Here is a 142863-nt window from a genome sequence, read left to right on the forward strand (position 1 = left end):
GAGATCACTCCCGTCGTAGCGCCATGAAACGTTTATAGCTCTTGACACTGGGCGTCAGCCAGGGTTTGAGGAGGATTGGTCCAGAAGGAAATGTGAGAGAGAGAGAAAGAGGGAGAGAGAGAGAGAGACCTCAAAAGCCTTCATTCTGCATTTTGCTTCCCAGTTCTCCGGGCTCAGCATTGTATCTTCACAACATCAGCAGCGTGAACAATTTAACTTGTGAAATCCACACCGTCGTCTCTTTTTTGATATGTAACTGTCGTACTTTTCCAGGTCACAGAAAAAAAACTCAGCTGTTTTGCTTTTTATATTTAAAATGCCCAACAATTTTGTTTCCCCCTGCAATGCCTGTTTCTCTTTTTTATCTCTTTTACTATGTATAGTTAGAGATTATTAAAGCATCATTTAAATCTTTCCCCCCCGAGAAATAAAAACCTTCCTCAGCTTTATATACGGGAGCAGAGGAAAGACAACAATGATGTCCGACCACACAGAGGAAGGATGAGGAAATCACAGCGAGGAACGGAATATGAAAGCGGAGTGAAAGAAAATCGGTGGTTGGTGTGAGCAAAAAAAACGGATAGGGAAGTAAACAAAGAGTCAGAGGAAATAGGAGAGCATGCAGTGCAAGAGGAGAAGATGAGGGGATTTAAACTCAGCAGAGCAATAAATGTTCCCCGAAAAACTAAATAGGAGAGCCAGACAAGGTGGAGGTGGATGGAGCGACTGAGACGTGAGTGACAGCAGGAGACGGCGTCACCGGGAGCCATCTTTCCACCTCTGCCTCCTTCTTCTCAAAAAGTGACAGATATGCACACACACACACACACACACACACACACACACACACACACACACACACACGCACACAGAGCAAAATCTCCTATCTGAAAAATGCACTTTTTTATGAAGAGAAGAAGAAAAAAAGTTTTCTTGCAGAATTACATTTTTTTAAGGATACATGCATAATACAAAAATACAAAAGATACAAAGAAATACTAAAAAACTAAAAACACAAAGTCCAGATAGGATGGGTTTCACCTTTTCACCAAAACAAAAGATCTAACTTCACTGTGACGGATTATCCAACAAGCCCTTTTTTTAATTCATCTCCAAGTTAATGAGGTTTTCTGAAAGTGCTGAAATTAAACCAATGTCTGGAAACAAATAGCTGCCTGGAAGGAATGAAAGCAATCGAATAAAAACCTCTGGTGTGGTTCTGGAAAAAAATATAAAATGTCGACAGCGGTGTGATTGTTAACGAATGGTCTTAAACGTACAAATGGGCCGGTATGGACCGTTATTAGACGAGTTCATACGAATTAAAATCAAACCCATTGGGGAGTCTGACGCCGTCTATTTCCATTTTTGTTGTTTTTTCTCAGTATCTCTAAATAGAAGAGGGGACCAGATGGAGGGGATAATGTGTTATCACCAGCTTCTGTCCGATCATGCCATTATTAGCTCTGTTTATTGTGGAGACAGATCTAAGCATTGATGGATTAACACTGCCCCTGAGCAACTAGGGAGCTTAAGAAGAGTACAGCTAATACCGCCATCATCAAAACTACAGTAACCAGTCCTGGGGAATGCCGTCGGCTCAGAAGGTCCACGATGAGTGAGCGTAGTCTTGGCTGCCGAATAAAAAAAAATCCCTTCTCACATCCTCGTGTCATGACAAAATAAGTGGCCCGCCGCGGACAGGAAGTGTGACTCATTAGCCGGCGCCGTGACGAGCCCCCTGACAGCTGTTTTGGCAACGCTTCCCGATGCAACGTCTCATGTTCAGTCACAGGTTTCACACGGAGACTTTAATCCTCATGAAACATTGAGTTTCTTGGCCACACGCCTAAGGGAACACTGAGACGTGTCTGTGTGTGTGTGTGTGTGTGTGTGTGTGTGTGTGTGTGTGCCTCTCCCTCTTCCGCTCCATCTCTGTGCATGTTTATGCCATCGTGCCGCAATTCTGCCATCTGTCCTCGCTGTGAATCAGGTGCTGAATGCTTTGTGACTTGGCTTCCAGCTCATTCCGTGTTCCCCGGTCTCATTCTCTCTCTCTGAGGCCGGTTTATGCCTAAATGAGTCCAATTGAAATCACAAGGACATACTGGCGCTGATCTTTACAGGTTCCAATTTGCATCCTGGAACTAAGGAGCGTGTCACAACCTTCTACCGCCGCCGCCGCCGAACCAAAACCACAATCATTTGAGCCCCTTTTGCTTTTCATCGTCCTTCCTTTTTCCTCCAGAAACGACAACACCAATGGAATGCAGGGCGGTTTCTCGGTGGGGGACTCAAACAGCTGTTCGTCTACTACATAATTAACACAATAATATCAGTATCAAAAGTCCTGGTTGCCTGATCGTCGGCGGTGCCAAGAACAGTATTTTTTCCCCCTCATGCGTCGCATCCTGTGCTGGACACTCGCAGCGTTATCGCAGCACAACATCATTAATAATGCACCGGCTGAGAGGAGAACCATGTGGGCTGCAGGACAAAAAGCTATTTTCGTGTCAAAAGCAAATACACTGAATTTCTCTTTTATTTTCAGCACACACAAAAAAAAATGGCGACCACACACGGCCCGCCAGGAGCCTTTTATACAGAGATGATAAATAACCTCGCGTTGTGCTCACTCCAGACGAACGGGGAGAGAACGCAGACGTTGACGACAGTATGAAGGCTGTCTTTTTTACAATGCAGATTCATGGCCGCGGCCGTGAATCACGCCCACGCGCTGCGATGCTCAGTCGGTTGCTGCCGCCTACACATCAGACCCCGTTGGAGAGTTTATGGCTCCTGGAGCCAGTTGTCGTGTTGCACAGCAGCTCCCTGGAATGAGTGATGCCCCACCTCCCTCCGCTGATCTACCGTAATATATGACATCACACGGCCAACGCTCATTCCCTCTGGATCCAATCTCCTCCCCATGTGACCCCAGGGCGCATCTGACGGCTGTGCAGCTAACTCCCACAGTCCCGTGCAAATCACTTCGCACCCTTCGGCTTCCTGTTGACTTTGGCGTTAATGAGTGGAAGCCAGCGCATTGCATCAGGAGGAATAGCGAATGAGAGAAAAGAGGAGGGAATACCGAGGTGAATATATACTGTATATATGGAAGAAATATAAATGAGTCAACAGAGACAGATGGCTGAAAGACATGTCCTGAGTAATGCATGGATTTGAGAGCAGACTGACATAATAATTGCTGTTCTCCAAGTGCAGTAAGGAATGACCCTCCCACATATAAAACAAATATAATTGTGAGTGAGACATTGTACGCAAGCTATTTAAAGCGTATTCGAGGGACTTTTGGGGTTGATTTTGGCGGCCCCTGTGGACAAAAGCGGTAGTGTTCAGGGACCCAAGTCCCTTTGCAAAACCTTTTTTTGTTTTCTGCAGCATAGTCTGACGGTCTGCTCTGTGCAGTCCTGGTTCTGGCCTGCCTTCCCTCCAGCGAGCCCAGCAGCACGGCCTGCAGACCTCCATCCATGGTGTCGGTAGGGGGGGGCCCAGTGGAGGCCCCCCGCGGAGCAACGACCGGAGGCTCCTGGCCGGAGGAGGAGCAGCCACTGCCAAGTACCGATGATGAGCATCGAGAACAACTCGATAAAGATAGCCGATCTATCTGCTGATGTCTCGTTGACTCATGTGGGTCAGATGGAGGCGTTGGAAAAGGAGTTCAATTTAGACGGTTCCACATCATAGAGGAGAGGTCTTCAAAGTAGCTTTAACATACAGGTGTGCACATGCACTTATAATACTTCTCAACAACAATATACCGTAAAAGTCGGGTTACAAGCCGCTACTACCTTCGGTGGTTGTCCCCGCTATGGCTAGCGCTGTGGCTAGCGCTGCTGCTAGCGCTGCTGCTAGCACTGCTGCTAGCTCCCCGCTGCTGCTGCTACTGCCCGCGAGTCGGGCATCAGGCCGGGGCTGTTCCCGCTACCTTCGGTGGTTGGCGGAGAGCTAGCGAGGAACTAGCAGCAGCGCTAGCTGGCTACAGCGCGAACACCCACCGAACGCAGTAGCGGCTTGTAACCCGACTTTTACGGTTTTACCAGATAAACAAAGATGTGCTTCTTGTTCAGACATAATCTCAATATGTAAAAGTCACCAAGAGGAAAAGAACCAGCAATGTCTTGACTGTAATTATGTTCACACACATTGAGAGTTTAATGAGACGTTCAATACCACTCTTATCCATTTAATGTAATGACAAAGAATGAGCATTCAAACATGTCTTTCCAACCCACAAGTATCGCTAACTTCCCCACACACGTGCAAAAAGGGCAACAGGTGTTCTCAATAATTACTGATCACATTTCTCACTCGATGTTCTGCCAGTTACCCCCACGTCTTGCACTCTCCCACTCCTTGGAAAGTGGATGCGACGCTTGGCGCTTTGCTGAGGACGAACCTCATAATCGGCCGCTGTGATGTCTGAGAGCCCGCTGTTATAAAATTCTCATGGTCACGGCCTTCACTCTCGGAGCTCAAACTCAGTTTAATTCCATCCTGTCAGCAGTTGCACCCCAGCGAGGGCTGTAGCTATAGCAGCTCCTGCTGCAGACGTGGCTCCCATAATGATCTCCCCACCGACTGCTGCAGGGTTTGAAGCTAATAGACGAGCACAGGGTGCAGCAGAGACCTGGGGCTGGGAGTAGACGTGATGCTAAGCTACGTACCCCCAACTAACACATCTCAGACAGGTGGAATCCTGCAGATAGACATTATGAAGCTGCATCTTTTCCAGGTTAACATGTTTGTCCCCAGGTTTCCCTCCTAACTGGGCCACAGCGTAATCAGTATTCAGAGCGGACCATCTTTTTCCTCAGAGGCCATGCATCACATTTTACTTGTTCTAGAAACTCCTAATTCACACCGTGTCTTCAATAAAAATGTCCCGCCCTCCTCGTGTAGCTCCCGAAAACGGCCCCCGTTCACGTCCTCTGCTTCATTTTCTTTTTTTTTTGCATCACTATTAAAATGCTGGAGAAGGACGGATGTTCTGAAGTGGTTAGTGAGATATCACACAGCTGTCAGAGACGTTTCTGTCGTTGCCGACTGCACACCTGTGCAGGCGCTCGGCTCAGCGTCTCCGTGACGGACGGGCTCGGCTGCACCCTTCTCTGGAAATCTCCCGGAATCGAACAGCAAGTGACAACAACAAATGGCGAGGAGGGGTGGAGAGGCGTGGAGCAGCGTCTGGTTCTGGGCGACGCTCTGCCACTTTATGACAAACGACTGGTGTAGTCCATCCCTAATTCAATGTTTAGCGCTTTAATTAGAAAGAAGGAAAGCATATGCTCATGAGACGTATCCCCTTTTTTTATTTCATAAAGAAGTTACACTGCAAAAAGTCAAAGACGTGAGTGTGTATTTGAAATCTATCTTCTTGATTTATCATTAATGGATTTCACGACTGGAAATGATGCATAATGTGTCTGTGAGCAAGAGAGTCAGAGAGAGAATGAGAATCTAAGGAAGGCAATTATTTGTAAAATAGACCCGTCTTCATTTATAAAGCAGGATTCAGAGGGTTGTGGATTCAGGTGGATTTATTGTAAGAGCAGGAGATTGAACTGAAAGAGGAACGGAGATGGAACCAAATCAATTTATTGCAAAGGAGTGCATTAAAGAATCTGAATCTGACTGTAATGAGGTGCTTTTATCTTATTTCTCCTCCACGCTCAGCAGACTGAGATCCATAATATCTGGCATATGACACCTAAAGGTAGAATTTATCCCTAAATTACCTCAAAGTATATCACAGGTGTATTTTCTTATCGCCATTCATAGTAAAATGAAACACTGCCTCACTCGCTCGGAGCTTTAAAATGCTTGCATTGTTTTCAAAAAGATAGATTAAACAGCTTGTCACAGCATGCTGTTGCCTTGATTAACGTGATGCATCATGTTGAGCAGCATGTGGCTTCTTCCTTTACCATATTGTCTCCTAAAAAGAAAGCAGCTGTTGACTCCTCTTGAATATCTGGGCCTGTTTGTTGTTTGAGTTATTCCCGTTACCCGTCACTGAGTTACATAACATCACAGGATGACACTTCAGAGCCGCATGACCGGACTCACCTGTTGGGACAACATGAGATGCTGATGGGACCCTATTAGCCCTATTAAGGTATGTTGTGGAAATAATTCTATCTTCGAGAGGAGAGCTCAAAGGTTCCAATCAAATAATAAAATAAAAAACAACAAGCAGAGTTTCTCTTGTTGCCTCTGTCAATTTATTAAAGCTTGCAGGCAGGGAGAAATCTCAACAGTCATGAATCATCAACGCCTGTCAGGGTTTCTACAAAGATTATTGTTAAAACATTCAGTGATATACAATTTCAGATGACCCTGAGCATTGAAGATCTTCCACGTGGCTTGTACTTTGAACGTTCTGTCAACAGGTCATTAGCCTTAAACCAGGTCATTAGCCTTAAACCAGGTCATTAGCCTTAAACCAGGTCATTAACCTTAAACCAGGTCATTAGCCTTAAACCAGGTCATTAGCCTTAAACCAGGTCATTAACCTTAAACCAGGTCATTAGCCTTAAACCAGGTCATTAGCCTTAAACCAGGTCATTAGCCTTAAACCAGGTCATTAGCCTTAAACCAGGTCATTAACCTTAAACCAGGTCATTAGCCTTAAACCAGGTCATTAGCCTTAAACCAGGTCATTAGCCCCTCAGAGCCTTGATCAGCTGGCATGAACCTGAATACCATCATGCACCTGAAACCCCAGTCTACTTGCATGTTAATTATTGATCAGGTACATAGACGAATGTATGTTTTAAAATACAGCATAGAGATATGTTTCCATCACAGGTACTGCTGCGCTCAGTGTGTGTAGTTTGTATGCTGCAACACACTCCAACTGGATTTATGGTAATTTGCAGATTAAAAGGCCGAGCCGTTTTTTAGCAGAAATTGCTCAATATTAAAACGAGTTTATCTCTGCAACCACAAGGGCTTTTTGAATACTGTTGGTGTTATGATAACGAGGACACTTGTGAGATTAGGCCAGATGTGTAGACATCAGTATATTATGTTACTGGTTAAGAGTAAATGAAGATGGCACACAGCGAAAAAAGAAGAAATCATGGAATGATGCAGCTGCAAGTTTAATTTAAAGAAATGCAACATACGCACATCATGTAGATATGAACTGTACGCAATGTCCTAAACCTAGATTTCGACACGGAAAGATCAAGAAAGAGCTTCAATCCTCATGATTTTGCCTCAACATTAATTGGTCGCGTCCTCAGTGGGCGTCCTGCTCTGCAAGAATTGTGCCTTGATTGTCATGGTCAGAATCTCAGGGAGGTGGAGGATGACTTGTTGAGGAACCTGAGGATCACATCTGCCCTTTAGTGGATGATGTGGTTCTTCAGGCTCCATCCACCCTCGACGCTGTGGCGCTTTGTGAGGTGTTCGGGACGAGAGTCAGCAGCTCAGAGTCTGATGCTGTGATGCTTTGCTCGATGATAACGACTCTCTCCGGGTTGGGAGTAAGTTGCTGCCCAAAGTAAAGACGTTCAAATATACATTGTTTTGTTTTGAGAGGGGACAACGGAGCATGTGATGGACAGGTGTATTCATTACATTTCATTTAGCTGACGCTTTTATCCAAAGCAACTAACATTTTTGCTCTATACACCGTAGACACAGCAACTGGGAGCAATTAGGGGTTAAGTGTCTTGCTCAAGGACACAACAACATTGACTGGCAGAGCCGGGGCCGGGGCGCAAACCACCAACCCTCTGATCAAAAGACAGGCATGCTAACCACTAGCTACAGTCGCCCCTATTCAGCACCAATAGAAAGGTGTCGACTTGTTCTAACTTCTCTTCGGGTCGTGACCAAAAGAATGACATTGCCTTCGCGATGAGGTCAGGAGGTCAGACATCCGAGAGGAACTTTTTCCGTATCGGTGGTTCGGGCATCTGATAGGGATGTCTCCTGGTCGCCTTCCTCTAGAGGCTTTCCATCTTCAACGAGCCGGAGGACGGGGCTAGCGAGACGGGTGTCTGGGCCACCGTGTCCAGCCGGCTCCCATTGGGACCTGGACTTGGATGAAGATGATGGATGGAGTCATCAACCATACGGGAGAAGCAGGAACGAGGCTCTTTCTTCTCTTGCAGGAGCCACAATAGACCAGAAGCTGCACTTCCATGTGAACAAAGAGCCTGACAACAATGGTAGACACTTCAGTGTGCAGGTACTAATTGCTCTTATTCTTACCTTTGTATAAAAGCTTATTTTACTCTGTGCTGAAAGCCTTTAGGGGGAACAGGAAATCACAAATGAAATGCAAGTCGAAGGTTGTTGGCCCTCGTAGAAGCACCCTTCTATCGCTCAACACAGGAACGTCACACTTTGACGATAACTCGCTGTGCGAGAATACCTGAGGGGGGATTATTTCGTGAATGCCTGCCTTGGCGCCATTAAAGATGCATCAGCCAAGTGTGTTTGATCCAGCTCTGTTTTTGATGATGAAACATCTTTGTTGTACTTCGAGTGGCGGGTCCTCTGCGTTTCCAGATGCAGCTGTCGTTTTGGGTAACGGCTGATGACAACTCTCACAGACACAAGTGACGTGAAGTCAGGCCTCAAGAAGTCAGACGGGGAGAGAGCACCACAGGTGAGACGTGTTCAGGCTCTACGCACTAAAGAGAGCTTGTCTTCTCTTTGAGGACTTATTCTATTCATGCAACATGGCGTGAATTATGGATGTCATGCGGGAACCACTCCTGGCTCGTGTGACGGATTTAGGAGAACTTCTCGCCAATTTTCTCTTCTTCTGTTTTTCCCCAGACTCGTCGTCGGCAGGCCCGTAGAGATTACCCCCGCACCCCCCGCACTGCGGGGGGGCCTCACAGTGGCAATTTGACTTTTTTTATTTTTTCTCAACTTTCCGCGGTGCAAGTAACGTTTCACAAAATCGCTCGTAACTATCCTTTCAAACAACGGATTTCAATAATAAACACATCTCCGTGACCATGCGGGCATGTAGGAGTCGAACGGCGCCACCTAGATCCTTACCAGCCACCTATAAGTAACTTTAAATTCCGTCAACCGTCGGAGATTTTTTTATTTTACATTTCTGGGTCCAGCATTTCCCCTGTCAAATGGACGATCTTTGATCCACCTCAGACGGCACATGCACAGTCTACTGAAGAGAATGCACCCAGGCTGGATTCTGGGAAATGTAGTTTTCTTATAGAACTTTGACGTTTTTCATTTTTGAACTGATTTACACAGTTTTCCCCCTGAAAAGCCTTCAAATAAGCCCAACACTTTGTTTTTCTGTGGTTTTCATTGCATATTCGGGTTCTTTAGGCTCTGTTCTTTCTAACAAGGGGTGTATTAGTATGTGAGACCTTGGTAAGGGTCTGAAGCACACATTTTGAACATGTCGGAAACCGCTCGAAAAGCATTTTTCTGCCATTCTTAATTAGATCATGCTGGATGTTCATAGTTATGACATTTTTTTCACAAGAAAAATCTGAAAAAAATGATATAAAATAATACAAGTATTAGAACTCATTTGTGGTTCATACGACTATTTGAAAACGTAATCTTGAGACGCTCCCCCAGTACCGGGGGAATGGGTCTTCACAGTTTGCTATTTGACAGTTGACAGTTGCCATGTGAACGATGCCTGGTTTGTGTACGTTCCAAACTTCCTTTGCATCCCGATCTCTGTGGCCGTCAAAATAAAAGTCCCATTCACCGTTGACACTTAAATCATATTCTGTGACAGAGGATAAGGGAGAGCCAGGCGTGCGCCAAGGTTCTGCAAGTCCAGCGAAGTCAGGTAGCAGTGAGGAGGCCTCGGGTAGCAGTGAGGAGGCCTCGGGTAGCCGTGAGGAGGCCTCGGGTAGCCGTGAGGAGGCCTCGGGTAGCAGTGAGGAGGCCTCGGGTAGCCGTGAGGAGGCCTCGGGTAGCAGTGAGGAGGCCTCGGGTAGCAGTGAGGAGGCCTCGGGTAGCCGTGAGGAGGCCTCGGGTAGCAGTGAGGAGGCCTCGGGTAGCCGTGCGACAGAGTCAGATGAAACTTCTAATACTACACTTTACCCTGGTGACCGGACACATTTCCCGGTGGATATTACTGATGCTGACATGAAAAAGTTCATTTCAAGGCAGGGACCATGTAAATGTGAAGGTCCGTATCCTAAAGACAAAAAGAGGAGATGTTGTTCTAAAGATTTGTATCATAGAGTGTCAAAAAAAGGAACCAAGATACAACGCAAATGGCTTTGTTACTCCCCCAAAATTGACAGAGTATATTGTGAGCCCTGCTTTTTGGTGAGAGAAGATCTGCATGCCATAAAAGTGCCTGGACTACAGGAATAAATGATTGGCAAGGACTGTCTAGAAAAATAAAAGAGCACGAACACACTCGCTCACATACCTGTTCATTTATCTTTGGATGATGACCGCCGGACAATACATTATCCCTTACATATGGGGGGGGGGGGGGCTCTCAGGGTTATTCTGCAGGGGGGCCTCATGTGTTTCCGTTACGGCACTGGTCGTCGGAGTCTCGTGCAATAAGTCTAACGTTATCCTGCCGAGGATTGTATGTTTCATGACTTTTAACCCTTTAAAAACAGTGTGCGAAAAAGGTGTGTTATTAGTATGTGGGCTGTTGTTAGGGCTCCATAATACAGTTTGAAAAACTTGGTGACCGCTCAAGGAGGCATTTTTGGGAAATCTTGCTCATATCGTGCTGGATGTTCATAGTTATGATCAAAATATCTTTTTAAAGTGTTTTTTTTTGCAGATATACATTTTTTTCCCAAGACTTTGCTGAACAAATACATACAATAAACACAAATATTGGGATTAGTTTGGAGTTCCTACGACGACTCAAACACAGGGGAAAAGAAAAAAAAAGTCTGGAACCAATACTGGATCCACCGTGCTTAAATTTGGAGTTTGAGAACTTCATAATAATGTTGATATTATATAGTTGTAGAATATTATAGGATAATATAATCTTAAACGTATACATGTAATCAATTTAAATTGACTAATATGAGCATCTCAAGGCGAGTTTCATGTAGGACACCTTTACCGGCACTGGTGGTGTCAATAATTATAGATTTTCCTTTATGGATCTCAACAGGTTATATGAGCCCCTCTGCGTGGAGTCAAGGTGTTTACGCTGGTCGTCTCCACAGATATCTGAAGTTAAAGAGCGCACCTTTTAACAAGCCCACCGTACGGGAAACAAGTCAAATAAAATATGAGAATAAAAATGTTCTTGCATGAGGTCTATTGAGTTTAATAGATTCTCTCTTTAGCGCTGCGAGTTAAGCCCAGAAGTGAAGATGATTTAGAGAAAGGGGGAAAACAGGAAACATTCATAGCTCTAGTGTGTGTGTGTGTGTGTGTGTGTGTGTGTGTGTGTGTGTGTGTGTGTGTGTGTGTGTGTGTGTGTGTGTGTGTGTGTGTGTGTGTGTGTGTGTGTGTGTGTAGTCTGGGCCTCTGCTGGTACCAAGGGAGTTGCCCGCTGACAGCAGAGAGCGGTGTCAACTTAATGCCATTAAATGAATGATTCTCCCCACCAGCAGTCAGAGAGAAGCTTGACAAGCCGGTGACGGCTCGGCCCGTCTGGCTGATGCCGGTCCAATACACGGAGCGTCAGAACATGTTGATGCATCGCACTTTATAAAATAAGAATACTGAGGGTTTGTTTGCCATTCTTTTGTCGTAGCGGGCAGCACATAGCACACCTAATAGCATTACATTTATCGTAAAAGTCGGGTTGCAAGCCGCTCCTACCTACGGTCAGTGTCCCCGCTGTAGCAAGCTAGGAGCAGCTGCTAGCTAGCGTTGCTGCTAGCTAGCGCTGCTGCTAGCTCCCCGCTGCTGCTGCTACAGCCCGCGTCTGGTGTCAAGCCGGGGCTGGTCCCGCTACCTTCGGTGGTTGTCAGGGAGCTAGCGGAGAGCTAGCGCAAGTTAGCGGGGAACTAGCATGAGCGCCAGCTGGCTACAGCGGGGAGCAAAAGGGAACACTGACCGAAGGTAGTAGCGGCGTGTAACCCGACTTTTACGGTCGTTGCTGTCCTTTTAATTTAAGTGTCACACCATGCAGCTTTTTACTGATCCACATTGTTGATCTCTGAAAGAGCGGATATCCAGAGGAGGAAGCTTTATCGGAGCTTATCAGCTGTGTTGCAGCATCCACTTGTATTTGATTCACTCGGTCGGAGGGTGAACTACTCACCAAAAGAGTGCACTTGTTAGAAAAATATCATTCAGGTAGAATTATGTCTTTTGAATAAACTATGTGAGGTTATTTCCCCTTTAGCTGCTCTACTTTCTGGTGTGAGCGGAGCCTAGAAGAAGCAGTGCAGTGAAGAATTAATTTACATATATATATATATATATATATATATATATATATATATATATATATATGTATATATATATATATATATATATATATGTATATATATACACATATTGTTGAGACAGTGATTCCTCTCAACTGTGATTGTTGATGTTGTTATTGAACGGCATCATAATACAATTATTATGTTGTAGACAAGGTTACCATTAAAAAAAAAGGCGAACACAAATGAAGTTGCAGTCTTCTATTTTTAGAGCCAAAAAAAAGCCCTCAGACAAATGATGTTAAATTGCTGTGAGACACATAGCCTCATTATAATGAGATGTTAGAGCAGAATGCAAAAAGAGGCTCCGCCGGTTGGACTCTCCTTGGCATCCCAGTCATCCCAGTCCGCGCTTGATGTTTCATCAGAGGAATGGTTTTGACCTGCTGGAAAGGTGTTGACGTTGAAGTGACAGTGATGAATCGCCTCCATGCGCCGTGACCCCCCAGGTGCTGCATTCACACTGCCGTAATTTAATATTCCCTTTTTTTTCCTTCAAATTATGTGCTTTTTTGGCAGGACGCAGTAGAGGTGGATGAGTCTGGGCGACTCTAATCAATACAAAATCAAGTTTGGGCAAGTTGGTACCCTTGGTTGTTTTTCAAATTAAAATTGAAACACCCAAAAAGAAAAAAGTTATTACAAGGGCTCCGGGACAGAATACAAGAATTGGAGCAGAGAGGGTCAGACGTTCAGACGCTTTGAGATGAAATGACGAACGCTGTGAAGCTGGTATTACAAATCACCCAAACGGCCGTTTGTGTGACACACACTGAAGTATCCGCGGTCAAGGCCGGGCCAAGGAGCCGGCCAGTGGCTATTTCAGTGGCTATTCGGGTCAGTGTCTGCAGGGCCTTGCGTTTTTGATAAATAGAACATCACAAAATATGTAGTATTTCGACATCTGGGCATGCATACACGAGCCTCTCTGCACTAATTCATGCTCGTGTTTTAGTCGCTGAATTTGCATCAGCAAACTGGGATCCTGTTTTGCCCTCGCGCGAATGATTTAATAGCAAATAAAAAGCGCAGGAGAGGAAAGTGTCGATATCGCTTCTCCCAGCATCATGAAATATTCAGTCGAGTTGCACTGGAATTATTTTATCACCTGATCCTGTTAGACATATGATGGAGAGATGAGAGAGGAGAAGACGGACCAGCTGATGACTGAATCAAACTCATATTCTCATATCTTTTCCTCACATTCTTTAAAAATAGCTAATGAATAGCATGCAATGGATGCTATTTTAAATACATATATATATATATATATATATATATATATATATATATATATATATATATATATATATATATATATAGAGAGAGAGAGAGAGAGAGAGAGAGAGATATAGAGATATATATAGATATATAGATATAGATATAGATATATATATATATATATATCTATATCTATATCTATATATATATATATATAGACAGAGGAGAGGAAACAATGAGAGGAGAGGAGATAGGAAACAATGAGAGAGGAGAGGAGATAGGAAACAATGAGAGAGGAGAGGAGATGAAAGAGGAGAGGGGAGGAGAGGAAACAAGGAGAGGAGAGGAGATGAAAGAGGAGAGGGGAGGAGAGGAAACAAGGAGAGGAGAGGAGATGAAACAAGGAGAGGAGAGGAGGAGATATGAAACAGTGAGAGAGGAAAGGAGAGGAAACAATGAGAGGAGAGGAGTAGAGGAGAGAGAGGAGATGAAACAAGGAGGGGAGATGAAACAAGGAGAGGAGAGAGAGGAGATGAAACAATGAGAGAGGAAAGGAGATGAAAGAGGAGAGGAGAGGAATCCATGAGAGGATAGAAGAGGAGTAGAGGAGAGCGAGAAGATGAAACAAGGAGGGGAGATGAAACAAGGAGAGGAGACGTGGGGAGAGGAGATGAAACAATGATAGGAGAGGAAACAAGGAGAGGAGATGAAACAAGGAGAGGAGATGAAACAAGGAGAGGAGAGGAGTAGAAGAGAGGAGAGGAAACAATGTGAGGAGAGGAAACAATGAGAGGAGAGGAAACATGAGAGGAGATGAAACAAGGAGAGGAGAGAAAACAAGGAGAGGAGAGGAGAGGTGAGGAACACTACGGTCAGAGAAATATTATGAGAAATTGTTTGTTGACTGCCAACAAAGCCACATATAAAAATCTCCCAATTGAATCTGAGAGCAAACAATATTGGTTTCTGTGTTCATCGACCTGACTCCCTTCAGTATATCATTATTTATGTTCTGGTCGCTAAATGTCAAGAGATCCTCTCTCTCTCTCTCTCTCTCTCTCTCTCTCTCTCTCTCTCTCTCTCTCTCTCTCTCTCTCTCAGAGTGCACCTGGGGAGAGAACCAGTTAATTTCCATCATGGTTTCCATCCTCTTGTCTCAGCTGCCGCCGGATGAAGGAAGATGTGCCGGTGTGAAAGGTCAAGTGGAGCCTCACCTCGCCGCCTGGCTTGGAAGTGGTTGTTTCCCTTGTGGTTCTTATTGGACAGATGGGACCTAAAGATCTTGAAAAACTATGTTCTCAATATTCTTAATGAGAAATGTGTTTATATGTGAACTCAGTCGTTTTTCTCTGGGGGGTTTTGCGTGGTAGAATGTCAGTCATTTTTTACCTAAGCCTTCAGTGCCGTCTGAGGTCTCGGCCCGCCACTGTTAACAATGTTATCACTGGGATTTCTCTCTGGTTTTCACACTGGTTTGAAGAGGTGGGACTCAGTTGGGCACCTATAGGTGCACCTATGCGAGTTACGCAACATTTGAATCACAATCTTACAGCAATTGTGTGTTTTTTTGCCAATGTTGCAAGCACTGTTGTCCTGGAACTTTATTCAGCATGACAATTTAAATCATGCTGTATTGAAGCATACTTTGAACTATTGACAAACTCTGTTCACAATGTTTACTGAGGGAATAAATCAAGGGAGATATGGGGAGAATCTTCTCATAGACTTCTATACAATCAGAAAAGGTGCCCCCTAGAGGCCATTTGAAAGAACGGCAATCTAAAATACTTTGCAGGACCGGCGTTGTGACGGCAGAGGGAATAACTTGAAGAAGTTGGCGTGTAATTCATATCTCATTTAGTAGAGGCTGGAATAATGTACCCGTCCTTGCTCGTCTCTCTTGAATGACATCAAAGGAGGGAGAGTGCTCTCACGCTGCGTCGAGGAAAAGTCATTAACGGCGTTAATGTGAGCGCGTCCTTGGCTGCTGTTCGGGTCTGCGTACCACACGGGCGTCTCTGACCCGCCCGCTCTGCAGGGGACCACAGAGTGCGGAGGAGAGGCCCGCGGCTTCAAAGACGATACTCCGGGATCCCCGAAATAGAACAGAGCGGCTGAATGCGAGAGAAGCCGGACCATATGCTCTTCCTTCTGGCCGCGAAGCGAGATGATCTAATTAAATCAAGTGCTAAGTTTTACACGAGTGGGACAAAGCTTCTCCCGCTGAGAGAGGGTTCAAAGTCATATTCTTTTCAACCATTTCAACCACACTCAGAACATCATCACATAGATTTTAAGGCCGATAATTATTCCTTCATCTTCATGGTTCTCATCCACCTCCACTGAAACATATGTGGTAGTTATTACACGTTAATGTGGGTTTAATCTGTTTAACATTCACACTTTATTCTAAGGGACACCTGAGACTCTTCTGAGGAGGAGAGGGGAACAACATCTCATCTGTTTGTGCCCCTCATGACAAGAGCGGCACTAATTCATCCTCCATGTGCAAATGATATCTGCTGACACTTCTAAATATATAAATACAAAAACTCATGGCTTATTTACCTGCATTTCTGCAGGGAAAACATCACAGAGTGTGTGATGTGTTTACACATCAAACATCTCCTTTTCACCGCTTTCCTTTTTTCTTGTTGTCTTCTACTCCTCCCATCTGCTCTTATCCCTCCTGCTCTCAAAGGACATTTATTATCTCATCATCTTTATTTTACTAATCTGGTATAAAAGACAGAAGTGTAAAAGTCATTACATTTGTTATACATGTGCAACCACAAATGTAATGACTGCAAGCTCGTGGATTGAGGTAAACAGACCCGACACGGCGTCATAATTGATTTTGGAGGTGATTTTGAATACTTTAGTAAAGTAAATGTAAACAGTAAAATGCATTTTCTCTGTAAGTGCCTGCAGGTTTGTGGCTGAGCAGGGGCTTTTACACTTTTGAAGACAGACCATAATAATCAAAAAGCCCTTAATCTGGTGATGCAACTGTATCGTCTTACTTCCTGGTTCGAGGAGCAAAGGATGATTCTGCTTTAATTTGTGTTAATGGGATTGCTGTTATCTCATATTCATATTTATAATATTCACCTATATGTCAGTTTTATATATAAAAAGGGTTCTTGTAATCTGTTGGTTTGCGTCACTGGATAAAACAGTCGTCTCTAGTTCCACGTTGATGACTGAGGTTGTTCCAGGTGTCGACTGTTGCATCATCTCATTAATAACCTGAAGCCTGAGGCCTGGTGGGAGGAGTCACCATTACAGCCCCCTGAAGATGGCTGGAGGCTAAAATAATTGAGTGGTGTTCATTCTGTCTTTTCTAATAAAAATAAGGTCTAAATGAATTGGTGCTTAGATGAGTTTCAGTCTTGAGTTGGTGGGTTTAGATGCATCTTCATGAGGCTCTGATTTAACTGATTATAGCCGACACAAAGGCTGTGGATGCTTGTGTGCCTCTTGCATCCATCAGGTGTGTTCAATGACAATCTGATAAACCAGGTGCGTCCTCACTCCCAGCTCCAGGTGATGGCTGCTACTCATAACATGCCAGTTGGTCAAAGAACAAAGACAAACGGGTCAAATAAAATAAATCATGTTTAATGTATCTTCAAATGGAAGATGAAGGCTGAAGCTCACACTATTGGTTTAAATATATTCACTATCATATAGTGCTTGGGTGGCCGGCTCATAATCACATTAGAAAAATCTTAAACTACAGCCACTCCTCAATCTCAAAGTCTATTAGAGCGGAAAAGCCTGTTATTAATAACCCAATATGACAGTCCCTGCGTTGTAGCACTATCTCGTCCTCGCTATCTGATTCATATGCAAGTGGGTCAGTGGTGCCGGGGCTCGGCTATGAATGGGCTCTGTGAGCTGGAGATCCAGCGGCTCAAAGCAATTACACATTAACACGGGGCTCTGTCCCAAATCTCCCTTTTCAACGTCTGCCGCTTGACCCCTTTAGCTCATCATCCCGAACCAGCCCAGACCACACATTAACACTCACATTTACTAATTAGATTTTCATGTACGGTGGGATTGCATCATAATATATATATATATATGAGTGTTTAACTTCCACCTGCTGTTTCAGCTGAGGTAACAGGGTTTGCCGGGATAGGGATGGGCGCCGCCAGGTTTAATTGCCCAAGACGCACCATATGATGACAACCACAGCTTTACCCTGACAGATCGTCTGTGGTGCCCCAACGACCCTCCGGGGTTATGGGATAAAAAAACAGGGTTTACCTAGTGGGAGGAAATGAGGGGAGGGGCCTATGTAGCCTAACCCAGCGGGCGCACTGAGAAAATTAATGAAAGAAATGTCGGAAAGATGTTTTATTTTGAAAAATGACCGGATACATTCGTCTGTGCATCTGAGCCAAGAGGTCACATGATACGTTACCCCAAAAATGAAATTTATAAAATACTGTGTTCTGGATTAAAATCAATGCAGAATATCCTGAGATCGCCAAAAAAGCATTGAAAACCTGCCTCCATTTCCAACATCCTGTCTTTGTGAAGCGGGTTTAAGTTACGGAGTAGACTGGACTAAAGGTTTAAGTTATGAGTAGACTGGACTAAAGGTTTAAGTTAAGGAGTAGACTGGACTAAAGGTTTAAGTTAAGGAGTAGACTGGACTAAAGGTTTAAGTTATGAGTAGACTGGACTAAAGGTTTAAGTTATGAGTAGACTGGACTAAAGGTTTAAGTTATGAGTAGACTGGACTAAAGGTTTAAGTTACAGAGTAGACTGGACTAAAGGTTTAAGTTAAGAGTAGACTGGACTAAAGGTTTAAGTTATGAGTAGACTGGACTAAAGGTTTAAGTTATGAGTAGACTGGACTAAAGGTTTAAGTTATGAGTAGACTAGACTAAAGGTTTAAGTTATGAGTAGACTGGACTAAAGGTTTAAGTTATGAGTAGACTGGACTAAAGGTTTAAGTTAAGAGTAGACTGGACTAAAGGTTTAAGTTATGAGTAGACTGGACTAAAGGTTTAAATTATGAGTAGACTAGACTAAAGGTTTGAATTATGAGTAGACTGGACTAAAGGTTTAAGTTATGAGTAGACTGGACTAAAGGTTTAAGTTATGAGTAGACTGGACTAAAGGTTTAAGTTATGAGTAGACTGGACTAAAGGTTTAAGTTATGAGTAGACTGGACTAAAGGTTTAAATTATGAGTAGACTGGACTAAAGGTTTAAATTATGAGTAGACTAGACTAAAGGTTTAAGTTATGAGTAGACTGGACTAAAGGTTTAAGTTATGAGTAGACTGGACTAAAGGTTTAAGTTAAGAGTAGACTGGACTAAAGGTTTAAGTTATGAGTAGACTGGACTAAAGGTTTAAATTATGAGTAGACTAGACTAAAGGTTTGAATTGTGAGTAGACTGGACTAAAGGTTTAAGTTATGAGTAGACTGGACTAAAGGTTTAAGTTATGAGTAGACTGGACTAAAGGTTTAAGTTATGAGTAGACTGGACTAAAGGTTTAAATTATGAGTAGACTGGACTAAAGGTTTAAATTATGAGTAGACTAGACTAAAGGTTTAAGTTATGAGTAGACTGGACTAAAGGTTTAAGTTATGAGTAGACTGGACTAAAGGTTTAAATTATGAGTAGACTAGACTAAAGGTTTAAGTTATGAGTAGACTGGACTAAAGGTTTAAGTTATGAGTAGACTGGACTAAAGGTTTAAGTTATGAGTAGACTGGACTAAAGGTTTAAATTATGAGTAGACTGGACTAAAGGTTTAAGTTATGAGTAGACTGGACATACAGAACACACATCGGGTGCCGTTGTCTCCTGACACCCTATTGTCTCAGACGAAACTGGTCCGTGGCGCAAAAAAGGTTGGGGACCGCTGGCCTAACCCTAGCCACGAGCTAGTCACTAGCTAGCTACGAGCTAGCCACGAGCTAGCCACGAGCTAGCCAGGAGATAGCCGCGAGCTAGCTACGAGCTAGCTACGAGCTAGCCGCGAGCTAGCCGCGAGTTAGCCACGAGCTAGCCGCGAGTTAGCTACGAGCTAGCCAGTGGGGCAAAGCATCCATATAAACAACAATATACACAGATGGAGGAGACAAACAGGGTTTAATACACTGGGCAGGTGCAGGTGATTAGACACAGGTGCATTAAATTAGGGGCGGGGCAGACATGACAAAGGCAGGAAGTGAAGAATAAAACAGGGAAGCTAAAACAAAAACTCAAGCCTGTGACAGACGCTGCTGTATGAATGCTCTGAGTGTGGAATATGCGGATAACGCTTAAGGAAGGGATCTGATACCCTGCAGGTTCATCCTCAGGCAGCTCAGTCCCACTTCGCACACCTGGCTGGTTCCTTTGCTCCCCTCTAAATCCCCGAGATGTAAATCCTCCGAACACATTTGCATGTCCCGAAGTGACTTCTTCACAGTCCTGAATCTGCTCTCCTTAAATGTTTCACACACCTGGATGCTGCTGTGGTCCTGTGACACATCACAGCTAAATCCCTATACCTGATGTTTTTCTTCTTCTTCCTCTTCCCATCCTCAACCCGTGTTGATGCCCCACTTATCGTCCCTGCATTGCAAGTAGTTGAGCTCGGGTCTCTGCTTTATCCACCCAGGATGCCACCTCAGTGGAATCCATGCATTCTGATGGTCCTGTAAACACTGCATTAAATATTGATCAACGGTATCGTGCTCACCAACTTCTTCTTCTTCTTGCTTAACGTGCACCGTGTGCAAGGTTTTCTACTAATGAGACGCTTCAAGTGCTTCAAGTCATCATCACCGCCCAAGATTTGATCAAAGCCTTCAGGATGACTGATTATTGAAATTAGTGGTGCATGAGAGGGTTAAAAACAAAAGCACTTTTATTTATTTTAATGATCACTGAGGGTTTGCATGAATTACATCATCACACGTATTATACATATCTTTCCTGGCTCATAATGCGCTGCAGGCGGTGTAGATGTTAGATAGAAGTGCACATTAGCCGTCCAGAAAAAGCATCCCATGGGAGGTTCTTTGAGCCGTCTTTGCTGGAGGGGACCTTCAAAGGAGGACCGGGTGTTCGATCCCGAGCTGCAGAACGTCTTTCATGTAGAGAAAGAGTTGTGTATTAACACTATTAAACACACATGGTGGTGAATTAATAGTAGCCTTACCTGTTAGCTCTCATTCATTTAGCAGCTATATAGTCTAACACACACACACACACACACACACACACACACACACACACACACACACACACACACACACACACACACACACACACACACACACACATATTTAAATGTGGTTCAAAAAACGCATCCCAAAAAGGCTCCATTTAAAAAAGGAGCTGATGAAAAAATAACATAATTAATTACAACAATAATATGTGGTAAATATATAACCTTTTGTTTCCCGGTGTGCACGTAAAGAGGGGGCCTCTTACACTTAAACTATGGTGTCATTTAACATTTATTTTTTTATTTTAAATAATACAATAAATATACTACAAAAGAACATCGGCTTTGGTCGAGTTACAGGTTTTCATCACTTTCTCTCCACTTCACAATCGTGGACTTGAAGCGTCGCGTCCCGATGAATAAAACGAGGACCGGAGATCATAACAAGAGAAAAAAACTTTACAATTTCATGCATACAGATATTTTAATGCTTCAAAAGACATACAAGAGTGGATGGCCACAGTAAACTTGAATTTATTGACATAAAAACCAATATAACTTCTATCCTCTTATCCTTACACAGGTTTGACAAAACTGTGAAAACAAACAAACAAACAAACAAACAGACAGACGGAAATCTACAAACTGAAACGAAACAAAATGGCAGAATCACTGCTGGTTCTGGAAATGTACAAAAAATATTTGTTTCTCCTTTTTTTTTATTGAGAGGAAAGTGTTAAATGCGGCCGTACTGCATCCCAAAGAAAAATAAAGCCAAAGATCTACAAGCGAATTGAGTTATCTTAGTAGAAATGGTTCAAGTCACATATTTGAAGATTAAAAAAAAAAATTAAAATAAAGGAAACAAACCAAACCTATGCATGAAGGGCTGTAACAATTCTGTGGTAGATATAGTGGTCATAAGCAAAGAGAGTGCATAGTTACAAATAAGGGCAAAAAAAATAGTATCTGGCTAATTTAGTGACCGGCTTCTACTGTTGCTTCCCATAAAAGTACAAAATAAAATAAAATATCTCAAGCCACCGTGGCACTTAAAGCTAAATATATACCTGAAAACCTTTTTGGTGTGAGAGTTTAGGGTTTCATCCAAACAAAACTTTGGATCGTATCCCTTTTTGTGTTTGTTTTCCGCTTTGGCCCGAGCACAACATGTCCACCTGTCAACTCCATCGGTGTGACGCGGCACAGATGATCCACAACGCAGCATCTTAGGGGCCACAATGTAGCATCTTAAGAGCCACAATGCAGCATCATAAGAGCCACAATGTAGCATCATAAGAGCCACAATGTAGCATCATAAGAGCCACAATGTAGCATCATAAGAGCCACAATGCAGCATCATAAGAGCCACAATGTAGCATCATAAGAGCCACAATGTAGCATCATAAGAGCCACAATGCAGCATCATAAGAGCCACAATGTAGCATCTTAAGAGCCACAATGTAGCATCATAAGAGCCACAATGCAGCATCATAAGAGCCACAACGCAGCATCTTAGGGGCCACAATGTAGCATCTTAGGAGCCACAATGCAGCATCATAAGAGCCACAATGTAGCATCATAAGAGCCACAATGCAGCATCATAAGAGCCACAACGCAGCATCATAAGAGCCACAATGCAGCATCTTAGGAGCCACAATGCAGCATCATAAGAGCCACAATGCAGCATCATAAGAGCCACAATGTAGCATCATAAGAGCCACAATGCAGCATCTTAAGAGCCACAATGTAGCATCTTAAGAGCCACAATGCAGCATCTTAGGAGCCACAATGCAGCATCTTAAGAGCAGCGATGTGCAACGCCAACAGCGCCATCTCAGCTTCCTCTGGTCGCTCCAGCACTTTGGTACAAGTTCCTTATCTGAAGCAAAAGATAACGCGCGCCGCCGCCATGCTGCACTGATCGGTGAGCGGATACGTAGAGAGCATGCAAACACCGCCGATGAGCATAAAAAACAATACAAAAAAACAATACAAAAAGAAATGGATGCAGCAAAGATCCCCCTGCGTCGGATGTGCGGGGGTTTAAGAGTCGGGGCCGCCGGTGATGGAATATCATCACCACAAATTTCCTTTCATTCAAACAATAGAAAAAAAAGAAAAATACATGTAGCACCACAGAAGGGAGAAAATAGCACCTAGGTTTTTGATTTCTTTGTGTTTTTCATTCAAATGTGACATCATCATCACTGCATAGTCAGATAGATGTGTAGTTAAGGAAAAAAATAGAAGCTGTTTATTAAGTTAATGATGTTCTATTCAGACGGCACAAAAGAAGGAATGTATTCTTTTTTTTGGTTTTGTTCAAATCAAACTGTCACATAATATCACAGAGCTTGTTTTCCGCTTTTATTTCCATTCTGCTCTTAAATTACAACAAGGTGTGCTCCACAACTGCAACAAGACAGGACTTCCAAATATGTTTTTCTTTTGTTTGTTTTTCAATTTACAAGTCGAATTTCCTCATTTCGATATATCTCTACACTTTTAGATGTTACCCCCCGTATTCATCGTCTCCTACTTCACAATGTCATAAAGTCACATGCATGTTTTGAAGCCAGAAGCAATAAACATTACCAGGAAAAAGAAGAAAAAAAATATACAGAATGTACTTACAAACATACAAAATTATTTATATATATTTATATATATAAGGTCCATTCCAAGGGAACGGGGGAGAGAATTATGCACAAACAAAGCTCCCGTTAGCTAATGAGCAAACCAACCAACAAAAGACAAGTGGAAAACAAAAAAAGCCAGGGAGACGAGGGGAAAAACACGAGATCAGAACTTGAGAAGAGAAAAGAGCAAATCAAGAGGAGTCCGCGTGAACGACGCCGCCGCAGCTCTCAGGGCCGCCTTCGCTGTGTGATGACATGGGGCTGTGTGTGTGTGTGTGTGTGTGTGTGTGTGTGTGTGTGTGTGTGTGTGTGTGTGTGGAGGAGGCAGGATCTGACTTCCAGGTTCAAAACGTGCATGTGATGGAGAAGGCACACTGAGGTTTTCAAGGTTATTTCGTATTCCATCTCGAATTTCACTGCGTTCTCGACTCGATTTTTTTCATTTTTACTCATCATACTTGTTGCTTTATGGAAACAAAAGATACTTTTTTTTACAAATAGAATTGTCCTATTCTTTTTTTCAAATGTTTTTTTGATATTTTTTTATTTTCTGAGAAAACAAAATATTATGCTTTTTTCTTTCTTTCTTCCTTTCTTCCGTTCGTTCTCCGTTCGCTCGGTAAAAAACAGTCTCAGCCGATGAAACAGACGGGGCCCACTTCGAATCCAAACTTCTGCGTGGAGCCGCCGAAATCGTTGAACATGATGTCCACAAACGGCACCTGCTCCACCTTCGGCGTGTTGATCTCCAGTACCGTCTTTTCATAACCCTTTTTCAACTGCGGGAGAGAGAGAGGAGTGTGAAAGACATAACACACACACACACTTCTGCAGGGCTCGAGCTGCATCAAAGGACACACACACACACACTCACACACACACACTTCGCTCTGACTCACCGCACAGCCGTCGACCACGGCGCGGATGTAGGGGTTGTTGTCGTAGGACATCTCCTCGTCGTTGGAGCCCAGGAAGCGGATGGCCTTGTCGTAGTTGTCGGGGCTCTGGTCGTGCCACGCCACCGACTGGTAGCAGTTGTACGTCATGTTCTGCCGGGCCGACGCGCTCAGCAGCCGCATGAAGGTCATCTGGACCACGCTGATGGGGTTGCTCTCCGCGTCCACGTAGGACAGCTGCGGGAAACAAGAGGAACACGGGCGGAGCTGAGCGTCAGAGTAACGAGGAGGAAGAGGAGGAGGAGGAAGAGGAAGGCCGACGGGAGCCGCCTGAAGATCCCGTAAGAGATCCCATAAGAGATCCCATAAGAGATCCCATAAGAGATCCACGGAGCGGTTCTGTCTCTCGGGAGACGTTTTGATTAAAGTTATGACGAGTAATTTGTATATATCTGTTAATATATCGTGATGCTCACAGACTGAACTAACTGAGCTTTGTTTGCAAAATCTTAAGACGATACAGGACGGCATTTTTACCTGATTATTATTATTATTATTGGTGATTCGATATTTCTCTCATTGTCTACAAATCCCATTAAAAGACCAAATTACACTTACCTGCCTTGTTTGTGCACTGAGCTCAACGCCCATTCATTCCTAATGAAGACAGGCTGCAAATGTACTTACAATAAAATAATAAATACAATTATAATTTCCTTAAACAGCAAGCCACTGTAGTTTTATAGCAAATGTTCCTCATACAGGAGGAAGAAGAGCGTTTTTGGGGACTTGTGGATTAATAATTAAAGGACTTAATAAACTACAGGGCCTATTTTAATTTTAATGGAAGAACACATTAGCCAGAGCAACTGTGCTTTTATTCATTTTTTTATTATAATTTTGGGGCAATGGAATTCTTGTGAGTAGAATAACTTAATTGCAGGCTTTGGTCCTTTCATGGGGGTTTTGTTGAATAAAAGATGTTAAATTATTCCTATAATGTGCAAATGTATGAACATGTGTGAAAATGAGCATGGAACAAAGTCCATATCTCTTAAACAACCAGGTGAAGCTTTACTGATGGGAAGAAGAGCGCAGAGCATTCCTGGACTAACGCCTGAAGCTCAATGTGGGAACACTCTGCCATCAAAGTACAAGAAAATAAGCATAACTAAACATCTAATTTAAATGTTGATTCTGTAATTATGTAAAATATATACCCAATGTGAGCAAATTATGGTATGCACATGAAAATGTAATCATCCCTAATAGAAGATGTGTTGAGTAATGATATGTTAATTGCCGGATAATTAACCTATAATTAACCTAGATATATATTTTTTTCCGCACACTTCTTTCTGGAGATACAGTCCATGAAACTGACAGCGTCTTGTCGTCCTCCTGACTGATAAGATGGCAGCTTTTGCTTCATGTTTGGCGTGACTATCTACATACCAACCGTCAGGAAGCCATTAGATCCACATGGTCGCTTCCTCTGTCAGACATACGGGACTTACTGAGAGTCGAGCACATGCAGATCCGCAGCATGCAGCATCCGCAGCGTGCAGCATGCTGCATGCAGCATGCAGCATCCAGCATGCAGCAGACCGGCCCCTGAGTCCTGATCGTGGTCTTTTCTCGACTTTTGCATGCACATACAAACCCAGAGCGCCGACACTCAAAGCGCCGCGTGAGCCGAGGCGGCGGGTCGTCTTCTCCATCTCTTTGTTTGCAAAAAAAAAAAAGATGCCGTGCCGATGGAGCCGATCGGCTACTTGACTTGACCCCCCGAGGTGTGACTTTAACGGCGGAGACCTCGCTGTGCGACGCGTCGCCTTGAGTGTCGGCGTCGCGTTCTGCTGCTTTCATCCATCGGAGCGGCCGGGCGCTCCCATGCTTTCTCTCATTTACCCCACCCGGCGTGTGTGTGGATCCAGCCCGAAAAACATTACCTCTTCATCATCACGGCCGCAAGTCAACAGTGGCTGAGTACCCAGAAGCCCCTTGGGTGGTGACTGAGTGCCTGACCCGCTTGACTCAGAGCTGTTTAAGGGGGATACTGGCAACGAGAGAGGGGCTGATTCTTATGTTACACTACCTGCTGTAATGTGTAAAGGAAGGGGAGCGCTAAGCGATGTATTCACTCTCAGGTGGACGCTGTTGTCTTGAGTCATGGGCGCGCTGAGGCACACAGTCACCAGGAGGCGCTCTCTTGATGCGGCAGAGGTGTGGCAGAGTGCAGAGAAACCCCGCATTGTGTTTCCATTTAGTTAAACTCCAAATGTCTCCACCAACCTCTCCTCCATCGCCCCGTCATGCACCGCAGTCGAAGCCCCACAACGCAGACAAAGACCGCTGTGGAGCAGAACCAGAACCATGCTGAGCCCCGGCCTGGGCCAGGACTCTGTGTGCCGCGGGGCGGGGCCACTTACCAGGGAACCTCTCTTGTAGTGACTATACCATGTGCCTGGCGAGTCTTTGGGCCATTTTGCCATTTTGCTCTGTAAAATATAAGAGGCGTTCAGGAGAGAGAAAGGGACTCTGAGGAGTCTGGCTTACCAGTTTACCACGTTTGAATTCACTGAACCATGAGCCGGGGTTCTCCTTGGCCCAGGACGTGAGCCTAGCCTGGGGGATTGGAATCGACAGAGGAGGCAAAAACAGCAGCGTTAAAGAAAGGAAACACATCTGGCAGAAAATCATCCCGTCTCCTCCCCTCTTCCTCCTCGAGGTCGCCTTCCGGACCTGAAACGGCATTCAGCAAGATCACCAGGACCCACCGGTCCGGGGCGGAAGACGTTTAAAGTAAGCCATTAAAGCCATTTTGTACAGTACAGTACCAACTGTGGCTGGCAGCTCATTGCTGCTGAAAAATTCATGAGTACACAGTGATTAATTAAGCAATGATGGCCTGCGAGGAGCTCGTATCCGCGGCCTCCACCCCTGCTGTTCGCCGTTAGTGCGGCGCAGCCACGGTGCACTAACTTTGTTATGCCATTAAAAGCTGTGAATGGGCCAACAGGGCGCAGCTCTAATGATCTCAGCCGCGACAATGATGGATCCGCCTGTAATTAGATAGCGGGGTTTGATATGGAACTGTCGCCAATCGCTTAATGCGCTAATGAATGATGAGCCGGGAGGCGGAGCACGTCAGACCCACGCTGCCTTGAAGGTGACCTTGAGTGGATTTCGGGGCCGTGGAGAAAATATATATAAACTTTTTCTTTCCCTCAGCGTTCCGTGAGTTCGTGACTGGCCTCGTGGACGGCGCTCAAACTGCGAGCGCATCCCATAATAACCGTGTTTTCGAGGTCTCCGCGCAGAGACTTGACAGCAGAGGATTTTTTCGTCTTCTTCCTTCCTCGTCAGCCCGTCACCCGGCTTCATTATTCTGAGCTTAAGCGAGCCGCGGCTCCTCTGAGGCTCGGTGAGCGCCATCATTAAAACGGCCGCGCGGCGCCGCGCTGTTACGCAACCCCGACTTGTCAAAGGCGGCGTGTTCCCGGTGTCTCTCCACACACTGGCGCTAATGAAGCGGAGATCCTCTGCAGTGTGTCTGTCACGGCTCCTTAATGGCCTTCCGTCTAAAAATGTCACTGAAACAATAGCATGGGTGTGTTGGGATGAGGGCTTTGTCTCCCCGCGGCTAACAACTAAAAACATGGCCGCTCGTGGTGAACGCAGGGAGTCCTGCAGCGTCATTTCCACACTTAACGACACACACGTTATCGTACAGAAGCTAATTATGTGGGTACATGAGCAGAGACAATAGAGGTGCTGTTAATGTCTTGCATTGTGTGAGTTATTTATACGTTATGCAAAGCGGTCGGTCCCAGACGTGAGGAGGAAAAACACTTTATTTCACCGTCAATCAAGCTGCAAACTGCAGGCTGAGAATAGTGCAAGTGGTGCTCCTTTCTCCAACATCATCTTGCTGGCAAGAGTCCAAACATGTCTGTGTAACACATCCTCAACATGACTTTCCACTCTGTGTGTGTGTGTGTGTGTGTGTGTGTACCAGACTTACCCCTTCAGACTTCTTATCGGGGAAGATGCAGCTCTCGCCTCCCGCTGTGAAGTTGCAGTAAACCTTGAAGGAGTCCCGAGAGCAGCCCTGGTTGGGATCAATCCAGTAGTCACCTGCAGAGACGGAGGTGAAGAGAGAGAGAGAGAGAGAGAGAGAGAGAGAAAGAGAGATTACAGGGTGGTGTGTGTGATGTGAAGTCTGTACTGAACTCCTCAGGTCAAGGCAACGTCTGGCTGAGCTACACGTGTCTCACACGTCTCCACAATCGGTCTGTATTCTGCCTAACAGTCACCACACTGTATGATATTGTCTTTTTAGATATTTTAGCGAACTTCCATCTTCTGATTTCTGCTGCTTGACAACATCATCATCATCTAGAGATGGAATATTACACTGAAATATGAATACAATTACTGGTGACATAGAAACAATTACAAGGCTTACAAAGCGTTGATGTATTAGCTGCTGGAAGATTGAAACTGTGGCATTTAATGATGATCAACGGTTGGTATTTGGAGCAGCAACTAATGATTATTATTATTCTTAAAGAAAGATCTATATTACTTTCTCAATCAAATGATTCAAGATTATTCAGATTATTCAGTCTAGATATTATATTCACTGTCACATGAGGGAAAGATAAGCAGCTATTCTCCACAAATGACAAATTTGGCATTTTTGCTAGAAAAAATTACTTTAACGATTTAATATATTAACAAAATATAATTGTATATACAGTACCGAGCTTTAGTTGAACTACACACTGAACAGGACACACTTCAGGCCAGACTCTGACCCTTTTAGGGGTTTGACTAAATGTGGGGGTTTATACTGCAGTGTAGGTGTGTGTGTGTGTGTGTGTGTGTGTGTGTGTGTGTGTGTGTGTACATGTGTATGTGTGTAGGTGTGTATGTCGGTGTGCATGTACGTGTAGGTGTGTGTGTACATGTGTAGGTGTGTATGTCTGTCGGTGTGCATGTGTGTAGGTGTGTATGTGTGTATTTCTGTAGGTGTGTATGTCTGTCGGTGTGTATGTCTGCATGTGTATATGTGTATATGTGTGCATGTGTGCATGTGTGTATATGTGTGCATATATGTATGTGTGTTGTGTAAATGTGTATATGTGTGCATGTGTATATGTGTGCATGTGTGCATGTGTGTATATGTGTGCATATGTGTATGTGTGTTGTGTATATGTGTATATGTGTGCATGTGTGCATGTGTATATGTGTGTGTATGTGCATGTGTGATGTGTATACGTGTATATGTGTGCATGTGTGTATATGTGTGCATGTGTGTATATGTGTATATGTGTGCATGTGTGTATGTGTATGTGTGCATGTATATATGTGTGTATGTGTGTATGTGTGCATGTATATATGTGTGCATGTGTGCATGTATATATGTGTGCATGTGTGCATGTATATATGTGTGTATGTGTGCATGTGTGTATGTGTGCATGTGTGCATGTGTGTATGTGTGCATGTATATATGTGTGTATGTGTGCATGTATATATGTGTGTATGTGTATATGTGTGCATGTGTGTATGTGTGCATGTATATATGTGTGTATGTGTGCATGTATATATGTGTGTATGTGTGCATGTATATATGTGTGTATGTGTGCATGTATATATGTGTGTATGTGTGCATGTATATATGTGTGCATGTGTGCATGTATATATGTGTGTATGTGTATATGTGTGCATGTGTGTATGTGTGCATGTATATATGTGTGTATGTGTGCATGTATATATGTGTGTATGTGTATATGTGTGCATGTGTGTATGTGTGCATGTATATATGTGTGTATGTGTATATGTGTGCATGTGTGTATGTGTGCATGTATATATGTGTGTATGTGTGCATGTATATATGTGTGTATGTGTGCATGTATATATGTGTGTATGTGTATATGTGTGCATGTGTGTATGTGTGCATGTATATATGTGTGTATGTGTGCATGTATATATGTGTGTATGTGTGCATGTATATATGTGTGTATGTGTGCATGTATATATGTGTGCATGTGTGCATGTATATATGTGTGTATGTGTGCATGTATATATGTGTGCATGTGTGTTCCCCTCCAGCATCTCCAGAGAGCTGCTGTCTGATAACAGCCGCTTCAGTGGAGTAATTAAGGATTAGACCTCGCGCCTCATTTCAGACGCAGCGCCATACGAACCATCGGGGAAGTCGGGGTGGCAGAGCTGCAGGTCCTTGCAGGTGCGGGCCGGGTTGTTCTGCGTCCCCAGCGGATGCTTCATCTGCTCGATCTCCAGCTTCAGGGAGTTGAGCGAGCCGAAGATCTCCTCCATGCCGTCGTCGTAGTCCTTGTAGTTGGCGTCCGCTCCGCCGGCGGCGGCGTCGTCCGACATCTGGCTGGCGTCGATGTTCCTGCGAGTTCGGCCCTTCATGGAGTTCATCATGGGCAGCGGGTGGATGACATCGCCGGGAGGGCCCTGGTGCGGAGGAGACGAGGGGAGGGAGATTACGTAATGACTCAGAGTTAATGTGAGATAGTCGAGGGAGGCTGTGACTTACAGGAGGACCAGGAGGCCCAGATGTACCGGTCTCTCCCTTTGGTCCGGTTTGACCCTGTGGGGGAGAAATTAGAAACAATGCTTGACCTTGAACTACAACTGATTTAAGGTGTCATGGTTCATGCTTGTGACCGTTTCTGTTGGATGCAGCGTTCAGTGAGGCGCTTACCGACGACCCTTTAGCTCCTTTGGGACCAGCAGGACCCTAAAGACACAAATATGCAGAGTAATCAATATTGGCTCAGGTGTTACGCACATGCAAGCGGTACAATACATTTGTAGGAGTCTTACAGGTAATCCGGGAGGACCGAGGGGACCGAGTGGACCCGATGGACCTGAAATACCCTAAAGGGAAAAAGGGAAAATGGAGAGTGTGAATCTATGGGAAGAAGCATCTCCTCCTCCGGATGTGTGGCCGTGACTCGTGTCGCTTCACGTACGTTGTCTCCTTTGGAGCCGTGTGACCCCGGAGGACCAGGAAGACCCCTGTCGCCCTTTTCTCCCTGCTCACCCGGAGGCCCGATGAGACCAATGAGACCCGGGTGGCCCTGAGGGTGGAGAGCACAACGCGACAGTCAATAATAAACCGTGACGGCGATGATTTGAAAGCTGGAGGCGAACAACAGAGCCAATCAATCTATTGGAACAGAGGCCCATCCGTCTAATGCTCTCCATTAAAATCTCACCTTTTCTCCTTTGATTCCAGAGTTTCCTTTCAGGCCGGGTAAGCCGGGCGGACCCTGTGAGAGGCAGAGATCACCGGTGAGGGAAGATTCAGATCACAATATGTGGGATCCTCTGTTTCAGAGTCATCTCTACTCACCATGGGTCCGGGAGGTCCATCTGGGCCTGGAGAACCAGGCAGGCCTTGCTCTCCCTGGGTAGAAATACAAAGTGTTTTTTTACCCCTCCGGCTCAGAAGAAAACACGATGCATAAATACACGGCTTCCTTATTGAAAACCACTTTACTTACGACTGGGCCGGGGATTCCCCTGAGGCCTTCAGAACCGGGCTTGCCGGGTGATCCCTGAGGACCAACGGGACCCGTCTTTCCTTGGGGACCTTCCATGCCAGACTCTCCCTTTCACACGGAAAAACAGGACGCACACAAACCGTTAGGTTCTCGCTCATTTGTCTGGTGACTCGACACATATTTGATGGATGTGTAGATTAGAAAACGTTATTATTTCGTACTACCTTTCCTCCCTTCTCTCCTTGTCTTCCCTCAGGTCCTGTGACTCCAGGGGGGCCCTATTTAAAACAAAAAATAGATGAAATACATGATAATATTCAGCACTTGGACATGGATAACATGTTTGCAAAGAGAACAGCACTTACTCTCTTTCCGGGTGGTCCAGAGGGACCCGACTCTCCGGTGGGTCCAGGAGAACCCTAGTTAGAATTTAACAGTGTTCATTTTGTGATTTTAAAATGTCCTTAACCATAAAAATGATTCCTTCTCGGTATAGTTGTAGTAAAGTAACACTTACGGCTTGACCGGCCTCTCCATCATCTCCCTTGTCACCGGCGGGACCGTCTAACCCCTGCATAGGACATGAAGAGAGCCTCAGTCACGCCGCATTGCATCACAAACAGAGTAAAGAACAGAGTTTGCATGATTCAGTTGCTCATGTTTGATACGTACAGCTGGACCGGGCTCTCCAGGGGGGCCAAGGTCACCGGGGAAACCGCTCGGACCCTGAAAGTCAACAAAACTTCAGCATCACTTTGTTTTTGGAGAAAAGGTATCGAGTATTAAAAGACACAATGGTTGAAGGGTGCATTGATTTATGCAATTAAATGTGTGCTGACTCACTGGGCTGCCTTTGGGACCGTCGTCTCCAGGTGGACCCTTAGGGCCAGGAGGTCCAGCTGTGCCGGCCGGACCGGACTCTCCCTTTTCTCCTCGCTCGCCTCTAGGACCCTGAACGTTGACGCAGTATTTTAGTATTTAGATGCACAGATTTGCAGTCCACTTATTGACCAACAATGCCGATGTTCTTGCATCTGCTGCTGGTGCATATTCATGTAAATATGGAGGGAAAGAAACTCACTGGTGGGCCAAGTTCTCCCTGAAGACCTGGCTCTCCGGTTTCACCAGCATCTCCCTGAAAAGAGAGAGAGAGAGAGAGAGAGAGAGAGAGAGAGAGAAGGTGATTTGTTAATCCAACATGGTTCATCACTTACAGCCCTCACTGTCGCGGTACCCTTGTCCCCCAGACGGGGACAGAAAGAGACGACGCAAGAGATTCCAATCCATCACGTCTCCGGCAGGTTGTGTGTCTGGAGGCCGCTGACCTCACTGTTCTCACTGGAAGCGCCTCATATATCTTGTCCTCTTCCCCGCCCGCCTTATTGGATAGTTGCTCTGTCGACTCACCTTTTACACCGGGCACGCCCGTTATTCACTGTCACACACGCCTGCAAGCCTCCCTGCAGGCCGCCACGCCCGCTTAAGGGATAACTGTTTGCCCCCTGTCATATTTGGGAGATGAGGAATGGGGGCATCGTTGGGGCGGCTCAACGCCAAGCTGAGGTGAGATCCATCCAGATTCCCCTCCAGCGCTGTGTTGCGAAACATCAGCATGAGTGTGTGGCCGCCTTCCAAACCGTCTGTTGCTGCCGTCAGAGGAAATCCACTCAGCGGCCGGTTCGCCTGATTCAAAGCGTGACGGATCCCCGAGTATTACACGAAGCGTTGCATCTGAGGAGCTGTCCGCGGGCCTCGACCCCAAAACCTGTTTCTGCCGACGACGGCGAAACCGCGAGCGTGACAGACGGCTGCTCGTCACAGATATCGTGACGGATGCGTTAACGGATAAAAAAAGAAGGAGAAACACACTGGGAGCTCGGGGGCTTGCCAGCTTACCCGGGGCCGGCCAATAAAATGCCAGATCAGCTAAAGAGCGATTAGCCAAAAAAGCGGCGCTTTGTTTGCACAGGAGGAGGACGGGCGATCCTCGGGGAGACTAGAGAGGAGCAAAAGATGATTCTATTGACTGGACCACATTAAATAAAATAAAATCACACCATCGCGATGGAGAGAAAGTGCTAAGCGCTGCAGTCCGGCTTCAAAATGAAACGGCAGCAACAAATAGGAGCTGATTATTTTGTTTTTTACGAGCGCCGCCTTTTTAATAATGCATTTCTCACACAGTGTCTTTGAGTATTAATGTGCAAACTCTGCAGCACGGCAATAGTAGTGTTGGTGGGCGGCAGCATGCATCTGTCCCTCTGCTGCAGAATGAAATGTCACGTCTCATTTAAAAGGATATCATAGAAGTAGGAATGGGAATATTATTAATGCCCCAAAAGCCTTTTTAAAAAACAATGGAGCGCTCCAACAAACTGCTTCCAAAGTGTTGTAATAAGTGTTGTCAAACGGGCAGAAACTGAATAATGCATTTCTTACAGGGTGGCTACAGTGAACTGTGTGTGTGTGGGATACAAAACACTTTTGCTTTGTTGTCTGCCTCTCTGGAAAATTAATCTTTACTCAAACAATTCACATCTAGGGAGACGTGGCACTCTGTGTTTTTTGGAGCGGGACCAGAGGTGCCATCTGGAACCCCCCCAACAAAAAGGCTGCAGCACGATGAATACTTTGTCAATTTGAAAGAACACATTTCAGCAGCGTGAGTGGATTTCCATGATGGACAATCAGCACAGCTACTCCCGTCCACTTTAGTGCTCCTCCTCATGACTGCACTGCACCATGCGGTGTTAGCATGTTCCTTTTTCTGTTTAAATAACGTTTAAAGAGACATTTAAAGCATAATGTGTGTGTATTATATGATATTATGCACACAGAGTAGTTTATGTACACCTAAGTTTAGCGTGTCATGAAGCACAATAAAATACGCTTTGACAGTCTGTGTTTACTGAGGTGATTATGATGTATATTTCCTTAATTGCGTGCAGGACAGATGTAGTTAGTATAAAATGAAAAGCGGCACACATCAGCGTAACTGGAATGAGCTTTTGGAGACGTCTGTGTTCACGCTACAGGTGTGATAATCACCTCAGCTGCAGCGCATAGAAGAGAGGTTTACCTTTTCTCCAACAGAACCAGGGTTTCCAATACCGCCTGAAGGGCCCTGAGGGCCATCGGCTCCTGGGGGTCCGGAGGGGCCTCGTGGACCAGGGGGGCCGGGTGGACCCTGCACAGAGCGAAGAGGGTCCGGTTTAATAAAGTAGAGACGCAGGACGATGCAAAAAACGTATTGTAATGGGATAAATGGATGGTAACAGCCTCTTTTACACATATATATATATATATATATATATATATATATATATATATATATATATATGTGTGTGTGTGTGTGTTATACATACTTACCATTTGACCAACGTCTCCAGTTTCACCTTTCTCACCAGGTGGACCAGGTAAGCCCTGTGGAGTGAGCAGAGTCATCATCTGAGTCTCTTAAGGACAACATTTCAAAGTGCACAACGTTTCCTCGCGGTCCGAACCTGCAGCCCGACTGGACCCGGAGGTCCGGGGAACCCTCGGGACCCTTCGTCTCCCTTCTGGCCGAACAGACCCTGTTGACCTCTGGGACCGGGCTCTCCATCTGCACCCTGCACAACGCGGCAGAGGAAAAGGGGGCGGGGTCACAAGCGGGAGACGCAAAAAAAAAGCTCGATCGAATGACGTGAGCGCCCGATGCCAACGAGACACTTACAGCGGGACCGGGTGCTCCGACGGGCCCTTGGGGGCCGGTGGGACCGGGTGGACCCTGCAGAGGAGGAGGAAACACATCGGAAGGGACAATCAACACAAAACTGTCAGAACCCACGGATTCACAGTAAAAAAATGGATCTGACTCGAAGCCTCCGGCGGAGAATAAGGAGAAGCAAACAATGTATTTATGATCGCTATAAATAAACAACTTACATGCTCTCCTTTGTCGCCCTTGCCTCCTTTCTGGCCCGGCTCTCCAAGCTCTCCCTGTGGGATGACAAGATCACAGAGTGAAAGGAAAGAAAGGAAGTGAGCAACACAAGCGAAACGGAGATACAAAAGTACGTTAAATTACCGTCAAATACTTCCCAGAACGAAAACTGACGAATAAAAGCACAATAAAAACCTACAGTCAACTACATCCACCTTCTGAATATGTTTTTGGAGATCTGTCTATGGATATTTCAATTACATCCAGCCGTCTCTGACAAATATAGTGTGGGGGGGAGGGGCTTAATGTGATGGCCGAGAGGGGGAGGGGCTTAATGTGATGGCCGAGAGGGGGGAGGGGCTTAACGTGATGGCCGAATCCCTGCTCCTCCTAATTAGTCCCATTTCAACCTGTTTGCACCATCTTCCCCAGATTAAATAACCTTGCACCATTCTTTCAAAGCCTCCACATGCGAGAAATAATGTTTATATCTGTCTTAAAAACCCAAAGGCATTTTACTTTTGGGTTCGAGTGAAGACAATGGCCTCTGTGTGAGCCAGTGTTAGTCTTAAAAGTAAACATTAGATCCTTTTTATCTGCACGGCAAACAGCCTCTGTGTCCGTCGGCGCCGCGGGGGTCGGTCCACGGCCGGTTAAGAACTGAGGCGCTCTTCAAAAGGATGAGAGATTATCTCCCTGCAAATGTTTTGAGAGCGGGATGAGGAGTTGTTGGTTCCTCCCTCTCCCCTCGTCTGTTTGTGGAGAGCAGAACAAAGCCGCAAACAAGGCCGGTTCTCCTCTTTAAAGATCCGCCGATCGATGCAAACTCTGTCGGACAAATTCCCCTCCGAGCGTTTAAGGTCACGGGGAAAAGAGACCGGAGGAAACCTGGCTTAGATCTCAACTGCCGAGTTCAGAGCATCACGCTCTGTGCATTAGTGTGTGTGTGTGTGTGTGTGAAAAGCAACCCACCTTGTCTCCGTCCTCCCCAGGTGGTCCAGGAGGTCCTCCGGGTCCTGGCAGACCCACAGGTCCCTGAATACCGTCTCTTCCAGCTGGGCCTTGAGGTCCTTTCTCTCCCTGAAATATTGTATTTTGTCAGCCATGTTTTAATCTGGGATATTCAGATTATATCTTTTCAGTTCGCCGCAGCAGTCTCTCTCCATATATCGTGACGCTCTTACCGGTCCACCTTTCTCTCCGGAGGGGCCTGGAGGTCCCTGGGGTCCAGACCGTCCGGGGAGACCCGTGGGTCCGGCTGAGCCGGCGGGACCGCGCTCACCAGGAGAACCCTGCAGAACATCAGAGAAACCCAGCGTCAACACATGATGGAGACTATGGAAGGTGAGAGGATGAGAGTGACGCAGTGAGGACGGAGGATGCAGCAGAGTGTACTCACAGCGGGGCCAGGTGGTCCGTGAGGTCCTTCGCTCCCTTTCAAGCCGTGAGCCCCCTGCGGAGCGGAATAAAACGAAGGCGTGAGAAAACAGACACATCTGTTGGGGAAGCACACGCCCCGCCTCGCGCCGGACTCCTTCAGACGGGCCCAGCGGGAAGCGGAAACCCTCCCATCGTCCCCAGAGCGGAGGCTGAGAGCCGTTATTTACTGAAACCGCTGCTGAGCATCCTTCATGGTGCACAGGAACAGGTGCGTTTAATGTCTGCACCCGAGAGTTCAAACCAAAAAAAGCGTTCTGCAATTTGTATTCTCTCTAAGAAGTTCGCAGTAAGGAAACAGTGTGAATTGCGTAACGAGCACGACATGACTTTGTCAAGTTAGAGTAGAATCAAAGTGATAAAAAAGCACATTGTTCTCGTGTAGCCCACTCAGGGACGTGGCACCACGTCTGATTCCTGCAGGGAACCAACTCTTACAGCGATGCATCAGCCCAGGACTGTTATGCAACCACCAAGCTGTGAGAGATATTGCATTTGTGAGATGCTTTTGTTCTGCGCAGAAGGGAATACTCACCACAGGGCCAGGCAGACCTCTCTCTCCCGGGAACCCTCGGGGCCCCGGGGGGCCGTCCTTACCGGCTGGGCCAGCAGGACCGGAGTCGCCCTGCGGGTCAAAGCACAGCGCCGTTAATTCTGTAAACGCATTTGTAATTACATGTGTGGCGCTGATGGGGCGTTAATAGAGAATAGAAACAATATTAAATTCACCTTGGCTCCTTCTTTCCCTGCAGCTCCAGGTAGACCCTGCTCACCAGGTGGGCCCGGGGGTCCGGGGTGACCTCGGTCTCCCATCGGTCCAGTTTCACCTGTCGGTCCCTACAATACAACGAATAAAAATAAAGATTAAACGTAATCCCAGACGCCACAGCTTCTAAAACGCAGCTGCGGAGGAGGTGTGAAGAAGATGAGCACGATCAGCGACGCAAAACCAAAAAGATGTTACAATTTCTACTTCTATTACGAAAGCCGGTGTGGAGAAGCGGAGCATTTGCTGCGTAGGAGGCCTACTAGTCATTAAGGCGCCGCTAGCATCAACGTCCTCAGCTGGCATGAGCAGAGACAAGTCTGTTAGAGGATTCTGCATTATGGACCAAGAGCCAACAACACTTATGTCACGGCTGGTGAGATATAGGTTAAACAGAAAGAAAAATAGGACGACTCCTTGTTTTTTTGTGGGAAATTCAAATTGCTGGGAGCTTTCTGGTGGTTTTACTGGTGCAGTGTAACTTTTAAAGCCTTTTGAGATGCGTTATTTGGTATTTTTCCGCAGCTTAGTGGAGATGTGTCTCACTGAGATGTTTGCTGCGACTCACCTGAGGTCCGACCACGCCGGGCGGGCCGGGAGGACCAGTCTTGCCTTGGAATCCCTGTTTGTGACAGAAGAAGAAAAGTTACCACATAAGTGACTCAGAGGAACACAGACGAAGAGCCGAGGAGCCGAACCAGTAACTCACAGTCTCTCCTCTCTGTCCGGGATGTCCGGGCAGGCCGTCTTTCCCTGAAGGTCCCTGAGAAATACAAGTAGATATATTAATGTCAGAGGAAAGGCATGATGGGTTTATCACAGTTGTGTGTTTTGGAATGAGTTTGGACTCACAGGAGGTCCCTTTGGTCCTGGGAAACCAGTTGGTCCCTGAGGTCCTGGCAGACCCTGAAAAGCCACAACAAAAGATTCCTGGTCAATAATCCGGTCGACTCTGCATTCACGATTCAATTTTAAACGCGTGATGGGTACGTACCCTCTCGCCGAGAGGTCCCGGTGGGCCGTCGTTTCCTGAGTTGCCCTGAAGAGACACAATAAGGAGAGAGCGGTGAACTCGGAGCACAAAACAAAAGATTAAAAAGACGGCGCCGGGGGGGAAATATCCGTCGCACCTTTGGTCCGGCTTTCCCCGTCGGTCCTCTCGGTCCTCTCTCTCCTCGAGGGCCCTGGAGGGAAAAGAGACAGAGGGTGACTTTAACACACACACACACACACACACACACACACGCACACACACACACTGGTGACCTGAAATGAAATGGCTTGAGTCCGCCTGGGTTCCCCTTGTAGAGGCCCGGGGTTCAACTTCCATTTTTTTTCAATCAGGCGCCAAAGTCAGACTTACCGTGGGTCCTCTCTGTCCGCGTGGGCCAGACTTCCCTGCTAATCCCTGTGGACACACACACACACACACACACACACACACACACACACACACACACGGTCACATTTGCGAACAGATTTCAACAGAATCGGGTGATTTAGAAGCTCTGAGATCATCTTTCATCATGAATTAGAGATGAGCATTGATTAGATTCATTACATTCTAAGAATAGGACACTTTAATAAACAACAATGCATTATGTGATGATTTTAAAGAGATATTACTACTGCAGTGGCTTCATGCAATTTTAATGAGAAATACAATTATATCTTTTGTGTAGCTCTTAGTTTAAAAAGGAAAAGTGCTCTGGTACTACTTCATGGCGCTATTGTTCCCTTCTGTCTGGGAGCTTAGTCTCAATAAACGTCACTTTTTTTGGGGCGAAGATGAAAAGCTGTATGTCGGGGCGAACCATTACAAGCTAATGGCTCAGTCCCTTTAAAGTAAGAAAATGAAACACTGCTCGAGTCCCGAACAACGACAAACAATAACTTCCTGTGGTTTTGAAATGAGTTGTAGAGGAGAAGGAACGCAAGAGTCTCCTCTGTCTTTATTTTAGAGCCATGCAACTTCCTCTGGAGATAAAAAGGTATTGATCCAAGCTGTGGAGGGATGAGAAGAAGAAGAAGAAGAGCCTGTCTGACATACCCGAGTTCCTTTCTCTCCATTGGCGCCTGGAAAGCCTTGGAAACCTTGAGATCCCTGTGAGAGGAAGAGAGTCATTTAATAGTTTGACAGACTTTAAATATAATATCCCTGTTTGTTCCCCCACAGCATATTAAATGTGAGTGAGCCGTGAGATAAAAGCGTGTTTTATTGTTGGGAGCTGACACCAAAAGGCATATTCAAGTCCGGCTCTTTGATCCGGAGCTTCAAGCGTGTCCACTCGTCACTCTGCGGCGGCGCTAACAAGGCTAAAGGACGAGCGGAGCAGACTTCACATGCACACGTATGAATATAACAGAGAGAGGGGCTTCATGGTCAAATGACCGGTGTCCTCTATCAATAGAGGGTTTAAACTGATTACTAGAGCAATGTATTGCTGAGCAATCACCTTTGGTCCTTGTCTTCCTGGGTATCCGGGCAATCCGGGGACTCCGAGTTTACCCTGTTGATGAGAAGAGCCAAATTAGAGACAGATTCAACACAGAACTTTATCTCCTCCCAGAGCCTCAGAGGACATTATTCAACTGTCCTTGACGACCCCTATCTGACTTTATACAAGAAATGTGTTGTATTTTAATGGGTCATCAATAATGCACAAAATAATAGAATTTCTCCACAAAGTTGATCTCCCGATGAGAAGCTTGACCCACATGCAGACCGCCCTTTAGTCGCATAATGCTAATTCAGATGGATTCAGATGACGGGCCTTCAACAGGCAGTGTGGTTACGTATGTTAACGCGGCCTCGACGATACTCAACGACGACTCAGGCTCTTTTTTTTATGCCTGAAGTGAAAGAGGCCACATCCTCGAGGAAAGAGCCACACAAAATGCCTGAGGGATTTCCCGGTGTTCATTGTAACAATAAAGAATGCATAGAACCATTTTATGCTCCAAGCTGGTTGAAGAGATTCTAGATCAAACGATGAAGGACACGCTCTCTGCGAGGGTTTGAGGGTTTGAGGGTTTGAGGGTTTGAGTCCGAGCCGGACCGAAGGAGCTCACCTTCTCTCCGCTGGTTCCGAGAGGACCGGAGTCTCCTGGGAGACCCGAACGCCCCTTTGGCCCCTCGGGACCGTCCTCTCCTCTGGGTCCTGCAGGTCCAAGCTCTCCCTGGAAAGCACACGCTTATATTATGATTTACACTTCATCATAATCCAAAAGCATACTTTATTAACAAGCTTTCTTGTAAAAAAAAAAACGTGTTGAATGTATTTCCTTTCACATAAACCGCACAAGAATTAATAGAAATCAAATAGCAAAATAGAAGTTTCCTTTCCTGCCTTTTGCTTGTGCATTTGTATTGATATCTGAATAAAAATAACAATAATAATAAGTGTGGTTGTATTTAATTATGATGTTACCAAGTTCTGTAAACTTCACTAAACTTTAACTCAACTATTTCATGTCAGAGAGATATACTAAAGATTTTACACCACACAAACAACCAGGAAGTCACAACACGGAGTAACACCACGTCATAACATTTTAATTTGAGTGCCTCCCCTCTGTTTCCACTCGGGTCGCCATTTTTATCACTGTTGTGAGTGTAAAGTTGTGTAAATAACTCTTTTCCTCAGAGCAGTGAGCGATCACATCACCGCTTCTCTGGGCGAGCCGATCCTCCTCCTAGCGGGACGCCGGCTAAATGACGGAGGACCCAGTGGTGTGTGTGTGTGTGTGTGTGTAGGTGTGTGTGAGAAAGGTAGCTAGTTTAACGCCTGTACGGAGGTACACACACACACACCCGCCCTCAAGTACACATAAAACAGCATCAAGCAAACTGTACTGTACTCACACTTGCAAGCTCATCAAACACACACACACACACACACACACACACACACACACACACACACACACATTCTCGTAGGAGTCATTTAGATGCTGGTCCACGTGTGACTCCTCCAGAGCGGAGGGCCTCCTCAGATCCCTGCTTTCATGTGGATCTGCTGCTCCTCCAGAGGAAGGAGGCTGCAGCCTCTCTGTCGGGTGTGAAGGGCTTTAGAGAGACATCGATTTCTCCTCCTCTCTGCATTCAGCTGTGGGCCGGCCTGGGCCGGGATTTTGGGGGGTTTTGATGTTTGAAAGTACGGGTGAGAGCGAGTTATGTTCCTCACTGTAAAAAAAAGACTGTTTCCCCACTACTTGACATTGTAAATCCCTATCGCAGTTTGCAAACTGGGTGCACCTGTCAAACTTTCCCTTCAAGTTCCCGACACACACACACACACATGCTAACAGCTGGCAGTAGGAGCAACACCTTATGCTTGCTCATTACCCACAATTCCACAGCAGTCGCAGAGGCGTAGCCCGTGAGGGGCTAACATCTCTGTGTCGCTTAGTTCAGGGAAAGGTCGCTCCCAAGGTCGAGAGCGGACCTGACGGCCGTCTCATTGGTTAAGTGCAGAAGCCTTACCCTGTCGCCCTTGAGGCCCATGTCTCCCTTGAAGCCGGGGAAGCCATCTTCTCCCTGGGAAGAGAGGGAAGGAGGCGAGGAGGTGAGGATGGAGGGTGCAGCAGAGGATACAATAATGGAACAATACAGATGTTGAAAGCATTTGTGTGGTATTAATCTGCACGCACACACACACACACACACACACACACACACACACACACACACACACACACACACACACACACACATGTACGCACACAGATGCAGAGTCTTGGCAAGATCCCCTGTTGCCATAGAAACTCTTGATCGCCTTTTCTCTCTCTCTCTCTCTCTCTCTCTCTCTCTCTCTCTCTCTCTCTCTCTTCCGTACCAGCATCAGTTTAACAGGATTCCATTGACATCATCATTAGCATGAAAACATTCACCACCACAGATATTTATTCAGTGCAAATCATACAAACGCTACAATTTCACTCGGTCACCGTCTCAGCAAAGAAGTCTCCCGTACCTTTTCTCCCTTGTGTCCTTTCAGTCCGCGCACGCCGTCCGCTCCCTGTGATGCGAGAACAGACAGATGTTAAAGGTTGTCAGTGGACAATGTGACGGGTTCATTAACACGTCTGTAGATTAGAGAGTGACTGTCATTGTAGTTCAACTACATTCATTTTTTCAGACACTTCCATGTGACTGGGGGACTTGTAGCTGGAAGTCAAACCACTTGTGTCGCCCCGTCTCTCAGCGGAAGCTTTACTTAATGACTGGATCAGTCACGCTCTCTCGCCAGGACTTTATTTGATGGCATTCCTTGAGTCTTGGATTCACCAGCGGCTGATAAAGATGCTGTGCCATCGGCCCTGTGACTCACCTTTACGTTAGCAAAGTGCTGTCAGATCTTAATCTGTGCGTTAGTAAGATCTTTGCATGTCTCTGGGACAAAAGCGGAGGCTATTCCCTTCTAGACAGTTCCAAAACTACGGCTTTTATTTAGTTAAACTACAGCTTTTTACAATATATCACTAAGTTGTTGGAAAGGCCTTGGAAATAATAACATTTAAATAAGATAATGGGTAAATATGAGCCCTTAACGGCCGTTAATTGCAGGGTATCACAACCGAATGACATCACAAATGGATTTATTAGTGGTCGATAATCATCTCACCTTCACGCCTCGGGGCCCGGGATAACCAATGGGTCCTTGAGGGCCAGCAGGGCCCTGGGGAGAGAGAGGTTTAGTGAGAGCTTGTAGCACACACACACACACACACACACACACACACACACTCTCGTGCTAATGTTATACACATTTATGCAAAATGTTTTATGCAAATGTCTCTGAACTAGGACAAAGGAAGAGGGAAAAGAAACCTTGAAACGCTGGAATACATTCAGAAAATAACTAATGCAAGTTCCAAAAGTAAGAAATAAAGCTCACCATGTGTCCTTTCTCTCCATTAGGCCCCTCCTTTCCGGGGTGACCCTGTGAATTATTAAAAAGAAACATTATTGGACCTCATCTCGGGATAATTACAACCATAAATACTACAACATAGCTGAGGGATTACGTTGTAAAACTATGGGAGGATGAATCAACGTGGAAAATTGGAATAAGAGCCTTTTTAGCATTATTATAAAGGCACTGCCGGCTATTACTGGGCTCCAAAACTTCACAATACATTTCACACAAACTGCACATGTTTGTGTGCAAACACAAAATGCAGATGACGCAAAAAAAAAAAACACACGTTCAATATGGATGTCCGGTAAAAGGGAAGAGAATTGATCGCATTCTCGTGAGACGAAGGCAACGGGTTCTTTGTGACGTGAGAGAGGATGTAGGAGCAAATAGGTGCTGGGGAGGACAGAGGAGAGAGGGAAGGAGGGAGCGTTGAGATGGAGAGAGAGAGAGAGAGAGAGAGAGAGACTATTGCGGTTGATGGAGGAGGCAACACGTGGATGAGTAAAGATAAGTGTGTCAACGGCGGAGAGATATTTCTAATCCATAAAGACCCTGAGAGCCATTAAAGGACCAGGAGGAACGGCACGCTGTGCGCTCTTCTCCATCTCTAATTCCTCATCTTCACCACAACCCCTTTCACATTCTGCACAGTTCTACAGTTATTCATATTTCACCGTCTCTTCGGTTCTTTGTCAGCACGCCGTCAGCGCAGGTGCAAGACGTGTGCGTGGGCGGGTTGCTGAATGTGTCGCGTCACACACATATGCTTTCGGACAAACAATCATCTCGGTGTTGTTGTTAAACGTTGAAATTACATGCACTGCTTTTGAAAGTGTTTGTTTTTCACAGTTATGATACAGTATATGTAGTATACCTACGTTTCACCTTAAATACATTTACTCAGATGTGTGGGAGGCATCAACTCACCGGAGGACCATCAGCTCCTGGCATTCCTGGCAAGCCGGGTTTCCCTGTAGGACCCTAGAGAGGAGACGAGATGGTAGGTAAGGACGAGATGGTAGGTAGGAGATGAGATGTTAAGTAAAGTTAAGTAAGACGAGATGTGGATGTTAGGTAGGAGACGAGGTGGTAGGTAAGGACGAGATGGTAGGTAGGTAGGTAGGAGACGAGATGTTAGGTAGGAGACAAGATGTTAGGTAGGTAGGAGACGAGATGGTAGGTAAGGACGAGATGGTAGGTAGGTAGGTAGGAGACAAGATGTTAGGTAGGAGACAAGATGTTAGGTAGGAGACGAGATGTGGATGTTAGGTAGAAGATGTTAGGTTGAAGACGAGATGTTAGGTAGGAGACGAGATGTGGATGTTAGGTAGGAGACAAGATGTTAGGTAGAAGACGAGATGTTAGGTCGGAGACGAGATGTTAGGTAGGAGACGAGATGTTAGGTCGGAGACAAGATGTTAGGTAGAAGACGAGATGTTAAGTAGAAGACAATATGTTAGGTTGGAGATGTTCGGTAGAAGACGAGATGTTCGGTAGGAGACAAGATGTTAGGTAGGAGACGAGATGTGGATGTTAGGTAGGAGACAATATGTTAGGTAGGAGACGAGATGTGGATGTTAGGTAAGAGGTGTGGATGCTAGGTAGGAGACGAGATGTGGCTGTTAGGTAGGAGACGAGATGTGGATGTTAGGTAGGAGACTAGATGTTAGGTAGAAGACGAGATGTTAGGTACAAGACGAGATGTTAGGTAGGAGACGAGATGTTAGGTACAAGACGAGATGTTAGGTACAAGACGAGATTTTAGGTACAAGACGAGATGTTAGGTAGAAGACGAGATGTTAGGTAGAAGACGAGATGTTAGGTACAAGACGAGACGTTAGGTAGAAGACGAGATGTTAGGTAGAGGACGAGATGTTAGGTAGAAGACGAGATGTTAGGTAGAAGACGAGATGTTAGGTAGAAGACGAGATGTTAGGTAGAGGACGAGATGTTAGGTAGAAGACGAGATGTTAGGTAGAAGACGAGATGTTAGGTACAAGACGAGATGTTAGGTATGAGACAATGTTAGTTAAAAGACGAGATGTGGATGTTAGGTACAAGACTAGATGTTAGGTAGAAGACGAGATGTTAGGTAGAAGACGAGATGTTAGGTAGAAGACGAGATGCTAGGTATGAGACGATGTTAGTTAGAAGACGAGATGTGGATGTTAGGTAGGAGACTAGATGTTAGATAGAAGACGAGATGTTAGGTAGGAGACTAGATGTTAGATAGAAGACGAGATGTTAGGTACAAGACGAGATGTTAGGTAGAAGACGAGATGTTAGGTACAAGACGAGATGTTAGGTAGAAGACGAGATGTTAGGTACAAGACGAGATGTTAGGTATGAGACGAGATGTTAGGTACAAGACGAGATGTTAGGTAGAAGACGAGATGTTAGGTAGAAGACGAGATGTTAGGTAGAAGACGAGATGTTAGGTATGAGACGAGATGTTAGGTACAAGACGAGATGTTAGGTAGAAGACGAGATGTTAGGTACAAGACGAGATGTTAGGTATGAGACGAGATGTTAGGTACAAGACGAGATGTTAGGTATGAGACGAGATGTTAGGTACAAGACGAGATGTTAGGTATGAGACGAGATGTTAGGTACAAGACGAGATGTTAGGTATGAGACGAGATGTTAGGTACAAGACGAGATGTTAGGTAGAAGACGAGATGTTAGGTACAAGACGAGATGTTAGGTAGAAGACGAGATGTTAGGTAGAAGACGAGATGTTAGGTATGAGACGAGATGTTAGGTACAAGACGAGATGTTAGATAGGAGACGATGTTAGTTAGAAGACGAGATGTGGATGTTAGGTAGGAGACGAGATGTTAGATAGGAGACGAGATGTGGATGTTAGGTAGGAGATGAGATGTGGATGTTAGATAGGAGACGAGATGTTAGGTAGGAGACAAGATGTTAGGTAGGAGACGAGATGTGGATGTTAGTTAGAAGACGAGATATTAGATAGGAGACGAGATGTGGATGTTAGGTAGGAGATGAGATGTTAGATAGGAGACGAGATGTGGATGTTAGGTAGGAGATGAGATGTGGATAGGAGACGAGATGTTAGGTAGGAGACTAGATGTTAGGTAGGAGACTAGATGTTAGGTAGGAGACGAGATGTTAGGACCAATGAGACCTCACTGAGTAAGACGTAGCATTCGAAGGTTAGCCAACAGCTGTCAGGTTTTGAGCTAACGTCAGCATGCGAACACACCTTTTACTCCTTCAAATAAACAATGGACTCCTTGTTTGATTACATTTCACCTCATCAAATACCACAGCCTTCTAGTATTTCATTTAGGAGAACACATCATATCTGCATTATTCATCCTCACACTGTTCAATAATAAACTGGATTCCCTCCATGCAAACAGGCAAATGTGATTTAGCCGAAATTGGATTAAAATGCATCGGGATTAAAATCTGTCTACGGTGCACAATGTGTGTCCTGCGTTGGGGACGGGGCCCGTCTGCATAATAGTGTGATAAGCATTTTGGAGCTGAATACTCGGCTTTCAGCTCATGCAAATGAATGAGACAATTTCCTGCAATTTTCATAGATTTTGGGGTCCGCGTTTATTAACATTTTATCAAGCTGGCTGTGATGGTGGGATATTCTTACCTTGTCTCCTGGAGTCCCGATGGCTCCTTGGGGCCCTGCAAGTCCCTGTGGAGAGAACGGGAAAAAACAAAATGCTCAGAACAATTTATTTAATGGATGGATGGGAAAATCCAACGTCAGACCACCTGTCCATTACTGACCTGGGTACCTGGGTTGCCCTGCTGTCCAGGAGGTCCTGGCTCTCCTTGTGGTCCCTGACGGGGAAAAAAAAAAAAGTTAATTTTAGAAATCTCATTAAAATACTTTAAATTATTTAGTTATTTAGTTTCAACCTCCCACATAAAAGGGAAGAGAGATTTTGTTGCTCCGTGAGGTCCATTAAAGATGAAATGCTTCTCTCAACAGATATGAATCAGAAGCGCATCGCTGCATTATTACTTTCTTATACCTAAACAGGCAAATAGCACAATGGCTTTGCTCGACACACACACACAAACACACACACACACACACACACACACACACACACACACACACACACACACAGACACTGCTGGACCACAAACTCGAACATTGATTGCCAGTTATCTCAGATAACTGGCAATCAATTGCGTGGCCCTGGTCCAAGAGAGTCTGGGAAAGCTGTTGGTCTTCCATTTCGACCTGGAGGAACATTCCCAACAGGAACCGACAAGCTGCTGCAGCCAGGTAATCTTAAAGAGATGGACCTGGAAACGATGGTGGACTGCTCAAATGGGCCTAAACACATCCGGTCTATTCTTCATTATCTCCTAAGTATCCTCTGATTGTACTGCCGTGTGTGTGTGTGTGTGTGTGTGTGTGTGTGTGAGGAGGAGTGTGTAACCCATCCTGTGGGGGACATGCATCGGATACACAGTCACATTGCGGGGACTCGCCTTTTATTTAGGGGGGAAACATGGGGACAATTGCCTGTAAATCATTATATTTATGGGGGAGATTTGGTTTAAGGTTATCAATGGGATGTCCCCGTAAGTCGTGCAAACAAGACTGTGTGTGTGAGAGAGAGAGAGGTCAGGAGGCAATACCGAGGCTTCAAGGATGAAATAAGAAAGAAGGACAGTCTGGGGTGTTTTTATCTGAGAAAAGGAGAATTCCTGATACAGAATATTGGCATTTGAATCACTTCCAGCTGGACTTACGATGTTTCCTTTGGGTCCGGAGTGGCCGTCCATTCCAGTCACGCCCTGCAGCGTTGGAGATGAGCACAGTGTTCAGCACACACACACACAGGAAGGCCGAGCACATCTGCAACACGCCAAGCCGGGTCGTGCTTCGACCGCACGTTTAGCTTTCTATGCATTCCTTTGAGGGTGTGATTTATTGTTTGTGATATCTCGAACATCCTACACGGGGATATCAGCGCAGAATCCGCTGCCTGATTGATGCCCGCTGTCCGCGGTAAATGAAATCAGTGGAAACAGTATTAACATTGGGGTTCTTAGCTGTGCTGTCGACGTCTGTCTGAAACGCTGAAGTTTAACTCAATATTGTATGCTACTCTTTGTGTACGCTGTCTGCAATATATCGAGTTATATTTCCCTGCGGGTGTTGTTTGCAGTGGATTTTGTTTTTATGAGATGGTAAAAAAAAAAAACATGATTCTGCTCTCTAAACAGTGAATCTATTGTACCGGCATGGGTACGAAAAGGTGAGCGGAGGGTGCGGGGGACTCACGGGGGGTCCTGGGGGTCCCTGAGGTCCTTTCGGTCCCAGCAAACCACGGGGCCCCTGAGTGATGGAGAAGAAAACGAGAGGGAAATGAGATTGAGGAAGATATTACACACCTGTGAACGGCTTGATGAATTATTAAACTCTCGGGTTTCGAAATTATTCTTCTGGAAACAACCTGACGCTCCAAATGTCCTTGAGGATATTCCACCAAGGCTTTTTTCTTTTTTTCCCCCTTTACTACACATTCATTCCTCACAGCTATGCCTGTCTAACGCTGCTTTACATTTCTGTGCTTTGCCTCACAGCTACAGTTACCTAAGAAGACCTGTTGTCCCATCATTGTGCATGCAAACCAAGCTAGCACCCCCTGGTGGACAAAACAAGTCACAACAGCAGCTATTGAGGCCTTTTTTCTGTTGGTTTCTCTTTCCCCGTCTCTCTCCTCCTGCTCCTCCGCGGGGAATATCCTGCCTGAGAGAGTGGGAGGCTATTATAACAAGCTTGATGTGAGCTGCCTGCGTGTCTCACCTCCACAGATGAAAGACTAGCAAAGCCTCCTCAACATACGCTTTCCAGCAATACAACGCAGAGAGAAAAACTACATTTATGTGAATATGTACAGCGGCTGCGGTCTGCGGGTGATGTAGGACGCGATCAGACCCTTTGATAGTTCGCCCATCCGGCGACACGACGAGGTCTCTCAGCTCCATCAAACCCCAAAATATCAAAATGTCTCGGCGTAATACGAGTGATCACTCACTGATTCACCAGGAAGTCCCCGGGGCCCGATCTCTCCATCATCTCCCTGGGAAAGAGAGAGATAACGGATCAGAGTGCGGAACAGACAGATAGTGTGTGTGTGTGTGTGTGTGTGTGTGTGTGTGTGTGTGTGTGTGTGTGTGTGTGTGTGTGTTATGAGAGAGGTAATGGGAAGGCACAAGGAAAAGGGAGGGGGTCGTGTTGCATCAGCTGTGGGTAATGAGATTACAGGCAGATACAGGTGTGCAGAGATTTAAAAAAAGAAGAAGATATATATGTGTATGTATGAGTAGAGTGTTTAGTGAAAATTCTGGGGCCGACACAAAAAGGTGACTTTGGTAAGAGGCAGGCGTCATATCTGACTTCCTGCAGCATAACAATAAGCAGTAAGGGGAGACACACATCAGACATGTGATGCTTCTTTAAAATTGTAGTATTTTTTTCTGTTACCCTTTCTCCGTCCTCTCCAGGGCCACCATGAGGTCCAGAAGGTCCAGATTCACCCTGCAACGACACACACACGCGTCAAAACCAAGACACACACGTACAACAACACACGTTTCACGGCGCCGCAACGAGAGAACTTACTCTGTGTCCTTTTTCACCGGGGAGTCCGGCCAGGCCGTCAAACCCTCGTTCTCCCTGGGGAGCAAAAAGAAGATCTGGTTGCCTCCCTCTTCAAAAAAGACATGCAGTGAAACACGGCGCAGTGAAATGCATTGTGGGTGCAGCCGGCCGGGGTTACCTTGGTTCCAGACTGTCCCGGCATTCCCCGGGCGCCGTCGGATCCAGAACGACCCTGTGAACATGACAAGATGCATAGCACGTCTGTTAGCATCGTCCCTGTGAATGCGTTATGAAGACTAGAATATGCTTCAGTTTGTGCTGCACTTGCCCTTCTGCCGGGCTTTCCAGTGGGTCCCGAGCCACCCATAGGTCCACGTGGTCCCTGGAACCAAAACACTGAGATTAAACTCTGAAGCATTTCTTTATTTCTTTTATTTTTCACATTTGCATCTTGGAAATATCATACTTTTAAAGGGTTGCAAAAATAATGAGTTGGAACTAATCCAATGCTACAATATTTGAACAATTCATTTGTGGAGGTTAACACCCTTTCATATGGGGTTGGCTTTGATTTAGTTGTTTTATAAAAAAGAACAACTTCCCCCTCTGATATCTCATACCTGAGGGCCTGAATCTCCAGACTCTCCCTTCAGTCCTGAAACACCGGGAGGACCCTGAGGGCAAAACAAAGAGAAACGTTAACGGACAATAAACCAAAACAAGTTTGTATTATAACTCTTGATACTTTTTTTTGTGTCTTTCGTGAAGTGCTTTGAAATACATACCATAGGGCCGGACCTGCCAGTCAAACCCATTGGACCTGAAGGGCCACGCATAGCCAGCTGAACACAGGAGGGGAAATAAATATATATGTATATATATATATATATATATATATATATATATATATATATATATATATATATATATATATATATATATATATATATGTATATACACATGCTGCTGTTCATGTAGCTGATGCATGATGAAATGTAGCATGGATTTTGCCATGTGTGTGTGTGTGTGTGTGTGTGTGTGTGTTGTGAGTGTATTTATGTCTGTTCATGTGTTCTGTGTGTGAGATTGCACATGAATTATGCATACAGGCAGGGTAATAAAATGTAACAATGATGATAATAGATGAGTACAAATGATGTGTATAGAAAAACGTATTCATGCAAATATGGCAAAAAAATTAAAGTATTGACAAAACAATAAGAAATAGCGGGACTTATTTTAACAGGAGAAGCACATGTGGTGAATGCAAAACACCAACAACATGCATGACTGTGAGAGTGAGAGACAGCTGTACCCTGGCCTGCTGCATGATGGCCTGCATCTGGGACTCCTGCGCTGACATGGCGGGTCCCTTCTGACCGGAGTCGCCTCCGGAGCTGAATCTGAACTACGGAGGGAATCACAGGTTGGTGACGCTCGGAGGTCATAGCTGAGAAAATGACCATTGCAGCAAGATATAATCTAATCCCAACAATGTCTTCAATGTGTCTTTAATATTGCATTCAGCGGATGTCGAGCCGAGCAGCCGCCTCCGGCTGTCAAACCGGCGCTATCACACGTCGCCCTCTGCAGGCCGCGAGCTTCGAATTCTACTGACATCTGGTGGTGATGCGCCGGTATTGCACCGTAGGTGGATATCCAGGGTCGTGGTGCAACGCAGGCTTGTTTGCAACACAACGGTGCAGCCAACCCTGTGCAGGATCTCGTGGTTGATTCAGAACATCAGGGATGAGTCAGAGCCACGGCAGCTCACCCACATTAAACCAGATATATGCAGAACTTTTTCACAAGCATTGTGCAAATCCCACACGTTCTTCTTCTGCCTCTGAATTTGCTGAGTTTGATTAAATGTTGGCCCTTCCCGTTGCTCTCTTAGTCACAATCACACACATGACATCCTTGGATTCCTCCTCTCTTCATCTTCTTCCTTCTCCAACACGAGTTTCTTTACCCATATTCCTGTGCATCATCGAACCCTGAACAAAATGTTCCGCCACATCAAATTGTCGACAAGCGAGGCCGGGGGAAGGAGAAAAGATGGGATGGGAACTACATTATTTACTTGTGGTAGAGCACAGAGGATAAAGAGAAGACGCCGCACTAGTCACTGGACCGCTTGAGCAAAGACAGTGTTGGGAAACGCATTTCAACCCTGACATGTTGCTTCCACAGCTTTGAGCGAGCCACAGAGGGGAGAAACAACAATGCATGTTTCCCATTAGCCGGCAGCTCTGGGATCAGGTTTCCAGCCCTGCTTTCTGCCAGTGGACGCACCAGAAGGACTTGGGTTCCTGTCCAGACGGAGCTCGACTCACGGCTAACCCAGACGGCTCCGTGGAGCCCCGGAAAACCACGAGCTCACATCTGCACAACCCATCAGAGCCGACAGCAGCTGGATCGGACATCTTGCAAGTCAAACAGAGAGACGGCGCAGGAAGCCGATAGCTGCGATGGAGAGAACCGACAGCTTCACTTCCTGTCTACAGCGAGACCACTTCCTGAAGTTAAAACTATCCCTAAATATGCCGATTCGAGTCCATGGAGCCTGCCAGTGATTATCCAAGCCGCTGGACACACCACAAGGGGCTGCTGAAGCACAGATTGACATCCCAGAACATGTGTGAGGGACGGGCCCATCAAAGGAAACCCCCTGCATTCCACCACACTGTAAACCACATGTCAGAGTTATTGATACCACCGAGAGGGTTGCGTCACACTTGGCTCTAAACAAGGCTAAACACGGTTGTCAAGCTGCATGGAAAATGTTTTTAAGTGTCCATAAACATGAAAAACACACAGCGTTTCCTACTTTTATATCTTTTTCTTTTCTTTTTTCATAACAAATGTAATTAACTTACAGGCAGCATCAGCACAGTGCCAGGACTTCCTGGCAAACCATCGGCTCCAGGAAGACCAGAACGACCCGGAAGACCCTTCCCATGGAAAATAACACACACACACACACACACACACACACACACACACACACACACACAGGGGACAAAGGACATGTGGTTAGTTTCTGTATTTTAAGAGCTTTGGAAAAAAAGCTGTGTTGACATATACAATATTAAACACACCCGCTCTCCAGAATCTCCAGAACTGCCTGGTGGGCCAGAAGCACCTGGGGGTCCGGGGAGACCCTATGTTCAGCAAAAGATCTCATTTTACACACACATACATACATGCATAACGCATCACAAGGAAACGTTTTTTTTTCTTTTTTCCGCCTTTATCGTTTGCAAAGTGCTCACACATGGGACAGGAATGCATGAGGCAACACGGGACGGCCCGCTGTTGTAAATCCTCTTTATTTGTCTGTGGCTCAGCGCGTGAACGGCTGGCCTCCGTGGGACTCCATCTGCAGGGTGTCGAGGGCGCCGCTGTCTGAAGGAACTGTCCTACATAAATAATTAAGTCCTTCCAACATCTGGGCGAGTCCATATCTCTTCGGGGGAACTGTTTTAGCCGCTCCCTTTGCATTGCAAATCAGCCGGCCGGGGGGGAGGGGGGTTGAGGGGGGGGGGGGGGGGGGGGGGGGGTATACAGCAAAGCACTAAAACCTAAATTGTTCCTATCCACGGGACGCAGCAGCAAGCACGGACTAGAAAGACGGCTTCATGCACAGAACAGAGACCACAAAATAACTATCCTCCATCCATTGATTCAACATCAACATCAACAGTCTGGTAGTCTCTGTACATACTTCTATACACTTATATACTTTGCATTGTTGCGCTTTCTTTATTGTTTAATTTCCTAAATTAATATGCTCTGCTAATTTGTTGTATACATTGAGTATTTTCATTCTGATATTTGTTCTATGTAACCTTGCTTGCTACTGTGACAAACAAATTTCCCCTATCTATCTATTTATCTATCTATCTATCTATCTATCTATCTATCTATCTATCTATCTATCTATCTATCTATCTATCTATCTATATATCTATCTATCTATCTATTTATCTACCTATCTATCTATCTATCTATCTATCTATCTATCTATCTATCTATATATATATATATATATATATATATATATATATATATATATATGTCTATCTATCTATCTATCTATCTATCTATCTATCTATCTATTTATCTACCTATCTACCTATATATCTATCTATCTATCTATCTATCTACCTATATATCTATCTATCTATCTATCTATCTATATATATATATATATATATATATATATATATATATATATATATATATATATATATATATGTCTATCTATCTATCTATCTATCTATCTATCTATCTATCTATCTATCTACCTATATATCTATCTATCTACACGGAGAGAGAAGAAAAGTGACGTGAGAATAAGAAGAGAGGAAGTGAAGAAGGAGACACTTACTGGTGGCCCTTCAGGCCCAGACGGACCCTCCACCAGCATCCCCTGAAACACAAAGCACAGATACGGTCAGTCGCCACAGGAGTCCGTCTCTCGGCCTCATGCGTGGGTGCAGCTGGGCGTCCTGCGTCCGTTCCCACGGGGCTGTGGTTGAAGGTGAGCGAGCACGAGCACAGCGGCCTATCAAAGAGTCCCCGTCTCGCTGCGTGTGCATTCCTGCCTGTCGTCTTTAGCGACGCTTGCAATGAATCAATGGAGAAGAGCCGGGTGAGTGACTGCAGAGCAGAGACGCCCCGGGTGCTCTCCTCCCTGTGCTCGTGGAATTGAAGAGATAATTCATTAATTCACGCCGTCAGATATAAATATTTGCTCGTGCATGCGACGTGAAGCCAGTTTGTACACGCCTCAGCCTCTGAAGGGTGTTCCTACCACGTAGCCCTGAACACAGGGAGCAGCATTGTTGCAGCTCTTTGGGCCCCTGAGATATGGTTTCTGTTGCGGTAACATTTAAACTTGTTGTTGTTTGTTAGGAGGACAGAAACCCACACATTATCATAACTCATGTGAGGTTTGTGGTGATTCCCATCAGATGTTTTCATCCTAAAATCACTGCAATTGATCCGTGGCGGCCCCCAGGATACACGCCCTCGGCCCGCCTGCAGTGTGTGTGTGTGTGTGTGTGTGTGTGTGTGTGTGATCCTCCGCTTTCTGAGTGTTTACAAGATGAAAAGACACACTGGGTGGCGATGTGTGCACGAATTTGGTCCGCGGACATTCTCAGGCTCACAAGCGGTCATCTAAGGAAGTGGATTTAAGACACACACACACACACACACACACACACACACACTCCTCTCACACAGATAAACATGGAGATACTCAGTCACAGAGCGATGTGTACTTAGTGGAGCTCGGTGACATTTGTTTGACGTGAAGCAGCTGTAGCTGCATGAGAGATGTACGTTCCCTCTGCACACAAAGCAAAGGGAGTCGTCCTCACCTGTGAATAAGGTGTGAGTCTCCCAATGAAGGTTGGATGTATTTACCCTGTTTGCGGTTTGAGATGAGCTTAAAAAAAGGGTTTCTTGTTCCTTTTTTGTTCTCCTTGTCCGCCAGTGTTTACACACTTCCCCACGCTGTGTTTAGAGATCACTGACAGGCGTGTTGCAGGACTCATTCAGAAGGGAGAGGTTGATTGTGTTTGGATGTGTACCATATATGTACTGGCAAATGTAAACATCCACACACACACACACACACACACACACACACACACACTCACACTCGGCGTACATCTGTTGCGGAAGTGTGTTGTTCACAGTGATACTCACAGGCTCGATAACAGCCGGCTCTCCCTTCTGTCCCTTCTCTCCACGGGCTCCGTCGACCTGCACACCCAAAACACACAGGGACACGATCAGCCACCCCTCCTCTCCGACACCGGCACCATGACATCCTCGTCTTCTAGACCCTGTCTTTGGCAGCGTGGCCGTTCCGTTATGTTTTCACCTGTGAATAATACTGATCGTCGGTCACAGCGGGCAGAATTTTGCCCTCTTTGTCGCCGTAATCCTCGTAGGTGTCATAGACGTCGATGTCGCCGTAGTCGGTGACCAGATCCTCCTTGAACCCGTCCAGATCCGTGTAGTCGCCCTCGACTTCCATGCCCAGGTCCTTTCCGGTGGCGATGGAGCCGCCTGCTCCGGTGCCGGCGCTGGCCGATCCGCCTCCAGTGGTGGAAGATCCTCCCAGGGAGACGGAGCCGTCCCCGATGGTGATGGTAGAACTGCTGCTGCCTCCTCCGCCTCCAAGGTGGACTGTACTGCTGCTGCCATCTCCGCCTCCAAGGTGGACTGTACTGCTGCCATCTCCGCCTCCAAGGTGGACTGTACTGCTGCCATCTCCGCCTCCAAGGTGGACTGTACTGCCGCTGCCACCGCCGACTCCAAGGTGGATTGTGCTGCTGCTGCTGCCATCTCCGCCGCCGCCTCCAAGGTGGACTGTACTGCCGCTGCCGCCGCCGCCTCCAAGGTGGATTGTACTGCTGCCATCTCCGCCGCCGCCTCCAAGGTGGATTGTACTGCTGCTGCCGCCGTCTCCTCCGACTCCAAGGTGGATTGTACTGCTGCCATCTCCGCCGCCGCCTCCGAGGTGGACTGTACTGCTGCTGCTGGAGTATTTGCCGTCCACGTCATAGTCGTATCCCGCGTCGTAGTCATCGTAGGAACTTGCTCCCTATAAAAACACAACCATAGTCAATACAGTGTTGGTTGGTGCTGGTTTGTTGATGTTGGTGACTTCCTGTGTAAACAAACAACATAAAACAAATGTGACTTTGCATTGCGGACCTATGAAAACATACACGTAGCGCCCTAGAGTTGCAGCTAAGGACTATTTTCACAATAGATAAAACTGCACATTAAAATGTAAAGAGTTTGCTCGACAAAATGTCAGAAAATACAGAGAAATGCTGTTTCTCAAAGTCCTTTAAATGTCTTGTTTTGCCTGACTATCACATATGATCTATCACATATTTAGAGGAAGGAATTTGAAAAATGACTAGAACTTTTAATCCATCATCAAAATAGCTGATTAGATTTATTTTCTATTGGCTATCATTGCAACGATGGAAATTTCCTCAAAAAGCATTTATCTCTTCCTCCATTGGCTTTGCTTCCCCTATGTGGATTGGTGGATTATAACAAGAGGCCCTAAGAGGCCCCTGCATCCCCACAGAGTACGTGTCGAGGTAAAGAACAGGATCAACACCCAAACAGCAGCTAAGTGAGGCTGCCGCTGTGATTAACGCCAACGTACGGATGTCTTATTGCTGGTGACGGTTATCGTGGATCCTCCATCGCCGGTGATGACCTTCCTCTCGATCCCGCCCCCCGTGCCCGAGTCGACCTTTCCGTCTGCGCCCAGATCCAGCTCGACCCCGGCGCCGACGCCGGTGATGCTGACGCGCCGAGAGCCGTCCTTCTCGGGCGCCGCCGTGGCCTCGTCGTAGCCGTCGTAGCCGTCGTAGCCGTCGTAGCTCTCGTAGGGGCTGGCCTCCTCTCTGTACGCGTCTCCTCCGTCGGTGGCGGCGTCCGAGGAGCTGCTGGAGGAGCTGGTCAACACTTTGGTGGCGGCGCCGCTCAGAACCTCCTCCAGTTTGGTCGCCTCGCTGACGGCCTCTGTCACCTGAAAGGCACAGATGGTTTACCTTGCTGCGTTTGTACGATTGCATGTTGCTTTACTGCTATAAAGGAGACGCATCCGGAGACTACCTTGGTTTCTTTTGTCTCTGTATCAGATGTGGAATCCAAAGGCTTGCCGTCCCCGTCCTCATAGTACGGGTATTCGTAGTAGTAGCTGTCCTCCTCTGTGTTCTAAAGGGGAGAAACATGACACTCACAATGAGCAGGAGTGAGAAACATCTATCAACTGGAAAAAAAACATGATCCACCGCTCCGTTTTGCCCGCCGGGTCTGGCTGATATACGAGCGCCGGGCTCGCCATCGATCAGCCGCACAGGAATGCCTTCGACTCGCGGGAAGCTCGCGCTGCATCTCCCTGTTGCAACTCGTTACGACTGAATGACAAATGACTTTTCCAGCTCTTCCCTAATGAATCCGTCACACAGCTTGAGCACACTAAAAAAAAAAAAACGGGTCCATGTTTTTGTGTACTGACAGGCGAGGAAAAGGTCAAGAGGAAGGACTTCCTGTGCCTCTTTCAACGCTCCTCTGACACACCTTTAATCAGCATGCAGTGGGGTGCAGGCTTAGGCAGGCACCACATCATTCCTGAACATTATTAACTAACTGCATTGCCTGATAACCTTCTGCCCAGTCAGCGCTTTTCTCTGACAGAGTGCTGCTCTCTTGCATGAGCCAAGAGGCTCTTTTCAGCACAGGATCCAACCCAGATCTGATTTGAGCATTAAAGGCAATTATGGATTTAAGAGGAAATGAACTTCCGTGAGTAAGGTCAGCCATGAGGACACTTTACTGGTTTCTACAACGTCCTGAATGCAAAAAAAACTCCATGAGCACTGTGAGCTCTGCACATCGTTTTTAAAGAACAGGTCTGGTTACTCACGTATTCGTCCGTGTTGGGGTCCTGGTTCTGGGGCTGGTCGGGCACGGGCACCTCACAGTCGGGGCTGTAGTGCTCACAGTAGTCGTAGGCGGCGCGGTGGTCGGCCACAATCATCAGCTGCTGGATGTCTCCCTGGAAACCGACGAGAAACAGGAAGTCATGAGACCCGCTGGACACGGCCACGAGGCACGCACGTGAATAAACACGCAGACATCTGCGTGCATTGTTATCATATTCATATGCAGAACACAAACAAACACACACAAAGTGAGTCTTTATCGAGACGATCGATCGATAGATGGATGGAAAGATCTGAGGACATTTTGCCTCCGAGCTCATTATGGAAGATGGATGGATCGACTCACACGGTGAACGTGAGCAGACCTGCAGCTACGGAGCCATTTGACTTAAAGGAGCGTGTGTGTGCGTGTGTGTGTGTGTGTGTGTGTGTGTGCATAGCACACGTATGTGGGGGTGAAGTGGGGTGGAACGGGAGCAGGAGTGAGAGACTTAAAAGGAAGAAGAGGAAGAAACAGAGATTGATAGAAAAAAGAGCAGGAGAGAACAAGAGGGGAGAGTGAGAAGGCTCAGAAGGATCCCCAGGCTACAGAGGCAGCTGGGTGTGTGTCTGTGTGGGTGTGTGTGTGTGTGTGTGTGTGTGTTTGCCACATGTGTCTGAACCGCTTGCATATATGGCAGCAAAACGCTGCATTTCATGTCCTAATCACATGCAGTGATGTCATCCAACATCGATCAAACTCAACGGCAACTGAGCTGCAATAAAAAGACGAGGAAAGGGAAGTATGGGAGCGGCCTCGCCACGGAGGAGGACATGTTTTGAATTATGCAACCGATTGCAGAAAATCTGAAACCCCTCAACGTGTCTTTTCCAGCTGGGTCTCTCCCAGGATGCATCTGTGGTCTAACCAGCCACAGTTCACCGTTTGCACTCCCTGCCTCTGGTCTTTTAATAACTCCTGCAAATGAAGCTTTCGGCTCATGCCATCAGTTGGGGGTTTACGTTGTTTGCGAGAAAGAAAAAAACAAATCCCCGAACTTCCTCCCAGCGATGACCTCGGAGCTCCCGGGACGCTTTCACACGGCTTCCTCTTCAGCCGGTCGTTCTGTGAGGAAACCTTTTCTTACTCGGTATCGGTTTCTGTTTCTGCCTCCGCCTGGCAGGGCCGTGTGCAACAGCTGCGCTGAGAGGGGATGCTGGGAATTCAGTGTTTGAAATGAGGTCACATTCAATAAGGAATAAGCCCTCTGTACGACAAAACAGCCCCGCGGTCGGGGAGCATTGCGACTGCTTTCCTATTCATCTGCCATGCCTCTGCTTTCCTTTTTCATTTCTTCCACACTCTCTCACTCTCTCTCTCCGTCTTCCAGCGCGGTCAAAGAGACGTGTCAGGGTAGATCCTAATTGTCCCAGGATGAGATAATCAATCATGCACTTTAAGCATTAATGAGAGCATCCTCGCGGCGGCAGAATGCGCTTAATGGGGTGTGACGTGCACACGGAGGAAGAAAGAGGCGAGAGAGAGAACGTGTGCTTGTTGTCAGGATGGAAAAGATGATGGCTGCTTTTGATTGAGCTAACTCGATGTAGCCGCCGGCCTGCGAGAGGGAAGAGAGGGATGAAAAGAAGCTGGATGGGGAATGTGGACCTGAGTGAGCTTATTCCTGTTGGACCAATCGGCACGAAACGGTTCCAGCCGTCTGAAGTTTTTATTCTGTTCGAGATTTTTTTTGGGCTATAAAAAGGGAGGTTATGGGCAGCGAGCGCCGCTGCAAACCAAATGCAGATGGACGGGAAGAGGAACATCAGAAAACAACATCTTTCACTTTCAAGTCTGGAGAACGCGGCCGACTCAGAGATAGTTGTTAGTGTCCTACATTTCCCACAATGCAGCTGCACGGCGTCCCGTCCCCCGCCTTGCAAATGCAGACGCGTATCGGCCCGTTTATGACGCAGACTTTCTATTATCAACCTGGATGACATCACAATGACATCATCAGCAAAGACAGATATGCTAAAGAAAACGTAATACACATATTTTAGCCACTCATACAGATTTGTATTAATCATATATCATTAAAGGAAGAGCACACTTTTTTATGATTTGGATCAGATATAAACAATGATGGGAAACTAAACTGCAACTATACCAGGCCTGTTTTCACACACAAAAGTTACTGCTTTCTTATTTTCATCCTCTGGCTCATAACAGAAATGATTTCTGCCGCGTTGATATAAAAAGACGTGCAGGTTGTGCATGAACTCGCACGCTTTCACAGTCAAACTCTTGTCAGCGTCTGGACTCGGACTGCCAGTTCATCATTTAGTATTCTGCAACTGAATGGTTTAAGAGATATGTACTTCATTATTGCATCAATACAGGAAACCGCACTGCAACACCTCCGCGTGCAGAGGCGCTGGTTCTGAACTTCAAAACCTGTGACATCATTAATGTACGGCACACAAGGACCGCCGATCCCACACCTCAAAACAGAGCACACCGAAAGAGGGGAGAAAAAAAGTATACAATCACACCCAAACCTGGGGGAACCATAAAAAACATGCAATCAGCGTTCATATCTGAGAGGGGACCGCCACGTGTTTCACTCTGAGCATCCTGCGCTGCTGCAGGCAGAGATCTCAGACAACAACAGGGCCGCTGCTGTCAGCGTCTCCCTGGACTCGGCTGAAATATGACTCTCCTCTGGTGGGGAAGCCGTCGCCTGTGGCTGTGAGCAACAGTCCGTCTCACTGCGCTGACTTCGTCCTGAAGAAGCTGTCTGAAGGCGTGCCCACACCAAACATGCACACGCGTGATCTGCACTTTCCAAGATCACAGAGGCGGAAAACTTAAAAGCGTCAATTTATTCTTCTTTCTGTCATTTTATTTACTCAAATGTCACATGAACCTTTTTGGGGCTTTCGTTCCCGCACACGAGTCCGTCCCGGATGTTCTGCCTGTGTCCAGGTGGGGGCAGGAGAGAGCTCTAGTGAGCCTTAAACCAGACTTTAGTTTCCATCTGAACCCGACCCACAGTCATGCCGAGTGCATTGTGATCCCTCTAAGTAATTAAACGATATCTGATGCATGGAAGGGAAAGCAATATCTGCTGCGGTTTTCCAAAACATCAGGATCATGTTGGACGGCTCATAAGCGGGGAAAGTATTGCGTATGAGCTCTCTTCCACTCTTTCTTATGAACATACATACTTTAAGCATGAGCATGAGAGTAAAGGGATGTCATGCCTTCACATCCTCGGGGACACCTGTCAGTGTCTAGTTCGTTTTTTGTCATTTTTTATCTGGATTACATGTCAGCAAAGCAGCAGAATGGGCAGGAGGGGCCCCTCCCAGAGCGGGACAAGACTCTGGGAGGTCCGGGGCCCTGGCGGCGGCGTTTTTAAAGGCGAGCTACTCTCTCACAACATATTTACACAGTCACCCCTGAGCTCTGAGCCAGGCCTCGGTCCCTTCTGCCAGCGCCTGGGCAAACTCCAACCTGACCACGAAAACCAAACACGACACGGCAGAGGTCAGCCCGCCGCACAGAGGCTATAAATCAGCACGGATTGGACACACACACACACACATAAACAAACTCCATGCACGATGCTTTTAAGTGCATGCATGCAGACCGTACACGCCGAGGCCTGCAGAGAACTTTCACTCTGACACATTTACAGAAGTAAAGCTTTCCCAGACGTGAGGTCTACGCCTTCACCCTCCAGCCCAACAGTCAGAGCGGCTGCCAAGAGCAACAGGCCCGTCTGCCACCCCACTGATCCGCCGCACAGCACCTTAACCAATCCCTCGCCTCCATCCAGCTCCCTTCTGTATACGATTTTAATTCCACGTCTCTCGAGGACTACGGGCGGCCATATTCACATTTCCTGTTCGCTCGGGGGTTGCTGGAAACCGGAGCGTCTAACGGACGTAAGGATCTGAGCGCTTGGCTCGGTTTGCCGAAAAAGTGCTGAGGGCAACACTTCAGGGCTTGCTGACACAGTGGAGGAATAACAGAGGGAAGAAAGGGGCGAAAGACAAACATCTGACATGAGTTAGGGAAATTCTCTTAATTATCATGGTGGAAACTCCATCTTCCCCGGGACTGAGATGTATGGAGGCAGTGTGCTCTGACGGCGAAGCATGACTTATACATAGAGATAATGCACACGGAGGTGGGTCCAGCGATGCAGCAGCAGTGGCATCATGACTACATTATTACAAAGGGAAATACGTGGTAAATTCTCCACTTGAATCTGTAGTAATCCATCACTATCTGGATAATAGCATCTGGAGTAGTGCATGTCTAAATCCAGCGAGGACAGATTGTAGTTCCCAGCTTCTCCACGTACACATTTGCACTCGACACTGAAGAAAAATACACTCAGTGACCAGTTTATTAGGCACGCCTAGCTAAAGCTAACACAAAGTCCTGGGCTTAGCTCAACCATGGGTTAGCAGTTATGTGTGAAAAGGGGCTAATGTAGGCCAGGGTCCACTAACGCCAAGAACTAATGTGTGGCCCCACCTCTGATTTTGGGATATATGAATATAATCTCCATGCATCCATGCATTTACAAATTCATTTAGAAGACCACCTTTGAATGCCCCCTATATGTATGACACCAAACGAGTGATGAAGACCTAAAGTAGGTCATCGAATGTCCAGGTCTCCTCTAATGGGGCCATAGAAGAGAAGCCATTATCCATCTAATAACCATCCAAGGTAGAACTATTTTTATGACCCAAAAAAAATCTAAATTCAAAAGCTTTCCTCGAGCTCCTGAGTGTAGCTCATCAGTCCAATCAATGGAACGGGCCAAGAGGGGCTTAAATAGGATTATAAATTTGCTAAAATCTGTTAAAAGTCAGGATGTAAATCAGCAGAGCCTCAACACTTAAACACATCTATGCCTCAGATTAAGAAAACATGTGGAACTGTACTTAAGAGGCGCTGAAAACTGAAGAGAAGTCTCTGGGTTCAGATGAGGAAACAGGAAGTGAACCATCACGATATTAAAGCTCTTAACATTGCATGTTTTTACTACTTTCTCCTGGCTCTGGGTTGCACCACGTGAGCCACTCCACTGGCTTCATCCCATCAAAGGCCTCCCCCTCTTATCATGTTGCCTTTATCTCCCCACTCATTCCATCTCTGATCCTTTATTTCATTATATGAATCCTCCTCTTCTGAAGCACATCACGCTTTCCTCCCCAACTTATCACCACATGCGACCCCCGTCCAGACCGTCAGTCTGGGACGGCCTATCAGCGGATACCAAGGAAACCTCTGGATGATGTCATGTGGTGTGCTTGCTGTTCCAAGACTGACATCAGCGAGAAGAGAGCTCCTCATTCTTTCCAGAGTACGACCCAAAGGTTTCTGGCTCCGCCCCCGATCCCACCGCTCCGCTCCATCCTGAACATCTTGTTCTTCTGATCTCGGCTACTCCGCTCCGAGTCCACGTCTCTAGTCTACACGATCGTACCCGGAGGCTCCACCTCGGCCACTTGGATCCGCTCCCAGTGGGGCCAAGCTCACTTAGGACCGAGGGACGGGCGTTAAATTATCTCTGGTTGCTCTTGGCACACCGGCAGGGAAACAACAGACAGGCGATGTCCTGCAGGCTCTACAGTCTGAACAACTGAGGTTAAACTGACTTACTTTAAATACACGGGTTCTGAGTGACACATTTTCATGTGTAATTACTGTTTCATTCGCCCCAGATGAGCATTGATTACCAAGTAAAATACCCGTCTTACATATCGGTTACTGGCACACGCTGCAGTACCTTTCATACACGCTACAAAGAAAATAACATGCTTATATACTTATATAGAGGTCGATGCTTTCTCTGTGACCACAATAACCAAAACCCACAAACCACCTCTGCATACAGGAAGTACAACTTACCGTATGCATGACTACTAAGTTATGTAAGTCTCTTTATGTAAACATGTTTTGATTTTATGATTCTTAATCAATTTAATGAAAAAGAAACGTAGATTCTCCATTTCTTTTTCAAGGGAAAGTCTTTCTTGGCACTAATCCTGAGGATGCATGGACATATATTGGGAATAATCCGTCATAAATCTCCCCCTGTGTGTTTTGCGGGTGTTTTCCCGCTCACCCTTCCCGCTCTTGGTGGTACCGGACTGAAAAGTCAACACTGAACCCCAGCGGGGGTGAAGGGAGTGAGAGGAGGAGAGGAGCGCAGCCGGAGCGTAATTTGGAAACTATGTGGCATATTTTCCATTTTGCTCACGCACTGCAGCCTGTCCTGTCTGCGGAGCGGGCCGACGCACACGCACAGCGGGAGGGCTTTGAACGCCTCGCGGCTAAATATCTGCCTGTTCCCACGGTAACCGGTGGGCTGTTCCCGCCGCTAGATCGGGTGAGATTTTTGAGAAAAGTGTTCCCGTATCACTGGGATCTGGTGACGAGTGTTTCTCTAACGGGGCGATAATGAAATTACTGCTGTTGGCAACTGGAGGAATGTAATGGTGGCCATTAGGCTCAGGCTAGGCTATAACACACACACACACACACACACACACACACACACACACACGTCTGTATTCATGCCTCATTAAATAGTTGGAGTAATTTCCCTAGAATGTGAACACAATCCGTGCAACATAAGACAGTTGTACTTCCCTCATTACACCACATGGAACCCTGTTGTGTGTATAAATACATACATACACAGTATTATACGTACTTTAAATCTGGCTTTGGTCCAAAGGCTGCGGATTAATGTTTTTCATACCCCATCATATATATAAATATAAATACTGTATATCCATCTCCCGTCCGGCTTGGCAGGCCGACCTTCGGGTTTTGGGGGTTTGAGTGATGTCATAGTTCATTCTTCTTGTCTGCTCCCTCGCTGAGCAGCAGTAAAGGTCAAAGGTCAGCTGGCTCAGCATCAGTCACATCAGTCAGCCTCTGTTACTAATTATTATTGAGGGTCTCAGCGTCACCGACTAATCCTCCTTTAAACAAGCACAACTCTGACGGGACAAAGACAACACTATTCTGTGTGTGTGTGTGTGTGTGTGTGTGTGTGTGTGTGTGTGTGTGTGTGTGTGTGTGTGTGTGTGTGTGTGTGGTCATGTAAGAGCCACAAACATCCACACAAAAGCTTGTTTAAGGCGCTATATGAAGAGCTACCTTCCGATTGTTCACCCTCGGTGCTTCACATCAAGCTGCAGGTGTCAGAAACCCCGACAGGCTTCCTGTCACTCGTCAGATTAAACATTCATCTTTCATCTGCAGCGTTTGCACACATGAAAAGAGGAAAAGAAGTGAAGAAGTGAAGCCCCGGTTCTGACAATGAAAACCTGCCACCACAGAAATAAAAATGCGGTCAGGGCAGACTTGAGGGACTTTTTGTGTGTGGAAGATGTGGCACCTTTAAATTAAACTTGATTTGCGATGTCGGGGTGCCACGAGCTAAAGCCACCCGTCTATAGAGGGTGTGGACGCCCATCCTGTCATCCTTTACACCACAGCCACATGTGTCTGCACCGGAGTCAGGATGGAGAGTATCGTCGCTTAAGAGGATTTAAAATCCAAGTTTGATCCACAAAACGACATCCTGAGTGGCGCAGTCACAGAATACTGGCGTCAAAAACAGTGCAACGCTTACCTCGAAGACTTCTTCGTCAAGTATTCTGGTTCCAAACACGACGATGCCCCTGGTGTCGATGATGGGGTGAGCGCTTCGGAGCAGCTTCTGGGTGGCCTTCTTTTTACAGTCCAGAATGAGGGTGATGGTCTGCTTGTGCACGCTGATGGCCACTCGGTGCCACCTGGAGGGGGGGAGGGGAAGTTCATTTTACTCTCTTTGCATGCAGAAGATCCACATTTACCGTGCGGACACCGCAACACCTGGTGCACTGCTTCTCAAACTAAACCGGCATCAAAGCCTCACACCTGGACTCTTGATTAGAGGGGAGGACGCAGGTGCACCTACTTTCCGTCCGCCAGGTTGACTCCTCTGAAGAGGGGGTAGTCCTCGGGGCTGGGTTTGCCCGTGTGGTCCTCGTACAGGAACACCGGCGAGCGGCCCACCTCCAGGCCGAGCTGCTGGATGCCCTGCTCGTTGTACACGGACAGCAGGAAGGACTGGCTGCCCTTCTTCGGCTTCACCGTGGCCAAGATGGAGAAGTCCTCCGGGAACACGTCGCCTGGGAAGACGGGAAGAGACGCGGTGTGAAGCACTCGTCAGGAAATATACGTCCGTGTTCAGGGTGTTGTCACCCGATTGTTCATTTAGGGAGACAGGCTGTGCTCTTTGGGGCGTAAATAATACATGGGGACCCTTTTATATCAGGTCATGAGGGAGAAATCAAGAAAAAACATGGTAGAAATCTCCAAAACTAAAAAAAACATGTTAGGTATCAAATTAAACATAAAAATCAGGGCTACAATAAAAAAGGGCTTACGAGGGAATATTTTAATTATCTTACAATAATATATAATCCCCATATACAACCTCTGATTAATCACTGTACATGTTTATGTTTATCTACACTTCACACTTTGTTATTGTTTGTTTATTTACACCTCACACACTTAATATACACAAATACTGTTTAAGTTTAGTTTAATTTAATTCCTAAATTAATACTCTGTTTTTTTTTCTTTCATCCCAGCTATTTTATTTTATTTTTATTAGTATTGTTATTGTATATATCTTTCATCCCTGCTGTTTTTATATCTTATTTTTTTGTCTGTAAATGGCTGCTACTCGACACCAAAGTTCCCCTTAGGGATTAATAAAGTATATATTCATTCAGTCATGAAACACAACTCAAACAATAAATAGGGTTAGGGGTTAAAGGGTGATGAGGGAATATTTTAATTATCTTTTTTTTACTTCAAATGTAAAGAAATGTTACACAGACAGAAGAATTGTGAAGATGGGCTTTGAGCGGTGAAAAGGAAGCGCCAGAGTCCCCAAAAATGTAACGGGGTGGGATTCATCTGAACGGGACGGCTGGCAGACGAGAGGAGGGAAGAAGGGGAAAGTTAGAAGTGCAAAGTGGAGCGTTTCCAGCGCAGGATGAGAAGCATAATGACAAAAGCATGTGATCCTGGGAGACTATCCTTCAAACCCCTCCTGTTCCGCTCCTCTCTCTCTCCTCATGATCGCTCCAACAGACGCTGAAAAAGGCTCCAAATAAGGGTTGGAGGCGAGGGAACAGGAGACAGAGTTAAAAGACACGTAGGCATGGAAATACCAATGATTCTTTGGTATTCAAACGCGTAAAGAGTGCAAGAAACACACATAAAAGACGTGTTTGCTTCCATCTGTTCCGCTGTGCAGCCTCAACTATTTCCTCCATTTTGCTGAAGTGTGGGGAAACATCTGCCAGACAGATTCCCTCACCGGGGTGTTCTCAGGACCCCAGGAAGAGGGCGGCCTCTGCAGCCACCCGGGGAGACGGCCGCTCGCTAACGTCCAGAGGCTTTTGGGTCTTTTAGTTTGAAGGAGGGGGAAAAAGAGGCAATCTGACCGCTATTGTTCAGAGAAAAACCAGCTTTCTGGATTGCATTGGCGTAAAGAAACCACTCGGATTCCAGGAGCAGATCCTTGCGGTGTGTGTGTGTGTGTGTGTGTGTGTGTGTGTGGAGACTTCCAGACGGGCGGTGGTTTTGGTAGCACCTTGTGCAGCCATCAAACCCCCGTTCTCTGCCACCATTTTCTCAGAATCACAGGAGCCGGGCTGGAAAATGTGAAATCGGAGTGACTGTGGGGGAAAAAGACGTCTCCAAAGTGAACCTATAAGTCATGAACTAGAAGCACCGCTCTCTCTACTCGTCGTCTTTCATGCAGTCAACATCTGGGTCTCTGTTTGCCGTCCTCCCCCTTCTCTATGATTCCTTCTTTCATTAATGGCAGGCATCAAATCGCATCGAGCGGAGAGAGAGAGAGAGAGAGAGAGAGAGAGCATGCCTTGGCAGGGCGCTCCCTCAGGAATTTGGCTTGGCATCATATGAGAAAGATTGCTTTAATGGACAGACGAGGAGACGGGACGGTGCGAGGCCGAGGAGACGAGGAGACGAGGAGAGGAGGAGAGGAGGAGAGGAGGAGCCGAGGAAGTGAGGAAGAGATGAAGAGACGAGGAGACGAAGAGACAGGGAGAGGAAGAGACAAAGAGACAAAGAGAGGGAGAGACGAGGAGAGGAAGAGACGAAGAAAGGAAGAGATGAGGAGAGGAAGAGACGAGGAGAGGGAGAGACGAGGAGACGAAGAGACAAAGAGAGGAAGAGACGAAGAGAGGAAGAGACGAAGAGAGGAAGAGAGGGAGAGAGGGAGAGACGGAGTGACGAAGAGAGGAAGAGACAAAGAGAGGAAGAGACGAGGAGACGAAGAGAGAAAGAGAGGAAGAGACGAGGAGAGGAAGAGACGAAGAGAGGAAGAGACGAGGAGAGGAAGAGACAAAGAGAGGAAGAGACGAGGAGACAAAGAGACAAAGAGAGGAAGAGACGAAGAGAGGAAGAGACGAAGAAAGGAAGAGACAAAGAGAGGAAGAGACAAAGAGAGGAAGAGACGAAGAGAGGGAGAGACAAGGAGAGGAAGAGAGGAAGAGGCGGAGAGACGAGGAGACGAAGAGACGAAGAGAGGAACATACAAGGAGACGAGGAGACGAGGAGATGAGGAAAGGAAGAGACAAGGAGACGAAGAGAGGAAGAGACAAGGAGAGGAAGAGAGAAAGAGACAAAGAGACGAGGAGAGGAAGTGAGGAAAAGACGAGGAGACGAAGAGACGAAGAGACGAGGAGAGGAAGAGAGGAGGAGAGGAAGAGACGAGGAGACGAAGAGAGAAAGAGAGGAAGATACAAGGAGACGAGGAGAGGAAGAGACAAGGAGAGGAAGAGAGAAAGAGACAAAGAGACGAGGAGAGGAAGTGAGGAAGAGACGAGGAGACGAAGAGACGAAGAGACGAGGAGAGGAAGAGAGGAGGAGACGAAGAGAGGAAGAGAGGGAGAGAGGAAGAGAGGAGGAGACGAGGAGAGGAGGAGAGGAAGAGAGGAAGAGACAAGGAGACGAAGAGACGAATAGACGAGGAGAGGAAGAGAGGAGGAGAGGAAGAGACGAGGAGACGAGGAGAGGAAGAGAGGAAGAGACGAGGAGACGAGGAGAGGAAGAGAGGAAGAGACGAGGAGAGGAGGAGAGGAGGAGAGGAAGAGAGGAAGAGACGAGGAGACAAAGAGAGGAGGAGAGGAAGAGAGGAAGAGACGAGGAGACGAAGAGATGAATAGACGAGGAGAGGAAGAGAGGAGGAGAGGAAGAGAGGAGGAGAGGAAGAGAGGAAGAGACGAGGAGACGAAGAGACGAATAGACGAGGAGAGGAAGAGAGGAAGAGACGAGGAGGAGAGGAGAGGAGGAGAGGAAGAGAGGAAGAGACGAGGAGACGAGGAGAGGAAGAGAGGAAGAGACGAGGAGAGGAAGAGACAATTTGTATTATATATATACATGTATATATATATATGTATATACATGTATATATATATATATATACATGTATATATATATATATATACATGTATATATATTTTATAGTAATTGCACTGATTCAATTCAGCCAGTACTGCGCTCTGGAGAAACACCTTTACTTTTGTTTAAGTTGATCTAACAGAACCTCAAGGCTTTCATTTGAATGGGTGTAGAGTATTTGCACAGGGGACAACACACCTGCTCTTTTCATATTTAGTGTTAGGGATAAACAATCACCCATCATGATCGATGATGGAGCATGACGTGGATGGATTTGGATGGTTGAGAACGTTAAGAGAACGTGGCTGCGTGAGCCCGTGACTCAGCGCTGGGTCTGATCGTCAGGAGCTCCGGGGGTCGGCTGGGGGTTGAAAGGGAACGTGGCACCGGAGAGGAGGAACGCATGAGGACTCGGCCTCTCAATGCACCTGAAGCAGCATTCACACGCCAAGGGTTCTCAAAACCTCTTCTGTCTGTGACCCTTCCTCCTGCTTACTCTCTCCTCAGGACCTCTTAGCGTGTGTGTGTGTGTGTGTGTGTGTGTGTGTGTGTGTGTGTGTGTGTGTGTGTGTGTTGGGGGGTTCCAGAGAAGCTCAGGTTTCTCTGGAATGCGTCTCTCAAGCCGCTGCTTTGGGTCCACCAGATGAGAGATACCTCCTTCCTCATTCCGTGTGTGTGTGTGTGTGTGTGTGTGTGTGTGTGTGTGTGTGTGTGTGTGTGTGTGTGTGCGTGTGTGTGTAGGAGTCCGCAACATCACGAAGAGAGGAAGAGAGGAAGAGAGGAAGAGATGAAGGGCCGAAGAGACAAAGAGACAAAGAGACAAAGAGACGAAGAGACGAAGAGACGAAGAGACGAGGAGACAAAGAGACAAAGAGACAAAGAGACGAAGAGACGAAGAGACGAGGAGATAAAGAGACAAAGAGACGAGGAGACGAGGAGACAAAGAGACGAGGAGACAAAGAGACGAGGAGATAAAGAGACAAAGAGACGAGGAGACGAGGAGACAAAGAGACGAGGAGACAAAGAGACAAAGAGACAAAGAGACGAAGAGACGAGGAGATAAAGAGACAAAGAGACGAGGATACGAAGAGACGAGGAGACAAAGAGACAAAGAGACGAAAAGACAAAGAGGCAAAGAGACGATGAGACGAAGAGACAAGGAGACGAAGAGACGAGGAGACGAAGAGACGAGGAGACGAGAAGACGAAGAGACGAGGAGACGAGAAGACGAAGAGACGAGGAGACGAGAAGACGAAGAGACGAGGAGACGAAGAGACGAGGAGACGAGAAGACGAAGAGACGAGGAGACGAAGAGACGAGGAGACGAGGAGACGAAGAGACGAGGAGACGAGGAGACGAAGAGACGAGGAGACGAGGAGACGAGGAGACGAAGAGACGAGGAGACGAAGAGACGAGGAGACGAGAAGACGAAGAGACGAGGAGACGAGAAGACGAAGAGACGAGGAGACGAGAAGGCGAAGAGACGAGGAGACGAAGAGACGAGGAGACGAGGAGACGAAGAGACGAGGAGACGAGGAGACGAAGAGACGAGGAGACGAGGAGACGAGGAGACGAAGAGACGAGGAGACGAAGAGACGAGGAGACGAGGAGACGAGGAAGAGACGAGACGAAGACTCAAAAGGTTTTTCGGGAGAGACCGAGACGCAGAGACGTCCCTCAGCCAACCAGGCACGACCCGCCAATTTCCTCCAGATTAAATAACCAATTAAAGTCGCTTTTTTATTTTGATAAAATAGCTTTGTATTTACCTTGGCCTGCGGGCCGAAGGAGAGAGTGGTTTTCCACCCCGGCTCCAACGTTACAGTGGAGGCATTTGGCTTCTAAACCTAAATTCAAACTTCTCTGAGAACGCCACCCAAGTGAGGGAGGGGGGCGGAGCCGAGCCAAGTGAGGGAGGGGGGCGGAGCCGGGCCAAGTGAGGGAGGGGGGCGGAGCCGAGCCAAGTGAGGGAGGGGGGCGGAGCCGAGCCAAGTGAGGGAGGGGGGCGGAGCCGGGCCAAGTGAGGGAGGGGGGCGGAGCCGGGCCAAGTGAGGGAGGGGGGCGGAGCCGGGCCAAGTGAGGGAGGGGGGCGGAGCCGAGCCAAGTGAGGGAGGGGGGCGGAGCCGAGCCAGCGTCTGTCAGCGCCCGTACAATAGCAGGTAAATGGCGGAGAAAGCCTTGTGTCCTGTAATTGGTCATTCAGTCATCGCTGGGTCCAAATCCCTGCAGCAGCATTCCAGTGGGATGCAGAGACAACAAGTGTGTTGGTGTGCAGGGAAAGAGAGACAAAGAGAGTGAAAGAGAGGAAGATGGATGTGTGCGTCTTTCATGTGTGACGGCGCTCTGAAGGGGGAAAGGACTCGGGTCGAGTTCAAGGCCCGAATTACATCATGCGACTAAAGCGTAGTTCTGCGTCTGGCAATGAGGCCGATAGCATAATGAACCATGAGTGACTATGTCTCTGATCTAGTGAGATATCAGAGACATCCACAGTAAAACTGCCTGGATTAGTGTCTGCATCGGATGTAATGAGGATTAAGGAATATCAGGATTTTTGGCAAGAATCGTGCATCCTCCATGCAGAAGATCATGTTTGTAATCACTTCATTTTTGTGCATCTATACAATCAAATGAGCGCCGTTAGCTTAGCTTAGCTTAGCCATCTGAATGTTCCAGACCACAAGCTTGAGTGCTAAGTGACGGTTAACCAATCAGAGCCACTGCATCACTCCCCCCTTGCTGTTTGTGATAAATAACACATAAAACTACAATATTTAAGCTCGTGCATGCATTTCTCAGTTATAGATCGAGACGTGAGGAGGAAGTGAAAGCGAGCCGCCGGCTTCACTGCCCGCTCTCCTCACTTCTCAGTCACACCGTAAAGGTAAGAAAGGGCTCCTCTGTTTCCAGAGCGTTCACATGAATCATCCCCTCCGCATGTTTGCCTAATGATTGCATGTCTGCACTTGCTCTTTTCTTTCCAACACATCATCACAGACCGTCTGTGGCGACGGGTTCACGGTCTGTGACAGAGCCGCTGGTTTTTATGACCGCCATTAGAACCAAGCAAGCCTTTTGTTTGCTATGTGTGGCTTTTTTTGTTTTCTAACCTTTTGAGGCATGATTGCTGCGATGACAATTTAGGAAAATTGCACCTCCGGGCTTCAAGCCAAAGGCAAAAACTTGCTTTAAAAGGAGAAAACTAAGTTTAAAAAAGAGCTAATTGATTGCTAAATGAGCTCTTAAGTCAGGGACACGTCACAGACGGCGAGTTCCTCTGTCTGCACCTTCAGACGACGTGGTGCCCGTTGTGAACTCCTCCTGTCGCTTGCTTTCATGTGGACTGTTATTTGGGATGATCCGGAGCAGCATGTGTAATTACAGCCTGCGTATCTAAACAGAAACTCATATGGGCTTCAAAGTGGGCAGTATTTGTTTGATTGGAGAGCACGATACGGCACGCAGGCCACATATAAAGCTCCGCGGCTCCGCGGCTAAGCCCAGAAGAAGAGCCACGACGCGGATCAAAAGGTCCGCTGAGGCCAACGCAGCAGCGCCAACAGAGACCGTGAGCCGGGCCGCCGTCCAACCCCGGCTTCCTGGAAGATTAGCTCACAGGAAAGGGGCTTTTTTGCTGTTGCTTTTCTGCTTTTTTTGGAAATCCAATCACAATAATTTGCAGAAGTCGGTTGTCTCGGTTCAGGACTTATGGTTTTGAAAAATCTCTAAAATAAAAGAGAAAGGGAGCCGAGCACGCCTCGCCAGACGAAGTTTAGATTAAACACAAAAGGCAGTGGTCTCTGAGAAATGATAGAGGGGAAAATACTCAGGCTGTTGAGGGGAAAATGGAAGAAGAAAAAATAAGGAGGGAGGGAGAGAAGCAGGGAGAGAGAGGGAGGAGAGAGAGGAAAGCAGTAACCCAAAGCCACGTCAGCACAATAGCAGCAGGCAGAAGTGGAACCCCAGACTCCCTCCCCTCTTCCTCCCCTCTTCCTCCTCTCTTCCTCCCTTCTGTTCACTGCTTTTCTGTCCTCAGACTCCTCCTGCAGCATCAATTATTACATTTCTCATGCATCTGGGAGGGGCTTAGCGTGCATTATCTTTTCTTCTATCCCTAAATTATCTTCAATAGTCGAATGTGTGCGTGACTAAGCAGCGGGACTAACTCGCTTACCGGAGTTGTCCAGATGTGATCTCATTTCTTAACATGAGCGAGAGGCTGTAGACATGGAGCGTGTTTTAGAAGAAGGGGAGTGAAGTGTGAAGCAGCAGGCATACCTGGCTTAAGATGCCGTAAAGCAAAGATAGAGTTGACATAAATAATCAAGTTACAGGAGCCAATAAAACTGCTGCCTTGAGGCTAGGTGGGAGCAGGAATACATTGCTTTCCACCCACGGTTAAATGTTGTAATCCCAGTTCACTGTGATGTGGGGTAAAAGGTCATAAAGAGAACCAGGTGGCAAGGCAACGTGTGAGATAAGTGGGGGAAAAAACACATCTGTGAGGGTTAAGCTGGGGTAGTTAGTGTGGAAACAATGAAGCGGGTCTGGAGAGAAGAGGTAGAAAGATGCTCACCTGGATACAGCTGGCTGGTGGGGGCGCTCAGCTGGGCGTCTTTGGATACTCTGTAGGCCACATCGGGTCCTTGTGTTGACCTCCGATGTGAGCAGAAACCCGTTGATTTTCTAACGCCCTCGGGTAAACTGGGAAAATCTAAAACCTTCAAGAGGTCTGCTGGTTCCACTGCGGGGAGAAGAAAGAGACACCAAGAGAAAATGGTTAGAATAGCACTTGTGTCAAAACGTACAGCATAAATATCATACTCTTTATACATTGCGTAATATCTGAAAACCCATGATTTCTGTCCATCAAATGCGTCTATTTTCTGTCTTTTGCTGACTCAGCAGCTGTCGTTACTCAGCAGGAGAGCCCGCTGTGGTGGGAAACAGAGACGAGCCCGTTATAGATCACATGATCACAGGTTAGGCTGCAGCTGCAGCATGAAACCAGTCCTCCATCCATCCGCTCCCCCGCGCCGCTAAAGCTACCAGCGCCTCCTCTTTGGCCACAACCGTGCAATTAGCACACTAGCAGGCCGCTAGTAACCGGGCCGCCGGGTCAGAACCATGTGACTTGGGGTTTGACCCCTGGACCGCACCCTCACACGCCAAAAAAAACAAACACCCGGGACACACAGCTGTTCCTGCAGCCAGATGCACACACACACACACACACACACACACACACACACAGCGAGCTGCACCATGGACGCCATTAGCATCCAGCCTGGGCTGGGTAAAAAAAAGACAGGGGGGACAATGGGCCATGTCTATAGGGACAGTCACGTGAGGAATGGGGCTGTCAGGGTGTTTTAGAGGAGGGCAAACACTAAAGTGAGGGGGAAACTAAACAGAGAAGGATTTTACGGCACAGGAGTTTAAGAAATAAAACAAAAGAGATAAGCGCGCTGTGGAATTCTGCTGGATGCATTTTTGTGTCGGCATGTGAAGTTGAAAAGCATCCACATTACACACACACATACACACACACACACACACACTCATGCAGGTACAGAAGTCCCAGTGTCAGGCTGCAAAGACCACACACACTGTTCAGAGGAAAACTTCAATCGCCCTCCCCCATTCCCCTCTCCATCCATCTGAGAGTGAAAGGGATGCTGGGAAAGGTGGAAAGGCGAAAGGGGCAGAGAGTGTTAGCGCGTCTGCGTCACTCTGCAACAACCTGCAGCTGGATGTCATTACACATGGCTCGCGTTCAGCGGAGATCAATTAAAACCCCAAAAGGGGGAGGAGTTGACATTTCTCCATTTCAGAACGCTCTGGCTGCTCGTGTCCGTCATTTCTCCCTGCCTACATTACCTCATCATCCACAAGACAAAGAGTCAAACTTATGAAGCACAATCCTAAAAAAAATCTTCAGTTTGCCCCACTTGTTTTGATTACGCAACAAGTGAAATCAGACATAAACACACTTTATCACAGTTTATGCACACAAATATGAACCGTCTGGAGCAAGTCTGAAAACGTGGGGATTTGATTCAGATGGATTTTGGGTGTGTGGTGGTTTCCCCAATCAGGAGGTTCTCATCTGGTCTCCCTCTTCCTGTCGAGGAGGAGGAAGTCTATTACACCGTCCCAGACGCTGGAATAGTTTTATTCTGTACGCTGATCAAAGTATCTGAGAGAAAAACGTATTAATCTGAGCACCAAAACCAACCGAGTCCACTCTGTAAAGTAATATCTTCTCAATAAATAATAGAAACCTTTGCATAATAAAAAAGATGATGTATAGTTTGGAATTACATTGAGCTGAATCCAAGAATTTGTATTTATTAGGACATTTTACATAATTTAGTTTGAATAAAATCACTGAATTTGACTCATTTGGAGGTCAACTTCCACTTTGTATATGTAATTAATGTATGCAATACTTTTTACTCACTTATATTACTTGTCCCTTTGTTGCCATAATTCTTTTGAGTAACCATTGGTCATATTCTTTCGTGTGCAGACCACTTTCCTCATATAGAGGCGCATATAGAGGACGGGCCTTCAGCTCCGTCTGTCGTCGGCTCGTAATGAAGACGGACAGAAACTCCCCCCTCACTGAAAAAAATGTCCCATCACTCACCACGAGGCGATGAAGGAGGCTCATTTAATGAGCTCCCCTCTGCAACAGGGTGATCATGTACGGGAACGAAATGTAGTTCTGTTACGATGAATGGAAAATGCCTTCGACGTCGTTATCGATTATTTGTCTATAAGTGGGAGACTGTGATCAGAGTGAGGCATTCAGGGACCTGAATGCCGACAATAAACTTCTGAAAAGTCGAGTAAAGCTGTCAGGAGATTTAAAGCAAAGGACTTAAGGACCTAGGAAAGTCTACATCTGCTTAATTCCAACACCTACATTGTAGACTATAACTTTAACTTCAGTCTGGTCGCTGAGGCTGCGGAAGCGTGCGCGCGCATACGCAAATCGCCTTCAAAAGCAGTGCCGTTGTATTGCATTCATGGCCAGCATATTTAACTTTGACTTTTGTAGACAACTGCCTAAATAAATGAGGCAATCATTTGGATGCTTGAAGAGAAAAACAATTATTAAAACACAATAACATGTTTTAGAATAGCGTAGTCCTTGAATGCGTCGTCAATCCAGTTCTTGTTCATAAAAACAAACCCTGCTAAATCTCTTGTTGACCAGACTCTTAAACTTGAATATATTTAGCAGCTGTTGGACAAACATCATGCCGGATATTAACAATCCAAAAACCTCATATTTAAAACTGGTGTCAGTGAGGTTGCCACGAGACACGTTAGCGACACATAAACTGGCACTTAAAGCCATTTTTTATTGAATACGTGTTTAACGAGGACTCTGGTTGACCAAAAGCAAAGCTCACAGTTGTTGTGTTGAAGCCTCGAGAGTCGGCTTTGCCACGACAGCAACTCCCCCTGAGCGTACCGGCATGCAGCAGCACTTTATTCCCTTGGGAAATAAAGCAATCGATCACCGGGCGGTCGCGCAGAAGGAGCCCGTACAAGGCATGGAAGCGGCTTAATTGTCGAAGAAGTAATTGAGCTTGTGTGTCACACTGAACCCAATTCACGGTATCAAGGATCTGCCAACGGCTGATCACAGGCGTGCGGCGTCGGTCTGGGATTCTGAGACCAAGCCTCCATGTTCAACCTCATCTTCGTTTCCTTATATGGACGCGACCTTCCATCGGCTCTGCTGCCGGAGGCACTTCATATCGTACCTCATACTGTATTATGGTAATATGCAAACAGATGTGAGAGTACTTCAACATGGAAGCACATCAGCTGTCGTTCCAGTGTCACTTTGAGAGGAAAAGGTGCTCATAGTGCGTCTCTATTAGTGTCTGAACAGCAGTGCAGGGATTAGATGCTCCGCCATTGTGTTACTTTGCAGATAAATTATTCAAATTGAGTTCCTTTGGGCAATAATTTGCAGAATATCATAACAATATGGCTGTCATAATAACAATAATAACGTCACAGCCAAAGAGGAAGAGGGAAAAAGGGGTGTGTCTGTAAGGAGCATCCAGTCGACGCTAACGGTGTCACGACCCCCGCGGAGGAGTGTTGCTTTTGCTAATCCACACTGACACAAGCTAATCCCATGAAGATCAGCCGCTTGTCCCGTACCTGTCAGCCCCTCCCCTTCCCCCTCCCATCACTCAGCCATCATGTCATCAAACCGTTCCACTTTCTCCTTTTCCATTTCCCCCAAACGTTCTTTTTTTTTTCCTCATATGAAAGAAATCTGTTGCGTTCATTTTTCTTCCGCCTTCCGAGTTTTTCAGATCCCGTGATTTGATCTAAAAGCGGCCTCCTCTGGGTCATCTGGAGGTGAGCCAGGTGGAGACGGCCAATTAGCAGCTCACAGGAAGAAAAAAGGAAAAGAGAGGAGGAAGGTGAAAGGATAGAGTAATATATCTCGGTCAAAAATAATACCCATCTGAGAAGCAGCGAAGCTCCTTTCCAATAAACCCCGTGACTCGCCTAATGCAAAGAGACAGGCGCAAACATCATGGGCTCGATTCCCACGTCCTCACACACCTTCATTCATGGAGCTCTGCCACCGGCAGTCGACCTTCCAGCGGAAGCCTCCCCGACCACATCCTCCCGGTCTCAGTCCCGCCGTGTTAGGCTGAGATGTTTACCCACTTAGCAGGCGGGTCCCTTGGGAGACCAACACCTCAAACCATGTGACCACAGCTCCTCACATCCAAGAGGCCGGTTACACAGAAACTGTTTATGTGACACGGCCGTGTGGACATTTGCTCTCTGCCGGTCCGCCGTCACCCTTCTGGAGCGTTTACTCATTTCACGCGACGGAGAAAAGCAAAGCAAAGAAGAAGAAGTAATACTGCCGATACAATGCATCCTTTGAAGGGTTTTATCCATGCATTACGATGGCCTGCAATGCTCCGCTCGGCCACAGGGGCTCTGCTGTCGCCGGTGAATGCATTTACAACAGCATTACAAGACTGGGAGGATTGAAAATACTCAACCGTGTGCATTGCTGTGAAACCCTCATCTTAAATGCTTCAAAGCTCTTTTTTTCTGGAAGATAAACTCTTCGCTCTTGAGGTGTACAGCGTCTACTTCTATTCCCACAGGTAGGTCTTCTCAGGCCGTGTGCACAGAGGGAACGGGGAGGAATGAGTGAGCAAAGTGCCGTATCTGGGATGTGATGTGATGGAAGAGGAGCGGTCGGCTTCGACCTTTTATGGGAGTACGGGTACGAGTAGTTTATGTGTGAATTATTCCAAAATGCGCGGTGAAACCTGTGGGCATGGTGGTGGTCTCCTCCCTGCCTCACTTTGCTTTTTCTTTCCACCTTTTCTCCCTCTCCTGCTCTGAACAGTAGCTCGAGTGCCGGGTTCATAATCCGGCTCTCGGCCCGGTGCCAGAAGCCGAGGTGGATCCCGTTCCCCTCACCTATCCATCTACCCTCGGTTTGACCACAAATGCACACACACATACACACACTCTGCAACAACACTTGTGCGACTCCAGACGGCACCATTTCATCTGACAGGAGGAGGGGTGCCGGACCGGTGAATTAGGACTTTTTCATGGGGGGGGTGGAGATTAACATTCTTCTGTTCCCCCCCCCCTCCATCCTCCTGCAGCCCTTCCTGAAGTGAGGCCTGACTCTCCAGGCACATGCTTGACCTGGCGCTGAGGACACGGGGTAATTAGCAGCCATAAAGAGGACCCTGCCTCTCTTGGATACCGGCACAGCCCAAAACAAGAATGTCCAATAAGAGACTTCCCCCTCCTAGAGCGCATCACAGACAGGGAGGGGGTGAGACATTTTCACCTGATTCTGTTATAAAACTTTAACTGTTTTGAAGCTGGAGCCTCACTGTGAATGCAGCCGGTGGCAATTAAGGCCCCGGCTAATTGCTAATTACTTAAAGCAATATGCTGTCACTAAAAGAAGTAAGACATTCATCTTCTCACACATTAAGATTCATAATACAAAAGGCTCTGGCTCAATTTAACACAATCAAAGGGTGTTCAACGCCTTGTTTGGTCTTTTGCATAACCAAATAGTGAAATAGTGGCTCTGGTTCTTTTTTCCCCAAAGAGTTCATGTTTATTCTCATAAAGGTGCATTATTATCGTGTTCCTCCTCGACACATCAGACGCAGAACCATCGGCATTGACCTCAACGTGTTGCTTCTGGGTGTCATGTGACCAGAACCTGGAAACCACACTGCAGGCATTACGCATGCTAGGTTGAACGCATTACATGCACCGCATGGACATCCGGTGAGAGAACACACACACACACACACACACACGCACACACAACTGCAATGCCGACATGCAACACATGAACTGAAGGGGGGTTTCAGTCAGAATCACACACACCTCTGCACCTCGGCTTGATTAACCACCGCAGCTCTTGCACCGACACGTGCAGCAAACCGGACAAGAAGAATGACCACATTCCTCCTCTTTAAGAATGAAAGTGTAATGTCTACTTTTGCTTTCTCACTGCCCGTTGCTCAGCAAAATGGTTGCCAGCCGGAGGAAAAGGCAACCGAGGGCACGGTGTTTACAACGAGCGAGCGAAGGCGGAGTGACCTCAGTGTACGTTTCATTTCATCGCACAGCTTTAATGCAGACTTTTCAGGACGCTGACCAGGGAGGAAGAGGCAAAGAAGAAGAAGATGATGAGGTGATGATGATGCCCTCGCTCGCCCGGTCGAGCTCAACCCGCTCCGACTCATTCATACTGAGACAGTCAAAGTAAACCCAGCATTTAGCTGATTGCTAAATTACAGGAAGCGCCGATATCAAGATTTAGAAACACAAGAAATGATAAGCAGCCGGACCGAAAGGCATGCAGAGAAATCCACCCAGACTCTGCACATAGTTGTGCACTTCTAGTCCAACACACACACACACACACACACACACACACACAGGCCTGGCAGATGATGCAGGGAACAGAGAGGTTTTTTTTGTTGACCGTCTCTTGAGCTCTCGTATTGCTTTAACAGGAGGAATACCAGATGGTTTACTTCACTGTCTCCGAGCCGCAGCTCTCAGCCGTGAGGATAAATCACCGCCGCAGACTAAGATGGAAAAAATGAGTCAAGATTCCAGTGTGCACCTCCGAATGCTCATTCCACAGAAATGCTTTATTTGAGGGGCAACGTGTGACGGCTCTTCATCGCTTTATTCCTGTTTTACCTTCTCCTCATTCTGTCCCTCCGACTGCAGAAGTGGTTTTGATGTGTGATAAAATAGTCCCTGCAGACCTGACTTTAGAGAACCATTTCCTCTCAGCCAGCCTCAGAGATCACCATCATCCCACCACCCGACACAAAACAGTGAAACGGAATCAAATAGAATATTAAATTCTGCACAATAATGAAGCTTTTTTCATTTTTATCCTAAGTAAGTTAGGCCTGTCAAACCCCTCAGTGGCACACTTCAAGTGATGGGAATCAATCCAACTCTCACAAAGGAACATTTCCATCATCATTAGTGAAATGTTTTACCCACTCAACATAATCCAGATGGGCAACACACAGCAGCAACAGTAGATGACAACACAACACTAGAATGATTTACAAGGGGGCTTTTTTTCCAGCAACTAAAACAATCAAACTCCCAAATAAAATGTCGTAATGCCTCTTGAGTCATAGTGGTTCATTAGAATAGAGGTTGCTGAACGCTGTCAGCGTCAGACAAAGAGGAAACAAAAGAAGGCAATGCATTTCCAGATGCACGAGCAATCGTGTGAGCAACGTCTGGAGGGAAGGGATGGGCAACGGTTAGCAGAATACAACTGGATATATAGGTGTGAGGTGTGGAAAGAGTGACAACATGAACATGGAAAAATAAAGAGAACATTTATAGGTTATCAATCACTGTTCTGCTTGTGAAAGTGATACTAACACCCACTGATAACAATGATAATAATAATAATAACAGAGTGTATTGCATGCCATTGCTTGCCATGTCCTGCAGTGTCGATCCGTCTCCCAGTGACGCTTTAACGCTTTTTTTGCAGGACTTTGACACATCTTGAGTTAGAGTTGCGCAACAAAAGCATGTTGGCTAAGTTCAGGGGAAAGATGGTGGTTTCAGTTATTTGTTAAAGTCAATTTTTGACATTTCCAATTCACAAACAAGACATAAACCTTCACAACGTGCTGTGAGTGCCTAAGTTAAGCTATTGAAGCTAATATTTGGGTTTCTACTAGAACAAAAAAATAACCACATTGTTGTCATACTGTCTGCCTGAACATACCTGTAGTAAATGCTGTGTTTTGGTGCCTGTCTCTTTAAGAACCTCTCCTTTAAGTCCACTCTGCTCTTAATGGGTCAGCACTTCCTGTCTCCCTGTCTGTGTTCAGTGTGTTAACTACACAGCTCTTCTCCCGGTGACCGAATAGTTGTGACATCACAACCTTATGTAAGTCCTGACGGCTCCTTTCAAAAGGCACGGTTTAAAAATAAATACAAGTTATGTGTATTTGTTCGTGGATAAGAGGCTTTTGAGACGTTCACGGTATTTACGGAAGACATGGAAATATCACGTTCTACAATATGAGACCTTCCTGTTTTATCCTGCTTTGATTGCTATGAGCAGTTATTGTGAACAAAAACATATTTTACTGATATGTTTACAGTCATTTTGAGACGCATTCATAAACTTAATGCAGAGAGCATCACTTTTCTGATTAAACTAATTCACTGTTGCAAATGAGCAATGAGTAAGTGTCATTTCTCGGCAACACTGTTGCATTTGTCTCACACGTTTCCTTCTGCTTGCAACAAAACCAAGTAATTACAAATTATTGCCGACTAATCAAAATCTCGCAGGCTTGAGTTAGTGACTATTTAACGGCTCCGTGTTTATTTCATCACCTAGTAAAGTAAAAATAGAACACATCTGACGACTGTAAAGTTTCTGGGGTGACCATGAAGCCATTGTGTTTCCCCAAAGCAGGAAAGAAATGCTTACGCTCAGTATTCCCACTGCAGGCTGTGGCTAAGCTCGGGCCGAGGAAGGGGGGAACGGGGTTGGAAAGGATGAGTCACACATTGCTTTCCATGCTCAATGATTATAATACCCCATTACAGAGAAAAGCACTGTTTCCCAGCTGAAGCGAACACTCGGCCTGTGAGCCTCTCGCTCTGCAACAAAGCAGACGGCCGCAAATCAAATGCAGGAGTGGGAGTTGCATCATGATGAAGCACGTCCAACTTCTGCACTGATGTGCTCCGTGTTGACTTTTCAAACACAGCCGTCTCCATTTTGTTCCCCCTTTTTTCTCTGTCAGGGAACAAACGATCCATCTTTTTCTTGGGTTTCTTAGCCGTTTCTAAGCTCTGGGCAAGCAACACCTAAAGGGAAAACCATCTGTGTCTGGCTGCAAGTCCAGCACGCTGTGCCGTGAGTACAGAGGACCATTGAGCAACAATTATTTGACCCTTAATTAGTCTGGAAAAGGCACAGATGAAATACTGTCCAGGATATGGCAAATAATGCACTATTTGTGTTGCACAAAGGATCTCCTTAACTCAGACACAGGGTCAAAACCTCACCCTGCATACTTTGTTTTATCTCCCATGTTGTTATCGGGCATTAGAGCTGATTTACACAGTCCTTTCCACAAAGCCTGCATTTACAGGCTGAAGTTGCACATGCAAGTTGCTGGGTCACTGCTTTCCTCCACAGTCCAGCTCACTCGGATTCCTTCCTCAGCGCCATGCTAATAGGCACACACAAGAAGCCCCTTTTCCCCCCGGCACTTATCTGATTGAGTGAGACGCGACCTCGGGATTGCCACTTTAAGGTGAGTAATCAACGACATGCTGAGTTGCATGATTAGTGATGGGGGCGGGGCCTGATGGCCGCCATGACGCTACAGGTGATGACTCAGAGGCACATCTGTTTCCGCATCCCATCTTTAGGTTTGATTTTGACAACAAAAAACAGCCAAACAAATTAAAAATAAGCGTGCAACTGTATCTTCTTTAGCCTCGTGTAATATTTACAAATAAAGCACAGCAGAAGATACAGTTTCTTCACTGTTGCATTGATTCAATCACCTTTTAAGGCCTCATGAATTACTGTACACACAGTGACAAAGAAGCATAATTTACTTATCCATCAAAATTCCTTTAGAAGAAGAGATGCCCAGATATAAAGACTAATGAAAAACAGCTGCAGGCCAGCTGCATTCAACCTTTAACCCTGTCATGAAGTTGGCTGGCTTAAACAAAAAGAACCTTTTAATGACCTTGGATGTGCAAAACCTTTACAAACACACCTATATGGCTGCAGATGTTGGGCCCTATTCCATTAGGAGTTTGCTCTAAAACCGGCACTGAATGCCGTATTTTCTTTTAAAAATGCAACAGTATGATTTCTTCACGGTCCCCTGTTCCACCGAGAATGGGAAGAAAACATCTGGAAGACATTTTTTCTGGGTTTTTGGAGGGCTTAGCAGACAGCACAATGGAACTTATCGAATCCAGATGTGCAGGCGCTCGGTAAAACAGCAAGGCCTTCTTCTGCATATTCCTTTCAAATGTGCATAGGATAAAATAAATGCCAGCTCCTACTATATATATATAGCATAATTCTTCAATCATGACCATATTTCCTAATTCCTTAGCACTGGTCCTTTCAATACGGCCCTCTATTAGCATCAGTAGCTTTGGCCAAAATCCATCCTTGTTTTCATTTGCACAAGGTATTCAAAGAATGTTATTTCAGTATTTTTGATGACCAAAGTGCTCTCGACCGGTAGGTTCTGGTCCTGCGTGGATGTTTGTTACAGATATAAAACGTGTGGTTAATTAATGATAATAAACCACAGCGCAGAGAGTCAAAACAGATTTGTACAACTTATGAAAAGAGTTCATTGATTGGGGAAACTAAGAAGCAACTCAGCAGAAACAAAGGAAACCATTTGGAGAAGAAGGTGGATTTGGTCGGTATGTCGATCATTAGACTACAAAACAACTGCGGTCCCGCACTAGGAGACCCGGGTGTCCGTTACATGTGAATAGATGTTATTCAGTCAGACATCTGGAAGCTTTAACTCGCTAAAAACAAGCGAGACAAAGCACCTGAATCTGTTTAAAGTCTGCATCTCTGGCTCAAGATGCCGATGGGATTGTAACTAGAATTACCGCTTTGTGTTCGAAGCGCAGATTTCATCCATGTCCGTCATTTTATTCTATTAGACATTTGTGTGAAATTGTCATAATTAAACATGAATTCTTAAGTGAAGCAGCAGTGAAGCTTCAACAGAGAATTCCTTCCTTCAGGCAGTGAAACTGTAAACCTGACAGCAGTGGCGGTCCTAAAGTCCTGACCTTCACCTTCGACCTCTGACCCCTCTTCTCATTCCTAACCTCAATGTCTTATAGGCCTTCAGTTAATACCACTTGTCGCCGAGGTTAAAAGTGAGGTTTCCTCATTTCCAAGGAAAGATGAACTCTCTGAAGAACTAAGTTCACTGAGTGTGTTAGTTTGTCTGTCAGTAGAACGAGGTAAAATGAGACAATGTCATTTTAGACAGGCTAGCCGTTTACCAGGCTAACGAGCTACATTTGACTGCAGACTTATTGTTTTAGTTGCACCCGTACAACCTTGAATAAAAGTTTCAAATAGTATGTTTTTATAATTTATCAGCAAGCAGCTGTTTTCCATGAAAAAGTTCAGGTAAACCAACTGTAGCCAAACATGGCCGCCCAACACCTGCCAGGACACACGGGCTAAATTAGCAACTTGTTAGCTAGTTAGCATCAGTGGAACCTATAAGCTATATAACCTATAAGCTAAAGAGCTGGAGGGGTGGAGACCAAAACGGAGCAAAAAGGTGAAGCGACTATTCAACTGGAGAGAAACACAACTTCAAGTGAATGCTAATGCTAACAGCTGTTTGCTAACACATTGAACTTCACCATATGATCATCAGTGTTGTGTTTTCAGCTCGATCTGCTGCCTCCAGGTGGTGAAAAAAAATCGGATATCGGATTACTCACGATTATTAATACAGAACAGACAATGAATATTTCCTTTTAGTTTAAATTATTCCGTTATACCTGCATTTGAATGCAATGTGTATAGAGTTGACAAGTCCCAGATAGCCGGTGCTGTCTGGTTGGCAGGCCTCTACAAGCTCCCAGATGAATGTCGGTCCTCCCTGAGGCTAAGAAGTCTTGTGGCTTTGGGTTCAAAATGAATCTTTTACCGCTGAAAAACTCACCAATTGTTTGCAATTAGCATTTGCATAGGGAGGGCATGTGCGAAAATGTATCATAGTATGATAATTCCACATTAGTGTGAATATTAAAAGCAAAAACTGAGTTTTACTGAACTTAAAAATGAGCAAGAATATGAATAAAAGTGAAAATATTCAACTTGGAGAACACAATTAATAGTTGCATTGTTCCATAAAACCTAAAATTGCGAGTTATTAAGCATTTCCTACGACTTTTGGTTTCTCTCGATCGGAATGATGAGCCAATTGAATCCAGTTTGCAGCCTCCAAATGGACTCAGCCCCAATTTCTCTCATGTCCCAACAAAAAGCCCAACAAAAATAAACCAGGTGCGGATGCCACCGTTGCACAGTGACCGAAGTTGTGTTCATTTAACAATCATTGTTTATAGGCAACATGAAAATAAACCGGCTGCAGTAAATCCTTTATATGTTTCACAGGACAGCATGTATGAGCTTGTAAAGCCACTTCGGCTGCATCTGCTTTTTATTATCATCATTTTCAACGATCATTTTCAACAGTGTGGACCAACTGAGCTTTATAATCGAGTGTCTTGGTTCGGGCACGACAGCATCACACATGCACACCATCACCATCACGGGACACTTTCTAACCGTCCGGAAGAAACCACCTGTTCGCCTCAAAGCCCGGTGTCAGAGCCCCGCGGCAGACAGCGGACCACCAGCCATGCCAGGCGGTCTTAAGGTGCTAATAATACATGGAGGCCAGACCTCAGCCCACTGCCGCGGCGCTGCGTGACCTCTGGGCACCCATGGGACCCAGCAGCAGCACGCAGAAGAGTCTAATGATAAAAGAAGGAGGAAAAACTCTTCTTCCTTCTTGCAGCCTCAGGCTGGGTTTAACTGATATTTAAGTGGCATGCTAAACTTGTACACGGGTTACACTCTTGGTTACATAACGGTTACTAAGAAGCATGAGGAGAATTTGTAGAATACAACTCATGAAATATGTATATCATATGGGGGTTTTGAGCCTTTTTAAAGGGCCTTGTGCTTTATAAACGGTGGTTTTGATGTCAGCCTTCCAGGCGGCTCCACCCTTCCACTCCAGATGAGAGCCGCCCCTCCTCCTTGTGAGAAGTCTGATCACACCTCTCATCACTTGGGAAGAAGAAAAGTAGAGATAAAGCGCTTTGGAACTGTGTTGAGCTGCTCTACTTTAAAGTTATAATTACAGCGTCATAAGCTAAATAAATGTGGATATCTTCTTCAAGTGACATCTGAAGAACGCATTGTATTTGTTCCAAAAAAAAGTTAACCCTTTCACAATCTTACGCACGTAAATAAGCCAATAAGCTCATTCAGGGCCTAAATATATATGTTCATCAGCTACTGGCTGTGTGTTTTTGCACAGCTTCCCTGCAGCTGTACAGCTCCTCAGACTACGAGCCTCTCAGAAGAAAACTTCCTTCAGTCTTTTGATACTTGACAAGTCCCATAGTTTGCAAACAGACCAAGCTGAATACATAACAAAAAGGCACAAAGATGAGTTTAGGAGGAGCGGCGGTTCATCAAAGACTTTTCTTTTCTTTCCCCCGGCGCGCTCCGACGTGCACGCGCGCCTCGCAGCTGCATCTTACCTGAACTTGCTTGCGATGTGACAAAAAGCAGGATCACCGCCAACGTGATTTGGGCGTCCCTTATCCTCCGTTTAACTTTCCATCTTATATGGGTATCCATGACCGCGGGACGCGTCCACGGCAAGTGGATCCCCTTCTTCTTTCTTCTTACTTCTTCTTCTTGGAGCAACTAATTAGGACTTGGAGACGGCTTCTCGGGACCAAAAAACTAAAAAAAAGCCAAAAGAAAGTCCAAAGAGAAAGAGAGAGAAAGGGGGAGGGGGGGTGTATCGTTTCTTCTCAAGCAGCCATACGGGTAGTGGTGCGCCTTCCTCCAGCTGTAGTTGACGGGTGAGCGGCCGTCTCTCCCGCACTGCTCCTCTCTCTCCGCTGCGTCTCTGACTGTCCTGCACCGCCGCGCCTCCGTCCACGAGTGGTGCCCAGCCGTGCAGTCGTCACGTAGAGCCTTCAGGTCCAACGGGGGAGAGAGAGGGGGAGAAAAAAGAAAAGAAAAGTCCCCCCTGCACACCCCCACCCCTCCACCTCCAGAGGCTGTCACTCACTCCGCGGACAGGAAGCCCGGCAAATCAGAGCAGCGCCTCCATTAGAGCCGGCCCTGTCATTGGCCTGCTGGAGGGAAAGTGTTCACGCCTACAAGTGTCGCTCTCTGGAGTTCACTGTTTCCAGAGGGAAGGAGAGGCAGAGCGGGAGAAGAGGAAAAAGGACATGCAGTGTTAATGTGCGCCACTTTGTTTCGTGCATTGTGATTGTCCTGCAGGTGTAACAGGTGGGCACCAGTCAGACCAGCCTGCACCGCCACATGCCACTGTTCTATTAGGCATGCATGATGATCTATTACTATAAAGGTATTAAAAGTATGTGTTAACTGAACTTGGACACCTCTGAACACTTTAATTCATTCACCTGGTGCAACATCTAATAGGTGCAATGTGTTTAAGTACTTTTATCAGGATTCTTACGCTCATGGAAAACCTGGAAAAAAATCCCCAAAGTGTTGTAAAAGTCATGTAAATGTGTCATATTCATGTCGTTCATTTACGCTGAGTTTGAAATAATGAATATGCTTTTAAAAGAAAGACTCAAAATATAAGCAGGCATACATACAGGCATCTATATAAATGTTTATTCTTTTAATCAAACTATTGTCTCATTCATTTGTGTCATTTAAGGTATTCTTCTTTACTGTTTTTTTTTTTATTACTGTTTTACTGTTTATTTATATTACTAGATTTTTATCTTTATTTACTTGTGAGTAATGCTGCTGTAATCCTGTAATTTCCCCACTGCGGTACGAATAAAGGATTATCTTATTTTATCTTAATTAATTAATTTTATGTTTAAAAAAAATTGTATTATTCCATATTCCACTTTTTCTGTCTACTTATAGCGTTATCTTTTTTATTTAAGTTTATTATTAAAAAATGAAAACACCAAACTGGGGCAAGGCGGGCCCACAGAGGCCCCCAGGAGCCCAGGGTGCACGTCGCTGCATGTCAGGTGGTTTTCGGTTCTTTGCCAGGTACACAAAAGAGTCGTATTCTGGGAAGATAATGTCCACAAATGAGCACATATTTGCATTTAGCATGCAATTGGAAGAAGTAAAAAGATAACGTTGACGACATCGTCGGCGCGATGGCGTTTTAGCCACTTGTTAGCAAACCCCTTTTTTTTAAAGATACGGAAAAGCTTTCAAATTCACTAATTTCCATTGACGTATTTTTATATCGTAGAACATAATCTTAAAATATCTCAAGTGTGTGTGAACCTTGGAGAAAGCCATGACTTTGAGAGATGGCTGGAAGATGAGCAACCTGGACTCCCAATGGACAACTTGGAGGGGTTCTGCTTTGCCTCGCAGGCAAACAAGACACTCCCTAAAAACACACCTGAGGAGCATCACACTACCACTAGAGAGGCGCCAGATTGGACCGAGCTCGATGGGGAGAGGAGGAGGAGGAGGAGAAAGAGGAGGAGGAGGAGGAGGAGGAGAGGCGAGGGGAGGGGAGGGGAGGGAAAAGCAGGAGGAGAAACAGACGAACCACGGGGCTGACGTGGACGACGCAACCAGGAACTCAGAGGAGAAGCAACAAACTACCGGGTGGTGAGGAGCTGCAGCTGCAGCGGATCAGCAGGCCAGCAAAGTGACTCCACGACCAGGAAGTAGACTCTCTCACACACACACACACACACACACACACACACACACACACACACACACACACACCCCTCCTACTCCCAGTGGTCATGCACAGTTTTTAGGCTTACAACTATAAGGTTTCAAAAGAGACTGTTTCATTTCTGCTGCTGGGTCTTTTAATATAAAAAAGACACTCTGGTGTGTGTGTGTGTGTGTGTGTGTGTGTGTGTGTGTGTGTGTGTGTGTGTGTGTGTGTGTGTGTGTGTTTGTCAAGACTGGGGTCTTACAAGTAACCTGGCAGTGTCTGCTTTTTTGACACGCTCAATTAAAGAAAAACACTAAACTCCACATAAAAAGGAGAATAAATGGCTGAGACTGATAATTACAATAATATTCAGTGCACACTTTAGGGCATGTTGAATATCAGCCAAAGTTTAAAGTCCCAGTGAGATTAAAGCAGGAGGAAAAGGAGGGACCAACCATAAGTGAACAGATGAAGCTGCCCGGACACTAACAGTGGTCACCTGGGTGAAAGTCACGTGTCTTTGGTCTGTTTTATCTGCCCAAATGAGGGTTATGTGTGTATTTCTACCACACAGCAGTATGTTAAGTCCTCCTTCCTAACAAAGGGCAGTGATTCATTGTGTGTTAAAGTGTCAAAAGAGTCCCAACACGCTATAATTAGGACTAAAACGTAACCATCAGCGGACTCTATCAATAGACCTGTGTTGCATTTTGCTGTAAATGCTGCCACTGCAAACGAAACGTTCTGATCGCTTTAACATGTGTTTTCTGTGAGCGGGGAGATTTCCATATATAGTTGAGATATGCAGGAGAGTCCCAGTGTGTCGCTTATGACCCTTTTTAACATATGGAGACTTGCTGTTGTCGGTCTGGTCTGCCGGACAAAACTCTACGTTGACGTGAATTTTCCACACCCAGAATCAAGAGTCACTTTCGGGCAGGAAGTGGCGGATACCTCTGAAAACCAGACCTGTCTCCTTCGCCCACACCGCTCCCTGAACGCCGCCTCATGGAAGCCAGCTAGAGCGACTAGTTAGTCTACAAGGTGGCAGTCAAAAGCTGTAAAATTGTGTTTTATGTTACATGTTTCAATTGCATAATAAAGTGCACCAAATCCATGTGCGGTCTAAATACAGTACAGGCCTCATCGGGTCTGATCTGGGACCGAGTCGTCCCAATTCCCTGCAGGTATTGACCCTTTTGAAAACCAATACCTTTTTTTTCCGAAAATGAAAAGGTGGTGATACCCGTAATAAAACTGGGTTAACTCCTCAACCACAAGGGCTATTTGATTAATGTAAAGTGATATAACGCAGTAACCCTTGTGAGATTATGTGAATATGCGTATACAAAAAAAACTCCCCCATACAAAGTCGGATGTCAGTCTAAAATCCCTCCTTTTAAACGTGCAAGCCTGTGGGAGCTGTCTAAAGAAATCTATCTAAAAAGGTGCGCTAATCGCGTGCTGCATCAAGCTAATCGCGTGTAGCAAGTTAATCGCATGTAGCATTAAGCTAATCGCGTGTAGCATCAAGCTAATCGCGTGTAGCATCAAGCTAATCGCGTGTAGCATCAAGCTAACGCTACGAAATTTTTTATTTTCCATAACTTGGGTAGCTCTCTCTGAGTCCTTTTCGAGACATCTTGTTCATACTTGTTCATACTTGTTGTTTATGCTCATACTTATTGTAGAATTATGTTTAAAAACATGAAAAAAAAACAATAGGTCTGGGATTAATTCTTAGTACTTTTGACCAGTAGAGCACATGATAGGAGCTCATAAAGAAGCCCTCTGAAACCCTATGGGGCTCGTGCTCAAGAGCTGTGCGCCAGGAATCGCCCCTATAGACGAGCCTGCAGCCAAGAGCGGAAACATCAGATATGTCATCATGATGCTGACAGGAATTCTCCTGGTCAGGACTGCCTTGAGTCCCAGCAAAGAAAACTAGATCTCTGTGATTCACAGGAGGCGAGAGGTTCTCTTCTCGTCTCTATCTCATACGAGCGAGCCTGGGAAAACATCGAACCACTCAAGAGCCAACACGGCCTGCTGGCGGAGGGTCAGAAGGAATTGCGACACTACTTTCCACAGCCCCAAGCAGTGAACTGTAGCTGTGCAGTAAGTGTGATGTTTGCCTCCCGTGGACTGGCTTTCTTTTCAAATTCTCCCTTCAAAATGTGCACTTTATTACATTTGAGAAATTCCCAAATCAGCTTTTTTTGTACCTTTTAGGAAGATCCAATTTCAGCATTAATGTTGTACTTTCTCTCGCGATATAATTGAAACATTTAAAAAGGGAACTTTTAATAGTTCATCAACCGACCTCTCATGGAAGTACAATGTGAGACATCACTGTTCTGTTTTATATCGTGAGAATAGTCACAACTGTGCAAAAGCAGCTCCTATGTGAGCTTATTACCAAAAAACAACACTTTCTTTAAAAAAATACTCTTTTAGAGCCACAGTGAACCGCCCAAAATGGCAGCTGCCTTTTATAAGCTGTCACATGACGGCTCCAGTGAGGGCAGACGTACATTAACTAGTAAACAGTTGGCTTTAGCGCAATAAACAAACACATCTGACACCCCGTCACATTGTGAGGTGTTCTCTTAAAATGCTGCACTCGGTCTTTAGTTGTCAAGAGGATCAGCCTTCATATCACATCTGCTCTTTATATAGGGGAAATGGTAAAAAATAAATATATATTAGCATTTCAAAAGGGCCCTTATGCATGACAGAGACGCAAAAATAAAAGCGCACACCTGCAGATGTCTTCGGGAACTATTTGTGCTGCACGATCACGTTGAAGCATATCAACCTTTCGCCTTCTCGCCTCACAGCTGTCTCACCTCGGTTCACCCCCGTCGGTTGGGTTTGTAAAGGCGTTAAACGTTTGATTAAATTGCATCACGCGAAGAGTATATTTACATCGCGAGTAAACGCTTCTGAACTGACCACTTTGCCATATAATGGTTACTTGGTCAGATACATGGTTCAAATTATGGCCCGAGCTCTGTATTTAGGGTGGCTTTACACCTACACCACACTAATCTCAACGCCCTGTAAACTGTACGCGGCCGCCGCTCGCTCCCTTTAACGGCCGCCTAACCAGAAACATCTGAGGCGGGACCACTGGTGGTCATGTCTCATGAGGACTTTCAGACACAAAATAAGTGGCCATGATACAAGAAAGACACACAGTCTGAAACAGTTGTTTGTTCTCTTTGTACTATTTTCCACATTTTACTTTCACCGGGCGTCGGGCTGCATATGAAAGCCAGTTTCCTCAGCGCACACAAACCAGGAACAATCTCAACCAGCTGTTTCCAGGTTCAAACTTAGTCCAAGTGTTTTGTCACTAAATTAAAACCAGTTGCACACACATGTTCTCGGTCTTATGTAAAGATATGTTGATATGTGTACCCCTGAAACTTCCTTTTCCCTGATAGTTGAGGATAGGCGGTGACCTCGAGGGGTTGAGGCTAGGATTGGTTGTCGGGCAGCGAGTCTCACAAGAGTTTCTTGCAGGATCTTGCATCTGCACGTCTTCTTCCTCTGAATTGAAACATTTCATTTGTGAAGAACTTGTAAACCTTCGATGTGTTAAATCACACATTCAAACCTTGCAGTTCCTTACGGCCTTTTATGGCTTTTTCAATCACTTCCCGAACACATAATCTCCATCAAAACGTAGCTCTGCAGAGTCGTGATGCAGATGAATTACAGAATGAAGTTGATTCTGTGGTTTCACTTTCATGATAGATTAGAGAGGAGCCAGAAGGAAGAGACAAGCGCAGATGCATCGTGGGTCCTGGCACCGAGCAGCTCCTGGAGGCTTCAAACACAGACTCAAGGTGTGTAGTGTTGTGCTGCAGATCAAGAGCAACAAAAAGGGTTTTGAATTACAGTTATGCAAGTGTGAGTTTGCATGTTTTTTTCTTGGAACAGAAGCCAGTTCTGGATGGGAAGCGAGTGCAGAAAAGAGGCGAACCCGGGAGGCGACTTTCTCTTTCAATAATTTGTTTCAGAAAATAGAAAAAGACAATGTGAGTCCACGCAGCAGTTTTCTATTTCTAACCACAATGAAAGATAATTAAGTTAGAGAGCCAACTGAAACTCAAATTTACAATGTCCAGGCTTCTTTGCAGATGTTTTTGTTGTTGTTGCATTATTCGATTATCAAGACTTAAATCGTTTAAAAATGAGTGTTTCTAATCATGAAGAACCCGCAATGCCTCCTCTTTCAGATGGACGCTGCTGAAGTTATGCATCGTTGGCACAACACCATATCTTCCATTCCACAATGTGTGTGACTCCATCATTTATCATGGCAACCCTCCCGAAAAACACTGCATCGAAACTTTGCAGCTTTAGGAGACCTGACTGTTGAGTCTCGAAGGAGAAGAAGAAAGACATATTTTTTTAAGGGTAGATATTCACTTGGAATAATGACAAAGCAGTGTCTGTCATCAGAGAGGAAAAACACGCTGGTGTTTAAGGAATCAGCCTCACCTGTCTGCTCACGCTCCCAGCTGCAGCTCATCCACACGTTGCATTGGAAAAGATGCCAGGCAGGAATGAGCATTAACTACATTAAACACACAAGACAGCCGTGCATGTACGGCCTTGTGCTGTCAGTCAAAAGGTAAGCGTGAAACGGGGCGGATCAGCCAGCGCCACCCTTTGTGCCAACAGGGAACCGTTACACTAATCCTCAAAAGGTTTGCAGAGACAACAGAGTTTGGTTTATGACCCGCGTGGCAAAGCCAACTCTTGTGTTCTCCGTGATCCCCGAGTTCAGCGGGGCTGCGACCTTCTTCCTGTTTTAACAATACGGAGCTTGATCCAACTTGTGCTATTCAAGAAATGCAGAACATCTGCTTACAGTCTTGGGAAGTGATCCGAGAACTCGCCGGTACAATCCTGAGCTCATTGTCATGACTATTACTTATTCATTTTACCTTTATTTGATCAGGATTGTCCCATTGATATATATATTAAAAACAAGTGTAATTGAAAAGGAGTCCTGGCCTAGATGGCAGCATAAAGGTTTCACATTAAAGCACAAATAAGAGAAAAATCAACAAAGTTTGCATAGAGACAAGTTAGAGCAGTAAGGCTAATATGACTAATAAAAACAATACATGTTATATATAAAGCGCTTTTCGAAATTCTCAAAGACACTTTACAAACATTAAAATCATCATAAAAGAGCTACACACTAAAAACAAAGAACACAAGCTTGCAGGATTACGTGTTTTTGTCGGCCAACCCCCGAAAGTTAGCGCTGAAAATAAGATGTGCAGCAAACTTAAGTTCGTGATACTTACATGTTTTTGTTCAGCAACATAATCTTCACAAATGACACCACTTTATTTGAAGCGTCAATGCAATCTTTAGCAGTAAGGAGCTAACGCTACGCTACAAGTAGCGTGTGAGTGTACTCAAGGCTAAAAAGGCAGGCTAGTTAGCGGAATAACATTAAGCGCTTGTTATGAACCACCTTTTTTGGGTATTTAATGACGTATCTTATGTCATAGCATTTTACTTTAACATCTCTTAAGCTTGTGTTAAACCACAGGCCTTTTTTCAGGCATTCAACCCCCAAAAAATCATTAAGACGAAGGACGCGGCGGTGCAAAGATGCTAACTGCACAACGTGGTCGGGCCCTTTCTTTCTCCTGATGGGCCCTTGTGCAGCAGCACCTTCCACACTGGAAGAATAACCAGCTTCCTCACACGAACTGCAATGACTTCAGAGCCAAACAAATAATGAATCCAAGATTTTTTTTTAAGAAATCGGATTTGCTTACATATCATGTAATATCACCATAATCAATTGCATGAATAAATGTTTTCCTTGCACGATATTTTTTCTCTTAAAACACATTTGGCTGTTGCATTGATGTTCTTTGGAGGGGACTCGTTAGTTTGAAACCCCGCTGTATTGTTAGATGTGAACTTCCACACACACATTAGTTCAGCACCATTTATCCCCTCTGGATGGAGGAACAATATTTATTCTCCTCAAGGAAAATGTTTCCCACCGTCCAAATTTGAATTTGTAGAACAGGACAGTATGTTTTTGGAGTCCTAATATTTGAGCGGATGAGTGAAATAGGAATAAATATATCTAAAAAATGATCTTGAAGTCTTCACAATACACCATTGAAAACAACAAAGGGCATCTTTCACCATTGTATGACAGTCAAGCAAAACATGAATGAATGTGTGTTGTGTGGAGTGCATAAGGACCGATGCACAAGAAGTCAGATCAAATCGAGAAGATGGGGAAAGAAAGAAAGAGCCAGCCTGTGCATGTTTTCTTCTTAAGTGGCAACACTTGAACAAATTACACTCTGAGTCATTACGCCGGCTTTGATGTGGATGTTAATTAGACGACGGTTGTCTAGGATCACGGATGCACTGCTGCAAAGTGCGCCATGTCTTGACGAAACTAAATTACACTTGTTGTAACTATGTAAAGAGGCCCATATGACACACATCCCCATAAAACACTGTGGTGCTTTTTGAAGGCAAATCTTGCTGGATCACCTCCCCAGCAAAAAAAGGAGACGTAAAATTAAATCTCTCGACTGAAGCGGCAAGAATAAAAGTGCCAGAGTTGTCGCCCTAGTCGTCTCAGGGATTAACTAACCATGTCTCCTTCCCCGGCTCCGCCCTGTCGGCCGTTTGTAGTGGCGGCTGTACTTATGGCAGCAGTCGGTGCCCACGAGTTTTAACGAGACCGACTCTCTGAGCTCTTCTCTCGCTGAGGCTGAAGAGTGACACTGAGCAAACACGTTGCTGGTTCATGTCCAGTGAGGTTTGAAGTGTCCCTTTTTATTACCGGTGTGATAGGATGGTATTTCTTTTTTTTTGTTAAGCATACATAAAATAAAAAAATGCTCTTGTAAAAGCAGAACAGCTGATGTAAGAATCCTTTTGTTAGTTATGAGCCGAGTGTTGTTGGTTTTTTGCACCGACTGCCTGAGACCTTGAGGATATATTTCAGTGAAACGTTCCAACATTTAAATGGGATACAACATCTTCAAAATGGGTATTTCCTCGGTGGAGTCGCTGCTTGTTCATTTGACTGCCGCCAGACTCCGAGCTGTTTACAAAACTGAAATCTCTAGTGGGATAAAAAGGCCTAAATCAGCGCTGGTTAATAAAAAAAAAAAATGTAGACCTGTCTATAATCCACTCAAAAAAGGTTAAAGCCAAAGAGTTCACCAAAAGTCTTTTTACAAACCTGTAAGCTTCCATCAGAGATGACCAAAAAATCGAAGTAACAATTGACTTGATGACGACTGATGTCAAGCCAACACCATCAGCGTGGCACTCGGGATGGATGAGCAACTTTTGGATGCATTGCCATGAAATCTGGTGCAAACATTCATCAACTCTTTAAGGTCGAGGGCGGTGACGATAACGTTGGTCGTCCCTTAACGTCTTAGTCAAAATGAAGACGTCTCCAATACTTTAAAGCGTAAATATCTGCAAAAAATAGCAACTTAGCATATAGGTCGATGACAAAAATAATAATGCAAATGCACAAGATTTCTTCAAACCATATGCTTACATTACTACTAAAGTACAGTAGACTGCTAATACAAAATGTAAGAATCAACCTTTGGTGCTGCCTCTCTCCAGTGGTTCCCCATGAACGCATGTGTTGATTTCAAATGTATTCATCATTACATAACATGGGACATAATGCATCCCGATATAGCATTGGTTCACCAGCTGTCCACATTCTCCGAAACTGTTTCCCGCATTAAAAAAGGAAACAGCTTCGGGTCGGGGGTCATCGTTTAGGGGGGCCGGCCCCCCATTGTGTGGCCGACACACGAGGTTTTGGGATCTGCCTCCCGGCGGAAGTACAGCTCCGCGGTGATTTTGAACTTTTCTGTTGAATGAAACTTGGCAGCGCCGACTGACTTGATGAATACAACATATTCAAGCTCTCGCTGACATTCGACCTATTGAAACTCTCGAATGGGGCCAGTGTGCGCGCTGCCCCGTCACCCCCGACCATGGCGTCATGGTTGAGTCTACGCGGTCTGCACGTGGACCACGTAGACGCCACCGCGGTGCGGCGGCTCTGTGGTTGGAGATTTGGCTGCTCATGCAGGCGAGTCATATAAAAAAGTGGGAAAAGAACATAAAAAATGCAGCCACAATGAACCATGAGTAAAGCTTTAATGGTCTACAACATCATGTAGCTTGTGTGTGTTTTTCCCCCCATGCTTATGTATTTTAAACCGAATTAGTTTGTGAATGAAGGCCGATTACACTCCTGTGTGTGGTCCATCACCAACGTGTCACCACCAGGCTCAAGGCTTGACAAAAGGAGGAGAGCTTAGGTTCTCACTTAAAAAGAAGTCTGGAAGATGAATGAGTGTCATGATTAACGTAAAAGTAACACAACCAGGGAGAGGCCTGCTCAGAGGCCGTCACACAATCCAATAGAATATTTAAAAAAAAGAGACGCTGCTTTCTCTCCAAAATGAAGTTTCCGTGCGGTTACGTTAGGCCCCGCCTCCTGTCAATCACAACCAAGTCAAGTCAGCAAAACAAAGGCCACTTCAGATAATCGTCTTGCAATTGGAAGTTTCTTCTTTAGGTTGCTATATAATTAGCATTTACTGTATGTCAAAATATTAGCTTTGTGAAAACAAATATATGGGAGGAAATATGAGGCTTTTTCTATTTCCATGCAGACAGACAGTTGTGATGTTTGTGTATCTGTTGTGAGGGCACAAAGGCAGCTACACAGACACAAAATAAACTCACGCAGAATACCCCCTACTTCTGCTGTTTGTTTTGCAGACGATGATGATGATGATGATGATGATGATGATACGAGTGCTGAGGACACAACCAGTTTCCATTGGCCTTTACTTAGAGCTCAGCTCATATAAATATTATAAGAGTGCATAATACTTGTGCACATGTGAAAGTGTTCAGCAGCTGCTCGCAGGAGAGTAATACATCAGATCAGACCGTAAAAAGCAGGGATACTCGCTGCTACACACACACACACACACACACACACACACTACACACTGCACACTTGACACGTACACGAAACACTTGACACGTCATCGTGAATTCACCAGCTGCCAGTTATCAATTGAGTGCAAATCCTCCATTGGCAGGGCTCCCGCGGCTGCAGAGGAATACCTCTCCCTCGAGCTGGCGCGGGGCGTGATCCCCGCAGAACATCTTCAGCAGAGTAAAACTTGTTTTGAACCTTTTAACTGACTCAAATTAGCAGGATGAAATGCTATACTTGCATGTTGTGTGTCTTCTAGAACATGTTCACATGCTTTAAAGTAAGAAAAAACACTTTATCTTCCTCATACTGTCTGTTTGAATTTACCTGTATCACCCTCTGACAGAAACGCTCCGTTTTAGCGCCTGTCTCTTTAAGAGCACTGATGTGAAAAAGCCCATTCTGGACTGATTGGTGCACCTTTGCAAAGGTGTTTCTCAAGCCGTGGTTGTGAGTTTGCATGGCACAAAGGAGTCACATCTGAATGGCATGTTGAATCACATGTTTTCTGCCATCATTGTTTTAGGAATTTCACTTCATGCACACAACTTTTTTGAATTTTTTTCATTGTTTCATCTATTTGCGGTTGGTACAAGGTTGTTAAAACGTTTAAGACAAAATGCATTGGGATTCTCTGCCTGTCTCCTACAAGTTTCACTTATTTGCTCAAAATTAAATGTTTAAGATTTTTCTGTTTTGAGAATTTATTTGTTGTTTGTTTTGTATATTTTCACCAGGATTTCATCCGGCTGCATAAGCATGACATGTTGTGTTTCCTGCTGCCAGAACTCACTGTAAACTGTTTACAGTTCACGGTTTACAGTGAACTAAGTCTTCTTGTGAAGACGGCTCACAAAATGTTTTCAATCAAAGGGAAGAGAAGCTGGAGAGAAAACATAAACGAGTAAAAAAAAAAAAAAAAAAAATATTTTTTCAAACCGCAAGGTTTGGTCTCCAGATGCCATTTGTTTTATGTGATTCATACAGATTATTATCCCCGGCAGGAAATAAGGAGATCGGTCGTGATGCGTGTGAGTGAGTGTGCGTGTGCATCTCTGTGTCTGTCCATGGCTACTCATGCATGCTGCTGCACCAAACTGCACCTTGTGGTTGCTCACCTGTGACCGAAATACCGAATATATTAAAATGACAGCGCATCTGTTGAGTGAAACATTTGCAGGCGGTAGACTTAAAGCCGTGGTAGTTCTTCATCTTCATTCTACTGAATGCACCTTTTATAGTTAAGTTATGAGATCAATAAGAACATTCTAATTTTTCTTCATCATTCAAAAAAAAAAGAAACTTGCCAAAAGTCAAAAGATCTCCGTGTGCATTACACTGCTTATGTTCAGATGTGTTACGCCGATGTTACATAGTCATTAAATTATGATAAACGGATTTAATTTTCATTAAACAGTTTAATGAAAATTAAATCCGTTTATCATAATTTATAGTTTGTTCTTTTCGTGGCAGAATTTATCCGCAGGGCTGTTTTTATAATTGTAAGAAATTACATTGTCTGTCTGTGCCTGTCTTTCTTTTTTTTCAACCACTGCTACATATTTGGTGTCTTACACGTGTAAGTAAATGTCAGGCGCAGGTGTGTTATGTGTTAATAGAAAAATGAAGAAAAAAGACACACCTACTTGAAAGAAATCCAACCAATAGAGTCGATGTGTTTCGTGACCACCTGTAACTTGTGCATTGGAGGGGAGGGTTTTGCATCACTTGTGTGTAATCTGAATGACCCCAATGACTCAGACCCGCTTGGACCGGTCCCTGGACCGGCCCCAGGACCGGTCCCTGGACTCCTTGCCCCGGGGCTGGCTGTTCACGCCGCTCTCCAGGCATCCAACCTCTCACATGCACTACCTCGGCCTCACATGTGGCACGCAGCCCCTGTTCTTGGCTCACATCGGTCCTGCTGTTTTCTGTCTCCCGCAGTATTTTTATTTTTTACTCTTAGGAGAGCTGATGTCATAAATTAAACATCCCATACACGCTGTAATAATTAAAAGCCATGCAGCACGATGTGCCAATCAGAGAGTCGAACAGTGGAGATGGAGCGCAGGCCAGCTGGAGGCTGAGTGGGCGTGGCTTCGGTGCAGAGCAACAAAATGGCCGCATTACATTGAAGTGGCCATGTCAAAACATTGGCCGTGTCACTTGAGGTGAGAAGGGGTTGTCATCTCAGTTTCTTTTGGGGTGTGTTGTATCTTTGATGGTTTTTGGATGTCCTGAGAGATCCTCATGCCAGATGATTACGCAGAAGCAATTAGAATCCCTCATAAATGCTAAATTGGGAAGAAAACGTTTGCGGATGACTTTTTTGGGAAAAAAAAAAAGAATGTAATTTGTAAAGGATACCCAATACAACAAAACATACACAAAGTGTAGATAGGATGTTTCCCCCACTTTTCCTGGATACTTTTGCAGATGGGAGGTTTTGCACTTTGGTGTAATGTTCCCCAAAGGATGAATTATCCAGGTCTTTGGTGATCCCCTGACCTTTCACTTATAGCACCACCATCAAGTAGACATTTTTGTTACCGTAAAAGTCGGGGTACGAGCCGCTACTACCTTCAGTGTCCCCGTTAGCTCCCTGCTGTAGCCAGCTGGGGCTCCTGCTAGCGCTCCGTTACTTCCCCGCTAACTTCCGCTAGCTCCCCGAAAACCATCGATGGGAGCGGGACCAGGTTCAACACCCGACTTGGTCAGAGGGGACGCGGGCAGTAGTAGCAGCAGCAGCGCTAGCAGCAGCAGTGCTAGCAGCAGCAGTGCTAGCAGCAGTTCTAGCAGCAGCGCTAGCAGCAGCAGCAGCGCTAGCAGCAATGCTAGCTAGCGCTGCTCCTAGCTTGCTTCAGCGGGGACACTGACTGGAGGTAAGAGCGGCTTGTAACCCGAATTTTACGGTATATTGAAATGTCTTGACAGCTATTTGGATGCCATCGAGTTTGATCTCGCGTACATTTTTGTAATCCTCTGACTTTTTCTCGAGCATGAGAGTCAACTAAATATCTCAACTTGCTCGATGAATGCACGCAGCATTTTGTACATGCATTCATGGTCCCATGAGGCTGTATCGCGTTGACTTTGGGGATGCAGTCTCTCTTTCTCTAGAGCCACAACGAGCTGACATTGACAGATACAGATCAGGTGTCGCATCCAGGTGTAACCGGGGCGGTAGTTGGTCATTCCAAGCATATTTTAAGAGATGAACCTTTTTACTCAAAGAGTTTCATCAGATATTCTACGTATGAAGTATTGTGAGTTATTCAGGAAATGGAAACAGTGAGAGTGCTGAGTCGAGCTCTCTGTGGTCTAACTGGTCACGGTGCCATTGGCTCAGTAACCTCACAAACAAAGGAGGCCAATCTGAAACTGAACAGCTCCCTCTTCAACAAAAAGACACATTCAGTCTCTGTATTGTCTCTCTCGGCCCAAAAAAAGATCTTTAACTTCTCCCTTCTATCAGAAGATTTCTAAAAAATAAAAATAAACCTCCCTAAGATACAAGGTCATAGAGATCAATGATTTATGGCCTTCCTCTCATCTTGATCCCACCCCAGATCTGCCCGGCAGATGTTATTACACAAAGACAGACCCACCCTGTGTAATACGGCTGAAGCTAAATGGGCCTTTCTGGATCCCAGGAGCAGCCGGCTCAGACATTCAAACTATTTCCCTGTGATGTTTTAAGCCTTCTCACCTTAGTCCTCCTTTTCCTGCCGGCTAAGAAAACCCCATGTGTATTGTATGCATGATGAGCGTATTAAAAAAAAGAAGCATCAACAGCCAGGAGGAGCTGCAGAAGAACTGCACCGACTTCATTTGAGTCCACCAGATCTCCCCCTCCCCCCCTGCTTCAGTTCAAGGCTTTCCACAGAAAGAGTAATGGACTTCTGGGGATAGCGCGTGTTTATACAAGCATCCCTGCTCCTTTGTGGATTGTATAGCACAGAGAAACTGCACGCACACATATACATACAGGACATACACAACTGTTCCATCGCTCATAACTTTACTGGTAATCTCCTCCCGCTCGGCCCTGTTTAATACACTTTCCATCTAGAGGGGATTCATCACAAACATCTCATCGAGGTTTTGGCAACCGCTCCTGTGGAAAATCTTAACACTGCAATCCACGCCAAAGTGCTCATTGGTTTTGATAAACACTATGTCTGGAAAGGGGACTCGCTGAGGAGCGGCGACTCCTTGTTGTGGTTTAATTGCTCGAAAATCAACATTTGTTGAAATTCAAAAGGAATATAAGGGCACCATTTATCCCACACTCATTACGTGCCCGTTACAGTAACGTCTGTCACTTTTATTGGCTGCTTCTTGCCACTTGTAATGGTCTGTAATGGTCTGCCGTTTGAAATCCAGATGTCTGCTGGTTGGAAAAAGACAGAGGAGAGAGAGTTTGGGGGGTCTCGAGGGGACACATGCTGGTGAACACGGAAGATGTGAAGAAGTCGTATGGTTCTAAAACTGTTTCGGCATCTTTTTGTCTGCCAGACAGACGATGTTGGGAAATACGCAGACGGCCACAGATCATGGCGGCCTGGGGAAAGAGTGGCACCAGGGGGGTGCACGTCAGAAATCCCATGAGCGCTTGCTGTTTTCATGTGGCTGATGACACACTCACAAGCCCAGACCGCGGACCTCTGAATGAACACAGACAAAAAAAACGTCTGTAAAGCTTTTTCCTCTAATATAACTCCAGACTACAACAGACTGGCATTAAGTCATTTACTGCACAGATGAGACAGACTGCCCGTGTTGAAGTGCTGATGGGCGTGTAATGGAGACAGAACGCTCCCGAAGCCTGAGCCTGTCTGTGGTGTTCAGGATTCTGTGTACTGTCTGCTGGTAACCTTGATTCAGTCCAGTGCTCCCATTCAGCCCTCGTCCCTGATGACTGGAGCCACCGATGAGGGAGGAGGAGGAGGAGGAGGAACTTTCCTACTATTCACGGAGAGCTACTCATTTTCCTCCCCTCTCTCTTTCCCTTTATTCACCCATTATTCTGTCTTGTGTCAATGTTTTACCACTTTTAACCCTTTTTAACTTTGTTTCTTTAGTCATAGAAGCGTGACTCTAGGGATCATACAGTAAAATCTGTCTAACTTGCTCCTCTTCAAACGTGTGTAATTGATCCTCTTTGTTTTAAGGATTTTTTACGATCAGGCATAACATTTGTAAAACTTTGCGTGATTAATATGCATCCTCTGCGGACCATGATTTCATAGCAATCCATCCATAAATCTGCAAAATGATCCAGGAAGAGTGGGGGAAAAACCTCTTATCTGCACTTATCTTTTTTTATTATTATTACTTTGGCCATCGATTATGTATATTTATGAATGGATTGCCATGAAATCATGGTCCCTAGGGGATGCATACTCATCACTCAAAGTTTATGCCTGATAGCTAAAAAGTCATTCAAATAAAGAGCAGTAATTACACACGTTTGAAGCCGAGTACGTCAAAAGTTTTTCTGACGTCATGTTATTTGTTGCAGTACCGTGTTCTGCCACTGGGACACATCATATTCATGGTGTCACCGGCATGTCCTTTGACATTTCCACTATAGCGCCACAATGAGATTGACATTTGAGTTTTTTTTACAACTGTATGAACTCCCATGAAATTGAAAGTTGCATGAATCAGGTCAGAATTTGTATTTGTTATTGTTGTTTTGGCACCAATGACATTCCCATCAGCCAAGGCTCTTTGTGCTTAGTGCAAATTATCAAATGTTAGCATGCTGACACTGAGCTATGACGGTGATGATTGTAAATATAATCGGCATGTTAGTATTCATCTCAAAGCCCGGGTGTACCTGCTATAACACGACTGTAGAGGCGTGTTCCTTGAGGCGTGGACGCACCAAAAGAACGCAAATATAATTTAATAACCATCACTGTTGTCAAAAAGCGGTTACGGAGTCAGAGGGGGACACATAGATGGAATAACAAGTTGGAGAGAGGCCAAAGAGAACAGGGGAGCTGGATGGTGTGATGAAGAGAGCGTGTCTAGACGGCTCCCGGCCTGCCTGAGCTCTGCTCTTCGAAGTGTGCGTTAGTGATGCGTGCCGCTCTCTCAAGCATCTGTGCAGGGCTCTGACGAGGCTTACTCGAGATCTTCTGCTTCTAGACCATCATCTCCAAGTTTACAGACTTCATGCCCACCGGTTTATTCTTCTTCTTTCCCCCTTTCCATTCATATTCTTTCCCCTTCGTGTTCCCCTCCTCCTCCTCTCTCTTGCCTTCTCTCTCTCACGCCATTTTCCATTTCCTCTTTGCCCCGACCACAATCCAAGCAGATGTTAGATGCCTGTGTGTACATGTGTGTGTGTGTGGAAGAGAGACACAGCTTGCACTTTTCAGCAGATGTAAATATGGGACTCGTACCTGGACGCTCTAATTGATTTTCTGTCCGATCTCCCTGCAGGCCGGTAACTCTAAAAGTCCTTCTTCCTCTCTTAAAATAAACATGTTGGTGGTAATGACTCCACCAAGGCACAGAAGGAGAGCCTTGTACGGTAGTTGGACACAAGAACAGGGTCCTAAACAATCCAGTTTTAGCAGTGCTGGAAACATTTCATAGTAACACGTTAAGCATCGCCCCGGTTGAGGAGGGGGGGTTAAAGAAAGGGTGAGGTAGCACTTTCCAGAATCTTGAGAAAATGAAAAAAGAAGAGGAGTATGCCAGAGGACGTGGGTAGAGGAAGGGACGGGGTAGAGGGTAGGAAGGAACGGGGTAGAGGGTAAGAAGGGACGGGGTAGAGGGTAGGAAGGAACGGGGTAGAGGGTAGGAAGGGACGGGGTAGAGGGTAAGAAGGGACGGGGTAGAGGGTAGGAAGGGACGGGGTAGAGGGTAGGAAGGGACGGGGTAGAGGGTAGGAAGGGACGGGGTAGAGGGTAAGAAGGGACGGGGTAGAGGGTAAGAAGGGACGGGGTAGAGGGTAAGAAGGGACGGGGTAGAGGGTAGGAAGGGACGGGCCCGTGGAGGTTCGTCTTCTCAACTGGAAGCTGGCAGTTATTAAGCTCTGCGACCCACTGGGAAAAACGTGCACCCATAACTCGTTAAAAAAGGACAAGACAGACAAAGTGTGTGTGTGTCTGTAATCTGCACCCTCATAAATAAAAAAGGGGGAAAGAAATAATGAGCTAAGTGAATTAAACAAGATGATTTAACATCTTTCTGTGGTCAATTCTGTCGTAGTTTTGTTTGATTTATGTCTGACTTATGTCTGTATTTTCTTCTATGTTTTCTGTCCTTGTCTGATTGTTTATAGTTGGTCATTATTTTATCTTTATTTTATTTATTATTGTCTTTTTTTTATTATTATTGTCTTTTTTGTCGTCTAGGTTGAGGTAATGTATAACTTGCATAAACTTAACATAAAATGATTGAAAGAAAGAAACATAAAACACTGAGAATTTAAACTGACAATAACTCATAGTTCCTTATTAGAAATACAACGAAATAGCACTCTTTATTTAAATATGTTTTATAGACAGACAGATAGACGAATTCCCTCCTCTGGCACAAAAGCAGCGCCTCCAGTGCTCCTTGGCACACTTCAGTGGAATTAGCTGCCTGGGAACGGAATGAGCTTCATGAGATTGCCAGCATGAAGGGTGGAGGTCATTGAGTCTAACATGGCACGTAGTTTCGCTGACATCCTTTTCCACGCCGCTACCTCTCCAGCGGGTCCAGGCACAGCCCAGCAAAAAGGAATCCTCCTCTCCGACACCTCCATCAGCGTACCAACTACACCCAGATCAAAACAGCACCCAAAAGGCTTTGCAGGAGACTGAGAGCGTTTAGAAAGAAGTCTGGGGAGGAAGCCGCTCTGTCATTTTATGTATACATCATCTTTACCAAAGGACAGCCACATTTAGATCCAATGGCGACATTTAAGTAGTGTTCCCTTTGCAGTGTGCAGAGAGGTGGACAGCACATTAGCTGTTGTGTGCTGGATGGATGTTGTAAGATGTAATAAGTCAGACTTTTAACTTGAACCTTTTGCAAACTCTTTTAGTCGCCTAACTCTAACCCTACCTGAACCATAGTTTCTTAACCATTACCAAGATTGGTCCCTTACCTTAACCAGATATTGTGCAGATGTTATGATTGATTTTGCAGGATGTTCTGGTCTGGCAAAAAGGTTGACATGTGTATATTAAGGGTTCATAAGTACCTCTATGGCAGCACCTGTCATGCCAGTGGACGGACAGTTAATGGTTTTGAGATCTCTGAAACTTCTGCTGCCCTCACAATCCAAAAGGAAGGAGAATGGAAGTTCATTTATAGATGCTGTTTCTTTGGAAGAAAGAAAAATGTAGTGTAGCATCTGTTTATTATCATGAGCAACCACAATTTTTTTCTGGAAAGACATACTGCTCCGGTGGGAGATTTTGTGATTCGGTGGTTTGTACCCATGTTGTAGACGAGGACCAGGTCCACCTTATAGCAACCGCCCTTTGGATGATAAATCCGCTCTATTAATAACCGTGTCCCGTCAGACATTAACCACCAATTTGCTTTCGTCCTTATACAGTACGCACATCGTCCTGCACCTGACCTCCCAGAAGCCAAAACTCCTGGAAGTGATTATCGAGCGACATAAAATCTAAACGTTAGAGGGTCAACAGGAGAAAGAGTGGGAAGTGTTTATTGTGGCGCTCGCCACCCACTTCACAGTTCCATCACCTGCATTTCATTATGCTCTGAATGATATTGGCAATGTTTGGAGCAATTCAAATTATGATTCTCACACGTAACCTGTGACAATTGTAGAGGACGTCGACTCTTTCAAAGGGTACCTGCTTAAATTTGGGAGAGCCCAGTGCTTGTTCAACGAATTCTTGATCCTAGTTGGACATGCGTTGGGTTATAGTGCTTCTGTTGATGCAATCATCCTGGTTGCACCATGAGAAATGTTTATGCATTCTTATGTGGTTCATTGACACATATTGCATCGACCTACCCACAATCAAACTATGAAATTCCAGTGAAGTGGTGTGGACATTTTCCCATGGAACCAATCTGGACAATGGTGACGTAATACCAAACTCGGCTTGAACTCAGGCAACTGGTTTCTCGCAACCATATTGGCGTCATCAAAAGATACAAACATGAAAAGTGTGCTAATAAGACCCTGAGCCACCAGGCCTGCCAGAAATCTGCAGCACACGCTGGCATTGATTGCAGGACCATCTGGATCTCTGGTGGAGGAATGCAACCCAATTCTTCCACAGGATTTGGCACCGTTTTGGTGTTCTCTTAATGGAAAGATAAACTACTGGCTCAATAGCGTTGATTTGAGGTGTCACATGCAATGTTTCTACTTACGTGAGAGCAATAAAAAAAGCAAAGCTAAAGTCTCAAGCCGAGGCAGATGGAAGCAGCGGGAGATGGAATCAATAAAGGCTTCAAGATATTGTCATTAAGAGCGGCGGGGAATTACAAAGCAATGGCCAACTGGCTTATTCTTCTTCTCCTGGTCCAAAGTTGTTATGTGAAAAACCATATGTCTGGCATCACTTCCTCCTTAATCAGGCTGGTTTTCAGGGACGGGGTTTCTTAGCACAAATTGGACTCTGATAACAACGTATCAATGTAGGATCAAAATATTGCTTGTTTTAGCTAGAGAGACGAGGTGGTTTTCTTTTGACACAGCATATTTATTCCACAAAAGTGCCATTGGAGTCCCAACCGGATGGTTTGACTTGTACATATCTTCACAAAGCAGCATGCAAACGGCGTAGAACGACAATGTTCTGAAGGGCCATCAAATGTTCTTCTTCTTGCACAGGTGATTGCATTCACCTGACTCTACGGGGTGTCATTTTTCACCATTTTAATTGAATGGCATGGAGCCAACATGGAGGGATCCACCATGGGCGGAGCCAACATGGACGGATCCAACATGGACGGATCCAACATGGACGGATCCAACATGGAGGGATCCAACATGGTCAGAGCCAACATGGGCGGATCCAACATGGAGGGATCCAACATGGATGGATCCAACATGGACGGATCCAACATGGATAGATCCAACATGGAGTGATCCAACAAGGTCGGATCCAACATGGACGGATCCAACATGGTCGGATCCAACATGGATGGAACCAACATGTAGGGATCCAACATGGACGGATCCAACATGGTCGGATCCGACATGGTCGGAGCCAACATTTTTTTTCTGTTTAGAGATCAGATGCTCAGTTCAGAATGTCACCCTTTGTATCAGGAAAATGCTAATAGAAATGGAAGAAGGGCCGCATAGGGAGCAAAGTAGAATTTGGCACATGTAAATGTGAGAAAAGAGAGTTCAGAGTAGAAACCTAAAAAGATTTGCATTAGAATCACTTTCTTGCTTGGAGTTAGACAAGAAGATCAATACCACTCGTATACTTGTACGCTAAATATGAAGCCGCGGCCAGCAGCCGGTTAGCTTAGCTTAGCTTAGCACATAGACTGGAAGCAAAGAGAAACAAGTAGCCTGGCTGTGTCTAAAAGTAATAATAATCTGCCTTTCAGCTCCTTGCTTACTGATCAACACGTTTCATGGTATTGATCTACATCATTTAACTCTTGGCAAGAAAGAATGAATGCACATTTCCCAAAATGACAAAGTATTCCATTAAAGGCCAGCATATGGGTTGTGCTAAGAGTGAGTGCAGCAGTATGACTCAAGCATACACTGTGTTTATACCATTTATACAAATTAATGTTTTCATATGAATCATATACAATGAGTAACGAAAAGAATAATTCACATTAGTCTAAATAGGCAAAACGGGCAGGAGAGGAAAATGTTTTAATCAGTTGTCGTACATTGTGAAAAAACAGCCGTGTGTCTTCATTATAGACACAGCTGTCTTTTGGGCTGACTCACAGTGCCGTGGTGAGTCTGTACTGCCTGCTTCACCACCACTTAAATCACCTTATGATTATGTCTAGTACTTATGGCTGTGGCTAGTGGGAACAGCTTTATGAACCGCTCTGTATTTCTGATGGCATGACATCTGTCTGAATTGTTTTTTTTGCCATGCGACACAGATCTAGAGATGGCAATGTCGGTCAGCCCACCACAGACAGACATATCGAACTACCAACCCTCTTAATTGGTCAAATTATGCCTCTTGGTCGGTGGCCATGAGCTTCAAACTATGACGCTCCAGGTACCCCTCTAGCGGGGTCAGGGACGCCATGTCCGTTCCTACTCGTTACATGTACATGCAGTGTCTTTTCAAAATAAACTTCCTTCTCACAGTAAGTTAGGTTTGGCAACAAAAAACACTCAGATTTAGGAAATGGCAATGTTTATTTTTGGTTTGGCACGGGACACGAACAGCGGTCATCAGCGCCGCGTTAGCATCAGCGCTGTGTTATCATCAGCGCTGCATTAGCATCAGCACGGCGTTAGCATCAGCGCGGCATTAGCATCAGTGCATTAGCATCGGTGCATTAGCATCAGCGCATTAGCATCAGCGCATTAGCATCGATTTCATACGTTAGCGTGCAGATGCTAGCTTCTAGCTGCCTAAGCGTGGCTGTAGATGTTTAGGTTGGGCCGTGTACTATTTTTAAACATTTTAGTTTATTTATTATTGTACATATATAACATTTAAGACCATATTTACTTGATAAAGATTCACAACGCAGAGACCCCACTGCCATAACATCCCTGGTAACAACCCCAAATCAGACACGCCCGTATAGCATGACTTGTATGACGACGCTCGGCGCCACCGGTGCATGGTTCTCTGATGAAAGACAGAGATGGACAGATATTAAGAGAAAGACGGGTCAGCCCAGATTTATTTAGGATGGTCTGTCTATATATATACACACACAAAGCACTAGCTAAATTTAAAGTCTGTTGACACGGGACACATAACCTTTCTCTCCTTTTACTGTGCGCCTGTCACTTTACCCCTCCCTCTCTCCCAAATATACACATCCACAAACACACATACAGAAATGCTTGGTATGTTTATAGCCCGTGAATTTTTAAAGCACAGCCGTAAAAACAAATGCTCTTTGTGCTTATGCATTCATATAAACATGCACATTTGCACCATAATGCTAAAGCGCGACAGTGTAAACTCATTAGCAGTAGAATTGACCTTCTCTTGCTTTCTGTCTTTTTGTTTCTATCTTTCATATACATCCCATCCCGCACACAGTTTGTTTGACAGGCCCATCTGGAGGTGACAGAGTATTTCCTTTGCTATGCCGGTCTGGTATCTAAACATTAAAGGACGTAAAGGATGTGCATCCCCAGTTTGAAGATCAGCTGCTGCTAATGATTCAACTTCTACAAACCATGAGATTAGATGTGAGCCAGTAAGATAACACAACATAACTTCTGCTAATATTTATGTTACCTATGAATCAAAAACCTGTGTTTAATCGAGAAGGAGTTGCTCGTAATGACATACTCTCAAAGGAATGATCGCATAACTCTGCCATTGTTAGTTCTATGGAGCATTTTATTGCCCTCCAGCTCAATGTTTTGGTTTAACGGCCTGCTTTTGTCTCTTAACGGTCTGATGGTGTTGCTCTTCGTCGCAGCAGAGAACTGTTTTCAGCCACAAAAGCTCTAAAAATCCTACTGTCCACCATCCGCCTGGCACCAAACAGCCAAAAACTCAAAATGAATGTTTACGTGTCTTGTCTACTGTTTGCTAAAATCGCAGTAAATTTCTAAATATGAACTTTAAAAGGTGTTTATAAGTCAGTGGTGTTATCACAGCTGCCCCAAAGTGACCAAAACTGTTGTTTTAATGCGAGACAATATGATTTTGAAAAGCAGAATTAGCACATTAGTATGCAACGAGCAAGAGTTTGGTAGCTAACGTTTGCAAATGTTAGCAAACGTGAGATATTGCATAACTCACATTACTGTGAAGGTTTACTGACTTTGTGATATTTATTTCCTGCTTGAGCGATTGTTACACCACGTTTCATCATTTATGTTTATGCCGTGATTACGCTTCATAGCCTCTGTTTAACAAAACCCGATATGGCAAACATAACTTGCCTTATTATAGCACTTAGAGTGGACGAGCAAAAGGGGAAATCTAACTGACGGTGTGTGTTAAGCATGCATTTTAACCGTTGTTGAACCGGGACAACCCTACAACACAGCTGTTAACGCTCAGAAGATGACCTCATAGGGGTGACATCACAGCAGCAACTTTTCCTTTCCGCTACCACAAAAATCTTCAGCAAACCCCGACTGCACCGGATCTCTGCCAAGCGTCAGCTTCATAGAACTAACATGCATGACATCACCGGGCTGTCCTCACCTCATGGACCACGCTGCTAATGTGTGACGATGAGTGAACGGTGACATGCATGTTATAGAGCTCAGTTCACCTGAATGACACTCCTTCAGCCTGAAGTTGATTAAAAACAAAGACTGAAAGATGATTTCTTGCATCTTTGACTTTTCCTGATAAAATACAATTAATGTCTACACAGCTGACAGTAAAATGCAATTAATAAATGTCATTAAAAACTGAACATAGTCGTTTTGTACTACGTGAAGGTTACTAGTATTTATTTAGTAGACATTAATGAACAGGAATCAAATTTTTTCCAGTGCATTCTTGGGTCTGATGTCATTATCTGAAACAGAAAAGGAGATAATGCTGCGGATGTGTCTGTCTAACTGAGGTAACACTGTCATTGTTCAGACAGGCAGGAGGAGGAGGAGGAGGCAGGGCGGGGCTCCTGCTCCATGGCTGGAAAACTTCAGACATCCTCCACACACTGGAAGAAGGTGGAGCTAATTGTTGGTGTGACTCCGCCCCCTTTCCTCTCTCTCTCTCTCTCACTCTCTCTCTCTCTTCCCCCTCCCAATGCACACACAGATACTGTTTTCCTATATTTCCCCACAGCCTATCATGTAATAGTAGAAACATATGCGCACTGGTGAGCCGACATGTGCGCAGGCCCTGGGTCCACAGGGAGGGTGAGGGATACATGGTGCGCTGAGAAAATACTATTAATTCCTCTCCTCCGTTCCCTTCTTCTCTTCCTGTGTTCCTTTTAGTTTCCTATCCGCTGTGTTGTTCTTTTTGCTCATTTCGACTTGGTGCATATTCTCCCCCACATTTCCACATGTAACCCAACTTTCTGATTCCCACTTCTCATGGGTCTCATTCTGTGTCCTTTTTCTCTTTTTGCTTCCTCTTTTTCTCCTCCCTTCTCACTCTTTCATACGTCTCTCCACCATGTATTTCTCCGTGTGTTGTAACAAGTCGCATGAAGACCGAAAAGAGAACAAAAGTTCCTGACAGCTGCACATTTGCCTTGGCTCCGACTTTCTCAGCAAATTCCATCCCACCCTTTTGCATCACTCGCTGCTCCGTCTGCCTCGCGTTCTCACAGCTCCCACGTTTTCTGTTTCCATCACTTTTTTCTTCTCCTTCCTCCACTCCCCCCTTCCTCTTTTCTCTTTCTCCTCTCAACTCTCCCCTCCTTTCTTTTCCAATACTTAATGACCCCCCTCCCTCCTTTCCAGATCCCTCCTCCCTACTACTCTCACCTCCCTTGCTCTTATTCTCTCATCCCGATGGCTGCTTTTGCTTCCATTTTCATTTTCTTGGATGACCAGGTTGTCATTTACTGTGACCTTGGTCCCATATCCTCCTCTCAGTGTGATTTAAACCAATCAGGGTGAGGCTGTAACTCTCTAATTATGCAGATATCAACACTCAGGACAGACAATTGGATCGGACACACATTAAAAAGGCCAAGAGATATCAAAATCAGTGAGTAGTGTCGGTCACAGTTGTGTATGACATCATCTTCTTCTGGCTGGGTGGGTTTTTACTGCAAAGGGAGGATTTCTCTGGTCTCTTGGATAAGAAACAGATCTGCCCCCCCTGCTCATTCCAGGGAGGAGGGATGTAAACAGCAGTATTTTACAAGATGATTATTTTCCCAAGACTTCCTCTCAATGAAGTTCAATGTGACGGTAATTATTTCCACATCAAAAGATGCGTTAAAAAGAAAATCTATAAATGTATATGAATTGCAGTTTGAAGTCCTCATTCAAGCTTTTTTAATGAAGTAAGTCATGTGAGTGGTGATTCATCTTTAATTGATATTTAAAGTTAATGATTTATATATTTCAGTCAAAAATAATGTCCGAGTTTTTACATTAAAAGAAAAGAAAAACAATCTTCAGCTGGAGGGGAACAAGAGACATAAACAACATGGTAGCTCATAAGAACAGATTAAATATCATACTGAAATTAAGTCAAATGAAATACATAAGTGATTGATTGGCGATGTCATATCCAGTGGCGGCTGGTGTCAATTTTTTTTGGTAGGGCCAATCAATTTCACCAAACATCCCCATATGATTCAATGCAAAACTACTGTGCAGTTAAATATTTAAAATGTATTCCAACACGTTGACATAATAAGGACATCTTATTGATACAATTCAGTATATTAATATACATATATATATATATATATATCATGTCGCATACCCTGGAGAAAGATAGTCCCGCACTTGACTGATGATTTCAAATGTATTGATAAATTCCCAAAACCAACGTAAGGTGAGTTCAAAGGCACAAAAACGATAATTATGTTAGCTTACTCCTCGTTTGCATTAATAACATACACTCATATCCATTCTGCATCACCCAAATAAATCAGAATGCCTCAATAAAGAATTATAACATGTGAGATAAACTTTTACTAAAATGTTTTCAGGGGCTCCAGATGTTTTATCAGAAAGAACAACAACTCTCCATCTATTTAAAAGACAGTTTAAAGATGGGACAATGAAGGTTTCTCTTGAGGTGGGTCTGACCACAGCTTTAAATACAGAAAACCATGTGAAATCACCGTCCTTTAACCTTCCCTGCACCTCGCCCCCCTGCAGTGAAAGAAGTCTATAGTGCAGTTCTTTTTTTTTTATAAATGACATGCTACTTTTAAGTTTAAAAGCTTTTTGAAAACTGAGGTTTTCTGGGTTGAAACCATCCTGTACTTAGTGGAACGACTCTCTCGAGGGTGTGTGTGTGTGTGTGTGTGTGTGTGTGTGTGTGTGTGTGTGTGTGTGTGTGTGTGTGTGTGTGTGTGTGTGATTACCCTGCAATAAAGCAAAGTTTCTTCCATGATTCAGCAAAGCTGGTCCGTGTCCATCAACGGTCCGGTTACGGCAGCGACATGCAATCTTTCAATAAAATAAATGAGTCAACTGCAGGTTTTTCGCAGTCGGTCACGCTTTTAAAATCCCGTCAAACATTCAAATCTGAACTGCAGTCGCGTTCATAATCACGCTGACGTCAGCTGACCGGCATCTCTTGGCCACGCTTCCCGTGTGTTTGCGCTGTGTGATGTGGGGTTTGTTGCAGGCGTGTTCTGCCCTCACTCTGAAGTTCTCCCAAGCTCCAGGACGCGGTCTTCAGCACCGCATAATGAGTCTCAGCTCTTTACAGAGAGCCGTAAAGCCAACAACACTACATCATTAGTGTTTCTCATGAAATGCATGGGCTGAGGATCAACTTATTGAAGAAGGAAAAGGAAGTTTCCCTGTTACATTTCTCCAAACAGTGAAGATGGATCGTGGAGACAATCCCTCCAGCTGCTGGTTTATGCCACTTTGTGTTTGGTTCACTGTCAAACATTAAATACTAACAATTTCTGTTTCCTCTTCTTTTGGTTGGCAAACAACAAAAATGTATCTTTCGCAGCATCATCTGGTTTTGAACAAACAAGGTCAAATACTCTTCGTCTACTTCAACACTGTTTCATTCACAGTATGCAGGTGAAGTCAATGACTGCATGACGATGACGCCTCCTTTCTTTGAGTGATGGGTATATTGTCGTTATTATCTACCGGAGGAGATAAGGCTCGCAGAATCAATAACTTCCTTTAAATCACTTCTTAAAACCCGTTTTTATAGAATTGTTTTTAAGTGACGTCGTCCTTTTATGTCCGTTTATGATTTTTTTTTATGCAGTTATTTTGTTCCCCTGTTTTTGTTTGTTTATTTTATTATTATTTGATTTCAAGATTCAAGATATTTTTATGCCATATGCACAGATAACAGACAGTCACTCTGTACAATGAAAAGCTTATTTTGCTGGGTGCTGGGTCCTACTAACACACAGACATACAATAAAAAGATATATATATATATATATATATATATATATATATATATATATATATATACATATATATATATATATATATATACATATATATATATATATATATATATATATATATATATATATATATATATGTGATGACAGTATTGCACAGTCAGTGTATAAAGTTTTGCTCAGCGTTTAAAGTGCACTATGCATTGTTACACATTATGTATTCACTGCCTTTATGGTACGGTCCTTCTTTTGTTTACTGATATTTAAGTTATGTATAGCTATACTTTGCTTCTCTTTGGCTAGCATTGTCTCCTCACAGCAAGAAGACCCGGGTTCGGTTCCCGGTCTGGGCGTGACCCCTGTGTGGAGCCACGTTCTCCCCGTGTCAGCGTTGGTTCCTCCGAGTTCTCCGGCTTCCTCCCACTGTCCAAAGACATACAGCTGAGGTTAATTTTGACTCTAAATTGCCCGTGAGTGTGAGTGTGAATGGTTGTCCGTCTCTATATGTGCTTCCTGGGATCGGCTCCAGCGACCCGCAACCCTAAAGAGGGTAAGCGGTTCGGATAATGGAATTTCTTTTCATTCTAGCATTCTAAAATGTATCCAGTTGAGAGATGCATTCATTGATGGCTGGTCTCATGAACATCAGCCCTTCATAGTCGTCATTTAAAGTTTGAGACGAACAAAGTGTCTTATATTTAAGGATACATAAGGAAATGTATACAGGGGTAAAGAAGAAGAAGAAAAGGGTATATCAGTGACTAGAGGGTCCCACGGTAGGACAGGAAGCTCGTGGGGTGCAGGGCTGAGCAGCTCGGCCTTGTTTACAGAGTCCAGGCTGCTAAAGACATCAGAGCCCTCTCCTCTCGTCTATCAACACTTCCAGGAACGCTCATGCAGAACCTCCGTCCTGCCAAGTCGGATTAACGCTCGTATACGCAGCTCACGGACAAGAAAAGGTCACGTTCGCCCACTGCGTTGAGTATTTACAAGTAAAGTTCTTTCGATACGGATTGGATTGAATGAGTCTTGCAGATAAGGAACAGAGAGTCAGTCCAGGCTGCAGTTTAAAGACCCAATGGGCTGCTGGGAGAGTGCTGACGTGGCTGTTTTGCCTGGAAAGAGATGCTTTGCAGTTGAGTCATCCCCGGCAGCGGCTGGGCCCCGCTGACCCCTCCCTGGTTCTCCCCCGGGTCTCCTCCTCTCTGCCTCTGATTTACGCCATGTTTCCAGAGGTACTCTGAGCCGATACGCCGGACGCTCCTGGGGGGTCGTCCCCGAGTCGTGACGAAGAGCCGGCCCCAGCAGGACGCTCCTGGGGGGTCGTCCCCGAGTCGTGACGAAGAGCCGGCCCCAGCAGGACGCTCCTGGGGGGTCGTCCCCGAGTCGTGACGAAGAGCCGGCCCCAGCAGGACGCTCCTGGGGGGTCGTCCCCGAGTCGTGACGAAGAGCCGGCCCCAGCAGGACGCTCCTGGGTGGGTCGTCCCCGAGTCGTGACGAAGAGCCGGCCCCAGCAGGACGCTCCTTGGGGGTCGACCCCGAGTCGTGACGAAGAGCCGGCCCCAGCAGGACGCTCCTGGGGGGTCGTCCCCGAGTCGTGACGAAGAGCCGGCCCCAGCAGGACGCTCCTGGGGGGTCGTCCCCGAGTCGTGACGAAGAGCCGGCCCCAGCAGGACGCTCCTGGGTGGGTCGTCCCCGAGTCGTGACGAAGAGCCGGCCCCAGCAGGACGCTCCTGGGGGGTCGACCCCGAGTCGTGACGAAGAGCCGGCCCCAGCAGGACGCTCCTGGGGGGTCGTCCCCGAGTCGTGACGAAGAGCCGGCCCCAGCAGGACGCTCCTGGGGGGGGTCGTCCCCGAGTCGTGACGAAGAGCCGGCCCCAGTAGGACGCTCCTGGGGGGGGTCGTCCCCGAGTCGTGACGAAGAGCCGGCCCCAGCAGGACGCTTCTGGGTGGGTCGTCCCCGAGTCGTGACGAAGAGCCGGCCCCAGCAGGACGCTCCTGGGGGGGGTCGTCCCCGAGTCGTGACGAAGAGCCGGCCCCAGCAGGACGCTCCTGGGGGGGTCGTCCCCGAGTCGTGACGAAGAGCCGGCCCCAGCAGGACGCTCCTGGGTGGGTCGTCCCCGAGTCGTGACGAAGAGCCGGCCCCAGCAGGACGCTCCTGGGGGGTCGTCCCCGAGTCGTGACGAAGAGCCGGCCCCAGCAGGACGCTCCTGGGGGGTCGTACCCGAGTCGTGACGAAGAGCCGGCCCCAGCAGGACGCTCCTGGGTGGGTCGTCCCCGAGTCGTGACGAAGAGCCGGCCCCAGCAGGACGCTCCTTGGGGGTCGACCCCGAGTCGTGACGAAGAGCCGGCCCCAGCAGGACGCTCCTGGGGGGTCGTCCCCGAGTCGTGACGAAGAGCCGGCCCCAGCAGGACGCTCCTGGGGGGGGTCGTCCCCGAGTCGTGACGAAGAGCCGGCCCCAGCAGGACGCTCCTGGGGGGGGTCGTCCCCGAGTCGTGACGAAGAGCCAGCCCCAGCAGGACGCTCTTGGGGGGTCGTCCCCGAGTCGTGACGAAGAGCCGGCCCCAGCAGGACGCTCCTGGGGGGTCGTCCCCGAGTCGTGACGAAGAGCCGGCCCCAGCAGGACGCTCCTGGGGGGGGGGGTCGTCCCCGAGTCGGGACGAAGAGCCGGCCCCAGCAGGACGCTCCTGGGGGGGGTCGTCCCCGAGTCGTGACGAAGAGCCGGCCCCAGCAGGACGCTGGCTCGATGTGGAACCGGGAGACGGTGGCTGACCATTGGATTGACGTGGGAAAAGGCCCACAGGTGTGGGGTCTGTTCTCCACAAACTGCCTCAAGCAGGGCCAGAGACCCCCAGAGGAGGCCTGACTCCTACACATGTGTGTAACTGCACACACACACACACACACACACACATTACTCACCCTGGTTGGGTGGGCCCGCTGTTTACTGACACAACAGGAAACATCACGGTTGTCAACATTTCAGCATTCTGATTGTTTGTTTCTGTCTCCGCTTTGTGTTTTATTTTATTTTTCTCTTCTTGCAGTCGCCTCACCCTTAAAGAGGCAGCGCACCTAAATTACCAAAAAGAAGTGGATGCAGATAGTTTCAAGTTTGTGCTACTCAAAGCATTGTAAACCTTTAAAGCCTCAGAGATCCTTTAAAGTAATGGCAAGCGGATGCTTTTCCATCTCCAGGAGGCCCCTAAAGTTCTCCATACAGAGTTAGGTTTTCACTTACTCTGGAAATAATACTTGAAGAATGCATATTTCCTAAGAGCATTTTTATTTATTTGTATGTTAAGAACTCGAATACAGATATTTCAACATTCTTAAGTAATTTATCAGACCATGCCATTCATTTCGGAGGTTTTATTCCTTTTCCAGTTCGGTGCTTGAACTTGCAAACACGCGTGTATGGCCCTTTAAGGAACTGGAAAAGTCTACATTTCTTGCTGTCAACAAATCCCACATAAACACCAAAACCAACACTGAATTGATCCTATTAGAAAGTAATGCCTGTGTATCCAAAGCATGGACTGTAAATAAGAAGTGGATCTCACCCGTTGGTTTGCAAACTTTTGTTTTGAAGCCTCAAGTTCAGCGTTTCGGCCGTTATCATTTAGCTTTTTTGGCTTTGGCCATTTTTTTTTCAACCAGAAGTGACACAAGAAGGTGGAGCTCAGCACAACCGATGCTGGACACGACGTTAACGGGCAACAAAGGGAAAATGTTAATATTTTAAAATAAAACATGGGAAACCTCCAAACCGAACAAAGCCGTGGTTGCAACTTCGATCACAAGGTAGCCACGCCCCTAAAGCAAACCCTGCCTTATTGTCCATTTTACTCGAAATGGGACCATAATTTACTTGATTATTATCATGCTGCCTTGAAGAAGACACGGAAGAGCCCATAAACTCAGGTTAACAATGTTTACTGTGGTATTAAATGAGAAGCTTTTAAAAACCAATGATCTGGGTTAGAGTTGGACCTTACAGCTGCATCATTTTAAAGAAATAATCATCCTGAAAGTGAATTTTTATAGGCGGATTTTAAACCTTTTAATTTTTTTTCCTGTGTGTCATCTTCATTTACTCTTAACCAGTAACATATATACTGATATTTACACATCTGAACAACATCTCACATGTGTACCTTTTATTATAACACCAACATTATTCAAACAGCACCAGTGGTTGCAGACATACACCCTTTTTAGTTTGGGGATGACATTTTCGAGGAAAGGGCCTAAAAATAGGTGTGTTTTTAAAGTGTTATCTTCTCTCTGCGACCAGAGGAGTCGCCCCCTGCTGGCCGTTAGAAGGAATGCACCTTTTGCCGACTGATCCCAAGCCTGATATTGTTTGGTTTCTCTTTCCCACAGAACTCAACTGTTGGCCACAAACATCAGGGCAACATCTGTCTTCATTTCAATGAACAGGCATTGTAGTTTATTTTGAGTTTGTCTCCCACACATTAATCTCTGCTATAGTGCAAAGTAAATGCATTTCCCAAAATGTCCACCTATTCCTGGAAAGAGAGGTATGTCAGCAGTCAGCTGACTCGGGCCATCTGGCAGTTATTCCCTTTCTTTCATATTATCAGAAAATCAATTCTGCGTTCCAATTTCTCGAGTTTCTTTGCGTCTCTTCCGTCTGAAATCCAAGATTAAAATGCATCTTTTACATTTTTTCTTTCTTTTTCTGGCCACCCACTGTCCTCCTCCCTTGCGGTCTTTTTTTTTTTTGCCATTCAATACCTTTTCCATCTTTCTGCAGTTTTCATTCCTCGCCATCCACTTTCCTCCTCCTCCTCCTCCTCCTCCTCCTCCTCCTCCTCCTCCTCCTCCATGTGTGTGAATGGCGGGTGGGAGCTGCTTGTAGGAAGTTTTTTTTCCTCCTCTGTTAACGTGTTCACCGGCTGGACAGCACATTCTTTCCACCTCTGTCGGCCTCGCGGGTCATGCAGAATCTCTCTCTCTCTCTCTCTCTCTCTCTCTCTCTCTCTCTCTCTCTCTCTCTCTCTCTCTCTCTAAGCTGCTGGAGGGGAGCCTCAGGAGGAGGTGGTGTGTGTGTGGTGGTGTGTGGTGTGTGTTGGGGTCTGCAGACATTTTCGGTTGAATCACACTTTCCAGTGGTTTCCATCTCCTCTGTTTTTCAGGTGCTCCCTGTGTGTGTGAAAGAGTTAAAAAAATAAAAAAAGGAGGAAAAGTCTTTAAATATAAACATATGTGGCACATCAGTAACGTGAGTGTTTCCATTCCAGACACTTGATTTATGTCCGCCAGCTAAAACACAAGACACAGGATGAAGAGGAGGGGGTCAGAATGGAAAGACTGAGGATGGAGGAGAAGATGGAGAAAGCCCGTTGCATTACAAACCAATGGCTGCCACTGTAGAACACGGCCTCTGGTTGTGTCACACACACACACACACACACACACACACACACACACACAGATGGTAACACATGGTCGCAAACGAGCGTTCGAATCCTCTCCCGGCTCATCAAGACGAGATCTGGAGAGTGTTGACCGTCTCCGTTGTTCACGTCTTCGAACATCTGTGCAGACGGTTTGTTTACTTTATGAGAAGTGGGACACACACACACACACACACACACACACACACACACACACACACAATTCGGGCCATCATGAGCCGCACTGGACAGCATGACTCAAGTGGAGCGCTCCAGGAGTGGAGAGCTCCAGGAGTGACTCACGGGGAGCTCAGGGAGACAATTCCCTCATTGTGGGTTTTTGCCGGCCCATCATCTTCCAGAAAGCTCCGATATGGAGGCGAGCGCAGACTCTGACTAATCCTGACGACAACAGCTGCTGCTGTGGAGGAACATGGAGAAGAAATGTGGAAAAAGAAGCAGACAGCCTCTTGTTCTGCGGTGCGTTCTGCATGTTCACGACATGGTTTGGATTAAGAGCTTTGGAGGTTCGTGAATCTGTGATGTGGCAACACGGTGAGGTCATGAAACTCAACGTTTCAGAATGCACGTCGACCTGGAGGAGCTCCTCGTCCCCGGGGTCGGTCGTGAAGAACTGGAGGGTTTGAGGCGATGTACAGTGGGTTCTCCAGACTTTGGGGAGCCGAGAGGAAGCTCTGTGGGGCATGAGGGGGGGGGCGGGGGGGGGTAGGGGCCTTTAGGGGGTTAAAGGGTCAGAAACTTAAAGTGTAGTGCGGTGCAGATCCCCTGGCTGATACCTGAGGTAACTTAAACCTCTCTATACACACACACACACACACACACACACACACACACACACACACACACACACACACACACACACACACACGTGGCCTAAACGTGAGAAAAGTATGGAAAAAAGGGGAAGAGGGTGAGCTCATTTGTTTTTGCCGGAGGTCCTGGATGGTGAGGGGTCAAGGATCTATGATGTCAAGTGACATGGGGATGGCTGGCAGTAAAGTGTGTGTGTGTGTGTGTGTGTGTGTGTGTGTGTGTGTGTGTGTGGGGATGACGAGTATTTACCAAAATCAGCAGGTAATGAGAAAGCGTTGAGTTCCTGTCTCTGCCTTTTATCTCGGGTGCAAGAAAGCGAGCGTGCCGCTTCTCGTCTTCTACCTTCTCTCCTGCTTTTATGTCTCAGCTGCAGACATAAACACACTCAAACTAAACACACACACACACACTTCATCATTTGCTGTAATAACACATACGAGTTGGACGACAAAGTTACACAAGCGAACCCGTGATTGTAGGACGACGAGACAACCAAAACAGCAGTTCTCCTTTAAGAGTGGAGGTAAAGCCGTGCTCTTTGTTTATTTAAAAAAAAGAAATCAAATCCGACAGAAAAAGGCCTCAACACTCAAAAAGAGGTCCCACAGATCTGCGGGGGAGTAGCTGCAGAGAAGAAAAACACAAAAAGTCACTGAAACACAGGAGACGGGTAATTTAAAAAAAACTTTGGCTGCCTACGGGATTCTGTTCCCTCCACGCGGTTGTTGATGATAATCGCTGCCATCTGTATTTCTACAGCAAAGAGGTGGGTTGAGAATTAACAAAAGAAGAGTTTAAAACATTAACATGTCGTCCTTCTTGCTCGTGCGTAGAAAGAGCATCTGTATATCGGGCACAACACCATCTGCTGTCGCCAGTCGACGTAATGTTAAAACAAACACACTAAAGTAGCGGATGTTTTAATGATGGATCACGAGATTCATTTACAAGCCGCCTGCCAGATTCAGTCCGATCCTCCGCGAGGAGAACTCCCTCCGTCCTCTCATCTGGCATCCAAATAAAGGGACGCTGATTAAACCATCGCTCAGGAGACGCTCAGCTCGATCCTTCGCATCCTTTACGATTACGGCTCCAATGGCAAATGTTTCCTTCATGTCTTATTAAGCCCTTGATGAAAGACGCTCCATCTGAACTATGCTGTGATCCGACTGCGAGTCTTTAATGCAGCGATACTGCAGATATCATTCACTGTCTAATGCATTCCACTTGATGTTGGTAGCGATCCCAGTCTTTTAAATCTCAGGTCTTTTAAATCTCAGGTAGGCTTTGGGCGGAAATGGCTTTTGAAGATCTTCACTGATGTCAATCTTAACTGTCCTGCTGATGACGCCCAAATCTGGTAAATGGGTTGTAATCGACCACTCACAGCGCTTTGACACCTCATGCACACCCTGATGGACCCACTGGGATGCACACACTGGGATGCAGACACTGGGATGCACACACTGGACTGAGGTCACAGACGGTTGATAAGGACTCAATCTGCAGGAGGTTCTGAGACAATGGCGATGGAGGAAGAACAAGAAGTGTGTGTTTCTGGAGTAAGATGATGGAAGGGAAAGAAAAAAAAAATTGCAGCTACTTCAGGAAGTTTTTACCATCCATGTTCCGTCTATATCTTCGCCTATAAAGTAGTTAAATGTACTTTTTGTTCATTTATGCTGAACCAAAGGTCAATTTTAGCGAATTTTTAAATTCTAAATCCGTCCTCGGGTTAGTAACTGTACAGGTAACATGACATCTGTCATTTGATCATAACTTTAATCGGTCTGGATGCACAATAAATCACTTTTACTCCAGACGAAGACTGTTTTAATACTATTTTACCGATATTTCTCATCAAAATGGAGACATAAGGTGATTTCATGATCCTCTAAAGATAGCAATAACTCCCCACTTTCCTCTGTGATTCATGAGTTCTGTTATCGGTGAAGCACCTCCACACCTATCGAGCTCCTCCTGCCAGACCTGATCGCGTTGCAAAAGGTCATCACTCGACCTTCAGACACTTCCTGCACATTTCCTCCCTCCGACAACCAGAAAATGCAGTTTTTACAGCTGACGAATCCCCAAATGAGTGGAGTGAAATACAGCAAGACGTATACAAGGGCGGAGGCAAAGTGCGGACTGTGTTGTTTGATTGAAGACAGCTTGTTGGTCTTCGTCACCGCCATGTTTTAGGGATAGACGAAGGCGAGGCTGACTGAAGGCTGCAGCTGGAAGTTATTTGGTTTCTCGGTCTTTGCTGATACGCTGGGAGAAGATTTATAAACGCACAGCTGTGTGTATAACTCGCTGGCCATCGGACATGTTTCTTTTGGGACGGGCAGAGCATTGCCATGTTCAAGATATTCATTTGTTTAATCGCTTTAGAAAGGTCAATTACAAAAAGTATGAATCACAACACCTACAAGTGAAAAGTTCAAGACGAGCAACATGGAGAATATTGCCCAAATCCAGCATGACACAACTGTGTAAAGCCCAGCTCTGAAACAAGAGTTTTAAAGCCGACAACACCGACTGAATAACAATAAAGCAACTGGAATAAAAGCCAAGAACATGGAGAATGAGACAGTTCATCCAAAAACATGAGATATATATATATATTTTAAAGCATGATTCCACGCCTCAGTGCATATTAAACATCATTCTTCACCTTTTGTGCACTGGACTACGTCGTGGAATCTCGCTCAACATGGATATGATGAGCTGGCGTTTGCTGATTACTTAGTGGAGTTAATGTCGAGCATTTAAAGCCGAGACTTATTTACTTTAGGCAACTTGTGGCGACTTGTGCTCGTAATTGTTTCCTTGGGGAATCCCTCAACATAGGAAAGGAATTTATCACCCTGTGAGTCAGAACCTTTTTTTCCACTTTTCCAGACTAGAAGTAAGGATAACCCCCACGGGGGTGGAGGCCTCGTTCTCAAACATCCCGTTCATGAGCTCCTTCGGCCTCTCGCCTCTACTCCCACGCAGGAGACAGACACCACGATGCTCACGGAGAGAGAGAGCAACCCGGAGCATCGTCCAGGAGTTGGGTCACGGTGGTCAGTTGTAACGGTGCAAAGCGGGAGGAGCAGGAGAGAGAGACTCTGGTGGTGATGCACCCCTCAAACGACAGTTCAGGATCAGGGTTCTGCTGCTGGTCCGCTGTGCTCCGCGGGCCCCGCTGGAGGCTGGAGGCTCTTGTGCCGTATCGGTGGGCCACGCTTTGGCTTTTAAAGAAAGAAAGCGCCTCCGTCATCTCCTGAACCTACTGAGCACGTGCGGGCTCTGGAGAATGCGATCCGGCGTGCTCTCACTCCCTCCGTCCTCTTTCCTCCTCTCTTTTTCCCGACCTTCCATTTTCATGTTCTGTCTTGCGCAACACATTTGGGACGCTCCTCTACAACTTGCAGCTTTTTTTTTAACGTTAACAACACTTTCTCTCTTTTCCTTCCTGCTGCGAACCCCCTCTCTCCTCTACTTCCATGTCAAATCAGGAGAACGGAGCTTGTAAAAAACAGACGATAAACAGGGCGGGGAATGATACGTTGATGGTTTTGAGTCACTCTTGAGTGGAAGTTGATCATAAAATGCTAAATGGGAGGTTGTGGGCTCAGATTGTGTGCCAGAGCATGTTGCAGCATTGAAACAAACATCTGGCTAACAGCTTCCTCCACATTCCCTTCAGATATACTCTCTCTCCTCTTTTTCTGTGTTTCCCTCTTTCATAATGTCACATCTCTGCTGCTCTGTATGAATGTAAAGTGGAATTATTGTATAAGCGTGTACCTTTGTTTCTACTCTCATTACATTTGCATTTATATAAACACATGTTTATGATCCAATACATACAACATGTGCATATCATGTGGTTGCATTTATAGGAAGTGATTAATACAAATCTTTTAAGCAGTTTTCATAATAACAAGTCATAAAAAGCTCCACTTCTCATGGTGTGAGTCACTTCCATGAGTTCAGATCACCAGCCTGAACACACAATAAGTGAAGTGTCGCCCTCTAGTGGTGGGAATGAGGAAAAATAATAATCTTGACAGCACCAGATCTCCTTTTTTTTTCTGGCCCTATGGCAGAATTTCCAGAAGCAAAATATGTAAACCGCGAACAAGAAAAATGCCTCGACAAACAACAATATGCATAAAAGATGGATCAATAAATACGGTCACAGGCAATATGAGTGTGAATCAGAAGAAAAAACATGGGCTTGGAAATTGATTTTACTTTTTAAAAACCTCTCCAAAGTATTCTCAAGACGAAAAACATTGCTTCTTCTTTTTTCTTCTGATTTTTTTCGACAAAACCAAGAACCAATGTTGCGTTCAGGTTGCGGCTCACAGTCGGTGGTTTCAGCTTCATTAGTGCTCTGGCAGAAAGAAACAACGTGTTTACACAAGTCGGTTATACATCGCGTCTTTGTCTATGTTCCTCAGATAAACAAGTCTCTTCCCCTCTTTTCTTTTGCTCTTCTCCCCCCCCTCTCTCTCTCTCTCTCTCTCTCTCTCTCTCTCTCCATAATGCTGATGTGTCACCAGCCCCCCTATTCTTCTGCAGCTCCCTCTTCTCTCACACACACACACACACACACTCGCTCTAGCGTTTCCAGATGTGTGCAGGGATGATGTCATGGCAGACCGGAGGCATTGGACTCTGGTCCTCCTCTCTTTTTTCTTTTTTTCCTCCAGAAAACATTCATTGCAGATGAGGGAGCAGCAGGAAGAGCAAAGCGTCGACGAGTTCCCAGACGACATTGTGAGCGTACGGCGCTCTGATTAGTGGAGCGTTGAGGTTTTTCTGAGTCACAACCCGTCTTTGAACTCCCACCAGCGGGGTTATCCTCCATCTGACCCTCAGCCGCTGGAAAAGTGTGTTCACGTGTGTGTGTTTGGTCCTTTCTGTGTGCACAGCACACCCCCGGACCACCGATTGGTACACCTGTATGGAGCCAGATCACGGTCAAAAGTTTTGTTCATTTGAAAAGAATATTTGGAACTGCAAAAAAAAAAAGAGTGAAAGTTGAAAAAATATATTTTATTTAAAAGGAAACTTTTCATCCACTTATTTTTATTTCGAATACATTGTGGCATTTTTCAAAGCTCAAGACCAAAACTTGAATTTTCAGGTTAAATTAATTTTTTTAAATGAACAAAACTATCTCTCTGATTTGGCTCCATACACCTGAACATCCCAAAACATCTGTCATCAGCATTTAGCAGAGAGGGGGGTAGCTACCAATGACACAAGGAGTAAAAGAGGAGGAGGAGGAGGAGGAGGAGGAGGAGAGGAGGAGGAGGAGGGTGTTGTGCCGGTTGCTAGACGACGGCAGTGTAAATAAATTGCAAGAGAAGAAGAAGAAAAGAGGGCCGTGTAAACGCTGGAGCGCAGCGTGAGGCCGGTCTGAGGTCTCTGAGGGATTGTGAAAAGGGGGGATGAGTGGTGGGGGAAAGGAGGATGAGTGGTGGGGGAAAGGAGGATGAGTAGTGGGGGAAAAGAGGATGAGTGTTGGGGTAAAGTTAAAAAACTCCACTTACCACCCCATCACATGTTGGATTGTGAAAACTACAACCAGAAAATACTGCGTACTTCCTGTGTGTGCAAATGTAACGGGTTATACGATGACATGAGCACGCTGTTGTTCAGCAACTAACATATTGATTTATAAATTAATTTACCACAGATTTTTTCCTCTATAAATATTTCTTTATTACAGATTATTTGATATAGTGCACTTTATACACTGATTGTGCAATACTGTTACCATATTGTTGTGTCTTATTTTTTTACCTGAGGTTTATTGTAATTCTGTGTGTAAGGAGGACACAGCTAAATAAGTTTTTCATTGAGTAACTGTTTGTTATCTGTGCATATGACATTCAAAAAATGAATGAATCTTTAATATCTTTAAAAAGGTAATTTTTTTAATTTGAAGTCTTTTTTTTGTTAATTACTAACCGGGTATGCTAAACTATGAGCACATTATTTGATTGCAAATGAGCACTTTTGCAAGAGATGTGAGATATTTTGTGTATCTGTTGTTGTTGTGAGTTTTAACACACATGGAAATCTTAACAATCACAAAAAATCTTTTGTGATTAATTTGTTTTTTGTTTTATTTTTGGTAATTGAAGTTGAAGACAGTTTGTGAGTCCAGTTCCACACCATCTTTAATAAAAATGTGACAAAACTAAAGTACACTCAAAAGCCAGAATGCATATATAAAAATGGCTGATGCATCATTTTAAAGCTGCTCGTATCAATGCTGTTATGTTAACAATGGATATAATAGAGTCACGACGCCACATTAGAATCCCAGCTCACCATTTTAGTGACTTCAGGTCATGTTTTTGGTTTGATGCCCTGCAGCCGTTCTGTTAGAGGGAGAGAATACTGGGCTCTGATCACATGAACACAGCTTCATACCTGCTGGATGCGCTTTCAGCTCATGAAGGTGATCGTGAGCGACGGGTCGATGTCGTGTGAGCGTGTTGTTGCAGGTGTGAGTGTGAGTGTGTGCGTCCCGTGCACACCGCATACGCACACGTGGATGGAAGAGATATTCACAGCTGCAAAACATCAAAACCACAATTGTGGATGGGATCGCTCAAGAAACACCTTTGAAATCATTAAAAAAAAATCGCTGGAAAAACATTTTGGTTAAGTCTGAACGTCAGTTTGATTTGCAACTGCGACTCCACTTATCGTATCGTTTCCTCTAAAGTATGTGGATGTAGTTTTGTAAGCAGTACATTCTTAGTTGCAGAACATGTAACATTAGTTAGCCCAACTTAAATACCGTAAAAGTCGGGTTACAAGCCGCTCCTACCTCCGGTGGGTGTCCCCACTGTAGCAAGCTAGCAGCAGCGCTAGCAGCAGCGCTAGCAGCAGCGCTAGCAGCAGCGCTAACGGCCGCGTCCCCTCTGCCCGAGTCGGGTGTTGAGCCAGGCCTGGTTCCACTACCTTCGGTGGTTGTCGGGGAGCTAGCGGAGAGCTAGCGGAGAGCTAGCGGAGCTCTAGCTGGCTACCGCGGGGAGCTAACGGGGACACTGACCGAAGGTAGTAGCAGCTTGTAACCCGACTTTTACAGCAAATGTGTTGTTTGGAATACACACAAAGTATATTTCACTTGAAATTATTTAGTTGTTTGAAATCATTTTAAGTAGGCTATACTAGTCAAAAGTACATCTTGAGTTTTAAGTACTCCTGACTCACTTGTTTTAGTTATTTAAACTCAAGTGTAAGTATACTACACTATAAGCATGTTTTAGTATAACATAAAATACATATTCAACGTTACTTACTTGTAACAAGTTCCTTTACTTGATTGTTTTAAGGCAATCGGTTTGCATTCTTTTTTTAAGTAAGGTTAACTAATCAGATTGCACAGTGTATACTATGACAGTAATAAACCAGTAGTACCAGTGGTTCCTCATATCATCAAAGATGGCCGCAGCTCTTTAGCATTGTGCACGATGACTCACAGAGCAGAGCGGTCACTAATGTCATCAGTTCCTAAAGTCAAACTGTCCACCATGAAAGAAAGAAGAAGAATAAACTCTTGAATCTCTCAATAACCCGTCTTCAGAGTTTTCGGGGGATAATTTAATTCTGTATCACAATGTAGCGTTTTGCACACGACTCTTTTCTGTATCAGCCCAGTGTTCCTAAAAACAGCCGAGGAGATCAATTTAGCAGCTAATCGCCGACTTTAATCAGATTACTTCACTTTAGCCATGAAGCTTAGGTCTCTATAGCCCACCCACACACACACACACACACACACACACACACACACACACACACACACACACAGTCTGGGTCTGTATTAAAGTTCTTGTGAGGACACACAACTCAAAACAAATGACAGAGAATTGCTTTTGATTCTCTGTTGTGATTACAAATTAAACCAGATCTTGGCTTTCTTCCCGTCTAAATCCCAAATCCCCCTCTCTGTTTTTCCTCCGTTTGGGTGGTTTTTCGCTGTGTGACGGATCTCCCAGCTGACGCTAATCTGCCCTGATCTGTGTGTGGCACCTTTGGGTGCTCTGTTATTCGCATGATCAAAATGTTGTGTTGCTACTTAAGTGATTTAAAGTGTAAACTCTGAAATCCAAAAGGGAGAATTTGTCACTCCTCGGAAAATATAATAATATGATAGATTATTGAGACCATTTGAAAGCTTCTAGTCGTTCCTGTAATTTTAGAGAAACTATTTTTGTATATATATATATATATATATATATATATATATATATATATATATCTGTAAAATAAGAAGCCGGCCATTTTGGGTGTGACAGTTTCAAGACATGAGCCAAAAACAATAGTTAATATATTAACTGTTTTCTTCTCCAATAGATCTGGTCCTGGTGGAAATTTATTTTTTGTACTAAAAAAAGCATTTGTTTTACTCGTATTGCACATTTTTTCAATTACACTGTTGTTATATTTCACCACACATTGTTATTATAGTCCACATTCATGAATGTTCCTCCTACGCTGTGAATAGTCTTCACAACATAGAAAATGCTTTCAGGTCATCAAAGTTGGTTTTATACTAACAGTGACAACCAACAGCTTCTCTTGTTTCTTAATGTGAAAGAAATAAGCACCTTTGTCACCATATGTATATTTTTTATAGAAAACAAAGAATACAACAAACAAATATTAGAGTTCAAGCTTTGTGTGTAATTTTTTCACACTTGGAGGCCTGTGGAGCAACGTGTGTGTTATCCTTTGACAACAATCAACACACTGCAGAAATAGAAACATACTAAATTTACAGTATAATATAAAATAAAGTGCACTGGAATGATCCATCAGTGCTCACATTAGTTTTTTTGCTTATTCTGATGTCTTTTTATTAAATATTTTCAAATTATACGACTTGATTGAAGTCTAAAAATTGTCAAAAGTGAACAAATCAGACTGAATTTAAAATGTTCTAAAGAACATGAACGAAGTATTGCTCAGCAGAACTATCCTTTCAACGACGACCATTTATTTTTATTTTGACATTTGCTCATTTTTACCAGCAGAGTTCAAAGGCGCCGATAGTTTCATTGCGTAACGCTGTGCAGGTTTAACTATGATGTCATCAACGCGCACAATGTGGCGACGGGAAAGAGCAGAAGCCTCAGCTTCCTGCAGCAAAAATAGTTTATTTAATATTGATTCTGCACGACGGTTAAGAGACCAGTGGACGTTATGCAACACACATTCCTGCCGGTGGTTTTCCTCCAAGCCGCTGGTCTGCAGTCAGCGGTGGCGGCCAGAGGAGCAGCGATGTCCCAGAGAAAGAAGAAGAAGACCGCCGGCTAATAAACGTGGACCAAAACTATTCTTGTTCCAAAATATTCACCAAAATAAATAAGCTTTTGTCAAGAGTTTTTATAGGGAAAATAAACATACTCAACACAGTTGTTGGACCTCAAAAATACAAACAATGTGTTTTGGTGAGACGCGAGTGAATAATTATAACTTTATGTGTTGACGACTACAGTACAGACGGCGCCTTTAAAAAGTAGAAGAGGCGATTTGTGTTTTGTTTTTCTGGGTCAGCACGACTTTGTGTAACCGAGAGGAGAACACAAAAAGGGAAAGTAAGGATACGGCGGATATAATGAAGACTTGCACTACCAGAAATCCCGGTATGGAAGCCCATTCCCGCAGTAAAATAAAACACATAATTGAAAATGTTGCTGTGATAATAAAAAATCATCTCTATCTTAAAAAAATTAAAAAAATTAAAAAATAAAAAAGCGAAAATAAAAAAGATCTGAACCACTGAAGCGCACGCGCACTTTCTATTTCATAACTTCAACTTTCTATCTCATAATTTCAACTTTAGATCTCATCATTTTAACTTTCTAATTCATAATTAAGACTTTCTATCTCATCATTTCAATTTTCTATCTCATAATTTTGACTTTCTATCTCACAATTATCACTTTCTTTCTCATAATTATTATTTTTTATTCCATAATTTCAACTTTCTATCTCATCATTTCGACTTTATCTTATAATTATGACTTTCTATCTCATCATTTCAACTTCCTATCTCATAATTATGACTTTTTAATCTTTACCATGATTTACCATGGGCCTATTTTTATTATCACAGCTACATTTTCATTTTCTTTCTTTCTTTTACTGCGGAAATGTGTTTCCATACCCCACCTCAGTAGGAGACAAATGGAAAATGTGAACCAGACCCCGGGACGCTGCTGGCTGTGAGGAGAAGGCGAGGTGGATGTTTATTGTAACCCGACTGGTGACACGAGAGAGAAATGCGTTCATGTTTCCTGCACGGTGGAGTAATCCCACAATGCTGATGAATCTTGACTCGGTTCGACACAGAAGATTTCTCCGCCGGAGACATTGTTGCACTGGAGGATTCTGGAAGAAACAAAAACATGAATCAGTTTTCTTCTTCTGCAGAAGGGGAAACATGTAATCCTCGGGATGCTTCCCAGATGGGAAAAAAATGTGCTTGTTTTGGATTTTGCCTTTTATGCAACTGTCAAAAAGAAAGTGTGGACCAAGCTGCAAAGCTTACATGCAATAGTGAGGAAGTCCTCGTTTATCTTTTGATCACATGCAAGATGAGGGATGTTTAGCCGGCATGCTATCAGGTTGTATTGCTGCGTAAAGGTGTGTGTCATCTGCATAAGAATAGAGGAGAACATATTGACAGATAACTGATATTATTCAGTGAGACCTCAGAATATACATTTATTTTAAAGCGCATTATGCAACACATACTACTACTATACTACTACTATCACAAAAGAAGGTAAACTGGTTATATTAGTATTTCCACAACATGTCTGTGAAGACGTTCTTTGACATGTGAACTAAGCAGAAAAAGCACAAACTAATAACTTTACTGAGGACTCTGTAGGCAATTACTGGTGATTAATTACAGCTGTGCTCTTCCTGCTGCGACGTGTCAAAAACTGTGATGAGGCACACGCGTGATGACAGATGAGCTTACACTTCAAGGACAACATGGTCTACATCTAGCAGAGGTGTTTTGTTTCAATTAATTAGACTTCAATTTGAAGCTGCAAAGTAATCAATGTGTTGTTTTTTTAATGTAAAATGAAGACACTTTGGCCACAGGTGACCAAAAGGTAGGCAGCAACAGTCTATTTACTATGTAGTGCTGTGATGACAGTTCAAGTGCTCATCTGTGACGTATAATACCTGAACTACATATCAGCTGATACCGACTACTGATCCTATGTAAGTGCGTTTAAAATCCAGTTAAATGCGTCACAACTCCCTCTCCAACATCTGTTTTATATTTCTGTGAAAACGTCCCCTTCAAATAATTAACTATACTGTATTTATCGTGAAAAACACATTTTAAAAGATCACATTTAAACACATCACGATAACATTCTAATTTACATTCGCTCATTACAAATCTTTACTGAACAGAGCTTGAACGTATCGTAGTGTAACATCCGAATGTTAGCTTTTAGCTACGCTAGTTAGCCAACAGCTCGCGTTAATTACCAGAAATGCAGCATTATCAGGGAAAATATAGGGTGCACAAGTTTAACCACAGGTACCGATTGGGCAAGACGTGCAGATCAGGTAGTGAGTGACACGGTTTGTTGTCCTATAAATAAACTACCTATGATAAATGATCATATCAGATCGTTGCATGGACTCTCTTACGCGCCAATACCTGATCCATCGTTTCAGGCCGTATCCGAGGCATTTCCAATACTGGAATCCATATCTATACTCCTTTGTAACCGCACAACAAAACCATCATTTTAAACACAGGCTGTACAAAGACTGAGGGAGTCCTAAAGCTGTGTTACATACGAGGGTAACGTTTAGATGTATTCTGAGCCATATATCCAACCGTTCCTCTCTTTTAAAAGAAAGAGTATTAAAGAAAAGAAGTAATTCCTCATTTAAATGCATGCACTCATTTGCTTCCAGCCAGGTTTCCATTAGCGGAGCCGAGGGAATCTGTTCAGTGATCGGCAATCGGTTCAGAAACCCGACGAACCCCACGGTGAGATTCATCTCGTGAATTAACTGAGAGAAAAAATCCAAATCTCCCTTCCTGCAGGCACCCTGGGGTGAAGGGGCCTCTTAATTAAAGCGTGTTGGGGTCCCGCCGGGTGGAGGCCGTCTCTCATACCAGACACAGAAGCTGGACCAGCATCCAGGTTTTAGTGCTCGTATGATTCATAACAGTGTGAGTCATCTCTAAAAGCGCCTACTTCATCACGTTGACTTCTTTTTGGTATTTTTCAACACTGATATAATTTCCCATCGGACTCCCGGAGGCTGCTGTCCGCCCGACAGGCTTGTTAGCGCGTTAAGTGGAACGGCGTCAAACAAAATACCAAAGTCAAGTGAACTGACTTGAAAATGACCATTTTTTATACAAACTCTCATTTTTTTGTTTATTTTTTCTGGGACACAATAACTTCAACACCTGTAGAGTCTCATGTGATCTGAAGCTTCACTTTGTGGTTTATGTATTTGATGCGGGAGAAATTTAAATGGAGGAAAAAATCTCTATTCTGGGTTTTGCCTGTAATGTAATAACTGTGATTGCCGTTAATTAATATCTTCTCAATAAATAATAGAAACCTTTACATAATAAAAAAGATTACATTTAGCTGAATTCAAGATTTATTTATGTATTTATTCATGACATTTTCATTAATTTAGTTTGAATAAAATTGGCTGTAAATCACTGACTAGATTTTAATTATCTTTTATCAGGAAAGTCAAAGAATTGTACTCATTTGGAGGTCTTTGTTATTATTTTATTTATTCAATACGTTCTACTCAAAGTTGTAGTAATTCAAATTACTCAAAGTGACTATTGGTCACATGTTTTAGGCTGCGTCTGTGTCTCCTTTTGGTTTCCAAGTGTTGGGGGAGGATCTGTGCACCTAATTACCCAGGGTGCACTGCTGGCTGTTGCATGGTTGCACCATCTCTCTGGTGGTGAGATGAGCTCTCTGTGGTGCGGAGGCCTGGAGTCAGAGGTGGTCAGGAGGTCTGGAGGTCTGGAGCTCTGCCACAGCTGCATCACACCGGGCAGAAAGAGAAACCTCGTGAAACGGTCCAAAGATCACAAAGAGCGGCGGGAGGAACAGACGCTCCTTTGTCCCGCGGTGAAGGCATTCCTTACACTCATACGCTGTGGTATTCACTGTGAATACGTGCTAACGGTGGTTTCCAAAAGTCAGTTTCCGTAGGTGTGTGTGTGTGTGTGTGTGTGTGTGTGTGTGTGTGCATTGATTCATTGTGGGTTCTAAAAGAGGAGGATGACACGGAGAGCGCCATGTGAACCACCTGGTAAAAATGTCAAACTGCAATCGGACCACGTGGCTCTGAGCCGCCGCTGGAACCGAGTTACAACTCCAGGTGGAGAGGTCAGCGGAGGAATGTCATCGTTGGTCAGTCTTTGTTTTTTTAAGGTCCCTTTATTTAAGGCGACAACTACCTCACTTCACTGGACTTAACATCCAGGGAGTTACGGTATGAATGGAAATATGGAGATCGCTAGGTAACTGACAGGAGGAAAGATTTGAAAACCAGAAGAAGATACCGTAAACGTTGGGTTACGAGCCGCTACTCCTTTCGGTCGGTGTCCCCGTTAGCTCCCCGCTGTAGCCAGCTGGGGCTCCTGCTAGCGCTCCGTTACTTCCCCGCTAACTTCCCCGCTAACTTCCGCTAGCTCCCCGAAAACCACCGAAGGTAGCGGGACCAGGCTCGACAGCCGACTTGGGCAGAGGGGACGCGGGCAGTAGCAGCAAGAGCGGGCAGTAGCAGCAGCAGCGCTAGCTAGCATCAGCGCTAGCTAGCATCAGCGCTAGCTAGCGCTGCTACTAGCTTGCTACAGCGGGGACACTTACCAGCCGTAGGAGCGGCTTGTAACCCGACGTTTACGGTAATGTCAAGTGTTTTTTCGTTTTATCAATATGCCAGTCTTTGTCTTCTTTTGTTTCCTTAAAACAATGTGATACTAGTAATTCATTCAGATCAATAAAAGAAGAATGTCATTCCTGCAGGGTCACAGTTTCTTTGCACATCCTGTACCCTCGTCTTTGGGTTTTTGGTTCGATGTCTGAAATAAGCTTCAGACATTTTCAAGTTTTTTGCTAAGGTATAAAAAAAAGTCAGTAGATACCCCACCCAAGATACTAGTTTCAGATTACGCACATTTTAACAAAGGCAGTCGCTAACAAGTAGCTAAACGAGACGTTGACTATTCCACCTTTACAGCCGTGGTAGACTCATGTAGTGCAGTTAGAGTCTAACGCTAAATCATGAGAGCGATGTTCATTTGTGAAGAATATCTTGCACACAAAACATGTGTAGCATCACAGTCGTTTCTTTGTCAAAGAGCTTATTTTCTGCAATAATCCAAAAGGACAAATCCCAGCTGTGTTGTGTTGAGGGAACCAGCGCGACACTAACCTCTGGGGTCGGCCTCCAAAAGCACGTCATCGCTGCAGTGCTGAGCTCGCCACTCTGGTCCCGAGCTTTTCCTCGCTCAAGTTTTCCGCACTCATATTTTTCCACTATTGCGCCAAATAAATGGCATCGGTCCTCATTCTGCTGAAGCCTGGAGAGAGAAAACATGGGGGGGAAAGTGAGAGGGAGATCTTCTGCTGGACCGTGAGGTGTTTTATGGTTTCTGACCCACGGTTTACACGCCTTCGCCTCTAATTAGCGGCGGTTAATTAAAGAGCAGAGATGAGCGGCTCCCAGCAGCCGAGGCTAGCTCCGGGGAAAGTGAAGAGTATCCTCCCGGGCTCACTGTAAACATGCAGCACGCATCAATGCCGGCTCGATCCCCTGCTGTCGCAGCGCCGAGAAAAGTTCTGACTGTTGACGTTGGTGCGTGCCGTGAATCAGTCCACGAGCACATTTGTTATGCAATATTTGTTGACGATTATCGAGGACTTATTGGCCAGAAGGCAGCCCAATAAGGTCACGACATTGCTGTTGGTGGGTGGATTTTGAAGTGCTGCGTTGTCAGTTGGGACCATAATGTGCAGAATATTATAGAAAACTGAGGCCACGGTCCAAGTATTATCTCAGCTCGGGACGCAGCATGCTGACAGCATATCTATTCCAGATGGAGGAACCAGCTTCCCTCTTCTTTTTCACATTTTTCTTGGTTTTCAGAGACCTTCTTTGTTACACTGGCAAAACTTCTACGCTTTAATTTTTTGGAAATGTCATCGCGGATTGTGTTTTGTCTGAGGTGTCTCTTTTGTTCTCCGCTGGTTTGCGTCTTCCGTTCCCACAGTTTTCATTCTTTGATGAATATTATCCAGAGCCAAAATATGTTGAATCCTTCCCTCCAGAGTTCTTGCAGGGAATAAGGCGAAGCTGCAACAGGCCAGCAGCTGAGTGCTGTTTAGTGTTGAGAGATGTTTACTCATTCCAGGCTCGGGGTGACGTTGCAGTCACAAAGACTGTGACTAACAGCCCTTCCTCGTTCTGCACACCTGTACTGCATCTATGCTGCAACTTTATTATAGAAAAGAGGTCCATGAGGCCCTCAGGGTCCTCCGGTTAACGCTGCTTAAAGAACATGAATGGCATGAATCACACTAATCCTTATCAATAATAGTTTGGTCGTCTTTAGTGGCAGCTCCATCCAGAGTGTTGAAATGTAAAATACCAACACGCATCTAAATAGCTTAAACAGAGTATAAGCAAGTAAGGTTTATGTGTATTTGTTAAAGAATAGCTAGCATCCTGTCGCTTGCAAGCGTGCTCACACTCCAGCTAGCATCCTGTCGCTTGCAAGCGTGCTCACACTCCAGCTAGCATCCTGTAGCTTGCAAGCGTGCTCACACTCCAGCTAGCATCCTGTAGCTTGCAAGCGTGCTCACACTCCAGCTAGCATCCTGTCGCTTGCAAGCGTGCTCACACTCCAGCTAGCATCCTGTAGCTTGCAAGCGTGCTCACACTCCAGCTAGCATCCTGTAGCTTGCAAGCGTGCTCACACTCCAGCTAGCGTCCTGTAGCTTGCAAGCGTGCTCACACTCCATCTAGCATCCTGGAGTCCATTCTGAAGCATTCTGGAGTCCATTACATAGAAACCAGTTATATAGACAGCTGAGGAAGTCAGTTTCAATCCGTTCACACAAAGCAGAATACCTGTAAACGGCTTCCCATAGTGCACACACACAGAGCGCTTGGTGACAACCGTGATGCGTTTCACAGACAGACATGTAGCCCCCACCAGCCTCCAATGGCGGGGCAGACTGGGCCGATCTCCAGAGGTGTGCTTTCCCCATCAGGCCGCCTGCTCTCACTCCAGGCCAGACGGGAACATACCAGTAATGGAACAGACTGAAAGCAGCAGATGAAACGCACCTCTGTGACCAGCTGGAAGCCTATTAAAAAAGCAATTAAAATGTAAGATGCCTTCTTTATTTAAAGGTAATACTGTCTTCAAAACATCTGTGTCGATTCAGGTGCAAATTTAACCTTTGAGTCTAAAAATGCATAAATGTTTTTCTATTTTTACAAAGGATGTGTTTTAAGACCCAGCTTAAATCTTTCAAGATGATTAAAAAAACACACGATTGCTCCAAATGTCATGACAATCCCTCCAATTGAGGATTGACTGACTGCCGCTAGTGTGGCTAAGAATAGCATCCACATTTAGTCCACTGCCTAAGAATGCACAGTCCAGTTCATGTCCAGAGTTTTTTGGTTGAATATTGAGATTGTATTGAGCTCCATACACACTCTGTGCTCTGTGCTTTGCCTTTTAAGTAATTTATATCTGAGTACACACCTTTTAACCTGCATGTTCACATCACCTGAAACCCTCTGCCTCAACACGTAGGGAAAAAGCAACTGGTTTGAGTTGTCTGTTGCACACAGACTGCCAGCATTGTGTTGCTGAGAAACCTCAACATACATGTATTGTGTAGACACAATCCCAGAACTAAAAGGCAAAAAGACCATGATGAGTTTGTATGGGTGCAAAGTGACTCAAAAAGACCTCCTCTACATCCGCCAGCGACTAAGGATACGCACTCACCCGTCTGCAGATTGTTCTCTGACTCATTTGGGCCAAAAGACAGATGGAAGATTAGTCTGCAGCAGGTTGGATCGATCCTCAAGGGGAAGTTGTAATCAGTGTCGTGTCTTAGAGAAGTGACCTCGATGTAAACCGCTCATTGAAGATGTCTGCAGTATGTGATGCTGCGGCAAGTACTGTGCTTAACTGCAATGTTGAGGTACTTGTACTCAACTTGAGTATTTCGATGTTCTGCTGCTTTACGCTTCCGTCACACTGATCTCTACTGTTTCTATTGCATCACTTTAATGCCTTCAAAGAGGAGGCACACTTCTTCTAACACTGCAAGCTGTATTCATGGAATCTAAATATTAATTTATCCCTCGCTAGGCTAACAACAGGCCAGGGACTAGAGACTCTGAGCGTATAATGTAAATTGACGAGTAGACGATTTTTTGACAAATAAACCAATTAAGAAAGCAAAGTGGAAATAACTCAGAAAGATGTTGCAAAGGGAAACTCGCCGCCCTCCCAGGATCCACTGAAGCAATTCATTTTCTTTTTCTCCACTTGGAGCCACGGCACATGCAGCTCGTCGGGTCCCTGTAGGAGCAAAGGCCAATTAGGCTGCTTGGAAGTGTGCTGGAGGAGGTAAGTGCTGCATCTGCTGCACAGCACGGGCCGGCATACTTCTGCGGGGCAACGAGGACCGAGCGCAGCTGCAGCTCAGTGGGCCAGAATCAATTGGCAATCCAATCTGTCAGCGGGCCAGATCAATACGTGTGACTGCTGACGGTCGAATGCAATCAGCGGAGGAGTTAGCAGGAATAATGACAACGTGTGAATCTAGAGGGAGACTTTTATTGAGTCAAAGACATGAATTAAAATGCCAGCAGGGAGACTGAAATAAAGGTAACAATGCATAATTCACCCCCGGTAGAGAAATCACTGCATTGTAACTGAAAAATAGTGCAATAAAAAAAAGAAAAAGCACTTCTAGATACTTTGAATTTAACAAAGAGACCATTGTGTGGAGCATGACTACCATCCAGTGGCCAACAGGAGGAACTGCATCCACATCTTACTGAACAAACAGAACATTCAGGTTCATTGTCAGAGCATGCCTTTGAAATGAAATCCTTAATTTATATAATACTATATTTAATATATTTATATTATATATTAATACTTCAAGCTCATGTCCTAATAAGACTGCTTATGTTTGTGCATTATTTATTATTATTATCAAGTCATAATAGAGTATTAGTAGTATTAGTATTAATAATATACAGGGTTCATACACATTTTGTCCAATGGACTTCTTTTTTTCCAGGACTTTAAACTAAATGTCCATGACAAACATTTAGTGAAATCTGTGTGTAAACAGTAAAAAGTGAGTAAATGTAGTATTTAAACAATAGTTTGATTAAAAGAATAAACATTTATATAGATGCCTGTATGTATGCCTGCTTATATTTTGAGTCTTTCTTTTAAAATCATATTCATTATTTCAAACTCAGCGTAAATGAACGACATGAACACATGAATATAACACATTTACATGACTTTTACTAAACTTTTGGGATTTTATTTTTTCCAAGGACTTTTCCAGGCCTGGAAATAAACATTTTAAAATTCCATTTCCTTTTCCATGAGCGTAAGAACCCTGAATATAATATTAAATGAATTACTTTTATTTTGCCTGTATAGATTACTGTAAAGTCCATGTTCACCATCTTTATGTTTGGTCACGCCTAGAACTGAAATAGTTTGCCAATTAACCAATTAGTGGTTCAGCATAAATGAACAGCAGTGAGGTTGACAGTTATTTGCTGTTATGTGCTTTTTTTTTTACTTGAGTAGATTTTAAGTTTTGGCTGTTAGTCTGACAAATAAAATAAAAAGTATATTATTTTCCAGACGAAACTAAAGCAATACATTAATAATTGAATTGCAAGAGATAGGTGAGCTATTTGTGCTAAAAGTATCTTCATTTGATTTAAATCTGCAGAGTTCTCATAAACACATTAATAATAATAATGGATATATTTCTGGTCACATGTTGCTGTTGATGTCGCACGCCGTGGATCTCGGGCCTCTTGGTTGCGTCCACGTTAAAGAACAGGGACACGACACCGCTGGTGACTTTCCAGGCATATTTAATTGGCACGGTAAACACAATACAAAGTATTCGGTGCTCCACAAGCACGAAGCCACCAAATGGAACACGAACGAAAAAAGTGCAAAAAACACACCATTTGGTAGACCTCACGAAAGGAAAGGAGAAGTCTCACTTTGCAAAGCAGATAAAGTAACGGCAAGACTCCTCAATAGTTAAAATAGATGTTTTTCCTTTTTTTTAAACTTTATTTATAGATTCATATATATATTCTCTCTAATTCCAACGTGCCATTTCCACTGTACAGGCAGGTTATGGACTCGGAGGCTTCTGCAGGGCCTCGTCAGATTTATCATCTATGGGGGAAGAAACAAAGCAAAGTGTCTCGCTCGACCTGTCGACATCGAGCGACGGATGCCGGGAAGCAGACGGGGAACTTTTGAAAGCTCGATTCAGCAGAGATGTGATCAATACTTCCATCAACGTGTCCATCGCTCCTCCGTTTAGAAGAAGTGTTTGAGAACGGCTTCTTTCAAAAACAATTTC

At 45.3% G+C, this 142863-nt stretch overlaps 1 protein-coding gene across 1 annotated transcript; it reads right to left on the bottom strand.

The window, feature by feature from the left end:
- Window positions 1-21278: 21278 nt before the first annotated feature.
- On the bottom strand, window positions 21279-88589 carry col5a1 (procollagen, type V, alpha 1; the record flags this gene model as incomplete). The annotated part of the gene is made up of 67 exons (XM_079235249.1): window positions 21279-24234; window positions 24355-24588; window positions 26784-26852; window positions 26911-26979; window positions 28379-28491; window positions 30567-30843; window positions 30926-30979; window positions 31094-31129; window positions 31216-31269; window positions 31365-31472; window positions 31611-31664; window positions 31748-31801; window positions 31899-32006; window positions 32123-32176; window positions 32264-32317; window positions 32416-32469; window positions 32571-32624; window positions 32742-32849; window positions 32980-33033; window positions 34978-35085; window positions 35268-35321; window positions 35402-35509; window positions 35614-35667; window positions 35826-35879; window positions 36796-36903; window positions 37008-37115; window positions 37223-37276; window positions 37796-37885; window positions 37990-38097; window positions 38595-38648; window positions 38736-38789; window positions 38879-38932; window positions 39021-39065; window positions 39157-39210; window positions 39390-39434; window positions 40077-40130; window positions 40483-40536; window positions 41099-41206; window positions 42513-42566; window positions 43003-43047; window positions 43654-43707; window positions 43927-43971; window positions 44878-44931; window positions 47585-47629; window positions 47725-47778; window positions 48706-48750; window positions 49241-49294; window positions 49998-50042; window positions 50447-50500; window positions 50585-50638; window positions 50742-50795; window positions 50892-50945; window positions 51184-51237; window positions 51349-51405; window positions 51879-51971; window positions 53443-53517; window positions 53665-53727; window positions 54957-54998; window positions 56285-56341; window positions 56463-57188; window positions 57771-58139; window positions 58226-58327; window positions 59040-59171; window positions 66714-66876; window positions 67041-67254; window positions 75147-75314; window positions 88490-88589. 67 exons carry the CDS (start codon window positions 88587-88589, stop codon window positions 24088-24090), a joined length of 6249 nt encoding a protein of 2082 aa, XP_079091375.1. The 3' UTR covers window positions 21279-24087.
- Window positions 88590-142863: the final 54274 nt, after the last annotated feature.

This window comes from Taurulus bubalis, assembly GCF_910589615.1.
Source record: "Taurulus bubalis genome assembly, chromosome: 19".
Lineage (NCBI taxonomy): Eukaryota > Metazoa > Chordata > Actinopteri > Perciformes > Cottidae > Taurulus > Taurulus bubalis.